General features: G+C 42.7%; 5 protein-coding genes and 1 long non-coding RNA gene across 12 annotated transcripts in view; 1 reads left to right on the top strand and 5 right to left on the bottom strand.

The window, feature by feature from the left end:
- The window catches only part of appa (amyloid beta (A4) precursor protein a), a 35,405-nt gene extending 25,608 nt beyond the window's left edge, over positions 1-9,797 (bottom strand). The window contains exon 1 of one of the 2 annotated variants that reach the window (XM_080877530.1): positions 9,568-9,797. In XM_080877530.1, the coding sequence (XP_080733656.1) occupies positions 9,568-9,627 (60 nt within the window). In that variant the 5' untranslated portion in view covers positions 9,628-9,797. The remainder of the gene's footprint in view (positions 1-9,567) is intronic. The other variant, XM_080877529.1, reaches the window with a different exon arrangement.
- A 407-nt stretch (positions 9,798-10,204) lies between these two features.
- cyyr1 (cysteine/tyrosine-rich 1) lies at positions 10,205-19,977 on the bottom strand. The gene is made up of 4 exons (XM_080878801.1): positions 19,622-19,977; positions 16,106-16,205; positions 14,021-14,184; positions 10,205-11,336 (listed from the first exon to the last, which is right to left on the bottom strand). Exons 1-4 carry the CDS (start codon positions 19,695-19,697, stop codon positions 11,203-11,205), a joined length of 474 nt encoding a protein of 157 aa, XP_080734927.1. The 5' UTR covers positions 19,698-19,977; the 3' UTR covers positions 10,205-11,202.
- Positions 19,978-34,472: 14,495 nt separating this feature from the next.
- Positions 34,473-40,537, bottom strand: adamts1 (ADAM metallopeptidase with thrombospondin type 1 motif, 1). The gene is made up of 8 exons (XM_080878446.1): positions 39,498-40,537; positions 38,323-38,663; positions 38,090-38,222; positions 37,539-37,996; positions 37,258-37,444; positions 36,960-37,138; positions 36,556-36,731; positions 34,473-36,458 (listed from the first exon to the last, which is right to left on the bottom strand). Exons 1-8 carry the CDS (start codon positions 40,120-40,122, stop codon positions 35,711-35,713), a joined length of 2,847 nt encoding a protein of 948 aa, XP_080734572.1. The 5' UTR covers positions 40,123-40,537; the 3' UTR covers positions 34,473-35,710.
- A 6,770-nt stretch (positions 40,538-47,307) lies between these two features.
- adamts5 (ADAM metallopeptidase with thrombospondin type 1 motif, 5 (aggrecanase-2)) lies at positions 47,308-61,617 on the bottom strand. Its single transcript, XM_080877865.1, has 8 exons — positions 60,247-61,617; positions 52,151-52,283; positions 51,746-51,913; positions 50,947-51,230; positions 49,458-49,641; positions 49,185-49,360; positions 48,924-49,099; positions 47,308-48,065 (listed from the first exon to the last, which is right to left on the bottom strand). The coding sequence occupies exons 1-8, from the start codon at positions 61,324-61,326 to the stop codon at positions 47,384-47,386; spliced, it is 2,883 nt and encodes a 960-aa protein (XP_080733991.1). The 5' UTR covers positions 61,327-61,617; the 3' UTR covers positions 47,308-47,383.
- Positions 61,618-65,429: 3,812 nt separating this feature from the next.
- LOC308394353 (sodium- and chloride-dependent GABA transporter 2-like) lies at positions 65,430-101,623 on the bottom strand. Of its 6 annotated transcripts, none has more exons than XM_080878631.1 (15): positions 101,384-101,623; positions 81,880-82,124; positions 81,580-81,714; positions 76,869-77,009; positions 76,672-76,762; positions 76,460-76,592; positions 75,039-75,173; positions 74,345-74,448; positions 73,329-73,453; positions 72,377-72,489; positions 72,141-72,278; positions 71,958-72,060; positions 68,753-68,853; positions 66,594-66,764; positions 65,430-66,493 (listed from the first exon to the last, which is right to left on the bottom strand). In XM_080878631.1, exons 2-15 carry the CDS (start codon positions 82,091-82,093, stop codon positions 66,356-66,358), a joined length of 1,842 nt encoding a protein of 613 aa, XP_080734757.1. In that variant the 5' UTR covers positions 82,094-82,124; positions 101,384-101,623; the 3' UTR covers positions 65,430-66,355. The 6 variants fall into 6 exon arrangements, with proteins under 6 accessions (XP_080734757.1, XP_080734756.1, XP_080734759.1 ...); XM_080878630.1 differs by lacking the exon at positions 101,384-101,623 and adding an exon at positions 83,241-83,424; XM_080878633.1 differs by lacking the exon at positions 101,384-101,623 and adding an exon at positions 82,905-83,034.
- On the top strand, positions 86,696-118,219 carry LOC308394354. Its single transcript, XR_013971203.1, has 3 exons — positions 86,696-91,603; positions 107,437-107,567; positions 116,467-118,219. It is a non-coding gene; the product is annotated as an uncharacterized lncRNA (long non-coding RNA).
- Positions 118,220-144,179: the final 25,960 nt, after the last annotated feature.

Here is a 144,179-nt window from a genome sequence, read left to right on the forward strand (position 1 = left end):
AGTGTTTAGAAATGCCTAACAATTACTTAGATACACGAGAAATGGCAGCTTAACAATGCAAATAATGACTTTGCTGCATTAACCTCAGAAGCTTTCAGCATTTGAGATTCACATTAGATGCCGTGTGATACACTGCAAACTTAGATGGCTTTCCTTCCAGTCATTAATCAATCAGCTGCGGTGGAATCGAGCAGAAGCCCGGCTGTCTGTGGCTTGCTTACAAGATGCATCACTGAATTAAATAAGACCGGCGAGGTAATGGAAGTGCTGCAGTATGTGCGAGTCTGCATCGGCACGACAAGCTGGCCTTGATGTTACCCAAACCCCCAGATCACCTCTGACCTGCCCTAAAGTGTGTGTAGAATGGCATCCCATCATACTGGTGTGTATATAACATTACCAGTACCTGATGTTTGGGAAGCACATCTAGTGGATAGTGTTTCACCAATTACAGGGCAGTCAGGCCTGCTTCCCCTCCCCTCACCCTCCCTGTCGACCAGAAATTCAATTACAGAGTAGATCTAAAAAACTAAATAAACATTGTCATCAAATATTTTTAGGTTATTCAGGACAGAAGCTCTGATCTAAATATATAACAGGGAAAAAAAAATCTGGGAGCAGGATGATTGCTTAGCTCATCCTCCAATAGCTTCAGGTGGGGCATATGGAGCTAAATCAGGTTTTAATGAAACCCGAGCACCTCAACAACAGTGCATCATGTCCATTCAGGGATTGCTTAAAAAAAACAAAACAACAAAAAAAACAAAAATATCGATAGATGTGCATCAGTATGGGATAAATATAGATTTCCTTACTGATTTCTGCTTAAAGAATAAACTGACACAATCAAATGTTTCCTCGGATCAAGACTGACGGCTAATTCCTTTTAAGCGCGTCTGTCTGTGTCGATGACCTTCACAACGACACCCTAACTGGTGTTCTTGATATGTTCTCTTCATGTGCATGCCATCTATTTTTTTCCTTACTCGCGGCTTATCCCACAGTCCTCATCTTAAAAAGTTTGCAAACAGTCTGAGAGGAGAATTTAAGTTTGTTTGAAGAATTATCTTCATTCATATTCAGTGCGATTAAGCTTTGTCTCGGGGGGTTCCCCTGGAATTAGCATCTCAGACAAATCTGTTTAAAATCTGATTAAGAAGTGTGTAAGAAACACACATCTAACTTCTGCCCATTTAATTTGTCTAGAGGTGATGGAAGGACTTTTGGTTTCCTTAGTTATAATCACCATGGACACAGAGGCTGGTCTCAACCCCGGGGAACAGCTTGTTATAACCTCCCTCTGGCTGCGGCAACACCATTATCCAAGTCGCCAGGGAGCAGGAATTTCATCATCTGGTTACTTAGTTTTGAAAGGAAGTGGGTTGGTTGATCTGTAACTTGCACATCACTGCGTGTGCATGCGTTTGTGTGTGTTAAACGTTAAGCCATTGTACCGGCCTGGTAAACTGGCCCTGACCTCAACACCACTCAGGCAGGAGTCACTTTGCAGCGACATGCCAACATAAACAGATGGACCTCTGATCGCTGATGCCCACAGACACACAAATACGGTGACTAATTTATAAACTTAGATCAGAGATTACCAAAACCTCTTTTGCTTCAACAGAAATATGCACAAATACACTAAATATTTCTGTCAAACGCTTCTTTGCAGGACTGCGGTGGGAATTTATTTTTTATTTTTTTACAGCTTCTTGTAATTAAAATGTTTAATTATGTGGGCAAACATTTCTGAATGTTATTGACTTTTATCACCATGTCAGCTTTTTTGTCAGTGGCCAGAATTACAAAACCAACCAACCCACAACAAGTTAAAGCCTTGTGGTCACAAATGGACCAAAGGAAAAACAGAATTTCCAATTATAACTGATGGGCATGGAAATAGACGGGCATTGCTGGGGTTTGTTTAGTCTCAAAGAATATTACACTAAAACTTGTGCACTTTTAACCAAAAAGAGTCAATATACACACTTTCAGGACTTGAACTACCTACAGCCAATTTAGATTTATGGATCAACTTAACATGCATGTCTTTGGACTGTGGGAGGACGCTGGTAGCACTTAGAGGACAAGCAAACACCACATAGAAATGAAAGGCCAGGGTAGAGCCAGGATTTGAACCAGGACCTTCCTGCTGTGAGACGACAATGCAGACAAAACCGCTACCACTGTGCCACCCATTGAAAAAAACATTTCGTAATGTATTCATTAGCATCAATTTTAGAGGACACTGCTTAAAATAATTCAGCTGGCTGCTGTCGATACTCATTTAGTATTTGATTATTTGATTGTCCTTCTGCTTTGGGTTTTTTTTTTTTTTTTTTAAAAAACAAAAAAACACCCCGATTTGTACCTGGGGAAACAGAAATTATCTGTCTCTTTTAGCTCTTAACATTATGTTTGCATATTTAGCTGGCACAAAATTGATGGGAGACAAAAAAAAAAAATCACAGCTAAAAAGAAATGTCTTATTTGTTCTAGTGAGGAGCCTGGGGTCTTGGTGATCTCTAGACAGGAGGTAAATGAAGGGGGGGGACAAACATGCTAAAGCACCACACCAGTATTTGCAATGTAGATTTTAGTATTATACAGTGTTCTTATTCTCCTGCTTTAACCTTAACTGCATTACATGCAGAGGACAACAAACTGACCAGCTTAGCAAGGTGGGCAAATTCTGTTTCTAAAATCTCAAACGGATATGAAAGCAGCTCAGGGTTTGTCATTGTCATTTCAAACAATTGGGATTTTTTAATGAGTGGTTTCCCACCATCCACGCAAAAACACAAACACACATGGCTTGTTCTGCATCGGTCCGGTTTACTGCACAAATGCAGGAAGCCCGCTTCTATCATGGAGTCCAAACAGGAAAGGGATCCAGAAATAGCACAATGCCGTCAAGAATTCCCGTTCGCTCTTTGGTGCAAATCTCCACTGTGCTTGCACACAGCACAAATCATGCTCTCACACACTCACACACACACACACACACACACACACACACGGCATTTGAAACAAGTGTTCCAATTTCACAGTTGGACTCCGAGAGCACTTGTCATCTACAATTGATGGCGTGCCGCCTGACATGAAGAGGTACTAGATTCATAAACCCTCTGATCTGTGCATCTCCATCCCATTCCATGTACAAGCACACCAGTAACACATGGAAAGCACGGGTTTTTCAGAATAAAAGAAAAAGTGACAAATTCTTGTGATGAAAATCTAGACACGGGTAAGAAGAACAGCGGGAATAACATGGAAAAGCCTAATTATACCAGGCACTTGGGAGAAGGCTGTACTGCTATGGCAACCATGAACACCCAAGACGACGAAGGGGGAAGCGAGACAGGAGAGGATGAGATCATTTCTGTAAGTGATGAAATATAAGCTTTAAAAACAAGGACCCTTGTGGCTTTTTATGCATCGACAGAGATGGTGAAACCAAAAACAAAAACAGAACAACCCCCCCCATTCCTTAGGAAGGAACTTTCCCTAGAAGATTCACCCATCTTAGAAAAAGCCCACAACCTCTGCAGTAATCAGACACATACTGAGGCAAAGCACTTTCTTAGTCTACATTCATTTAATGAAAAGAAAGAAAAAAAAAAAAAGCTCCATACGAGAATGATGGAAACTCCATCTCCAGCCGCACTGTGGCTCTGGGAAACATTTGAACGGTTACTTTTAAAGATTCAGCCTCTGCTGTTCATTAGTTTGCTTGTGTATACCTTGTCAGGAGCTGAAATAAGATGCATGCATATTTAATTATGATTTAAAATTCAGTTCATAGGCCAAAAATCAAATCTTTAATCCACAATTATCAAAGGACATATTTAATCACTGCAACCTGAATTTTTGATTGTTAATTTGTGCGTTCGAAAGGTTTCTGACCTTTTTTGTCAACAGCATCAGCAAGGAGAAAACTATTAGCACCACAAGCATAATGCCATTTCTGGACTGTGCCCTGCAAGTTCATGATTAAAGAACATTTACTTTTTAAGTTGAAATGTAATCGTGATGCGTCAGATTTGTGATGGTGCAGCATGTTTTTGGATGGTCGGCAAATAAGAAAACAGGAGAGCAAGCAGAGAGGCAGCGAGAACCTTACAAAGACTTTCTTGCAAATCAAACCTGGTCCTAGCAAAGCAAGTCTCTCTTCTCAGCAGGCTTCTTACCAAGGCCTCCAGGCACATAACTGAACAGTTTTTTGAAGCATTGTCTAAATTAACTTTAATTTTAAATCGTCACCAAGACCACAAAAAGGTTTTATTCCACCACCTACCTTCCTTTTGCAGAATTGTCTCTTTTAAAATGTCTCTGGCGACAGATGTTTTCTACCCCACCATCCTTCATAGTGGGGTAGAAAAGACAAGTACCATTAAACTGGCACTCTAGTTTAATGAACCTGAGTTTATAGAGCTGCAGTATATATGTCAAGACCCCTTAGCAAATGTCAAACCTCGCCAGCACAAAAATGGGAGCTGGACCTCCGAGTATTGAGGTTAGCTTAGAAGATCCTCTCTGGTTCATTACAAACCTCCAAGCAAGGCAGCCTGTCAAACACATTGAGTCCTGTCTGAGTCATGATAGTTGTGATGATGATGATGATAATGAAGGACTTCATATATAGTAACATAATGACTGCAGCACCATGTGTTACACCACTGTGAAACTATACACTCAGTTATCATGCAGAGTCATCCATCCTGCTCTGATAGGGCTGCATTTGTGCGGTAAAAAAAAGAAAAGAAAAACATGATTGTCATTGGTCAGATCATCACACTGCAGGTCATATCTAAGTGGAAAGCCAGTTCCATACAACAAATCACAGCCAAACCGATGCTGCACTCGTGATGGAGCTTTGACGCATTGAAATGGCAGGGATGCACTTTCAGATGTGGCATGACTACTGTGCTGGATGTACTCTGCGCAGCTGCTGAATGATTGTGCAGGTCAGGGCGACTTGTTTCTCAGCTTATTATTCAGATTTTGTACCAAACAGCTGCTTACTCAGCAGCAGAGAAATGAAGAGTTTGTCTTCATGGCGCGTTGATATTTACAGATGGAAATAACAGTGGAATAGTGATGAATGGTGCTGCCGTGTAGTGGGAAAAAAAAGGGAGGAGGAAGAATGTTCCCTGAAGACAACCTGAGAATAAAGTACATGTTGACCTATTAGAGCTAATTATAAGCCAGACACAAAGAGGCGGAGGAAGAAGAGGCGAAGGCTTTTTCTGGAGGACTGACTTGCAGAATCGCATTAGCGAGACACAATGTCTTGAAAATGAAGGCGCCGTGGTGTGACAGAGTCATCAAAAACTGTCAGGTTAACACAACCGCACATTAACCAAAAAGAAAACCAACAAAAGCTCCCCTATACAACTTGGCAATTTATGCCTCGTACTACTCTTCATTACAGTCAGTGTAGCAGGTTCTTGACTCAATCCTAAACTTAAAACTAGATGGAAAAACCCTGAGACTACTAGTACTAATGCACCTGCAGAGATATACTTTGCAGACTTCAAAGGAAGTCCAACCATCAGATACTTGATGGATTTATTCGAACCTTCTTGTGGTTGTCCACAATATTTCATTCAGAGAGCAGGCTGAAGTACACAATGCAAGCCTTTGACCTCGCTACTGGCCTCTGCACTACCGGATTCCTACCATGCTTTGAAAAGGAGGGAGCCTAGAGAGGAAAACGCTAGAATAAGGTTGAGGCAGACCATTTCTAAACAGACCCTCCTATACTTAAACTTACAGTTTCACAGTGTCTCACAGTGTCTTCTTTATTAGAAGCAAAACTGATCACAGTAAGAGACTTCTCTTTAAGTATTAGGTACGTCACAGCACCACAAGCCACCTGATAGCATGCGTGTCTAACTTTCAGTTTTGAGTCAACTCATCTAAAGGTTTATTGTGCTGGTGTATTTTGGGCATGTTTGACTTTCCTTTCACATCTTAATTTACTAAAATCTGGGCTTCTTTGTCTACATTCAGCTGTAATTGCCTTGGCCATTTAGCTCTATTCACTTATATTCAATGAGGACCATTTTTTGACAGAGTGACTGGTGAACTGCACCCATTTCTGATACAATGGGAAATGAACACTGTTTGCTGTTTTGGACAGCGCATTACTTGGAAAGAAAAACCCCTATGAGCTGTCTCAGGTTTTGTTAGGTGGAGACAGACACAAAGCTACAAAAGACAACAAGCAGATAGGTGTCATCCCAGTTTACCACAACAGAAACAAAAGGTCAGGAATTCTTTTCTCTTGGTCAGACGGGGAGGGGAGAGGCATTAACTGGGAGTGCTGCGGTATCAACGTCGTCATTGTTGACACAACCAGGATGGACAATGTGCTGTTTGCACCAGTATTTTTCATAACCAAATATTATCACAGCTGGTAGGGGAGGCGGGATTAAAGCCAGATAAAAGAAGGGCATATGACAATATCCAGGAAAAAAAGTTACAGCCTGACAGCCTAGCACTAGTTTCAATTGCTTGGCAGTTCACTTAAATAATTCTTGATGATTAAAAAGAACTGAAAAATCTAAACTGATTATTTTGGTCACTACACTTAGCAATGAGCCAATGTATCACTTAAGAGCTCAAGTATTTGTTTCCAAAAACATCCAAACCACTGATTTGAGTGCACATCTATACTGAGTAATTAATTTGAAGGGTTATTCATGAAATCGAGTAATCCCGGTTTGTATACAAATAACAGCTTTATGAGAAATCAATACGATTCATTGTAAAACAGGCTGTAAACAGAGGATTTTAATTAATTACGAGTAGTTGATGCTTTCCATGGAATGACTGATCAATTAATGGACTAATTGTCTAAGCTCTAGCTTAACATACAAAGAAAAAAAAAAAGGGAAAAAAAAAAAAACTACAGCAGGTTTTTCGGTGTCAGTCCCAGACCAATTTGACAGTCGACAATCACGCACATTTCTCAGAGTTAAAACTCACTCACTTGCAATTGCTTTTCAGTCTACAAATATGCTGGAGACACCAGGTTAAACACAAAACGACCCCCTCCTTCTGTGAGGGCTGTCAAAAAGGCCTTCTGCAAAATATCAACTTCAAACTGGAACAGAAGTGGATGCCATGCAGGTGAAATTGAGCTCAAGAAAGCGGAAAATAAGAAAATGGAAAATGAGAGAGGACACATTAGTGTCAAGTGGATTTCTCCTTCAAAGACCTCAAACTGCAGTGTGAGCAGCGGAGAGCATGCCAGAGAGCGAAGCACTGGCACTGCCAACAGGCATAATGGCATTAAGGTTTGCTAATAAAGGGAGAGGGCTGGTCCACCCCCAGGCTGAAACACTGCAGTGTGCACACAAACAGGCTACCAGCACCCATCCAAGAGCCATTTCCCAAGGATTTGGAAATAGACAAAGACTGGCATCTAACTCCCACGCTCCACACTGCGGCCAGCGTGTACAGGGCGGGTCTGTCAGGAAAAGCTGCTTCCTCGGGCTAAGTGTTTAGAAGCGTTTGTATGTGCCAGTCATCAAGGGCCGAGAAAAAGCAAGCCATAACAAGATCAAAAACTTATAACATCTCGTTTTCAAGTCTTATCTCGTTTATCTCATCTTGGGTAAATTCGCTCTATTCATGCTTGTGTCTTTGATGTAAACACAGGACTCAAAGGCCAGGGATTGTCTGGACTGACCTCAGCTTTGGATAATCAACAAAGCCAAGGGTTTGCTTAAAAAGAAGTCCAAAGTCCCCATTTCAAGTCCACTGATTGCAGCGTATGCTTACAGGAAACAACAAAGATCAGCTGCCTAATTTCACCTCAAACACTGATCCTTAATACAAAGAAGGACCCAGGCTAACAGGTTGCTGGCACCATTAGTCGATTTATCATGTTTAAGAGCTCCCAATCCCCCTTTTCCACAATTGGACATTCAATGTGGCTAGGGGAATGTGTCATTTCTCTCACAACAAAGCCACAGCGCAAATCATAAAAAGCAAGATTTTAATACATTCTTATTCTCATGAAAATTACCGATTAAAATAACAGAAAATTTCATCGTTAGGGAGGGGATTGTGATTTATTTATTTGAGACAAGGAAATGAGTAATTCTGTCATGACAGAGCCACAATAGACAATAATGACGACAATGATGATTTTTTTTTTTTTTTGTAACGCGTAGGCCACTGAACATGTCTGAAATCAGACAGGCATCAGCACAGGATTGAGTAGATGGCGTGTAAAAATAGGCATTTTCGCAGTGGACAGTCACAAAGCGCTGTTCCTGGCAAAGACCCTGTTTTAAAAAAAACCATAAACAGAGATTATGTAGAGCTCCGTGATAATACATAACCAGTGTTACTGCTCGCATGTTAAACTCTCCTATATGGCTTAAAAAGAAAGAGCAATGAAAGGCAACAATGCCAGTCAAAGCTCCTGTTGGCTTCCCAGTTTCCCCTCGATAAATGCTGCAGTGCACCGCCGCCATCTTACTTCTCTATTCTCGCCCATCTAATACGTGGAGGGCGTTTGTGGCGTTTTGTTTTCCCGCAGAAACTCGCATATTCGCTATTTTATTTTTACATTTTTATTGTATTTAAAGCCCCGTCATCCCAAGCTTTTATTATTATTAACGTGAGAGAATTACGTTTTTACTTACACTTACAAAACAAACAAAAAACACGCCCACTGCCAATAAATTAGCCCCGGAGATATAGAAAATGAGACAATACGCTTTTACGTTTATTCACCGTGATTAGTATAACGAGATTGAATTAGCGCAGATGACCACTGGACAGGAACAGATTCCGTAACCATCTGCGCAGTGTCACTGGCTGGAAATGGTTCGCTGGCAAACCTGACCGGTTTGTAACGTTTTAAATCACAGCAAAACGAGCAGTTTCTCAGTTTTAACGCAAAGTGAGGGGGGGAAAGGGAAACACATAGGCTACAGGTTTAAGTCAAAGGTTTCGGCGCTTGTCTCCTTTGTCACAAAGACTCAGTAAATGAAATTAAATTACACTTAAAGCGAGGGTATTTAAATTAAACTACGTGAATACATCATTTGTTTCAAATTGTACTTGTTAACAACAGACAGTGAAGCATTGTAACGAAATAGCCCAGTGGATACGCGAAATTGTACTAAATATTAACGTCGCCTTTATTTAGGAATCCAAAAGAATTCATGTTTAGCATTCAAGTTAGCTTGATTGTTTTACATTACACTTCCGGTTACAGCCTTCAACACAAAACAAACTGCGCATTTATATTCAAACACACCGTGTTAGGAGCAGTTTTATAGGATAGAAATAACAACTTGTTGTTGATGGATCGGTAGACAATACATTTACCTACAAAGATTCAATTCCTTCTTTTTTTAAAAAAAAACAATTAAACAAATCTAGTCTAAGCTTTACATTTGAAGGAACAACAGTTCAACTTCCGGTCTCCTTTTAGCTACCTCTAGCTCGCTTGACTCAGCCGACATCAACAATATGGTGGAGGGGGTTAAATGCTACAAATTCTCACACATAGGGAAAAAAATGAAGCTTTTCTCTTACCTCGACAGCCAGAGCCGAAGCCGCTAAAACCAGCAGCAGTAAAGCTACTCGGTCCCCCATGCCTTTTCGCTAAAACAACGCTCCTACAGGCTAGCGTTATACCGCACCGTTTTCTAAAGCTTTGCGTCAGGCGAGAAAACGAGTCTGCTCAGCGCCGGTGTCTCCCGTTGTCTGATGGTGAGCGATACCGAGGCTGTACAGCTGCTCAGCGCCGGATCACCTGACCACGGCAGAGTGGGATTAACACACACACACACATACACACTCACGCGCTATCTTCCCGGCGCGCACGTTGAGTTTACTCACACGCGCACATAGCCTACTTGCGCGCGCATGTTCCCTTTTTTATTTTAGAGCAAAAAACAAAACAAAAAAAGTCCAAGCATTACGTTTAACTGAGAAAAATAAATCTCCCAGTATTAGTCATGATTAGTATTATTCTGTTTATTTTAATGTTAGCCTTGTTTCTAGCTTACTTCACTATATTGAGTAACTAATGCTGCTATTATGAGTCACTGGATTATATTGTGAATATTTGTATTCCTGTTATGAGTTTTTGTTATTAGGAAAACATTAAACAGAAAACCCCCAATAAAACAAGTTGTATTATTAATCATAGTGTAAAGGAATACTGGAGTTAACACTTTAAACACATTTTATTTACAACAGTTATTGGAAACAGTAACAAAGCACTTTATTTACCTCACTATATTTATTACATGGTTTAAATCCTTTCCATCATTCACAGTCAGCCTGGCAAAGCGACCTCATTGTGCTATGGCTGAAGTCACTCTAGATTAAAATCTTTAAATCAGCCTTCAGCTGTAATTCCACCATGAATCCGTTACTGTGTCAGTTCAACAGTTTCATAAAACATAACAGAAAGACATGTTTCTGTTTCAGTGTGACCACAGTTCATAACATGTTTTTTTCAAGTAAGACAATATAAAAGCAAAAAAAAAAACAAAACAAACCAAAACAGTTCATTAATCCTTACAAGCCATCCAGGCCATTAAGACGGGCATTATTATGAATTATATTCAAGTCTTTATGTGACAGGTCCAGACCTGCATTTAAAAACAGCCTTAATTATCAATGTACACTTCAGACGCTGACATAACTCAAGATTTAAAACAAACAAGAAAAACCCATGAGGGCTTGATAACTTTCTGTAAGTCTACACTGTGTCCAGGAAAGACTCTTTGCCTCAAGTGATACGAGCTTTCTCCCCTCTGTGCTGACAAAATGATCATTTGAATGCTTTTAATGTGCACAGGTGTGGGGGACGGATAAGGGATATCGGTTATTAGTGGGCAAAAAAGTACCAGCTGCAGGCCAGCAGGGCTGCTAACTGTTAAGTCTATCATCAGATGAGTTGAGGCTCTTTGGCCAGCTTGACCCACATTTGTCAAATGATTACTTCCCCGCCATGTCCTCAACTACAGAGCAGCAGAAATACAGGAAAGCTGAACCGAGTGCTCTGGCCTGCCAGTTAGGTTTGTGTTTCAGTGTGGAAATTTTTGGTGGTCACACCCAAATTGCAACACCAGCTCGCTGCTTCGGAGTTCGGATTTGCACAGCCGTCTCTGTGTTTGCGAATCTGGGCCGTGGCAGCATGTTTAGTGCAGCGGGGATTCACTTTCGGGTGTATCCAGGGTAAGGAGGCGGCGGGGAGTAGTTAGCTGACCTAGGCTGTGTTGGGGTGTAGGGCGGGGGATGAAGGGATGGAGGGTACATCTCACAGTCGTAGGTGTATGGAGGCGGTGGACCTGTGTGTGAGAACAAAATTGACAGTAAGCAGGCTGGTCAAAAAACAACTGTTATTCTGGAATAATTGCAGGCTTCACATTTCTTCCATATTCAATATGAATGAGGCCCACTGAAGCTCAGGATGCCTGCCCCAATTTTACTGCAGGTTTCACACGACAGTTGCACCCTCTAGTGGCTACATAGAGAAACCACATACTTTGGTGCCCATGCTGAATGAAGGAAGAAATGGAAATACTGTAAAAAGGCACTTTAGTTGACCCCGTCTATCAATTTCACTGAGGGAACTTGCATTATTCACAAGAACAACAAAGCTGCAGATATAACAGAAAAGGGGTTAAGAGGTTAGAGCTTGCAAACAGTCACATAGTGGTGAGTAAGGACTTTATTTTAAAATGACTAGTGCTGATAGGGAAAATAAATAAAAAAATGAATATCAATCGAAAGTGACTCACTTATGGGATTGGAGTAAGCAAGTAATAGCAGCAAATACTCCTCACACCCAATGGAGAAACAAGCGTACGTTCATTATACAGTACATGCACTGACATTGCACTGTGCTGTATTCATGAAACATGATCAGAGCTGCAGGGCAGCGCGGCGAGCTCTCGGCCAGTGTACCATCAAGGTGATACGCAGAGAAGAATGAAACATGATAAATAAATAATGAGCCCCAGAAGGAAAAAAACAAAACAAAAACAAAACAAAGTAGCATTCCTTAGGCTGGAGAGTATCATAGAACACAGACTATGATGCGCAGACAATGTACCTTGTGAGAACAAGGTGGAAACATTGTTGCCATTTTCTCCCTCTTAAGCAGGAACAGAGTATCAGATGTGGAGCGCTGAGAGCAGGGAGAAAAAACAAGCATAGAATCTAGCAGATAATGAAAGCTATTTAAAGAAAAGTACTTATTTGTCTATAATGATTAAATAGTGGCCATGGTAAATCTGTTTGTGGTCCCGGTGGAGCTTGTAACATAATATGCCCCTTCATTTTTCTTTTTCAATTTTATTTTCAGGTGTCGCCTGAGGCCAGTAGATAAGGTTTCACCATACCGAAATCAGTGTAGCAGCCTCATTTGTGCGTAAGTCATCATGTAGACCCAAATGAATTACTTAGACTGCTTCCTGATAAACTATAGTATAAATAAACTTCTAATACTAATAATATATTCATATATGAAAGATTTGTTACAAACAATTGAGCAGCATTAACTAATAAATATCCTTAAAATGTTTGATTAACTTGGTTGTACCGCTTTTATTATTGTTCAGTATTGCCCTTTAATAGTTATAACACTAAAAGTGCACATGTGCTTCTGTATATAGTATTGTTCCGGTGCCCAATCTAGAACCGGCAGATGCAGCCCACAAGATGCGTCCTAATGTTGTTCTTATGGGAAATATCCCAATTCTGGGTGCAAATGCTGCGTGCTAATCACGCTGAAAAGCAGACCAGCTCTGATATGGAGCAAACTCAGAACGGGACTAGGGATACCATTTTGGTGTAAAAAAGGCAATAGTTTGCCCAGAAGAAATGCTCCAACTCCAATATGCTTTCAGCACTGCCTACAGCACATGTAGTATAATAGGATCACAACTAACTAGCTTGAAACCCCAAACCCATCATTAACATTAATTAATGATTTTAGTTTAAAAAAAAAAATAGTTACAGCTATCAGTGTTCAACAATAGTAGAGCCTGATCGATATAGGATTTTTAAGACCGATACCAATATTTAATGATTTAATGCTGACGTGTGTAAAATCTCACCACTAGATGTCAGTAGACTGTAGTCAACTAAGCTCTGTTTTCTTACCGCTACCAATACAGGCAGATAATACTAGTTATGGTGGCCGCTATACTACAAACACATTAACTTTAGATCCCCATAATGGCCACAGACAGCCAGCATGTTTCTAATACTGTTTGTACAAACTATATAATAACATATTTAAATAATACCAACACTTAGCAATGACTTCAAAACAGATTCGATCAATTAAATATTTTGCAGTACTTTACGTTTTTACCCCAGAGTCACCTCGAAAAGTCTGAACACTGTTCATCTGTATTGGGTGTACTAAGACAACAAAACCGCAGTGGCACAACACCGGCTCGTGGTCAGCTGTCCAGAGAAGGGAGGGGTCACATGTCTAATCTGCTGACAGTAAGTAATTGTGACAATATCTGTAATACATAAGCATGTTTATGCACATGATTTCAGTTCTGGAGATGCGGCTTTAGGCGAGAAGGAAGAAGATGACATTTTAATAACATGTCCCTTTCCTTTACGTTTTCACTTTGATAAAACAATATTATGATCCTTCATATCAAGTCTGAAGGTGCAGACACAAATTGACATTTACCTAAGCAAATGCCTGTTTGTTTTCCCGGTATACACAAACATTGCCCTCTGGTGGAGAGCACGCCTGAGAGCAACACTTGTGACATAGTTGAAAGGTGTTTCTCCTCTCTGCTTTACTTTCTACCATTTGATGAAAATGATGATAGATGACAATATTGACCTATTGATAAATCTTTCTGTCTTAAAGAGTAAATATCTAATTCTCTTGCCCCTTGTATGCAGTTAAAATCCAATTAACTTCATGTATTTTAAAATATATATAACATAGACATGGTATAGGACACATCAAGTTGTGTGGTTGTGTATATTGTCCCACCTGGATAGCCCTGGGTCACAGTGCTGATGTTATAGGAGGTGCTGAACACACCAACCCGTGCACCACGCCCGTTCTTCATGCACATGCACACGCACAGGAATAAGGCTGCCACGGCCCCCATCAAAAACACCACACCAAAAACAATACCAGAGATGGCAGTGCCCCTGGAAAAAACACACACACACACACACACACACACACACGTGAGAAAGGAGGCAGCTGTCTCCAACAGACATGCTACCCAATATTTCTAAGGTGCTGCCATGGAGATAAACTGCAGCATCTGATGTAACTCAGCCGTGTGTGATATGCGTGTGCCTGTGACCATGTGACTGCAGAAGATCTTGTGAACTGGCACTGGAAAATAGAAAAAGGACTCATCGCTGACAGGTTTGTTACATCTTCGTGGTCAGCATGAGTCAACATGTCAGCCAAGGCTGCTTTGCAAATTCTGAATATAATCAAGCCTTAAAAGGTTATCAGATAGAATTGGTACAAATATACACATAAGATGGAGGAAAAAAAAAAAGAAAAAAAAAAAGAAGGATACAGTTACTTTTTTACAATTACCATGAATTCAATTTCAATTCAGTTTTATTTATATAGCACCAAATAAGAACAACAGTTGCCTCAAGGCGCTTTATCTTGGAAGATAAAAAAACAAAACAAAACAAAAAAAAAAACTAGAAAAACCACAAAAATCAGATGACCCCCTATGTGCAAGCACTTGGTGACAGCAGGAAAGAAAAAACTCAATTTTAACAGGAACCTGCAACAAGCTAGGCTCAGGGATGGACAGCCATCTGTCGTGATGAGTTGGAGGTGAGGGGAGAAAGACCGGACAAAAGGCATGCTAAGACTTTAAAGGTCTGAAAGATATGTTAAAGGAGACCTACATCCATCCTCCATTGTCTTAAGGGTTGTCGGGGGGCTGGAGCCTAATGAGAGCTTGGATGCAGCCTGAGCAGGCCACCAGTCTATTGCAGAGCTAAAGGGGACATGTTAAACCCTCACTTTAAGCCAATGTACTTCTGATCGGCTGCCCCTCATTAACAAAAGATCTGAACTGGGCTGACCATATTAGGGATATCTGCTCTCACTGACATCACATTGAGCCAAATATTTTTTTTAAACTGCCAATTATTATTATTTTTTTAGACCAGTCTGAAGCCCGAGCCCTTGACTTGCAGGGACTATTTGCACATGCAGTGACATGATTTAAAACTGGCCATAAAAATATAGGAAAAGCCCTCAGGTCCCCTTGTATGCGCTAAAGCAGCTGTGCTGTGCAGATCAACTGAATGTCTTCTGAATAGCTCTGACCTGAATGAGTTCTCTCTCCTTTAAATAACCTCCACACTTTGAACGCAGGCTGAGAAGGAGGTGTAGATTCCAGTCAGAGATTCAAATACTGAGGGCTTTCTTAGCCAGCATTTACTGACTCTGAGCAGATTAAATCATTGACCTCCTTTTTACGCTTTTAGCACCAAACTACCTAAGCACGTCAAGCTCTTCCTTCCACTCTTAGTTTTATGGTGACAGCAAAAGAAAAGAAAAACTAAAACAACAAAACAGTAAACACAGACATCGGATAATGCGTTCTCTTATTTCCAGTAGGATCCGACACAATACATGTAATGTGACCGTGAACTGATGGGATATAATTGCGGCTTCCCGGCAACCAAGGCTGTTAAAGGCTGGACAGCTACACCGGGACCTCGGGTCAGTCCTTCATTTATGATGAAAGTGTCTGACAAACAGATTTGCCAGCGGCTACACCTGCATTTTGTTATCAGCTATATTTAGACACAAAAAGGGAAAGGATGATGGCAGTCTTAACACCACTGCTAGATATTTTTGCCTTTACAGAAATCAGGACCTTAAAACTTGAGGAAACTCCAACAAAAACACTGTCTTTGATATCTCTGGATTGCTTCCTGTGTATGTGGGGTGACGTGATACTGTAAATTGTGGTATCGATCCGATATCAAGTAAATACAAAGTATCGATCCTGCTGGGCTAGTATCGATCCAGTACCAATACCATTAGTATCGATATTTGGATTAATCCCCCACCTCTACTTACGAGAGGACGTCTCCCACATAGGCGTAGTAGGAACAGCAGAAAGGCGGCGACCCATCGCAGCAGTACTCTACGCAGCCCTCACACTGGGCCTCGCTGCCACCTGTAACACACACAAAAGCAACCACACACTGGTTACAGACTGCTAATGCAGGATGTCATAGGTTTGTGGAGCCAAAGAAGTGTGAGTGGACAAAAAGGTGAAGCCTGAGAGATAGTTCCTTCGATGAAATAGTGGAAATAAAAAGTCACAGAGCATTGTCAAGGTGTTAAGCTGCCAGTGTACACTTCAAAAACTTCTTCATTCAGATCTTGCCAACACTTTTTGATCCTTTCCCATCACGAAAAAGAAAAAAAAACAAAAAACTTCAACACTATAATGAAACCTCTTATGAACTAACCCCTAAGTACACAACCTCCAACTGGCAGCTTCTATTTATATTTCAAGACTGATTTAAAGGCACTGCCTGCGTTAAATGCACCTGCGGAGCATTCAGGGGAAAAAGAAAAAGAGAAACACACACATTAGGGTTTTTTTTCAGTGCACTCAGCCAGCCCTGCTTGCCTCCATCACAATGTTTCTTAATAACAGCCAGCGGGGACAAAAAACATTTTAATTCAGTCTTCAATTACAAAGAAAAATGTCACAATGGCCTATGAAAGAAGAACCTCCTGATGGCATAAAACAGCAAGGCCACGTGCCGTTCAGGGTTTCACTGTTGAAAACTACATGTGCACGGTTTATTTTCCCACACGCAGGCTGGACCGAGGTGGCAAAACAGCCCACGTGTCCCACCGGCTGAATCAAACACTGTAGGCTGATGTAGGATGACAGACAAATCTGTGACACAGCAAAAAAACATAACACTTTTCATGTGATGACGTACCAGTAATATTAAATTTAGATCGTGTTAGGATACCAGAACCTTCCTTGTCTTAAGGTTAAGGTTTTTAAAGCTTATTCCATGGGCTTGAATATAACCCAGCCACTGGTTAATAAACTATATGTAAAATAAAGAAATGACCTATTTTGTAAGTGTTTTTATGACGCTGCGTTACTGTACCTACATTAAAATCAATTCAGTGGTTTCTGCAGCTTCTACCTGATGACAAGAATCTTTTGATTAGCTTAAAATGACTTGATATCCTTCATGACATCTATGTTTGACATATTATAAGACAACAAGTCATTTACAACGGTTTAAATACAGGCAATCCCTTTTGGTACTTCACCAGTCCCAAGCCTGGATAAATGGGAAGAGCTGCGTCATGGAGAGTATCTGGCATTAAATCTTGGTGAGGCATTTGGACACGGTGGACACCATCAACTCTTCTCCACTGACTCTGGGTGTAGTCTGGTGCCTAATCTGGAACCGGCACCACCACAAAGTTGTTGTCCCAAAACTGTGTGAGGCAATATTTTTGTATTAATCACCTATATTGTGCAGCATTAAAAAAAGAAAGAAAGATGAAACCGCTGTTGTGGTTTTCTGTTTGAGAGCTCACAGTGCATATTCAGTCCACTCTCGGTTTCTTCCCACCAAAATTACACAAACTTCTTCCAATGCTGCGTTCCATTGTGTAGCCTGTGTACAGGTATGCAACACCCAGGCAATGCGGCACTAGGCAACCACTAAGGGACACAAGGCTCAGTTCTCAGAAGTGATCAAATGAGGGATGGTTTTTAAAAGGAAGTGAAGCAGAACTGGCTCTGCACTTGAACAAGAGATTTGAGAATAAGCACCAAACAATGCAGTTTATCAGTAATAATAGCACGCCCCTAGCTTAGCAGCTCTTTCTGTCGAGGCTGCCATGACTTCGACCGGATAGAAGTAGATCTTTTACACACTTAAGCCACTTGCAAACCTTTTTTCCCCACCTCAGCTGTTTTTCCACTGTATTCAAGCTCCGGGAGATAAAACCGAGCCTTTACCAAAACTGATAAAAAAATCAAGAAGAAAACTGAAATCTCTGTGGACCATCTGACAATTTGCAGTCTCAGTCGTCACGCTCATGGCAGTCTTGTGATGTGATGATCAATAGTGGGTGTCCAAAGGGGACAACCTCCACTAGGGTTTAAATACGCAGGTCTCTCCACCTTTTTTGTTTTTAGAACTGAGGAAGCCTCTCGGATGGGAGGTCCAGCCACCCTTTTTTTTCCCCTCCCCAAGCTCTTAAACTCATGACTGTGGCTCTCAAATTAGCACACGCTCGTGAGCCTCAGCAATCCACCAGCTGAATTAATTACCCTTTGAGTGGGAGACCATTAGAATAAGATACAGTACAAGTGTTTGTGTATGCGTGATGGATCAAATTAAGATGGTTTCAGTGCTTTTCTCCTTCTGCGCCGACGCAATTCATGATCCACAACGAGAATTTAACACCCATTTGAGTGAGTGACACTGGCAGGATCTCTTTTAGTGTGTGTGTTTGACTAATGTGCTTTATTAACCCCCCCTCCCAGGGCTCAGCTAAAAAGCATTGTGCACACAGCTGTGCCTCTCTGTATACTCGTCTCAACCTGCTGCCACGACACCAGCCCTTTTCGTCCCGAAGGCTCTCTGCGATATTTGCAGCTTTTTCGCGCAGAAGGTCGGGAGCCTTTCACAACCAAGAGCGCGCCGGGGACGTGATTCAGATGAAGGACAATGCAGAAAAAAAAAGGAAAAGAAAGGAAGAAAAAACAAGCATGTGTGTACACCCGGCTCTGCTTTCTCTCAGCAATCACGCACACTCAGACTGTGTTTGCCCAAGGGGAATATACACACATATTTCCACACATGGGTTCAAACGGAGGCAAAGAAAGTAGATGAGAGAGGGGTGGCTTTACATTACTACAGATGGAGGTATGTCATAAAAACGTAATATGAAAATTGGGCAGGGTGGGGTGGCAGGGGCGTGTGCAGTGAAAGTGTGGATTTCCAAATCAGTTAAGCCTTTATTTATTTATTTATCTTAGTTTAATAGATGCTGTCTCTGCAGTGGTGACACATCCTTTTAATTACACACTACCTCCCTGAATCAAATACTTCCATGTCAAATCAATAGGAGGTCCCATTTTTGGTTTTTTTGCAGACCTCTGGTGTGCTCAATCTGGGTGGTCCCTCTTGAGGTCCTGGCTCCTGTCTCTCCACACGCTGGGAGACAATGGGACCATGTCCTTCACCCCCACCTCTTTTCTTTTTTGCTCCTTCTCTCAAATACATACACCAACCCCTCCAGCCAGTCCTCTCCCCTGCCCCCAACCACAGCAGCCTTGTAAGGCACACTTTAACTCAAGATGAGAAGTTTTAGCAGTTTTCAAGTCCTGACTGTTCTCGGATTTTGAAAATCTCTACAAAAAACAAACAAACAACCATCCCCCCAAATGTGCTTATATATTAAACACGTTTCCTTCCTTTCCAAACGTTTCATTGCGCTTGTCCAGTGGCTTATTTGTACGGCTGGAAGAGCCACTACAGCCACCTTAAAGGTGACTGGGAGATGAAAGTGTTTTAAACGATTAAAGCAGAAACTCACCGGTGAATAAACAGAGCAGCAGCGAGTTCCACTTCCATCTCACCGCCTGCGTCCTCCTCCTCCAGAGGGTTTCCATAATCTTCACTCACCGGGTGCCCACTTTCCTCCCTCTCTGCTCTTACTTTCTCAATCACAAAATATAACAAAAAGCGCTCATTTACACTGCCTGGTCTCCTCACCTATACGGCTCTCCCAGTAGCATTGCCTTATCCCTTCATTCCCCCCGAAACAGACAGCAGTTAGTTGGGTAGGCTACTTGTTTAAGCGCTCGGTTTGTTCCTCCACGTGTGAGCGTCTTTTCCTGTCCTGCTGGGTCTCGTTCTCACACCTCCGACTGATCGCCAAGGTTTTTTTTTTTTTTTTTTTTATTGTCCTGCCCTCCCTCCTGCCGTCCCCCCTTTTCTCAAATTACAGAGGGATACGGGCTATATAAAGCTTCTGGCCGAGACTTTCAAAATAAAATTAATGGATGGTTTTTATTTTTATTTGTTTATTTATTTAGATTTTTCTTCACCCGAAGTATATATATAAAAAATCAAGCTAAAACCATAAGCCCAAGTGGAAGACACCCTTTTATCTCACTTCTGCCAGACAACAGAAAGTGGTTGTTAATATTAAAATACGATTTTTATCATTTAAAAACGTTTCACGCGAAAGTATTAATTAGCTCGAGAGGTCTTAAGAAAAATACATTTCAAAAAGAAATATATCTTATTTTTTCCATATGCATTGAGTGTACTATCATATAAAAAATTAAAGATTTCAGAATAAAGGCATAAAGCCTTTGATTTTTGTTGTTGTTTTTGAGTGAAACAACATTATTAGGCCTATTTTCTGTCTTCATGATACAAGCTTTTTTCTAGCTCTATAATTAGTTACCAGTTCAATACAAGGCCCGTATTCCAGATATCAATACCGATACCCATAGTTTTAACTTATAAAGGCAGCTTAAGCAGGGGAGAGCAGTGTGTCATGATTTATGAGATGATTATTTTCCATGATAATTAGTTACAACAATAAAACACAACTTTCAGCTTTTTTTGTATTTTGAAAGAGCTGGAATTAAAATGCGCTTGTCCCTGAAGCACTTTGGGTCCGCTCTGTTATTTAAATGTGCTATTGGCTATAAATAAAAGATGGTTGTTGCAACAAAAAATAACTATTTTAACACAATTCAGTGCGCTTCATACTGAACTGAGAGGATAGAAACAAAGTATCGATCCTATCGCGATAGTATCGATCCAATACTAGTACCAGCATTGGTATCAATACTATCAATGTTTGGATCATTTCACATGCCTCTAATAATTACTTTCATTTTCAGTTAATTCTGACTCCTGTCTAAGGCTAGCATCACCAAACCAGGAATAGCCATGCATTTTATTGAAAATATTGCCATAATTAACAACATTTTCTGCAATTTTCACTTTGAAAGATGACCTGCTGAAGCTCAAACTGAGAAAGGTGACTTTGAACATGACAGGGTTGTTGGTATTTGCATGCTTTGTATGATATTCTAAAAAACTGCTGATCTGGTGGGATTTTCCCATGCAACCCTCTATAGGGTTTACAGAGAATGGCCTAAAGAGAGCAATGAGTTCACTGCACTCACTGACCCCCGCAGTCACCAAGTATCAACTCAATCGGGCACATTAGGGATTTGGAGACTGGAGATTTGATTCATGAACAATTAAGGCAGTTCTAAAGACAAAACATGGTCCAACCCTGTGCTAGTCATGTGCCACTAATAGAATGTAGACCTATACTGTCAACCTATGCACTTTAAGACTTGTTTTGACTCTATAGCACGTATCCATACAAATCATCACTACTGAATTTTAGTAGTTTATGGTTCAAATGTCTGGTAACTATAGCAACTCAGGTGTTCACGCTGTGGTAAGAGTTGAGTAGGAATGAGATGTAGTTAAAATATTGGTATACAATGAATTTTACAGCCACTGGTGCTTTTACTTTGAAGGCACTGTCTGGGCTCCTGTTTTATCTTCGTTGTGACCGTCAGCCTGGCGCGGAGAGAGAAAGGTGCACGTGTTTCGACGTGCTCGCGCACACGCTTGTCCTCCACTCATCTCAGGCCGCAGCTTCTCGTGCTGCCGTCACATCACGACCTCTATTGAGATAAAAGAGGATAATGACCCACGGCGGCACGATACACCGCTTCACACCTGCCTGACAACACTCAGGGGATTTTTTTTTACAGCAAGCCAAACAACACGAATCACACACGCTTAGACCAGTGTCAGGGACAGGGGAACACAAAAAGTTGCACAGCCCCTCAAACTCAGGGGTATGGGGCGCATTATAGGTACAGAGAGCCATTAATTTTAAAACTGTATATACTGGATATTCTGTGTATATCTCACTCTTATTGCCTGTTCTTATTACCCTTGTCTTCTATCTACCTCTATTGTATGTTAATTGCCCCCTGGGGATAAATAAAGTCTTTCTGATTCTGATTCTGATTAAATCTGGTCTGTGTTTCAAGGCCTCTGCCTTCTGAGTATTGTGTGCAGGAAAAATTATGGCCATGACAGCAGAAAACATTATTTATTATTTATTTAAGGGATTATATATATCTGATCACATGGCAGAGTAAAGGCAGTATATATAGGGGAGGGACATTATTGCACCTTTAGCCAAAAGGGTAAGTCCACCACCCCCATGCACCCCCCACTGTGCTAGGAAATTTGGTCAGACACAACAGTTGTCCTTTTCTGCTGACTTCACCACAGAGAAAGAAGTGCAACATCAACTGCACGTCTCAGCTTTCTAATGAAATCCTGAACTCACCTTGATGTACTATGAATGGCCACTGGGGAGGCCTTTATCAGTAGAAAAAAAAAGAAGAAGTCCCAAATCAAGTTTTCAAGAGCTCCTCAGTGGGCCAGATTGGAGTGCTGGGCCAAATCTTGCATTTGACACCCCTGATCTAAAATGTGTACCAGTTTGAGGTGATGGTCTACCGTGCCGCCCTACACTTGAATACAATGGAGCTAAATGGCACTGGTCGTATGTGTTAAAAATACATATGGAAACCTCAGATCCAGTTTTCCTTTCCACCAAACTACGCACCATCCACATCACTCTGCAGCAGTGCGAAGAGACATGTGGCCAGATGCTAGCAGTGGCATGACAGGATGTGAACACTAATATACCCCCAACCTCAAGCATGCTTTTTTTTGGTTAGTGGATGTAGAGAGCAGAAATAAAATAGTTTCATATTATATATTCAAGACACTCCAGACATTTTTATAGCTGATATATTAAGTCACAAAAAAAAGGCGTGGATGGAAACATATCACTACATGCCAAAGAAAAAATGTGCAAACTCCAGTCCTGATTTCAGAAGTAATCTGTAACAATTTGACTTAAACTGTAGAGTTTATTGCATGAATTTATCTAGAGGACTATGAACATTTTCATATCTGTGCTTGCACACATATTGCACTTACTGCACGGGCCTACTGAAGTCCTCTTTTGGCCATAATGGGTTTAGATCCTCAAAATATGAATGCAGTTTCCTCTGCAGTTGGGAAAACTGGATCAAATTTGCCATAATTTAAACAAACTTTTACAAGCAACCAAGGGTGGCAAGAGGATGAAGGTAATTTAGTTCTCGGAAATGCCACCCACATCGAGCAGCGATGATTCATAATGCCTTCCAGATGTTTCTTTTAAGCTGTAATGATGTGACGGCAAGACATGTAAAAACAAGCAGGTAAAAAAAGAAGAAGAAGAAGAGGAAGAAAGTAGGCATCGCTTTCATTTTAGACATTCACACTGAAGGTGACATCTCCCCCATAACTGTGTGATTTTCTATTAGCTGTAATTTGAGAGGGGAAAAAAAAAGTCAAAACATCACTGTGACCAGTTGTTTGGGCTGGTGACACATTATGCTATTATCAAGATTACAGAGACAGACAATTTTCTTCTCAACCATCTATAATTAGGGGATAATCATTTCCTTTGTGCTGCACTGAAGCCGACAGGGCGGGAAATCATCTTCCTCGGGGCCAAACAGGAAGTGCCACATGTGCTCCAGCTTCTAGTTCAGGAGAGACGAGGTGGCAATCAAACTTTTCATTGAGGCAAAAAAGACGTCAGTGGCTTCCTAAAAGTTATTTCCTGTCATACCGGACCGTACAGTAAGGACAGTGTATTTTCCACTTCCTGCACTGTAGCTCGACATGACAATGACTGCTTTTAAGCCGGATCTGAAGTAGCGCCTCACTTTGATTAGACCAATTTTAGAGGAGGAAGGTAGGTGCTCGGCTTATTCAGAGTGACGTCAATGTACTCAGCACAACATTTGTTATATTACATCTAAGTATGAAATTGAACAGATATATATGGGAATAATAACAGAATAATGTCAGACCCATCCTTACCTTACTCACAAACAAGGAGTTCTTTTCACTCGTGTACTGCAACTTACTTTTCCAATTTAGATAATTCACCTACTGGTGTGTGTGTGTGTGTGTGTGTGTGTGTGTGTGTGTGTGTGTGTGTGTGTGTGTGTGTGTGTGTGTGTGTGTGTGTGTGTGTGTGTGTGCGTGCGCACTGTACAGCATACACCACATTGTTAAGTCTGTGTTTTGGCGTTTTGTCTTTCGGGTGAACCAGTTTTTGTCTGAGCGTGACAATGATTGTCATCCCCTATGTAGCCGGTGTATCAGAAAAACTCAGGAGAGTTTTCTCCAAGCATGACATCCCAGTGCATTTCAGACCCAGCAACACGCTCAGACAGAAACTGGTTCACCTGAAAGACAAAACGCCAAAACACAAACTTAACAATGTGGTGTATGCTGTACAGTGCAGCGAGGAATGCTCAGACCTCTACATTGGAGAGACCAAACAGCCACTTCACAAGCGCATGGCACAACATAGAAGAGCCACCTCCACAGGACAAGACTCAGCAGTCCATCTGCATCTTAAGGATAAAGGACACTCTTTCGAGGATGCCAATGTTCACATTTTGGACAGAGTGTACAGATGGTTTGAAAGAGGAGTGAAAGAAGCCATCTATGTCCACTGTGAGCGACCATCTTTGAACAGAGGCGGTGGTTTACGACACCAACTCTCTGCCATCTATAATCCAGTTTTGAGATCCCTTCCCAGACGCCTTAACGCCCACTCACATCCTGGGCCATCTGACCTCAGGAATTCGCATGATAAGGTGGGGCCAGGTTTCACAATGAACACACCCGAAACTCTGGCTGATTGGGACCCACACCCAGTTTCACACCTTGGCTCAGGCGATTAGAGGATCATCAGGGGGTCCTTTTGTCCCTCTGTGGGGGGTCACTCCCACTAGGTTTATATCTGGGACTCTCCACCATTTGACCTTAGAACTGAAGAAGCTTCTCGGATGAGAGGTGAAACGTCTTCAAGTAACTTAAAGAAGTCCAGACGCTTTTCTTTGCAAGCTCCTTTGACTTCAAGACAGATACCAATACCAATATTTCCTGATTTTTAAAATCCAATATATTAACCGGTATTTTTTCTTTCTGACACATGAAACATAAAACAATTTCCCTAATGTTTGTTAAGTCTAGATACATGCGAGTCCTTACTAAGATAATATGGAAATGCAGTTTTAAATATAATCAGGTTGTGGATTACTCACTTGGATCAACTGGCTGGGAAGTTGCCAACACAATAGATGATGGATGAATTATCCAACATCAATACTCACAACATGGTTGAAGGGTATTTCTGCTGCTTCTCCTTTGCTTCTTAAACTTTCTTTTCATAATAAATGGCAGTTCTGTTATATTGGCAAATAGCTAACATTGACTGATATAAGCTGGGCTCTACTAATAATGGATAACTCTGAGTCTTTAGCAACCCCCTGTACAACTGTCATTTAGATGTGATGGTTACAGTTAGAAGCCACTGATTGTTTAGGTCACTAAGGGTCAAATAGATATAAAACACAGCAAAAATACTCTTTGTGTTCCACTTCCTTCTTTGACTTTAATAACAAAATGTATAAATAACATTTTATTAAGTCAAATAATTATACAGGCTGTCCAAAATAAATAAAGTTTGGATATGGTTTAATTGGTTTAATTAATTTGAAATTAAGAGGTTGTCATGGCTGGAATGGCTGGTGTGTTTGAGGAGGGGACCCAAAAGCAGAACACACGGGAGACAAAACTAAAGAAGCGTTTCTTTAGGCTGATAACTACCACAAAACAAAAACACAGGCGAACAGAGATGAGAAATTAAACAATAACCTGAACTGGCAGGTTAATGGCAATGCCGGAGAATACACCCCACCCACTCCATGACATAGTGGCCAGTCCCAGGAGCACGTACGGCGATAGACTGAGATTACCCAAATACACCGCTGAATGACACAGGAAATCACTCCTGCCTGTGGATATCTCGCTGTACAACTTCTCCATCTAAAGCACAAGTGCACAATATTTAATAGTTACAATAGGTGCAATAGTTACACCCTCAATCCTAAAGCCCTATTTTTCACCTTTTTCGCCAAGGACTTATGGCGGTTTTGCTGCAGTTAAAAAAAAAAAAAATGGAATCATTGGCAGGATTTGTGCTGTGTTTTGGTGGTGATACGAGCTTCATTTTCCCATCACTACTGTTACATATGTTGTGTTTTGGGGAGGTCCTTTCTCAAGGCGCAAAAGGAGGGAGGAGGATATTTCATATAAGCACGCAAATTGTTTTACTAACATTTGATGACGTAGGTATGGATGCATGTGTAATTTGGAAACTGAAGTATAGTGGAGTGTAATAGGTAGATAGATAATCAACCAATTATCCCCCCCAAAACGGGGAAAACTACCTGAGCAAATAAACTTTGATGACCAGTAAATTACTTCCTTGTGATATTACAGATTGAGTGGAAGACATTAGTAGATGGCAAAATATCCAGTGGGCAGATATATACACGTATTTGGTGGAGCAACCCAGTGTATACACCAGAGAGAAATTTCAGGCACACAAGTCACTCAGTGCATACAACCATGTTGTCTGTGGTCATGTACAGAACGCCAACATAGATTGAGTTTTGTGTCTTCAAGGTAGAAGTACGTCCAAGTCAAAGACAAGCTAGACAGCTACACTGTAAAAAAGAATTCCATAGAAAAACAAAAAAAATGTCCTGGTAATTTTCTGCCAGTACAATTTCAGTTTTTTATTATGGAAGTTGAAGGACTTTTCCGTAAATGATAAAACGGAAAATTCTGTAGATTAACAGTATATTCTCTGTACTATTTACAGGCATTTCCTTCAGCTATAAAACGTAAAATTAAATTTCTTCACTGTATAAACTTTCAAATTTGAGCATTTTTATTTCCTTGAAATTTTCCGTCATGTAAATGTGTTTATATACATTCATTCAAGTGGCTCCTATGTGTTTTCTTCAAAAAGGACACCTGACAAACAAAAAATATAACATTTAATAATCGAAACGCTGTTTACATGTGGACGAAAGGTCCAAACGCATAGAAAAAAAGCTGCATTTTCGAAAATACCCATGTAGGTGTGGACGTGGCGTAAGAGTTAGTAGTTTATTTTATTGCTGCCTGTAATTTATTGCAGTTTACTTTTATTAGTTTCATTGTTTACTAAATGTTTAAGGTGTGAAATAAACTGGATGGGAGTTTAAAGCAAAATATGACTGTGTGTGGTTGGAGGGGGTGGGGCGCGAAGATTTTTTTGTAAAACAAAGGCGGGGCCTAGCGAAAAAAGTTTGGGAACCACTGCTCTAGCAGATCGTTACATAGAGAAACCTTTTGAATACAAGCGTGCTCATCCACACAGGTGTGCACACTGGTGTACACACGGGTGTTCACTGTCCATAGACACAAACCACACCTTTCTTGGCTGCTACCTCAAAGCACACTGTGCGCTGTTGGCCCTGCATGCTGCACAACAACATTCAATATTAGTATTTACTGTTATTTACACTTGGCTAGATAAATGCGATGGTGTTGTGTTTATTGCGCTGCTCTCTTTTTGTGCTTGTTTTCTCTTTTTTTTCTCTCTCAGCAGGTGATCCGGGAGATTTCTTTTTTCTTTTTAAGTGCCCTTTCTCACTCTCCCTCTTCCCCTCTTTTCCTTCATTTTTCTTTCTCCCTTTCCTATCCCCCAACCATGTCTGTCCCGTCTGTAACAACTGAAAATAAAATTAAATATATAATAATAACAACAAAGGTCGATCAAATGGACCGTTGGGTATCTTTGTTGGCCTTCAGACAACAATTCTGACAACTAAAGAACCAAACGGTACAGGTGCAAAAAATAGAGCGGTGAGAATTCGCCGCACTGTTTGAATTTGTTTCTCCCAGACCCCACCTTTATGTGAAGCAGCTGGGCTGATAAAAATCCACTTTATACCTTTTGGTTGTAGGACTCTTTCTATTTTGTCATTATCCAGTCGTTGAATGGCTTCCCTCAACTCCCTTTCAGCTGCCACAAAGTTTGTGACATTATCTGACCTCATTATGGTGACTTGACCTCTTCTGCAAATGAAACGTCGAATCGCATTGATACAGGAATCTGTGTCCATCTTCTGCTCACCAACCTTTCCAGAAATCCTACGGCAAGTTTGACATTTGTTGATTATCTTTCTAACAGCCAAATTGGCTTGTGGAAACCAATATCTGCATCGCAGCTGCGCCAGCACGTAATTGTGACCGCAGTGACCAGTTCTTTGATGGATGTCTGTCAAGATGAGTTCAGAGATTTTGTTGGTTGCTTAGCATTTTCTGGCAAGCCCGATGTATTGAGTCTGCCACCAACTCTCAGCATCCCATCACGAAGATCTGGGTCTAATTTGAACAACTGACTGCCACAACTAAGATGTCCTCCTGTCTGTAGGGTGAAGCGAACAATTTCTGATTTGGCAGCCTCAAGATCCTCCAAAGCAAGTGCCTTTCTTTCCATTGCAGATTTAAATTTCTCCATGTGCACCTGCAACCTAAATTTTTGCTTTTCAGGATCATTTTCATTTTTCTGGATTATTTTTGAGAAATGTTCACTTTCTTCTTTTAACATCCACAGCCCCTCCCTTAGCTTCATCATCCAGGCCACTGATCTTTTCAGTTTATTCCAGTCTGAATAGTAGTCAATCACACGGTTCATTGGTTCCATGCCTTCTTCAACTTTAAGTGTATATTAACACTTGCTGAAGTCTTGACTTCTGGATCATTTTGAAGGTTTTCCTTCTTTCTCACTGGCTGTTCTGGACATTCATTTTCATCTAGAAGATAGTTTGGCCTGTGAATTCATGAACCTCCTTCCAACAGATCCTTTGCCATTAAGCCTCTGCTTGCTTGATCTGCAGGATTTTCTGCCGATGTCACATACTACTTTGGTTGCTTCTCAAATCAGCGAAACTCTATTTGGAACAAAGGTTTTGAAGCGAGATGTTTCACTGGCAACGTATCTAAGCACAGTTGTACTGTCTGTCCAGAAGACTGACTGTTGCAGAGGAACATGAAGCTCTTGTCGCAGTAATCTGTCCATCCTCACTGAAATCACTGCTGCAGTCAGCTCAAGCATGGGGATTGTGATTTTCTTGAGTGGAGAAACTCTTGATTTCCCAATGAGTAAAGCGCAATGTCTCTTGCCTCGTCTGTTTTCCATCAACAGGTTGATGGAGACAGTTCCATGCATAATCTGAAGCATCGGAAAAATGGTGCAACTGCACAACAACAGTGCATCCAAACCTGTAGGCATTAGGCATCTACTCAAATGGAAGTTAGAGAGAAGTACAACATCTTCTTGCCATTTTCTCCAAAATTTTGCATGCTTTTCGTTGATCTCTTTGTCCCAACCATGCTGCTCTTTACAGAGATCTTTCAACAAAAGTTTCGCAGGCAAGATGACTGGTGCTAAAAAGCCAAGAGGGTCACATATGGAATTAATGACTGACAAAATGCCTCTTCTGGTTATTGGCTTGTCTTGCAGCTTTATGGTGTAAGTGAAGGTATCTGTTTCTATGTCCCACTGTACACTGAGAGTTCTCTCAGTGTCATGCCTAAGATGCAGATCTTTCACTTCACTTGCTCTGTGTTCTTCAGGAATTGACATCAACACTTTCCTACTGTTACTTGTCCACTTTGTTAATGTAAACCCTCCACTGGTACACAAAGCACGAAGATCACTGACTAATTTCACTGCAGCTTCTTCTGTAGCTACACCTTTCAGACAGTCATCTATGTAGAAGTTGCACAGGACTGTCTAAACAGCTTCTGGAGACGCTTCTTCCTTGTGATCTTCTGCCGTTCTTCTTAGTGCATATGAGGTGACACTTGGTGAGGAAGTAGCTCCAAAGAGATGCACCATTATCCTATATTTCTTCATGGGCTCATCCAGCTTGCCATCTGGCCACCAAAGAAAACGAAGAAGATCAGCATCTCGTTCTGGTACATTGACTTGGTAAAACATTGATTCAATGTCTGCCATCAGCGCTACTGGTTCTTCATGGAATCTTAAAAGAACACCCACCAGTGTGTTAGTCAGATCCGGTCCCTGCAGTAACTCCTTGTTTAGAGACATATCCTGGTATGAAGCCGTACAGTCAAACACGACTCGCAACTTTCTCTTCTTCGGGTGATACACCCCATGGTGTGGTATATAGAACACTCTGTTGTCATCATGGCTCAACTGGTGGTCTGGCACATGAACTGCATAGCCCTTGGTGATGATGTTTTCCACGAAAGCCTTGTACTCTTCAAAAAATTGAAGATTCTTCTTAAACTTCCTGAGCAAACATGCTATTCACTGTTCTGCAACACAACGGTTGTCTGGCATTTGGATATTCTCATTCCTGAGCGGCAATCCAATGCTATAGTGTCCATTTTCAAAGGTCGTTGTCTTTTCTACTGATCTTAGAAACTGTTTTGTCTTCTTGTGACATTTCCTCTTCGTCATCATAATTACGTTCTGAAAAATCTATATTGTACTGTTGGACTAGAAGCTTCTCAACTTCCACCAAGGAGATTCTGCTTACTGAGAAATGTGGTTCTTTGTCTTCTGTGCCGTTTAGTTCTTTGCTTATGGGTCCGTTCACAACCCAACCAATGGTAGTCTTCACTGCATAAGGACCTCCATTTTGTCCATTAATGACACGCCATGGCTCCATTGCTTTTGCACAGTTAACTCATATAAGCAGCTCAACATTAGCCTCTATCTCTGGTAGCCTCACTTCATGTAGATACGACCATTTATGAATGTCTGACTGTTTGGGTATGTTTCCACTACTCACAGGTATACTAGTGTGAGTAAACACCTTGGGTAAGTCAGTGAACTTGGAATCTTCCAACCCACACACTTCCAGGTCTGATATAACAAAACTATTCATGAGTTTCTGTTCTCCTGGGTTTTCTTGACTCATGGTACTTAGGAGTATCTGTGTACGCTTTCCTTTAACATTCAGTTTCCTTTGCAGATCTTCAGTGCAAAATGTTGCCGTGCTTCCCGGGTCTAAAAAGGCGTATGTCTCTATGTATTTAACACTCATTTTAGATTTTAGTGAACATTCTTTACATTCCATTCTTCGTTTGCAGAACTTGCTGAGACGCCCAGAAACCAAACATCCAAAACAGAGTCCTTTTGACTTCCACAAGTCTACTTGTTCTTTGTGTGGTTGATTCTTAATCTTGCCACAAGAAACAAGAGCGTGAGGCTGCTGACAGTACAAACATGGCTTCTCAAAAGCACTCACTGTTTTGATTAAGTTTTCTGTTTTAATGTTTGTTTCTTGTGGTCTTTTGTTCTCAGTGGAATGTTGGTGGCAAAATTGCTTCCCCGAAACTCTTTCTTTGCTGGATACCTTTCCCTTTGGTCACTCTTTCCACTTGTCATTACATGGTTGTCTGGGATATTACCAAAGAGTGGATCCATAGCTATTTTAGCTTGGCGGTCTATGAAGTTCATGAAGTCAGCAAATCTTGCTCTTTTACCCCTTTTCTCTTGGAATTCAAATGCCTCAACACTCCGTTTTTGGGTTTTGTAGGGCAGCTTGGATATCACTGTACGTAGATTGGTAGGATTATCCATCTCTTCCAAAAATTCAACATCCTTCATGATGTTGCTACATCCAGTCAAAAACATAGCATAAGCATTTAATGCTTTGCTGTCATCATTTTTCACTTGGGGCCATTTGAGTGCTTTCTAAATGAATGCATTTGTGATCCTTAGCTCATCGCCATAGTGCTTATGTAGCAACTGTTTGGCCTCACGGTAACCTTTGCTAGGAGTCATGTGTACACAACTGTGAATTAGCTCCTGTGGTTCGCCAGCAGTGAATTGTTCCAAGAAATACAACTTATCTTGATTGTTATCAGTCTTTTGCTTTACTGCATGCTCGGAGGCTCTTATGAAGGCTAGTGCATCACCTCTAAAAACAGGACTGTCCTTTGTTGGCTACTGAGCCAGCTGCTGCTGTTTCACAAGTAACTCAGTGATAACATCAGTTTGTTGTGGGGAGCATCATGCCAACCCTTTCCTTTTTAACTCCTCGACCTTGCGATCTTTGTATTGATACATAACTTCTCAGACCATCTTCAGATCTTTCATATTCTTTAAGGACCTTTAACTTTGCTTGGCTTTCAGCTAATGCAGTCTCCAGCTCTAACTCTTCCTTTTCAGCTTTGACTCTTGCTGTTTCAAGCTCAAGATGTTGCCTAATCCTGGCCAACTCAAACTCAAGTTGTTGCTTTTTCTTCAACGCTGCGACACGTTCCAGCATGGCTCCTGCTTCCTGTTTAGCACGAGTTTAGGAAACTCTACTAATTTGGTAGTAATGTGGGTCTCAAGATGGCTCACTTGAGACCCACGTGAGCTATGATCTGCATCATTTCTATCTCCAACCTGTGATGCACTGTCATTTGGTTTCACAGCTTCCTGTAATTCATCTGTGGCGTGCTCCTGCTGCACAGCTTCATTTGGCATCATATGCTTATGATCATCTGCGATCCACTTCTTTGTTGCAATGCTGTGAAGCACTGGCAATGCAAGAGCCCATGATGTTGAGACTAACATAAGAAAAGAAAGAAAAATACAAGTTTCGGTGGAACAACTGCACCAGCAGACAAAATAAGGTTTCTGAAATGTAGGGAAACTGTGATATCCACTGAAAACATTCTTTAAAACTAATTGGAGACTTTAAATGAGCTAGTTTTAAAATCATAATGGCTCTTTAATTGATCAAGTTATTTTTGAAAACCCTTGGAGCAGTCGTGAAATGGCCCCCACTCACTGAGCCTGGTTCTGCCAGAGGTTTCTTCCTCCCCACTGTGGCCTAGTGCTCGGCTCAAAGGGGCTTGTCTGTTGGGGGTTACTTTTTAATACTGTAAGCTTGTTACCTTACCTTACAGAGTGAAACACCTTGAGAAAGCCATCATTTCATTCTATTTGGCACTATACAGATTGAAGTGAATTGAACTTACAACATAACAAATTCAGCACAGATTTCTGTTAGTTTTCATTGTCTGTGACTTTAAAATACATGTTATTTGTTATTCAGTTAAAACTACGAGTAGAAATTGCAGAGAAAATGATATCATGTCATGTGACCTGTTCTCTAATGTGTGCCTCCTCTCCTGTTTGTTATTTATTCCTGCTGTCTTACTATTAAAATGTCAGTCCTGCAGTTGTTGTGGAATTCACTTTTTCCTATAATTATTTTAAGCTTCTCTGGCATTGATTTTAATTTTTCAGAGAAAAAATATTTCACCCTGTCTTTTCAGAAGCTCGGGGAGCAACTGTGATTATATAATTTCCTCACAGAATAATAAAGTACTCAGATTCTGATAATAATGAGCATATAAAAAGGTTTTGTGAGCAGCTCAAACAGATTTGGGCTGATAACAGCTAATGAACTGATTGTTTTGCAGTCTTCAGTCCAGTTACACCATTATTTAAAAGGGGCCAGTTCACCCAAATGACTAAAGCCCTTCCCTCTTTCCTTTTGCAACCCAAACGTTTCTGAGACACAGACCACTATATGGTTAGTTATGGAATATAGTGGTTTATGGAGTCATAGTGGAGGAGAATAAATTTATGTAGTCCCATCTAGTGGATGAACTCTGAATCACACACAAAGACACAAAAATCAAAAGTCGTCAAACTCCATTTTGCTGTTTGCCAACCATCAATAAATAATAAAGAAGAAGTTGTCAAACAGGCCCCCAGAGCTCACTGGAACCATGGGCTGTATGTAACAGATGAATGTAGCGGCTCGGTGAAGTCTCATTTTAAAGTTAGATATTTTTTAAGGTGCATGTGTGTATTGGAGTGCATCAGCTGACCCTAATAGACTGGATTAGCGAGGTAACATGCTTTCACTGACCACAACTGTCGCACAGATGTCTTGGACGGACTTTCCCACACTGAGGAATGTTGTTTGTCATACAAAATGCATTAAAAATGCTCATAGGGCCACAGACACCATAAACACAATCGAGAGGTCCTGTCAACTTAGTGGAGATGGAGCCTAGCAAACAGCTGGCAGCTACAGCCTGCTTTTATAATTTGTTATAGGCTGATTTTAAGACCAATACTGATACCAACCAATATTTATTGATTTAAGCAGTTGATACATATTAGCTGATATTTTTTCTTTCAGTCATACGAAACATAGAGGAATTTCCCTAACATTTGTTAAGTTTAGTTATTTTAGAGTCCTTATTGAGGTAATACGGCTATGCAGTTTAAAAAGAATGTAGTTGTGAATTACTTGCTTATGCTGTGCCTGACTCTACTTGTATGAGCTGGTTGGGAAGTTGCCCGCACAATAGTCGATTGTCAGATTAAAACAATATCAACACGTACAAAAAGGCTAAAGGATGTTTCTCTTGTTTATTCTTTACTCCATCATAAATTCCAGTACTGCGATCTCAGCAAATAGCTAATATCGGCTGATAAACGTTGGGCTCTGCTAATAATGCATAACTTTGAGTCAGACAAACAACTCGGGACACATAAATTGCACAAGTTAATGCGATGTTTTATTCATGAACCTAGGACCATTTATATATATAAAACACTGTATAAATACTCTATATATTCTACTTCCTTCTTTGACCTCAATAACAAATAAAAAATAATATTTTTTTAAAAAGCCACATGGTTATATTTAACAGGCTGTACAAAAATAAATAAAGTTTGGATATTCTATACAAAAGGAAAACAAAACAAAACATGGTGTCTTCACAGAAGGCAGGAGAGACTTACTTATGAAGTAGTAGTAGGAGACACGTCCCTCTTTAGGCCTCCACGCACACGCATGTTCACCCACACACACACACACACACACACACACACACACACCTCTTTGGTCTTTGAGGAATTCCCTCTTGGAAGGCTGTGTAGACGAGGGCAAGATATGGCTAAAAAACACTATACTGAGGCATTCAGAGAAACTGGGTGTTACAATGTGCCGCTGGCTAAAACAAAAGAATAGAAAAGAAGATGAAGTGCTTCAGGTTTATGATAAATAAATGCAGACTGAAGTTTGGACATGACCATGAGCCATCTTATTTTCCATACCTGATGGGGTGAGCAGTTAGATTATGAGCTATTCTCTTCCTTTTGTCTCTTTATATACTGTGCGATTAAGCTCCTCCCCCATTCCAACCATTATTTATCTGTCCAGCCCAGCTTGGACAAACATTATATACATGCATTAAAATTATGACACACACATACTGTCTGACACACACACAAACACACACACACAGGTGTGACATTGGTATGATAAGCAGCATCCTCTTTTAGGGAAATCAGGAATGTCCATGCGTTCTTCCCCTCAATGGGACGCAAATGAAATGTGCCACTGCTTTACAAGGAGGACAGACAGGCAGCAAGCTATGTTCAGTCCTACTGTTCAACATTTAACCCCCGGATTGATGGAGGGAATGGCTAAATATTGATAGTTACAGTGACAATTGTGGACACACTGAATTCTGCAGCACTCTCACTCTGGATGTAAACATTCATTAGCCTCTGTGGGCAGAAAAGATCAGAGTTTTTAATCTGCTGTCTTTCTGAGTGCTGGTGTAACAGAAGGTTAGATTGCATATGCAGTCCTCAGCAGGCACTCTGATCGCACAGCTCCAGCAGGGGTCGCGGACGGTCTTTGGGGTCACAGCTGTCGTTGGTTAGCGTGCGCCCGTTGTGGTCGATGCAGCGCAGCGCACGTTTACGGAAACCTCGGCCGCAGGTCTTAGAGCACGGTGACCATTTTCCAAGGAGCCAGGAGGGGCAGGAATGGAGGGCGCAGGACCGTGAGGCCAAAGGGCGAAGCTCCTCTGGGCAGTCTCCAGAGGGATGTCCCTGGGAGTCCAGGCACACGACCGCTCTCTGTTGCACACCTTCTCCGCAGGTCTGGGAACAGGGACCCCACTCCCTCAGAGTCCACTCGGCTCCTCCCACCTCTTGGATGGCATTGATAGACTTCCGACGGCCTCCAATGTTGTTGTTGTTGGAGGATGAAGCAGCATGATTGGGACGAGGGGCAAAATAGCTGTATTTAACCCTGGGCCTCGGGGATTCCCCTACGGAAAGCACCTGGATTGTGAGGGCCTCAGGGAGCGGGGAGAAGCTCCTGATGCGCTCCAGAATGGCTGAGGAGCCGCTGTAGCGCAAGAGTGCCCCTGGGAGGGGAATGTCCGTCTCCATGGTCATCAGCTTGTAATCACCATTAAGTAAATAGGTTCCATCCTGGCGCCGCACTGCCAAGTAGCTGTTATCGTGACGACTACTGGCTGGAGCACGCTGCTTGATGTCGAGGTGTGTGGCACCAGCAGGGATAGTTACAACATCCTGGTAACCAGGCCTGAAACAGACACAGATGGAGGGTAAATTTAGCAACATATATATTAAAAAAAGAATCTGATACAAGAGTGATGAATATTTTAAGGTCAGATGTCTACCTGGCACGCTCCATAGAGCCTGACACCTTCTTGCAGGTCGAACCATCTCCGCCACACACGCCACACTTATCGAAGCGCCGGTTGGAGCCGATGATACGATCACATCCAGCCTTCACACACTGGCCCTGGACGCAGACTGAGGTGGAATCAGGGCTGCATGGTGTGCCGTCAGCCACCTGGGGTCAGCAGAGAAGCACAAATGGGACATTAAAGTTTTGCTTTGTAAGATTCAAAAGGTAAAAGGTGACTTTTCCATGCTGAGACTGAAACCCAGAGGGTGGGGGGAAAAAGTGCAATGATTAATCCTTTCACTTGGATGTCTGCATGACTTAGAGGACTGTTGAGGGTAATAATGAACTTGTGCACTATAAATATTGTTTTTTGTAGCCTTTAGAAACTCTCACCTTAGACTTGAGGACAAAGAAGTATCCGGTCCCCTTGGCCCTGCACACCAGCTTGCAGCGGTCTTTAGGTGAAACTCCAGCGTACTTGGGGACCCACTCGACGCCGTCGCCTGAACCCAGTGACACTTGAGCTGACATGTCATTGTGGGCCAAGCACTGCTCCTCACGGAAAGACAGGCCTGACAAAGAGACAAGGATAAGTCAGCTTTAGTGCTAGTATATAACCGCAGGCCAGCATTCACACCCAGGTAACGAGTGGGAAGTGAATTATTTCTATTTAATCGCCAAAATTTCTTACCATTGGTGTCTGGGCACACTTCTGTGTTGCATGAGCGGTACTGGATCCTCTTTCCCTCGCAGTATTTTCCCCCATTCTCAGGCACAGGGTTATCACAGGCACGGAAGGAATACTGCACTCCTCCACCACAGGTCCGAGAGCAGTCGCCCCAGGGACCCCAGGGACCCCATCCACCATTAACAGGAGTCTGAAATCAGGGCAATTTAAAAATTATAGCTCGATTGGTCCAGCAGACTAACAGCATGTAGAAAAAAAGTGCTTAAATCAGGTCTGGGTCATACCTGTTGTTTAGCGGCCTGGCTCTTAGTGAGACAGTGCCCAGCCAAGCAGTAGCTGTCATGCCCGCAGGGTGTCCCATCAGCCCATGGGAAGTTCTTGGTTTGGCACACGAGCAAACCATTGGATGTAGTCACAGTGCACCACAGAGCTGCACAAGTGGTGCTCAGGTCAGGGCAGTGCTGGGAGTCTTCATCAAAGGTCAGGCTACACTGATGGTCAGCATCATAGACTGCCCCGGGCAGGGGCTGGGGCAGTGGCTCGGGCTTAACAGGCTTATCCAGCAGACACTGACCATGGCCGTTGTCCAGGAAGGTGGTGACCATTAGGGCGGAGCAAGGAGACCAAGGCTGCTGCTGGTCCAGGTTAGACAGGGTGGAGGCCATCATGTGGGAACCCCAGTGGGCACCGTTGATGCCAGAACACAGCTGGGCATCATCATGAGGCATGTTAAACACGTGGCCTGAAGGAGGAGATGAAATAAGTTATTTAATAAGTGATGCATGTGATTAAAAAGATTTTACATCATGGCCAAACTTTTTTTTTTTTTACTTACCCAGTTCGTGTGCCACTGTAAATGCTGCTTGGAGTCCATCATCCTCAATAATCGAGCAGCTCCTGTCCGGGTCACACACCGTGCCAACATCCGCCATGCCCAAAGTGTCACACGAGTGGGCACCGCAAAGGTCCTAACAAAGCAGAAAGTGGAGAGCAAGATCGTGAATACTCCCCATTTCTCCACACCTGTTCTATTATATGCTCTACCATAAAACCAACACTCTGACTTACCGTCCTGGTGAAGAGCACAGCCGTGTCGTAGTGCTCCGGGTGGCGGTCGCTTGGAGGATTGTGCTGTCGCTGCCACTTGCAGAAGTTGCGGAGAGTCATGGCAGCGTTGGATGACACCTGAGGACCTCGCTCCTCCTCGTACACCACCAGCAGCTTCACCACCGCCAGGCTGATTGAGTTGTGGATGCTAGGGTGGCGGTAAAGGCGGGACGCCACTGCCATAATGCTCAGGAGGTAAGGTTTGAGCCCCGTGCCGTGGAACTCGGCCATAGACTGGTCAGCCACCAGCATGATCTCCAGATAACGAGGGGTGGAAACAAAACGCCTGGCCCTGTGGTGAGCTGAGAGCAGAGGTTTAATGAGCATTTATTCTGTTAGTCCAACGTTTGCTGCTGAGTTCTGCAGTGTGCAAGTTGCCCCAGATAAACTGAATGACTTCAATTATAAGAAATGCTAGAGGGCAGTTAGTGTCCTAAATAGCAGCTACAGGGACCCGTTATTTTTTTTTTCTTCTCAGAGGGATAGAGGCTCCCAGGAGAGCTCCGGATGTGCCTGGAGCAGCCTGGCTGCCATGACTCAGCGTCACACCACCAACAGCTCCTCCTCCTCGGGGTCCACGCATTCTTAAACTGACCTTCTCTGGTGGAAAATTATGCCAGAGAGAGAAAGAGCGAAGGGAGAAAATCCTTTCTGGGGGTGGGGTGGGGGGAAGAGTGTCTGCCGGTGAGAGTTGTACCAGGAGGCGAGTTTACACGCCTCAGCGATACCGGGCTCTGACTGGCCCCAACCCCCTTCACCCACACTCCTCCTCTTCTTTCCTCTTAAAGTAGTTTAACCCCCCCCCCCCCCCCCACACACACACACACACCACCCCCACCTTTCCTCCCCTCCCTTCCTCACTGGCAGTGCGCTGACAGAGCTGTCAAAAGGTAGTCGAGTGCATCGCGCACGCTGTGCAACCCTGACACATTAACTTTTGCTACATTTACACGTTTAACATAAAATCTAATCTTTGCTCTCTTTTTTAATATTTAAAGCTGAATACTTTTCGTTTTTAAAAATACATAAATAACCTTGTTGGGTTTTCTTTGCTTCTTTTATGTTGCTGCTCTCCGCATTTCAGCTAAGTCCGTGATAAAAATGAGTAACAGCGTGTAAAATGCGCACAGCATTACCTGTCTGGTCTGCGTTAGGGGCTCCGTGACTGGCCGCTTTTCCCAGATTCTTTGGCACCCTCTCCTCATCCTCGTTGACCCCGCACTTGGAGGTGCTCTCCTCAGCCGAAGCTGCCCGGCCTCTCCGGCGAATCGTATGCACATCTTCGTCCGTGCCCAAGAAATCAGTGGAGTTAAGGGGCTGAATAAAGTACTCTTCGCCCTTGAAGTAGAATCCGCCCCTGAGTCCATGGCACAGGTTGAGCGCAGCGGCGGAGCGCTCATCCCCGTTCACCGTGCCCGAGTAGAAGCAACCCGGCTCGGCTCCGCTATTGGGTTTCGGTGTCGGTTCAGACACTGGAGTCCCCACGATGTGGAAGACAAAACCTGGCGCCAAAAAGGTCTGGTCAGGCTCTAGACGCAAAACCAGCTGCATGCCAAATACGTCCAACCGGTACACCCTCATTTCCGCCTCCTTCTCGCTCTCCTCCGCGGAAAGAGTCCGCCACGGTTCGGTTTCGCTCTCCGACCGGGCCGTCGGGTCTAACCTGACCGGCACAACGGTGCCCTGCTCCCAAGCACCGTGCGCTGCGCAGACGCACAGAGCGGCAATTAAACTGATGGAAATGGGTAAAAACGACATCATGGAACTGTGGAATCCGACAAGTGGAAAGATAAACTGAGAGTTAAGTCTTTACAATGAAGAAGTAAATCCTTTAAAAATCCACCATGAACTAAAAAAAGGTCTTTGAACTCACAAAACCCCCAAAACCCAATATTACGCACACGTATATAAATCTAAACAAATAACTAAGAAAAAAATCAAATCCAGTGCAAAACTAATTTAAAAGTTATGTGCAGATTTGAACTGTTGCAAAGAAGTCCGTTCATTAAACGACAATAAGGGTTGCGGCAGTAAAATCCAACAGGTCGCCTCTATCTCTCTATCTCTTTCTTTAAAACTGAGATGTCTCCGTGTCTAAATCTAGCTGTCAGGTCAGAGGCAAGTCTTTGCTCTGCAGGACCGTCTGGTCTGTTCTGCCTTCTGTCAGAACTGAGCCGGTCCCTCCTATTTATCCCCATATCCCGGGACCACCCCTTTCCTGAGGGCCCTTTGATCTGAGTGGGGCCGAATCCCGTGCGCAACGAAAACGCACCAGCGACCTGGAGCGTTGCCATGATAATCAATCATTGTGGAGGAGAGAGCTCTTGGCAGAGGAACTTTTCTTCTTTGGTCCGTGCTTATCTGTCAGAACAGTTACTCTTAAAGCCCCTCACGGTATCATTGCTGTATGTGGGTTATATTAGCATTCACCTTATAATATAGACTTTCGAAGAATTTCACTGGAAACGTCTTTAGGCCCCTTTTAGTGTATACCTGATAAAGCTTTGTTATAGAAGCGGTGTTCTACTTTCTCAGAGCTGTATAACGTTCATTAGACGTTAATCCGTTTCTAGCATGGCGAAGTGTCACTGCAGCTGAAGAAGGGAAGCTGGGGAATGGGAACAATATCGTGCTGGCCTGGGCTCCAGAAGCCGTACTCACCTTTTCTGTGCCAAGCCGGCTGTGGTGCGCCGTGGCCAGGTTCCACCGCTCTGCTCCCCGGGGAGAGGGAGCAGAGAGGGGCCGCCGAGGTCTTAAGGTGGAGCGGTTCCTCCACTGTGCTGTTTCTGCACTACAGCCACGGCAGGCACAGCCCCAGCCCTCGGGCTCCTTCCCCCGCCCGTACCGACTGCTGATCTCCTCTTAGACACAGGAAGAGTTTACGCTGGAGTTTCATTAAAAAGTAACTGGCAAAGCAAGGTTCCTGTTATCTACAGTGCTTGCAAGACACGTCAGAAATGAATGAAAATAGCCCGCATACATCTTTTTAAAGAAATCATCAAAAATAATTATGCAGTTTTTAAAGGCAAACATACTGATATTACCCTTAAATGTTTTAAGGTTAGATTAATGTTACGACTTTAAAGACACGTGTGAAATGATTGAATTAATTGTTTTGGACCAAGTTTGATAGCTCCTACATTGCTTATTCTCTCTCTGTATCTATTTTTTCTGTTTGTTGTTACTGTTGACTTATAGAAGCAAACATCAGTGATGAGTGTGAATGGACAGATTGTGGAATTCCACCTTAAAAGCAACAGGTTCGAAAAAAAGAATAACTGTAACTTCGGCTACTTCCAGTAGATGGCAGGTAATTGTTCAGGAATGTCTCCAGGCAGTTGGAGAAATTTTCCATGACCCCATAGAGCAACCATAAGCGTGGCCGATAGGTGGTGCTCTTGCATCAGAAATGGGGTGAGCTGCCGAACGCGAGGGGGCAGCCTTCCCACATAAACCAATATGAAAGTACTGCGTAGAGAACGGTGTTTGTGATTTAGGGTGCTGATTATGCAACGCAGAAAGTTTATGAGATGATAAATGTTCAATAGAAACGGGAGATAAACGATTTTCAAGGAAAAACGTGAGGTGTGAAACTTTTCACCTGAAACAGCATTAATTGGTGATCCAGATGGGCTTTCGCCCACTTAAGCCAGATGCAGTGTAGGAAAGTTAACAGTGTAGCTTGAAATGATGTCAGAAGTGAATAAATGAACAAATTCACCAAAATCCTATATTTTATTGAGTAGTATTGAAAGAAAACAAACAAACAAAAAAATGAATCTGAGAGATATAATCGTTTATTGTAAAATAAATGCTCATTTTGAATTTGATGCCAGGAATATGATTCATAAATACTGGGACTGACCGATGTGGTGCATCAGTGCTTGGGGAAAATAATTACTTAAAAATAAGTCACATAATAATTTCTTCTGTTAGTTCCAGTAGATTTTTCTTTGTGTACAGCTGACCTGGGCTGCTACTCTATATTCACTGCTCTTTGTGGATTTAGCCAGTTGAATTCAACAAGCAGATGAGATGTGATTTTCAGTTTCAGGAGAGTTATAAGGCTGATCTTCAATCCCTGGACATTATAAAGCTAGTCTAAAGCTAATTTAAAGTTAGAATTAAGCATCATCGTATTAAATAGAAATCTGCTACCCGAATATAACCTAACCTGGACCATGAACATGATAGCCTGCTCTGTAGCAGTCTAGCTTAAGCATCACTATAATCTTCTCTATATGGTACTGCCAACTAACCAGTTTACCATGCAGGAAGCAATGCAATGCTGTAACATGCAAAACATTAGCTCATTCCACAGAAGTATGCATTAGCCCACATTTTACATCGAATTGCTCATTAATTGAACTCACAACATCTTAATTAACTTAAAGTGATTTATGGATCATTCTGGGCCACTTTAAGATCTGTGTGTAAGTGTTCAGAAGCTCAGACCAGTTTCTCTAGTTTTAAAGGAAAATGATGATTCATTCGAGCTGTTAGTTTGGGCCAGATGCACTTAATGGGTTCAGATCTTGATTGTACCTTTGAACCATGGTGTAATATATGCAGAATATTTCTGGGCATCATTGCAAGGTAAGCAGGGTGTTCCTTGCAAAAGACGTCATCTGGAAGTGGGATACAATATTTCAGAGCCTGTATATATCAACCACCATTAATGGTGCCTTCACAGATGTGCAAGTTATGTGTGCAATGTAATAAACTAGAAACTGGTAACGAGCCAAATCTTCCCTTTCACATAAAACCTGAAGGATCGCAGTGATTTCTAGAAAGACTGTCAAGTTTTTACTCGTCCATCAACAGGACAGATTTTTAATTCACTTTGGTTGTTTCTAAACCGACTGAGGCCCAGAGACAGTGGGAGTGTTTCTACATGTATTTTTACATGGTAGAAGCTTAACTTGCATGGTTGGATGCACTAACAATCTGTATTCAACAATGGATTTTAGACATGTCCTAAAACCATGTGGTTTCTACAACTGAATCATGGCTCTTGTTTTAAACCTGAAGTGGTTACTTAAATTACTTTACAACAGTCCAGCTTCAGAGGTCAGAGTAGTATGTCCTTAAAATGGATCAAATATCTATAGTAGAGTATTTGTCATTCGCACATTTTTTAGTCTAGTTTACTAAATCTGTAATTTGGAAGACAATATGTTATTGACTCTACCATCAGGTATATACACTGATGCCATGACAAAAACGACACAGACACAAAGACTTTTAAATATATAGATTTTATATACATATATTCATGTGGGTGACTAGAAAAGAAAACACTATATTCTTACAAAGGAATGATTCTGCACAGTCATATTCCTAAGTTAAATAGTAATTTGATACAAAATTACTATAATAAATAAAACTCATCTCATTGCTTTTTATTCACACATACCAGTTATACAAACAATAAATTACAAGTTCAGTGCTGTGTTTCTGTCATTCAGCGAGAGGGGTTTTCCCCACAGGAGTCAGAGTCGGGTTGTGTGTGGAGTCTGTGTCTGCGAAGTTTATGGCTGAAATCTGTGCAAATGATGGATTGTTTCAATGTGACTGCATGTGTACATTACTGTTACAACATGGCTGAATACTAACACATATGAATGATCTATGCATTGTACAAACATTGTCTACATTGCGTAAATAAATGTGAATGTCTGAGCGGCAAAGAGAAAACATTTTAAGAGTGACCTCGGTCATGTCATATCAGCAACTTCTTCTCATGCTTTGTTTTCTCCTGCACAGATGCCAGATGGGTGAGGTTGGTCACACAGGAAAATGCAATAGGTGCCAGATACTTTAATACAATTACAGGAAGGTATTTTTTTAAGCCCATTAGATATGTAATTAACTTTACTTTGTTATAATAGGGATTAAATATTATCAACAATAAGTGAGGTAATTAAAGTCCTCGGTATTAAATTCTTATGGAAATATTAATGCTGTTCATATAGTGTTACCCCAAAATGAATATTTTAAGGGGTTGGTCTATTTAAATTAAACAAAAGCTTACAGTAGATTAAGTATTAACTAGCAAGGTTTTGCCTAAATGAATTGTTTTAATATCTATTTGCCAGGTGCTAAGCATCAGTCGTCTTGGAACAGCTTGTTAGCGTAGTTTAGCATTCAGACAGCAAACATAGGCAAATTTGAATACAACTTTACACTCCAGTTTATGTAAAACATGAATAAGAATGGTATAATGACATATTTTTTTACTTTAGAAATGCCAGTGTGTGTATTTTTAATCTTTCTTGAATGTATTTTTGATCTACAATTAGCATAAAGCAAGCCATGCTAGTTTTGTGCGCTACTCTGTTTAAAAGATGCCTATGTGTGTAATTTCACAAAAGACAAGTGTTTTGTCTTTGTTTTCTTTTTACAATTCAATGACAATTTCTTTTTGTACAATCAGTGTTTACTAGCTAACATATAACAATTTCTACGGTAGTTAGTTAAAATAGTTCCAATGACATTAATGACAGCTGAACCTGGAGTCAATATAAAATTTAAAAAAAAAAATCCCAGGCGCCTTGACGTCCACTTATATGGGTTGACGACCCTCTTAAGGTACTACTCCCACTAGGGCTTAAATACCTGGAACTCTCCAACATTTGATCTAAGAACTGAAGAAGCCTCTCGGATGAGAGATAAAACATCTTTTAGAACTTAAAGAAGTCCAGTCATTTTTCTTTACAAGCTCCTTAGATTCCATATAAAATGCTACCATTTGCTGAATTAAAAAAAAATCTGTCATCAAACTATACTTATATTTTTGGTGGAAACACCAGACAAGCTAAGACCTCAGACACATAGACCTATAAACTGGTCAGTAACCCCTTGGCAACCGCTGGGCACAGAGGAAAGATGCGAAAATGCGTTGGCAAGTGGATGCTGGAGGTTGCTGGCTGTTGGTCACAAAGAGGGCACTGTACAGGGCACTTATCGTTGCTTGGGCACTAGCAAATTGCTGCACTTGCCTGTAGTTTTTGTGGAAAATGTCAATTTAAAAACTGTCTGAGCTGTCGTGAAGTTTAGAAAAACACCAGTATAAACCAAAAAGGTAGAATGTTTGCCTTTACAGTAAAAGTTGTGCCATACCACTACAACCAACACAAATTTGACTTTGAAGGTGAGCAGTCTTTGTTTTTGCTTTGCATTGCACAGTTTCACTACTTGGCAAATAGTTTGCAAGTGTTTGCAAACAAGTCAGCAACTAGTTGACAGCGGCTTTAGCAATTGATTTCACAGCAACTGTTAGCAACCTTCAACAACCAATTACCAGCTGTACATACACAATACATATCATTCACTGGCAACTGGTGTTGCCAGATAGTCTCCGACTGGTCCTTAGACTTGTGCAAAGAGCAAAAGGTTACTGACGAAAGGTCAGACATTAGCTTTTAAAAACCAGCAATCAGATTGAACAATTTAATCCTTGTTCCAAAGGACTTTTTTGTGACATCAATATATTTTTGTATGATAGCCAACTTCACCCATCAGTCCTGAAAAAATGACTTGGACAGCATGTAAAATGAGCAAAAGAGTAAAATGTGATGAAAAAAAGAATTGAATTGCAAAAGGACAATAATGACTGCATTACTATTTCTCTTGCTGTCATTGCGAGTATCCAGGGCACACAATGTCATATTAGCATAATTTCCTAAACAGATAAACAGACAAACAGGCATTAACTAACACAAAAAATACCCTTTCAGCACCAGTATAATGACTGACATATGTGGAGCTGAGAGTGAAGAAGTTTCAAGACGTAGTAAAACATGTTCACGGTATATACTCAATGTGCTTAAAACACAGGACTGGGTAGTGGCACATAACATGCTCACACTTACACACTGCACAGGCATTAAAACCAAGCATTGTCCCAGACCTGTGAGTCACTATCATTCTCCATAAATATTAAGGAGTGTCATGGTCACTTTGCCTCTTATTCAACTTCTTTTTTAAGATGCTATGCTGCTGTTGCAGTGAACGGGTAGTTGTAAGAGTCAGTAGAATCAATACTGGTGTCTTTAGGATAAACTTTCTTCCTATGCTCATTCTGAGTGAAGTGATCACTCAAAAGTTGTCTTGACCTTGGTACATTTGATTAAATATAGAGCTTTAACACAATGTATCATCGATGTCTGGGTTTTCACGTTTGTTCTTGGTCATCGAGCCAATCTCCCCATGTACCTTCAGCTGGAAACTGTATTCATGAGCTATCTGTTGTGTTTTTGGTTGTCAGTTGGATCTATCAAAGAAAGACGCAAATGCCTGAAGTCAAATATATGGCTAGCTGTGCGATCTGTCTGCAGCTACAGTAATATGGACATTTCAGTCACATTTTTATAAGCAAAGAACCTTTGATTGGAAGACTATGGACCACTATTTAACAGAATGGAAGCCTGTTTAATGGAAGAGACCTTTTTGTCGGTCAGGGCTGCCTTCTGTGAGAGACACTAAAATGTCGAATGTACAGGAGATGACAATCTAGGTTCATGACATGTGGTGTGAAAGTTGTGTGACTGATGATGAGATGAGTAACGAAGGCTTCCCTTGGTTGGGGCTCTTGTCTTAGGACAAAAGACGATTTCCAAATTCCCACAGTGAGATGAACACATGGAATCATAAGAAGACACGACACGCATGCCATTACGGGGCAACACACACTAGGCCTCCAGAATTTGGAGACTGAAGTAAAGACAGTTAGTTATTTGTCCATGTGGCATGCAACTTAGCCATGGCAGGGCAACAGTCATCACTCTCATATCAAAACTGTCCTCGATTCTGCATAGCTATTGTTATTCCAGATAATTCCTCTGCCATATGGTCAGGTACATCCATGCCGATCTGCCTCAGAGTCTCTTTGGGTCTATTCTGGGTGCTATCTGACAACATTCACTGTCCTGTTTAAGGTTCGACATTTTTAATTCATTGGTTTGTAGTTCTACATCCAGCACTTGAGACTTTAATCAATTGACACTTTCCTCTTGCCGCCTCAGCATTTCTTCACCAGACAGTGTCTGAAGGCTGAGGGGCGGGCACCCAGCACACATCTTTTAGACAGTTTCCCATCCCGGTCCTTACACTGCACTGTCCGGCTCTGCCAGCCAGTGTCACAAGTCCTGGAGCAGGTCATCCACGGCCCCGTTACCCACTGTGGCCCTGGAGCCGGGGTTGAGGGACCTGGAGCTGTGGATGGCCCTGGAACAAGAAGAGGAGGAGCGTAGGAAGACAAAGTGGTACTGCTAGTGGTAGTGGTGGTGGTTCTTGTCGTAGTTAACAGTGTTGTAGTTAACTTTGGATTGGGGATGAGAGGAAGTGACCGTGGCTGTGGATTTGTCCGACGGGGCATGAAAAAGCTATAATGGACATCCAGAGGCTTTTTGGCATCTGTCGCTAGAATCTGAACCACCAAGGGTTCTTGAAGAGCCCCGGGGCCCATACTGTGAAGCCATTCCTCCCTCTGGCTCCACCCACTGTAGTTGAGCACAGAACCGTTGAGTGGGATGACTGTCTCAGAGGTGGAGATCATGAACTTGCCATTTAGGAGGTAGTCTCCATTGGGCCGTCGAAGAGCTAGGTAGGCAGTGTACCGGGTCTGGTCCTTGGCCTTGTGCTGACGAACCTTGATGTGAGTAGAGCCTGCAGGGATCTTCACTACGTCAGTGTAGCCCTTACTGTTTGGCATGAGAGAAAGTAGAGGGGTCAGTTCAGTAAATAACACATGATCTTGTCCTTATAAAACTAAAAGCCGTTTTCAGTGTTTAGACCTGCTGTCACATGCTATAGAATCAGAATAAATTTAGGCTTGTTTAGCAACACTAATAACAAATGCAAATAGAGGGAGTTAAAGAGCAACAGTCAACGGATATCTGCCTAAATAGTCATGTGCGGATACATTTTTGTTTGTACTATGACTGTAGCTAAGTCCGTGAGCTTTTTTCACGCTAGATACTGTTACGCCGGCCATATAGTAGGATTAGCACAACACAAAATAAAGTCTTAAGCCAACTGATAATTAGATATAATCAGAGTTAACATTTAGGCCTGGGTATCGCATAGTTATTCACGGTACGATATTATAACAATACACCAAAGGTATCACGATGTAGTGATTCTGCAAGACTGATAACCTGCAAGGCAGTTATCTATGATGGACCACAATATCTGTGTACCTAAAGGAAAACACCACAAAAAAATCCAAAAATCAGGAATTTTTCATTGTATTGTGGTGTTAGTGCTAGTGAATAGAATTATGAAGTTGTAATTCGTCCATTGAGTTAGATAATCAATTGAATGTCTAATATTTTACTGCTTCACTACAAATTAACATCGATTTGCTCTACCTGCAGCGCCACCATCAGCAGTTATGAAGTAGTGATGCTGTTATGTAAATACTGACAAGAGCGTATCATGACAAGAAGCAATATGACATAGTTGTTGACATCTTCCATGTACAAACTGACCAGCTACTAACAGTCCTGCTCATGCATGTATGCAATGGAGCTACAATGCATACAATGCTTTTGCCTTACCTCTTCTTGGTGAAGTTTCCCACCACACGTATGCATCCTGTGCCATCACCTCCACATATACCACACTTGTCAAACTGAAGCTTGGAGCCAATGATGCCATCGCATCCTGTCCGCACACATTTCCCTTTCACGCATACCGAACTGCTGTACGGACGGCACTCTGTCCCATCTACCACCTGAAAACACAAAGTCGCTATCGTGATCAATCGTGTACATCTCCCCCGTCATTAAATACACAGCGCTGTCGTCTAAGTAACTCACCCTTTGAGAGAACACCACATAGTATCCAGTTCCTTTTGCTCTGCAAGTTAGCTTGCACACATCTTTAGGCAGAACTCCTGCGTACTTAGGCACCCACTCAACGAAGGTCTTCACCCCTTTGGGATCTGTCTGGGGACCGTTGCGCACCTCACACTGCTCCTGGCGGAAACTCTTGTCTGCAGGAAAGTGCAGTAAAAAGAGGTTTGAAATTAATGACTACGTACTAATAGATGTGCACTAATAGCTTATGCATTCTTAAGCTGTCACGCTCACTTGGTGTTGGGCACGGTGTTACACTGCAAGACCGATAGATGGCCCTCTTTCCTGTGCAGTAGCGCCCGTTGTTCCGTGGTGGTGGGTTGTTGCAAAGGCGCTGGGCAAACTGCACCCCACCCCCACAAGTTCTGGAGCACGGACCCCAAGGACCCCAAGAACTCCAGCTACCGTGATTGGACGCCTGGCAGAGGAGCGAAAGGAGTAGAGAGGAGAGGGAAGATGAAAGAGGCAAAAATGACAGCAGAGGAAAGATCAGAGGGTATAAAAGATGAAGGAAAAAAAGGAGATGAGAGAGAACAATTAGTGCTTATCAAACATGCTAGAAGCTGGAGTCGGCCAAATCACATGTCATAGGAAAAGCTGTTTGGAGAGAGATCTGCGATAAAGGAAAATGTGACGTTCACTTTGGAAAAGAGACGGGAAAAGGTTGGAGACTATGGTCATGTGATAATAACTCTTTTTAAAAGCCACTCGTTAGTGCAGCAGAGGAGGTTCTATCTGCGGTCAGAGCTCACATGCTTCCCCGGAGGAGCAGCCTGAATGAAATTCTTCAGGTAACATGACTATTTTTTTGTGTCTTTCCAACCAGCCTTACATGATTCATTGGCGATAAAAACAACTGGATAAGTAGCTCTTTGCATTTTATGAGACAAACTGGATCGTGTAATCCCCCTATTTCTTTGGAAATAGCTTTCCATTTAATTCCACTGCAGAGTTTTATGGCACTTGAACCAATTCTTTCCACAGTAAAAGCTATGCAATCTGCAATCATACTTCAAGAAATACGGAGAGGTTAAAAGATCCCAAAGTCTAAAATACAGGGAGTGGGTTTAAGCTTGCTCCGAGCAGGAAACTGCTCGTCATATAAGCAGTGAAAATGAAATGACTCAGAACTTGAGCCACATCTAGCCGTGCAGCCGTCTGCCAAGGATCCAGTCGCTCTCGTCAAATGTCATGTGACAAACAAACACAAAAGGAGAAAATATTCTCCTTGCTCCCAATCTTTCTTTTTTGGACATTCCCTCTCTTTTCCTCCCCTGATGCACACACACACACAGGGTCGACAGTCTGCCAAGAACAGATTGGATCCTTTAACTCATAAAGGCCAAATTCAATTTGGGCCTGTTTGAGTAAGGCCGACGGAACAAATAGCACAGATCAGCAGTGTCTTGAATACAGCAGACCACACAATGAAGCCACAGAATGAATTTGATCTTTTGCTCGCTTTCATTTTTTTTTACTGACTTTCTACTTCCATGCGCTCTCCAAAGCACCCCTGTGTGCTCTACATATGAAGTGTATACTTTTTCTCTTTGTCTCCTACAAACAAGTTTGTCCAATGTGGGAATGAGATCCTAAAATATCAGCTTGCGAGCTATAAAAAGAACTCTATTTCTATCGACTCCCTTTTGTCTCTCCTGACAAATTCCTTCTGTCTCTGCGTCTTTTACCTTAGACTCCAACACCATCCATCCATCCCTCTTACCGAGTAGTGCTTCTTGCGGGTCTTGTCCACGCACTTTCCCTGCAGGCAGATGCGACCCTTCCCACAGGGCGTTCCCTCCACTGCCGGCAGCTTCTTGGTCAGGCACACCATCTGTCCCTGGCGAATCACTGCGCACCACAGCCGCGAACATACGTCCATGCCCGGGCACACCGTGTACTCAGGGCCGAAGGCCAGGCGACACTGGCGTACGGCGTCGTAGCTCTGCCCCGGGAGCTCCTCGGGGCCGAGGAGGGCCTGGCGGGGCGAGTCGAGGAGGCATTCGGCTGTGGAGGAAGGAGGTGTTTTTAAAGATCTGTGCCGTGCATACTGTTTGTGCACTGGTGTACGAATGCTTCTTTCAGTTGACAGATAAACTAGGCCATTATGACCTATCACTCAATAAAAGTGCTGGAGCAGCAGCACATGCTGTCAAGCCTTAAATCATGCTGTTGGTACATGAAATACGCCGAAATCCATGGAAACGCTGAGCAAAAAGTCAGCAAACTGTGGTGCTTTATGGTTGTCATGAATAAAACTGCCTGATCAAACTGGAATGCAAAGCATGACTCATCCTGATCTTTGGCTGCACTGCAACTGCTCTTTAAAGAACTTAACAGGATTGTAAATAAGCCTCTATTAATAGAGATTATTGCTTTGCTTGGTAGTAAACAGCTCTCAGTGATAGCTATCACCAGTCAAATTTACATGGATGCAATTTGGAGGTGGCAGCCTGGGAAAAGTTCTCACTTTTAGAAAGAAATTACAAGCATTGCTGTCGTGCATCTTCTCCCACGCTCACCGTTGCCGTCGTCGAAGAAGTCGATGATGGTTGCTGAGGTGCAGCGGCTCCAGGGTTTGGAGGCATCGATGGAGGTGAGAATGGAGGACATGAGCCGCTTGTCGCTGTTCACTCCGAAGCGCTCTTCGCAGAACTTGGAGTCGTCGTGGGACAAACCAAGCAGGTGACCTGAGTCACAACGAGAGAGGACATTTTTGTTTTTCCCCCTGAAGGACTTGTCTCAGATTTGCACACGCAGCAAGAATGAGAAAAGAAAACACACCTAATGTTATCAGTGGTATGACATCAGGGAACACTGGTGTGAGATTAATCAGCGAGAGGAAGACAGAGTGCTGACAGATGTGCATGTGCAAGCCCTGGCTTGTTTACATCTTTGTGTTGCTGTGTGTGTGTATCCATGCCTACCTATCTCATGGGCGACGGTAAATGCGGCGTGAAGCCCGTCGTCCTCGATGACGGCGCAGCTCCTCTCTGGAGAGCAGATGGTGCCGACGTCCGCCATGCCCAGCGTGTCACAGGAGTGGTGGCCACAGAGGTCCTGGACAAAAAAATACTGCACATTTAAATCAAAAGCTAATAACAAATAAATAATGGGCTTCATACTCAATCTCAAGATATGAGGTCTAAGATAATCTGTATTTCATCACAATTAAATGAAATATAGGTAAAGCTACTTCGAAACTCTGGATCTCGAGTCTGCTCCAGCATAGAAATCATCCACTTGCTGAAGAAGCTAAATGGTCGGCTTGTTGCCGGGACCAGTCCTCTCATGCTGGGGGAGGAGAAATTACGAGTGATATAGGAGGAAGCTCCATGAGTTCAAAACTGCCTTTTAATCTACTGGTCCCCGTGTACTCGCCGTAATCAACGCTTCACCAGTGTCTAGCAAAGTCCCTGCTTATTTTAGGAATGCTGTCCTCCGACCACTTTTACAAAAAAACAAAAAAACCCAAGGTTGACCCTTCTCTCCTCTTGCCAGTAACAAACCCATCTCAGAATTACAGTTTATTGCTCAGATTTTAGAGAAGGCATGTCTTTTATCTTCCTCCTCTCACCCCAACCGGCTGCAGCAGATGGCCCCGCCCCGCCCTGAGCCTGGTTCTGTCAGCGGTTTCTTCCTGTTAAAAGGGAGTTTTTCCTTCCCACTGTCGCCAAAGTGCTTGCTCATAGGAGGTCATATGATTGTTTGGTTTTACGTCACTCTTCTTCACTTTCCAAAACCAACACGCTACCTATGGGGCTACAGAATGAAGCCAACTGCATGTTAAAATACCCCACTATAAAGACTATAAAAGCATATTTACAGCTTGATTTTGTTCATCGTGGATAGTTTCCAACTCTACAACTGTATCGTGGTTGAACTATTTTTTATGGTGTGTCGACACAGGCCAATGTCACCTGCAAGGCCTCGCGCCCGCTAGCCACTGAGCTGGGCCTGGTTTATGGTGTTGTTGCGTTTTCCATTTTGCTTTCACTGGAATTATTTGACAAATAATATGGATTGCTGTTTGGTGTAGGCCGTTTATGAAGTCTTTTGTCCTCTTGTCCAAATATTGTGAATCATTACACCAACATGACGGGAGGCAAAATGCTGAAGGTTTCAAAATGAGAAGCTCAGATACTAGTTGCTACTCCCATCTTTTATCTACAGTCTATGGCAAGAGCTACAGGTGTCGTTGCGTTTCCCATTTCAGTCACCAGCTACCTGTTTGAACCAAAGGCTGTATAGAAGAACTTCTGCTTCTCATCTTGGATAGAGGGCAGCTATACTGGTTGTACCTCTAGATGGGATAGTTAAGGTATTATTGTGCAAGTGTACAAGGTGACTTCCAATTATGGTGGATGTATCTGCAACACAACACACAAAAGTTTCAGTAAGTCCCAGCTGTTCACAATTTACTTCTAATGTCTTTAACCACAACACAATATGTTAATTTCTCAAAAGCTGTTGTTAAATCCAGTGTGCTGACTGATCCAGATTAAAGATGTGCCTGTCATTGTTCTTTGGCACCTTTCTTCAAGCTAAAATGATTTTAATACGCACTTTTTTTGCTCTCCCTGCTCACTCTCTCCTCCACCATCTGTCTGTCTGCCTTGCCAGAGTACACAGTATTGATCTTTGTTTTGATTCCCACACATGTCCATGCAGATGATGCCTCAGGCGGCGCTGCCTGGCTGCACTGAGTGCTAAAATCAATCGGCAAATCGTACCGTTCCATCAGTACAAGCAGGCCTGCACATGAGCCAGTCCAACGGGACATGCTTAAAAAATATGCGTTCGGCACATAGTTGCACATACATATATGGAGACTGAGATTCATGCATTTCCACACACGCGCAGACACACACATGTCCCATGGAGAGGATGAATTGTCATGTTAAATGGTGCTGACAGGCCTGCTGGATCGTGTGTGAGAGGCTCTGTGGGGAGGGTGTTTACCCGTTCCGGGCCGATCGGTTTGGAACAAACTGCCTTGTGTTCTGCACTCACACACATGACTGACTGGGTGGGACCTGCTCGCACAGAAACACACACTCAGATAGCTGTAAGTGCATACAATTAAGGACATGGAACATATATAGCATTTTACTGGAAATTCACAATGCACACAGATACAGGAAGACCGCATGTGCTTTTGCCAATTAGCTGCTGGATGAAAGAGGAAGCAAACAAAGGCTGATTCTGACTGCACGGACGGCTAACTAGAGCAAAACTGAAGTTTCTGCCTGTGTGTGGAAAGGCCTGAAAACTACAAAAGGAAGCTTGTTTATTTTGCTCAGAAACCGAGGACTTATAGAGAAGTTAGCCTTCATATTTTGGCTTTCTCTTCTCCCCTTTTCCCATACTCTTTCACCCTGCTGCGCTTTACACCCCTTTTCCATTTCATTTGTTTATTCATTCATCCCCTCCCAGATATTAATGTGAGAGCTGTTTTTGTTCCGCTCCTTTTTTTGTGTACATGCCTTTCATTGATATAACCCCGTGTAACAAGCGGGTGAAAAATTGGAATCTCCTGTTTGATAAATAGTGACGAGTGAATAATACAGGAAATTCCCCCCAAAACTGAGCATATTTTCTACTTCTTCCCTCTGCCAAGACTTCCTAAACTCGCTTTCATTCGAAGGCCTCTGCAGACATGCAGAGAAAAAGAAAAGCAGGGCGGGTAAAGAAAAATAAGTTCAAGAATCACTCACAGCTGGGAAAGGATGGAGGATTGCCGGAAATTAAGGAGAAGAACTGAGAGGACAAGGAGTTACGGCAATATTGGCAGAAATAACAGGAGAACAGGTGGCAAGCTGGCTGCAAAGGTCAAGAGGCGATCAGAGCAGTGTGTCAGTGTGTATGTTTCTGTGTGTGTGTGAGGTACAAGACCACTTGCAGTCTAAGCCGAGGCTAAACAAACAGTTGGCTAGACCCAAACACACAGAGCAGTCCCTCTCGCAGAGAGAGTTCAGCTCACTTTGTGAAACCTGCTGCAGGTTGATTTCCAGCAATCCTAATTACAAACACTGACCGTAATGGTTCCGAATGATTCGCCACCAGTGAGTAACGCTGACCAAAAGCTGACACATATTCGTCAAAAGGTAAATAATAACCATTTAATAGGTTGCTCTTGTTCTTTATAGTCTTTGATATGCACAAAATGAGACTATTTTACAGTCATTATGTTCATGATTAGTAAAAAAAATGTCCTTATGTATTTAGATTTTCTTGAAAATAGGATAAAATATAAGAAGGAAGGAGTGTCCACTTTAACATATGACCAAACACCTTTGAAAACTGACATTCACCCCGGCCTTAGCTGATGGTTCTTTGCGCTAAGTACAAAAGATTTGCAACCACATTAAAGACTTTCAACTAAGCAGTTGAGATACTTTGTAATGAGCTTGTTAGCATGTCTAAAATTACCCCAAACATGTGCATGACCTATCTAGCAAGGCTTTGCCTCCAAAATTCTTACATCCCATCAGAAACAGACTCGTCTCAACGGTTGCTACATTTTTATCACCTGATTTTAGATCCATTTAGATCCATTACCTTGAGATTAATGGAGACATCCTTGAAAACTTTTGACTGAAGAATGTTCAAATGCACCCAAATGATTCCTTACAAGTAAACCTTTACTTTCAAAGTCTAGGAAGAACTACTAGAAATGTCTGTGTGTCATCAGTGTAGATGGATTTGACAATGTGGCAGCACTTGCACACTGAACAACAGTGGTCCCAGTAATGATCCTTGGGGAACACCATAGTAAATCAAAGAACAGAAGCACTTCAGTTCTATACTTTAAAGAAATAAATAACCAGTATGAGGATGCCATAGTCCCTGCTTTTGAAGGTGGCACACAACAGCGAGGCAGATAAGAGTTAAGAAACACACATGACGGATTAAGTTGCACTTGGTGCAGTTCAAAAGAAAAACTGCTTATCAGTTAATGAGAAAATAAATAGTTTGGTGGAGTGAATAAATGGAGTTATTTTTAATTTGTTGTGTCACATGAATTGGCCTTTAGTCCAGAATCAAAGGAAACTTTAGGAAATGACTGCAAACAGGAGTGTGTTTTAAAGTCACCGATGCATCTTGAGGGTGAAGAGGGCGAGGTTCGTTTGTTGGCATGGGACAAACCAAACTCCTGGGCTAGTTATGTAATGTCGACAGACAGACATGGGGGGCGGGGGGTTGCGAGGGGGTCGAAAGTTTGGAATCTAAAAGCTGTCTGCAGGTTGTCAACATATGCCAGACGAAGTAAAGCACATGTGAAATATCAAGAGCATTGAAAACAAATAGAGTAACTGGCTGTGACGGGGGCGAGGGCTGGGAAATGTACACTTCAATGTATGGACGCTGGAGAGGAGTGGAGGCAAGTGCACAGGAAAGGGGTGGGGGGCTCCAAACTATACACATGTTTATACTGCCAGAGGGCAAATGACTACAACCGTGTGGAGGGAATAGATGGTGTAATGTGTCTCTACGTCGAGCTTTCTCACTGGCACATGAGGATTAATGCTGTTAAGACATTTATCATACAGTACTTTCCCCTAATATATGCATTTATCTAACTTGTTGTTGTTTATACACTACTTTCCATTTAATCATTAGTTGTTATTAATCTCTGGCTCTCTTCCACAGTGTTTTTTTTTCTTGTCTCCCTCCCAATAGCCGTGACAGACGACTGCCCCTCCCTGATCCTGGTTCTGCTGGAGGTTTCTTCCTGTGAAAAGAGAGTTTTTCCTTCCCACTGTCGGCAAGTGTTGGTCATAGGGTGGGAGCAATATTGCTACAAATGTTTGAAGTGAGTGAAACCCACCCCCCAAATGGCAACATGAACACGTATGCACGCCAGTATATCCACAGTTTTGCGCTCATGCTTTCCTTATAGTACTGCTTTGTCTACTGTACACAACACAGCCAAACACACACAAAAGTGTCCAAAGTCCCGTTCAATGTAGCCGTTGTATTATTCTTGTGCTGGTATGTGTGGAACTGGGTGACACGGCCACACGGGTCAGCACACTGCGGGTACTGGGTGTTGGAGTAATTGGACCCAACCACAAAAGGGGCCCCCGTGCGATCTGGCCCTTTCGTGTGGGAACAATGGAGCGGCCTGACTCTGCGGTCACTGTGAGCTTTGGCTCTACTTTGTCGGACGGCAATAATTGGGCTCTGCATCACAGTTTCACTCTGAATACACAGATGAAAGATTTTCACATGAAAACCAGCGTCCTCTTATTATTTGATACCTCTGACATTCGGTGAGATGGAGCTTACAAGGAACTTTGAGCTCAGTCAAAGCCACATTCGAACTTGTCTTTCCCCGTGACGTTTCCATTTGGCCTACAAGTTCTGTTCCTGAGAAAATAGTTCTTCTTTTTCAAGGCAAAAAGCAACAAGGTATGAAGTAATTGAGGCCAATCAAGTTATTTTCTTGCTGGCACCCCCTCAGTTAGTGGAAACATTAATAGCTGCATTCTGTGTGTAGAATTTGCTGCTCTTAAGCTCAATTCTTATGCAACAATTGACAGCAAAATATTCTTTCTCACGAAGCAGACATTTTTCATGATGTCAGCATCTTTTCACTCTTTGCAGCACCTCTGCAGCAGTGTGGCCCTGCTTGTCGACCTGTCCCATAACAACTCTAATAGCCAGAAACTTCTCTTTGGCTTGTTAAAATCACGACCCACCAAAAGCTAGGTCATGCATTACCTGATTGTGCTAATGCTCACCGCACACATTAACCGCATTTAGCAGCGACTGGGCTCATTTGTCCTGCAGAGGTGAGACAGATAGAAATCAAGAACCCACCTTATGAAGTTCATCGGAGGACTTCGTTATGTTACGGATGATTAAAAGCACTGCTGGGAGGCTGAATCCACTGTATGACCTCCAGGTTCAGCAGTGAAGGTGAGATGGGTGTGAAAGAGACCCAGAGACAGGTTTGTGAATAATGCAGGAGCCGTGAGAGGTGACACTAAAATATTGTGCTGAGTGATATAGTGAGGATCATATTGGAACTATGTTATTGAACCTTTAGGTATACAGTGGTTTGTCACTTGAACAGTGGAGGGAGTACAGACTGACTCAAAGCTTTATCTCACATCACATGGAATGACATAAAGGTTCAAACTTAAATAAATATATATGTACACACACACACACACACACACACACACACACACACACACACACACACACACACACACACACACACACACACACACACACACACACACACACATATATGTATACACATATGCTTTTCTTTTGTGTTTCTCTCTTAATATTGCACTTTAAATTCTAGAACAAACTGTGGAAATATGGACCTTTTGCTCTTTAGGAACATACATGTGCCTTTCCGTCCCTTGAAAAGGGAAATTTTGTTGTCTTGAAGTCTGATAATTAGTCCTGGGAGGTGCATTCATGTGGACTGTAACCTGTGAGGACAGAAATGGACTGAATGTACATGATATAACTCTGAAGTTTCAAACTGTGCATGACTGTAATCTTATCTATAGCATGCTGGAGATGAAAAGGCGACTTTAACCAGTACACTGACACTCTGATGGATGTGTTATGCCAGTGTGAGCATGGGTATTTTAATGAGATCAAAGCAGCAGAACAGCTGGAAAGAAGTCACAGTACACGGCCTGTCATGTTTCATAAAAAATTCCTGTTCATTCTGAGTCTGCCTGTCTGTCCCGAGTCTGCCTGAGTATCTGGATTAGTGTTTCCGTGCCCGACCAGCCTGCCAAACCCAAGCGCCCAAGGATGCCACTTCCTCCTGCCTGAGCTCTCTCTCAGTCACACCCCTGCAGGTGTAGTGGCAGAGGAGCCACGAGGTGGCTGGCGCACAGAAACTGTGCCACTCTGCCAGCTGTGCTGACCTCAGGTATGCACTACCGGCTGTCTTGTGCAGGAGATCCGAAGTAATACCAATGCTATTTTCTTTTTTTTTTTAGCCCAAGCCATGACAAGACCTTGCATGACTTAAACCCACCGCAATCCAAGGCGAAGCCATCTGACACTGCAGCTAAAACCACCACAAAGCCACACCCGGAGAGGTGAAAAATGCAGATCTGCTGTTGCTGCCCTGCGGCTTCAGGCCAGACATTTAGGGAAGGAGTAGGAGGAGAGAAAGGGATGGTGAAAGAAGGGATAGAAGAGTGTGGTCTCAGTAAAGCGCAGGGCTTCTCACAGGGTGGATGTGTTTGTTTTTCTGACAGCTCCCAGGCTCCAGCTGACAGACACTGGAAAAGTAACTGGGGAAAGAAATGTGCAGGCAGGAGTGATGAGAGAAAGAGAAGAAGAAGAAGAAAAAAAAGGGGGGGGGGGGGGGGATCTGGGACAGCTACCTAATTAAATGCTGCTTCAGGGGGAATTTAGAAATTTTTTTTAGGGATAGTTCTGCTCTGCACCCTGCAGCTGATTTCAAGTCTCCAACACTGGGACACACAGACTGCGAGGCTTTTTGGGGTTGTCAGGGGACTGGGAGGGTTACGGGATGAGAGGATGGGGGTGGGTGGGATGGAGACAGAAGGGCCTGCCCAGAAAAACACCAGGGGCAGGAAATACAGTTTTTATGGCCGTTTTCACACACGCTGCGCTCGATTTACGCACGCGAGTTTCAGCAGAACAGAAGATGGGAGGAAAACACAAGGAGCAGGAAAATAAACACTACAGGGGTGTGAACACAGAGACACGCGGGCAAACTGTCGTTGCTGTTTCGACCTTCGGGGTTTATATTTAGGGAAATCGATTAAAACACAGAATAACGTGACATTTCTTCATGTTCAAAGACGAATATGTGACGTGTGTGAGCTCCTTGGTTATAGTGAACCAGCTGCCCCCGCGTGCGCCATCGAAATCAAAACAAACTGTGTCGTCACACTCCAACAGCTGCCTCGGTCTCTATGCGAGCGCGCAAGCGGAGAAGCGGCAGGTGGAGGCGCGTAAAATAAAAAAGAGAAACATAAATAAATAAGGGAGGGGGCTGTCTGTTTACCTGCCTGGTGAAGAGGATGGCGGCGTCGTGGTGGTGCTGGTGGTCGTCGTCCAGTGGGTTCTGCTGGTTCTGCCACTTGCAGAAGCTCTTGAGCGTCGCCGCCGCGTTCTTGGTCACCTCCAATCCCTTCTCCTTGTCGGTCACCGCGGTCACTTTGACCACCGACAGCCGGATGGGGTTCTCGATGCTGGCGTGCCCGTACAGCTTAGAGGCGATGGAGGCCAACGTGAGCAAGTAGTGGTTCAAGTCCTTTCCATACTTCTTAGTCATGGTCTCGTCCGCCACCAGGAGCAGCTCCACGTACCTGGCGCGAGACACCGACCTCCTGCGCCGTGCGCCCGGCTCCGGGGAGGGTGCCGTGGCGAGCCGGCTCCACCATCTCCGCCCGCGCTCATCTTCGGCTTCCAAAGCGAGCCCCTCGCGTTCCCGTCTACCCTTCCCGCGACCTCTGCGCCGGCGTTTGCGTTTCTTGCGCCCGTCGCGCGTCCCGCAGCTCTCGCGGCCCTCGCTCATCTCCTCGAAGCTGAAACTTTCGCGCGTGAACACGTGGAGCGCGCTCTCCGCATCCTTGTCCTGCAGGGCGCGCACGTCATGCTCGTGTCCTTTTGCCCTGACGATGGGGGTGACGGTGTAGCGCGCGTCCTTCACTGCGAAGAAGCCCTCGAGACCTCCTCCGCAGAGGTTGAACACGGCCAGGGACTCCGGGTTGGAGTTCACGGTCCCGCGGTACACGCACTCCCTCTGCAGAGGCGCAGGGCTCTGTCCCATCATGGCGAGCACATACTGGGGGCTGAAGTGATGAGACAGCACCGACTCGTCTCGTTCCATGTCCAGCTGAAAGCGGCTCTCATCCAGGTACACCAGGTAGCCAACCCTCCCTCCCCCGTGGTAAATCCGGTCAATAGTCCGCACAACCCCGTCTGTCCTCCGGGCAGGTGTCAGAGGCGAGCCGCTCGCAGGTGGAAGATAGAAACCCTGGAAAGTGGCAAGCCCGGCTTCCAGCTCCAACTCCACGACGCACAGCAGCAGTAGCCGAAACCAGAGCATGCTCCCGGTCAGAGCACCCAGGAGCTGCACCATTGTTCATTCCAACGTGACAAACATCTACGAATCCACTAAAACAAACCTGGACCAGAGGAGAAGACAACTTTGAGTGCTTGTTCCTCCAAAATGCGCATCCTCTCGGTGTCCACAGCTCTCATCCAAAAGCACACAGCATTCACCAACAGGCAGGCAAATAAAACCATAAAGGAAGAAAAAAAAAAACAAGAAAAAAACAGAAAAAAACAGAAAAGGGAAGAAAAAAAGAGCAGCAGAGAGGAACTGTGCGCAGGCTGGAGAGCACCGAGCTGAACTTGGAGAACAAAAACACAAAGTTTGCTCTTAATAGGACCCGGAGAGGAAAAAGTCCTGCCCCCTTTGCGCTCAATCACCATTCCTCCACCCCCCTCCTCTTTTCTCTGTCTCTCGCTCTCTTCCTCAAATCAGAGTAAAGTCAAGTGCTGGAGGAGAGGAGAGGAGGGAAACCGTAACAATGCTGTCACTGGAGGATTTTCTGTTGCCTCAGCAAAGGAATGAGGAGGCAGTTATTATCTTTAAGTCACTCGTGGCTGTGAAGAAATAATGAAAATCTAAAACTTATGCATTCATCAGTTTTAAGTTTTCAACACCAACTTCCAGTTTACATTAAAAACTTCACCCAAAAAACAAAAAACCAAGTTGCTTCTCCCCCCCCTTAAAGTGAACTCCGACACCCCTCCATTAAATGCCAGCCTGTTATTTTTAACACTTTTACCACTTTGACTACTTTAATAATTGAAGGGCGGCAGGATTTGAAAGGAGACTTTCAAAAAACTTAAAGCGGAATAGATAATTTATGGCCGCTCCTGAATAAGAACTCTGGGAGTTCACTGTTCCCGGTGTGAGAACATTTAATGCTGTGTGTGTGTGTTTGAGGAGGAAACGGAAGCAATGGAGGGAAATCTGTGAGCGTGCATACAGTAGGTGCTGTATTGCTCCAACTGGTTCTGTGAATGTAAAGGTGGTGGGAGAGGAAAAAAAGTGTGTGTGTTGTGTGTGTGACTCTGCAGGTGTGTGGCTGTGCCCGATACTGCCCCAGGACCTGTCTTGATTATTTATTGTACCTTTTCAGGGGCCTGGAGTGTGTGTGTGTGTGTGTGTGGTATTGCAAATGGGATGTCATACTTGTGTGCTGAGAGGGATTTAGCCTCTTGCTGGGGCTGAAGTCACCACGTCTCACTCATGCACAAACAAACATGCTCTCAGAGGGCAGCCAAACAGGAGAGTGGCTTTTCTGAAAAGAAAAGAAAAAAAAAAGTCTTCCAAGACACTGCTCATTCGCTGACTCACCTAACAGCTATTACCTTCACACACCAGCGAAGGGGGAGGTCAGTGTGTGTCTGTGTGCTAAGAGGAAGGCCTCTCTTCGTGGATACACTCCCCCCCCCTCCTACTTTTCTTCCTTCTCTGTGCAGAACTTGAGAACAGATATTACATTTCAACTTTGCTGCGTCGGACGGTGAGAGAGCATGTCAGCCCTCCTAAAGAGCCATAATCCAAAAGCTTGCTGGACAACTGAGTGGTGTGGGCAGTGCTGGCTGGCACGCAGCTGTGTGATGGGGGTGGGGGTCGTGTGGGTGGACAGCGGAAACTCGGCCCAAAATGGGAACACAGTGCACCGCCACCATAAACCCTGGAACACCCCCTGTCAAATCCCGCCATGGTACGATCCACATTTGAACCAAACATCCCACACAGAGGAGCGCTTTACTTTCTAAAACTTGTAAATGACTAACTTAAATATTTAGAGAATAATCACAAATTGTTACAAAGTGTGCAAAGTTGTGTGTTTAGTGGGGGCGGCTGGGTGGGGGACTTGGGCTCGTGACCTCCTCATATCTTTGTTACGGCTCTGCTGCTGAGTGTTAAAGCCTGTGCTATAGAGTCCCACAGACCTGAAGACAGCACCACCACTGCTCAGCGGATCCAATATCAAGCTCAACTTCACGTGCAAATCACCCAGCTGTTATGCAACCCCCCCACCCTTTCTCTCCTCCCTGTCCTCAAGTTTCATCTCGATTCCCCTTCCAAGTGCTTCTACTTTACACCAAGCTGTCAAGAGTATTGCGGCAAAAAGTGTGTGCATGACTATAGGATCTTTGATACAAGCCGGACCGTCAGTGCTCGTGTGGCTGAGAGCTGTCTATTTCCAGTGTATCTGCAAGTCAACGTGTCGGAGATGTGACTTTTCCTGTAAGTGCATGGGCAGGGTTTCAGATATCTAGTCCCGGGAAGTAATGTGGCCAAAATGTTTAAATTTTTTAAATACGTGTGATGAAAAAGTGCTGCAGCTGCGAGCTGGTGGCAGTGAGCCTGAGCAGAAACGAACTTTTTCTCCAGCATCTTTCAAAGCATTCAGTGAAACAACGCACAGACACATGCTTTGGCTCGCATCCTTGCAGCGTCCTCCTCTCTTCTTCTCTCCCTCCCTCTTCCTCTCTCCTCTTTTGAATCTCACACACTCAGCCCACTGGATCATTTTTAATCCACATCATGTGAAACAGAGACGTATGCCAAAGCAACCATATGGACATAAACCCTCCCCCGTTTTCCCTGCACACACACACACACACACACACACACACACACACACACACACAGTTACATAGTAACCCGGATCACATGTGCAAGAAGGAGGCTGCATTCAGTTTTGCACGTCACCAAAACGAGATGTGTGTGTTTGTGAACCCTTCGTGCTGAGCCACGTGTGTGTGGAGGACCAACCCGCTTCCTCTGGTGGCTGTGAGGGGAGGGAATCCAATACAGTTAATTGACAAACCGAGCCTTTTACATAACCGCCGGACTCTGTCTAAGTGCTGCTGTCTGAATTCCTCCCCACCCGCTGCTGCTCTCCCTCCCTCTTTAGTCTCCATGACACCCTCTCCTCCTCCTCCTCACACACACACTCCATCTCTCCTTGACTTCTATCCTTTCACGGATGTTAAACCAGCAATTCGCATCAGGATGAGGAGAACACTAATCACGGCATTTGTTCCTTTTTCCTCCACCTCTCTCCTCACTTCTTCGCCTCCGCTCGTCCACCCTCCTTGTAGAAGCCAGGTGTGGCCTCAGCATCTGTTATCGCCCCACTGAGGGAGACCGCGACGCCTCCCGGGGCCTCCCAGCGACACACCTGCACGCACACACACGGCTTGTCACACGAACTGAATTAAACAGTCGACACAAATGCTCATGTCCACAATGTTTATATATATATGTATATTAATATATAGTCATTTAGAAAAGAAAATAACAGTACAGATGGAGGATTTCAAAATAAAGAGGCACATGCATACACTTGTAAACAGAGATGATGACACACTTGGATCAATCTGAAGTCAATCAGAAAGACATCCAGGTTTGAATGACAGCAGTTTCAAGTTTCCATAAGAGTCTCTTTATATCTTCGAACATACTGCATTTGAACACATCACAATTGCTCAAGAAGAAGCGTTTCCAGTGAAGAACAGGTTGTGTCCTAAAGCACATTAAGTTACTGGAGACGTCGCCTCCACTAGGCTGAACGGTGATAGAAAAAAAACAGGAAGGAAAGTAGAGTGTAAATAATTAAAACATATTCTTGATTTACATTTCAAGTCCAAACATAAGGAACTGAAGTTGTTCAACTAGGACACATTCCTTCATCGCACTCCTGGTGTTAGTTTTCTATGTCGTAAACATATCTCTACTATCATTTACACGCTGTCTTCAAAGAAGTCTACTGCGTTCACACGTTAGAGCCGCAGAGAAAATCACAATAAAGAGGTAGGAGAACTAAAAACATTTCAACTCAAAAGTGATGTACAAAATTAAAAAATAAAGTCAGATATATTTTTCTGACAAAACAGTTGCAGCAGCAGTACTGCATTACTGCATGCTGGCTGTATGCATGTTTCCCTGCAGTGCACAGCTGTCTAAATAATGCCTCAAATCTTTATAAAAACTGCACAATTGCAACAGGAAGTAACAAAAAACCCCAAAACAAAAACAACAGTAATTAACTTTTTTAACAACAAAGACGTGTGATGGATAAAAACCGATTGCTGCACTTGATCTCAAGCACTTGTGCGTTGGCAGCAATAAAAAGGACTTGACTGAATGTCTTCTCTACTTGGTCTGAGGGTAAGACGTGTTATGATCCATTCAGATGCCATGATATTGCCATCACAGAGGGTGAAGCATGAGAAAAAAAAACAACCCATCCCTATAAATTACTGCATAACACGCCTGACTCATGGAGTCATTTCAGTTTATACCTTCACCCCAATGAATCGATGCACTCTTTTAGTGGACTCCAAAGCAAAGCAGTCATGCTAACGCAAACAGTAATCTCTCAGGCTCTCATAGAGAGTATAGCTCTATGTATGTATGACTGCTGGCAAATAAAGGGAACATTAGTCCTGCGCGCAGACAGCCAGCAGAAGCTATAATTATATGGTCCTTAATTACATGAATAAACTGAGACAACAGGAAAAAAAGCAGGTAAAGAGATAACATGATTCAAAGCCAGAAGGGTGTGCTGTTTTACAATAACCAGCTCTGGCAGGCAGGGTGTGGGTCTGGTGCAAAAGATTAAACAAACTGTGTCCCAGTTCAGGGCTGGACCCTCTGTAGAAAGCTCCAACCTGAAGAAACTATTCCAATAGCAGCTAGATGGTGCGTTCAGGTAGGTCTTGTTTAGTTTTGTTTACTTTAACTGACGTTTTCACTGAACTAATTCAAAATAACCTTCTAAAGTTAAATATGTGGAAAATATATCAGCTTTATCATCTGAATGCTCCTGTAGATGAAGGCCGTTGTAGATGATGTGGATGTCCTCTGAATCCCTTCAGAGAGCCCATAATTGAAGGATCACCTTTTGAGCTGATTACAACATTTAGTCAACAAGTACAGACTGATGAGGATCCAGCCCCTCTGTTGGTATCCAGCAGCATTAGCTCTAAAGTTGACCCTCTGCCCTGACACACCCGACTGACCGAGCAGCAGCCACTGTTACATTGTTGTCAAGTGTCTGTCGGGTCATCTTGTCCTAGATGATTTCTTTTAACGGTGCCTTTGACTTCTCAGTGAGAGGCAGACTGGGGCTGGAGGGGATCGCTGACTGGTTGGAGAGGTGGTGGAAGGTCAGTGACGGGGTTTCAACGGGGCTGCACAGGATTTGGAAGCGCTGCGGGATAGAAAGGTTGCAGTTAGTTGACTGTGGATCAGCGTCATTAAAGGCACAAGACAGTTTCATATCCAACAGCAGGAAAAACACATTGTATCACCTGTGTCAGGGTTCCCGGGGTAGTGACCAGGGCGTAGATGGCCCAGATGGGAAGCAGAGAAACGGATGAGAGGGTAAGGATCCAGCCCAGCGTTGTGGCCCATACTGGAGCCACCAGTCCTTTCCCCAGGCTCAGTGGTGACCAGCGCACCAGGGAAAATATAAATGTGGCCTGAAGAGGGGAGAAAGGAGGACGGGGTAAATACTAAAGGTCTAGGCCTCTGTCAGTGCGCCCCAGGGTGGCTGTGGCTACAATGTAGCTTGCCATCACCAGTGTGTGAATGTGTGTGTGAATGGGTGGATGACTGGTTGTGTAAAGCACTTTGGGGTCCTTAGGGACTGGTAAAGCGCTATATAAATACAGTCCATTTACCATTTAGGCTTAGACATTTTAGGCCAAAAATGGTAAATCAGTGTTTCCCAGTTAAACAGCAGCAGCGATAAATACCCTCCCTGAGAGCCCTTTAATAGCAGCTGGATGTAGACGAACAGGTGGCTATTTACTCATTCGCTGTTATGCGGTCGATGAGATGTCTCCTAATGCTCTCAATAAATATGAGACCGGGAAAGAGTCTGGCTCTGTCCAAAGGCAGTAAAACACCTCTGCTGCACAATAAAAACATGCAGTACCTCTCCCAGATTTTCATCTGTGCAAAACGTGTTTGAATTTAAATAGTTGCTGATTATATTTTTATACTAAATTACAACTACGTGGACAAAAACAAAGAAACCCCAACGACCCTGGGAAAGGTCGTAAAATACGGATCAAACCAGAACGCAGTGATCTCCAAAACGCTGAAGCCCCATATTTAACCTAACAAGTGAAGAAACAAAGAAGTTTCTCAACATAAGATTTCAAAGAACAAACAGATTATCATTAAATGACTCAAGGCTGAAAACCAACGATCTTTATGGTTTAAGGCAGTGCTGCATTTAAAAAAAGACACAATTCTGTAGTGGAAATCATTTCATGGGCTTAAAAATACTTGAAAATTGCAAGTTAAACCTCAGAAAGTATCTAGAAACCCTCACAACCAAACAACAACAAAACAATTCTACAAACAAGAGAGGCGATGCTGCCGTCTTTGGGCCACAGCTGATTTAAGGATGGTCTGACTAAATAAGACTGGAACTAAAAACGAGTATCTGGAGCGGGAAGTGTGTCCATAACTGCAGCTTTCTTGAATGTGTTGCTGGCATCAAATTGAAAAGCAGACTACATTTTTCCAAATAACTTTTGACATGCTGTCTTTCTTCTGTTTCAGTTGAATGTAGCCTGAAATTATTTGCATTCAGTTTCCATTTACATGTCAAAGGCACTCCAGAGGGTCATCAACATGGCCCAAAAACTCATTGGACATCCTCTTCCCTCCCTGAAGGACCTGTACAGCACTCGCTGTCTCAAGAGGGCACGCAGCATCCTACGGGACTGCACACACCCAGGACACCGGGTGTTTAAGCTGCTGCCGTCTGGCAGGAGGTTCAGGCTGCTGAGGTCCCGAACAAATAGACTCAAGGACAGCTTTTACAACAGGGCAATAGCCCTGATCAATGTAAATAGCTGACCTGACTGGATACCTCCCTGGACTTTTTAGGGGGAGGTAACAATGTTTAAAACGATAACAATAATATTTATATTTATAACAAGGTGCAATAATAATTAATGTGCAATAATAACAGTGTGCAATACACATACACTTATTCTTCTTTTTTATACTAAGTTAATATACTGTGTTGTGTTGTTTGTTACGTTGTGATGTGTCATATCGTGTCGTGTTGTGTTATATGTAGTGCCGACGTAGGACAGTTTTTCCAATTTCATTGTACTACTGTACTATGTATGACTGTGCAATGACAATAAAGAGTTATCTTATCTTAAACAGTGTTTCAACTCTTTTGGAAACTGCTCGCATCCAGTGCTTCTTGCGTCCTGCCAACGGAGCTCATGATTCATTTTCTGCTCTGGAGGTGGTGGAATAAAAAGCCAACCTCACTGATAGAGAGACAAACAAGTGGCACACAGATGAACCCTGATATTTTCCTGAGAGGTGGAAGGTGGAATCTGTATGAAATCCCACACCTGTGCTAATGGACATCCTACTTCACAACAAACAGCTCATAACAAAGTGGAATGCAGGTCAGCGGGTGGAGGTTACTCACAGTGCACACGATCGGGGTCAAGTATTTCCAGCACAGGTTGAAAAAAGGAAGAGGGCTGTAGCCGGTCATATCCCTGATGTTGGCGCTGAAGCGCTCTGCTCCTGTGGCCAAAACAAGAACACAGTGAGGTTTGGTTGTGGTTCAGTTCACATCATGGTTTGGCAACGGTGGCCAACTGTGCTTAGAGAACATTTTTTCTTCCTGGTATTCATCGCCAGAGCGGAAAATACAAGCAAAAAAAAAAAAGGAGAGAAAAACAAATTATAACTGAAATCGCTGCTGCACAGGACAAACAGCCAAGCTGCTGTTTACAGCCTGTCCACGCTCATACACTGACATCACGGTGAATGACCTTTGACCTTTCAGATATGAAATGCCATTATGTTATTTTATCCTTTTGGGCAGTTGTGTGGAATTTTGTTGTAATCTTGTGATATACTGGCCAAGCTGAGGACACACACCAAACTGTCTGACTACCAACCCTCCTGAAATCCACACTAGTGCTTTTCTCGGCAGGCTTAAGAAAGTGAGCAAAATGCTATCAGTACCTACAGCTCTTTTCTTTTCTGTCTGGAGTGGTAGTAGGAGGAGCACAAACTGTCACATACTCTGCAACTTAATTCAGTTTTATTAATATATAACACAACAACCTCAAGGCGCTTTATATTGTAAGAAAAGAAACATCTACAATATTAAAAAGGAACTCCAACAATCAGACGACACCCTATCCGGTTGTTAAGTCTGACGTCACTAGCCGTGTCTGGGTCTAAACTCCGCTGCAGGTCCATATATCAAACGATCACTATGGCATTACTGAGAGTTGAAAAACTGTCTAAAGTCTTTCATCTTTAATAAAATGATCAGCGTTCTGCTCTACCAGGTGTAACAATTGAGGTTAACATCCAGGCATCCATGAAAACGGAATTTATGACATTTAATGGAGTTAGAAGTTAGCAGGGAGTTAGCTCGCTAGCTTCTATCTAAATACAATATAGCATGTCCTGACTGCGGGGTTTTGGAAACAAATTAAAACGTACAGCTTTCTTATCACTTCCAGCATAAATGAAGACAGAAAACTAAACAGCAGTGACGTTTGTAGGATTACTGAAGTTGGGCTAGCTGGTATATAATGATGTGCTACGTGACCGCTAGCGACACAGCTATGTTAGCATAATATAAACAAGCTAACTTTTTTTTCCACTCGATAAAAGTTAACGTGAGTTTTCTCGGTGGTCAGAAACAAATGTAATCGCATGGCAGGATGCTGTAAAAGGACCAAACTTCAGCCAGGAGAACAACTGAGATAATCCATCCACAATACGAGGTTAGTCATTCATATACTGCTGCATGGTCTGGGCTGTAGTTACATCCTAAGGTTTTAAAAACTGAGCTTAAATAAATGATTAGCGGTAATAAAAGCCGAGGGAGGTCAACAGTGATCACTGACTGTTTTAGGAGCTTTTTGAGATTAAATAGAAGAAAATACATAACATTAAACATGTTAACAACACAAAAGCCATATTAAACGCAGACTACTTTAGACCCGGAAGTAGGATTCGTCGCGTCATCACTGAACAACCGGATAAGGAAGCACTTGGCGACAGTGGGAAGGAAAAAATCCCTTTTAACAGGAAGAAATCTCCAGTAGAACCAGGCTCAGGGAGGGGTAGAAACAGGACAAACCACCACACTGTAATGACTTACTCAATAACCTTAAAGCAATTTTGACACATGAAAGCTGGAGAATCTCGGGAGAGTCGGATGAGGAAGTTGTCTGCAGCTTTTCTTTCAGTTCAGTTCAGTTCAGTTCAGAGTGTTAGTGGTCATCAGAGTCCTTAAAAAACTGTAAATTCCCACAGCCGTAAAAAGGGGGAAAAGGTGCAGCTGAGTTGTGAACGCTGTGTCGCACAGTCCACTTAAAACCCTTCTCCTCAACTCAAGGAGAGCCATAAAAACAGGCTTTTTGGCCCTCATAAGCACCCACACCTACAAACACATTCTCTGCTGGAGTATTCAGCCTATTTTTTATCTCATGAAATGGCAACATATATTTTTTCTAACACTTAAAGTCGACTGTCTAACCTCACTGAGCGTTTACTGCATTGTCCTGATGTATGCATATAAAACACTCCGTCCATTGCACTTTTAAACAAACAGTGTTTTTGTGAATGCTTCAGACCTCCATGTCTGGCTGGAGTGGGGGCTCCCTGGGGCCAGCAGACTGAGACTGAGAGGCGACAGGGCCCGGAGGCTGATTTAGGGCCCGGAGGAGACAGACAGGGGCCTGGCTAGGAGCCAGTCTCCCTACAACAGTGGGTAGCTGCAGCCATGTTAATATACTGTCTACTGCCTCTAAGTGGAATGCCGGAGGAGGGGAAGAAGTGGACAGCGAGACTGTGTGTGTGTGTGTGTGTGTTTATCAGATTTGAGGACTTATATTCATTAGTGATAAAAGTTCTTTTTATTTTCTATATAACAGCAACCAGCTTAAGATTATGTATAATCTCATTATCCTACTGCCTGAGCTCCAACTGAATTTAATTAAAGTCAGACTAGTAGAAATGACTCGGACACTATTTTTCCATTAATTTAGTGCTACATTAAAAAAAAGAAAAGAAAAGAGCAAATAAAAATCAAACAAGAAGAGAGGAGACCAAAGCAGGAAAAAGTAGTGGAGAGAAAGAAAATAAAGAAAATTGAAAATAAGCTAAAAAATGGAAAGAAAAGAGAATTCAAAACAAGAGTGGAAACAAGATAAAGGAAAGAACCAGGAAAATAGGATGGCAAAAAATATAAGAACATTGAAAAAAGTATTTAAAAGAAAAAGGGGAAGAGGGGTTAGGGAAATGAAATGTTACACCGGAAGAGTCAGTTTGCGAAGGATCAGAAAGAGCAGTGTGGCGAGGAGAAAAAAGGGGAAGACAAGGAAAAGATTAAAATTGAAAGGAAATGAATGATTAGATTGACAAGGAGATTAGATAAAGACGGAAAAGGAGGAGAGGAAAGGGAAGGAGAAGGAAAAAAGAAGTAAAAGGGCACACAAAACAGAAGAGATGAGGAAAAAGGGAGATGATCAGAAAAGGAAGGAAAAGGAAAGGGGGAAGAAGAGAAAAAGGAATGGGAAATATAGAGTGGAGGGAAGAATCATGAGGACAGAAAACAGGTGATGAAAGGGCAAGGAGCAGGCTAGAGTTGGGATTTGTACCGTAGACCCAGCCGATGGCCAGAGACTGGAAGATGGAGAGAAGCAGCAGACTGGCTCCACTGCAGGAGAAATGGTCATAGATCTGGAACACATACAGACCGCCCTGCACCACACAGAAGAGACGACTCATTAAAAACAGGCTACTTCTCCAACACAACACATCCATCCACCGGTGTGACTTACCGGTGTGACCATGACCAGTCCAACCAGGAAGCAGACGATGCAGACAAACAGCAACAGCAGCTCTCTGCGGTGACCTCGTCTGATCAGGTGAGGGTACAGGTCAGTCACTGATGTCATCAGGGCCTCCAGGCTCACAAACTGCACGAGACACATATGTCGGCGTGTTTCCATGACACCGAACGCAACGCCAGTGGAGAGAAATTCAAAGTTTGTCGAGGGTGTTAGTCTGCATCTACCTGTGTGTCCAACCCCAGCATGATGATCATGAGGAAGAAGCAGACAGCCCAGAGTTGGGGTACGGGCATCATGGCTACAGCTCTCGGGTAGGCGATGAAGGCAAGCCCGGGTCCTGAGAAGACCATGAGACCAAAGATATTACAAACAATTAATATAAGTTTCTTCTGACATAAAATAATGGAAAATATTTACTATTTTTATCACATTATCATTTAGAGCTGAGCTCGGTTTTGTCGGAAGTTTCTTCCTTCAAAGAGAGTTTTCCCTTCCCACTGTTGCCAAGTGATTATTAATGGGTGGGTTGTCTGTGTAGCCACCACGAAGCACATCATTAAATACCAGCTGGGCCAACTTCAGTAACCCTACAAACGTCACTGCTGTTTAGTTTTCTGTCTTCATTTATGCTGGAAGTGATAGCAGAGCTGTACGTTTGAATTTTTCAGAAATCCCTCAGTCAGAACATGCTATATCATCTTTAGATGGAAACTAGCGAGCTAACTCCCTGCTAACTCCGTTAAACTTCATAAATTCTGTTTTCACGGATGCCTGGATGTTAAACTTCATTGTTACACCTGATAGAGGAGCCACACTAATCATTTTATTGAAGATGAAAGAATTTAGACAGTTTGTAACTCTCAGTGACGCCGCAGTGTTCTTATGACTTTGGGACCTGAAGCAGAGTTTGGACCCGGAGCAGGCTAATGACGTCGGACGTAAAGACCGGATTGGTATGTGTGACTAATTTTATGCTTCATTATTATTTTCACCACAAGGGCATCTTGATAAAATCTGGTTTGGGATCACTATCACTTCTGATTGTTTCACACTTCCTCCTCATGCTTTAACAGTTAAATTAAGAGTTAAATTAGCCTGTGGCACAAAACACCACAAAGTCAAAGTCTGCTGACTTATGCTGACAGTTCTGTGTCCTGAAGGAAAACAGTCTCTCACCTGATTGGGCTACGGTGCCTATGTCCACGCCTTGTTCCTCAGCCATGAATCCCAGCACCGAGAAGATGGCGAATCCTGCCAGGAAACTGGTGGCGCTGTTCAGGAGGCACAGCATAAAAGAGTCCCTGGAAAAATACATAAATACACACAAAATTAATCTGAGTTAACTAATTAGATTTCAATACAGTGCTGCCCAAAAGTCTTGAGCCACCCCTCATTTCCTTATATTTGAGTGGTAAAATCATGCAAACATACATGAAAATCCAGGATATGAGACAAAAAGGGAGTTTGTACAATTCTGACAAGCTTGAAAGTCGATATTTGATACGACCACCTTAATTCTTTATGTGAAGATGGAAGTTTTTGGCTAATAGGTCTAATAGTGAAAATGGTCGGGTACTAGGACTGGACTGAAAGTAGGTGAAAAAGCAGCCAATGTCCAAAGAAAGAACCGTGAAAGATCTTCAGAAGTCTGGAGAACTATTACTCAAAAAACTGCACAACAGTCTGGCTCCTGGTAAGCAGTATATACAGAGGGTGTCTCAAGAGTTTAGCACAGCACTGCGCTGAACACAAAAAACACCCTGTGAAAACTGAAAGACAGAACACAACCCCACTGAGGACTTGATCTGTCCTGTTACTGTAAATACAAGCCAAGAGTCAAGAGCTTGGCTCTTCCTGAGTGTGTGTGTGTGTGTGTGTGTGTGTGTGTGTGTGTGTGTGTGTGTGTGTGTGTGTGTGTGTGTGTGTGTGTGTGTGTGTGTGGGGGAATCCTACAGTGTGGGAAACATGGCAGCGAGGGCTTTTCTTTAAGGTGTGGCTGTATCAGTGTGTTTTCTCTGTCCATTCCAGCCATTCCTGCTGGAAGCCATCTGACCAGTGGGAGCTTACATCTTACATTTCAGCAACTACAGTTTGTCTCAAGTCAAGTGGAAGAAGGAGAAGCCGTGTGGCCGACTCTGTTTTTACGTGGTTGTATGCATACATGTCTGTGTGTGTCTGACATAGTGTCTCACTTATAGCAGTCATTGTTGTATTTGTTGTAACTGCCCAGAGCTGTGAGACTTCCCAAGCAGATTCCATAAGAGAAAAATATTTGGGTACCTGCATCCATCCATACCTACAGAAAGGAAGAGAAACAGAGAGCGAGAGGAGAAAGTGAAAGGACATGTTAGCCCACAAGCTCATATCTAACTGACTGATATACTTTATCAGCCTTGGCTGCTGTTTTGGGGTCAAAGGTACACCGTACAAGATGTTCTATATTACACAGTTTACAGGTAACATGACACAAACTTGGCTAATTAACAGAAACAAATAGATACTGATGCTGTCAAACCGTACCCACACGATAATAACAAACACTTTTTCACACCAGTGAAGAAGAGTTTGAAAGTCGCTTCTGAATTGATAGAGCGCAAAACCACAGCGACAATAAGATCTAATGATCTAGTGATGAAAATGTGGCACAGAGCAACAAATCAGATGTCACGTTGTAAACTACATTCAGCTTCACAACAATAATCCAATCTCCTTCCTGCTGTATGGCAGATCTGACATTTACTCACCTGACAGTGCGGCTCTCCTACCTGTAGGAGCTGCCGTATGACCTGCAAGAACGACTAGAAAAATGTCCTCCGACGTGATGCTTTTCAAAATCTGCCACCGTTTACGGACACATAAAGCGAGTGCGCGTTTGTGTTGCTGTACCTGTGGGTCAGCCAGGCGGGTAACGTTGGGTTTGAGGTAGTAGATGATTCCCTGGGTGGCTCCGGGCAGGGTGGCACCACGCACCAGCAGCACAAACAGCATTACATATGGAAAGGTGGCCGTCAGGTACACCACCTAGAATGTACACAAGAGCGTGCAGGGATGTGGTCGCAGAGACAAACAGGGAGGATGTGACTGTGATGTTCTTTAAAAAAAAAGAAAGAAAATACTACAAGAAGGAAAGTTGGAGTCTTAAAATCTGTTGACTGACGGCGGCGGAGGCACAGCAAATAAGTCCGACAAAGTGGCTGCAGTGTCGTGGCCCTTATTTCTCATCTGCTACATGAAAGGAGAATTATGTTTTGGACTTTACCGCTCCTCGAGGTTCTGTTTAAAAGACTTTATGTCACCATAAAAATGCTCCTGCCGTAGATATTTTTAAAATTTTATAAATAAATGGGTGCCATTAAATTATATGTAAGCATGTTTTGTTTATGAGGTAGGCATTTGGTTTTTTATTACTTTTTCATAGTTCCTTTGGAAACTTTTTTCTTCTCAAAAATGCATGTTGGCTATGCACTGTGTAAGAGGGAGAAAGTCACACACATTCTCCTGCTTCTACCTTTCTTTCTAAGCGACCTTTTGATTTGGAAATATGTCCAAAATCAGCCAGGCAGAGTTATAAAATCCCCTAACCTTTTCCCTACCCATGCTGGACAACATCCACCAATATTCACTCTTAAATAGTACATAAAGTACATAAAGTAGTATTCAGGACAGGCCTAGTTTCTTCATATTTTAGCAGAGAAGCCCTGTTTTTGACAAGTGAGCAAGCGCTGGCTCTGCTGCACACCATATAAATAGTTACCGAGAGGCGACCACCTCCAGTGACACCTATATGACCCTGTGCTCTGGGGGATTGTAAAAACAGTTTTCACACAGAGGTCAAAGCAGTTCTCATGATATCCATTTTTGTGGGCACAAAATGCTGACTTTAAAATTCAAACACTAAAACTAGAAAAAGTGTCAGAAGTGGAACATTCGCAAGAGCTCAAACACTTGTTTCTATCACTTGATGTGGGTGAGCACCTGGAAACCACAGATGGAACTGTGATGCTAATGCTATGTCTAAAAACTTGCATTCAGTATGGTTACCTAAAAGTTTTCTGGTGCTACAGAAGACTAACGCTTTTCTGACATGACTGCTGAACACTTTACTGCTGAGCTTATGGGCTCAGTCCCTCATTTCGGCCAGACTCCCAAAACTTGTTGGTCACAAGTTGTTAGTCAATGAGCGTGCACTCGTCACATCTTACACCAAAGATGGATGCATCCATCTTTTACACTGTCTATGGTGGCAGCTTAGACATGTAGCTGAGACAGAGAGGGAACTTGATGAAGCTGATGTGTCGACTCCTCACCTTTCCGGTAGACTTGACTCCCTTCCAGACGCAGAAGTAGCAGATAAGCCAGACGGCGGCCAGACACAGAGCCAGCTTCCAGCTGATCGGGCCGAGCCCGTCCAAAGTGCTGGACAGGCGGAGCACCTCCCGCCTTAGAACACACGCAGCAGGTGTTAGCACCAAAACTGTTTCAAGCCTCATAATCAATACTCTAAAGATGTTACACTCACTCCCAAAACTCCATGACAGGGGAAGTGGCGTTCTCCGGCAGGCTGCTCGCGTTGGCCGTTTGGTTGTAGGAGTCATATGAGAAACACGCTTCTGCAGGAGGACACACACAACAGACCCCACTTTGCCTCTTAAAGTCTTTTGCATGGTAGTGTCAAATTGCAAGGATGACAGCTTCTGATTTCCTGTTTTTACTGACTCGTGTTCCACGTGTTGTTACAGTGCGACCACGGCAGCTCCGCCTGGAAGCTGTAGGACAGGTATAAGAGAGCCCAAGCCAGGATGACTATGTAGTAAACACAGCCGTGCAGGATCATCACCTGGCTAGCGTAGCCGAGACCTAAGGAGACACAACAAGTTGCAGAGAAGACAAGCGGACACGTGTGGTGAGTTATGTGAGCATGAAGAGTGGCATAAATGAGCTTCAAAGCCTCCATGAACACGCCCTCTGTTATCAGTTCCAAGTCACTTGAGTTTGAGATGAAAGCATCCCGTTACTCAGACACTCGACTTGCAGCCCACACTGAGTACATCTTCATTAGATATGAATGATAGTCTTATGAGGCCCTGAGTGGGTTACAAAGTGTAGGCTGTTTGGCTAGACAAATAGCTGTCTGTGGTATCCGCTAATGAAATTCAGGCCGCATCTGACGACGGGCACGCTAACTGCACAAACCAGCGAGGAATTCCAACAGAAGCTTTTCTTTGTCCAAGTTTGCAATAAGTACGAGGACATGTGCCCGAGGAAGTGCAGGAGTTTATTCCAGTGCTAAACACATGGCCTTCATGCAGCTAGCTGTCAACAAAAACAGAGTGTGCGCAGATATGTGTGTGTGTGTGTGTCTGTTTGTGCACGCATGCATCTGCAGGCCATATGGGCCAGAGTGGCAAATGTTGGAACAAGAATAATTTTTCATTAAATAAAAAAAAACAAACATAGCTCCACTGACACAAACACACACATACACCAATTTCAGAGGCGGTCCAGCAGCTAGCATGCTACTAGCATTAGCTGAGATGAACAAGCGTAACTGGAACATTTGGGTCTCGTCTCTTCTACACGCTCTTTGTCCCTTTCAGCAACTTTCACACTTTCTCTAGAAACATGGCAGTTACCCTCAGGGCTGCATTGCTTTGCTAACTACTGGTTGGAATCTGTGTGGCAGGTTAAGTATTTTTTGTTTTTTTTCCCCATGCATGCCAAAGTTGCACACCCTGCTAAAGTGTTGAGCAAACACAGAAACAGCTCCGGGGCTTGTCTAAATCTGAGAAAGAAATATATGACTGTTTTGTTTTGTAAGAAGCCTCTGCTGTCACAAAAATGCCCACAAGGTGTCAACTGGCAGTGCTGAACACAAAGCTGTGAATGACAAAAGCCTCGTGTCCAGTTAAGCATTATTATTATTATTATTATTTTTTTTTTTTTTTTTGCAGTTTCTCTTAGTGTTTGGTAAGGTCGCAGCACTAAAACCTGCTTGGGTAGGTTATGGAGAAAAAGAAAATGAGTTTAGTTATGGTTCTTTACAAGATCAACACTACACCTTGAAAAACGTGATGTGTCCATGTGACACTGGAGATGAGAGCAGTCTCATCACAGGGTCCCTTCATATAACATAGACTTGCTCTATCCCTCACACCATCTGTCCCGTGGTTTTTTTCAACTGCTGTGTTAAAGGTGAAAGATGAACTTGTTGAGTTGTGATTGTGTGTTTGGTTAATACTTATCTGAAACTCCTCTCTTGGACAGCGAGATACAAAGAAAACAAGACACTGCATGCTGTTCTTGGTCGGCAGGGAACGTGGTGCCTTTTGCACTCTTGAGCTGTTTTAAAGCACAAGCTGAGCTCCACTCTCCACTGCACATGCACACAGCTGGCATTTTCTGATTGCAGACACACTGTTTGTACAGGTTTTGTATTAACGTGGGAGCTTTGAATGCTTGTGCCAATATGGATGAAGAATGAGAAAAAAAGGCAAGGGGTAAAACCAGAAAACAGCACTGGGCAAAAATCTTGAGCTACCCCTCAACTTCTTTATAAGTTGGTTCCAAGGAGTCAGACTTTCTGGTAATTTTTTTTAAAGTGGTCTTTAGCAATAGTTCTCCAAACTTTCTGAAGATCTTTCAAAGTTTTTCCTTGGACATTGGCTGCTTTTTCACTCATTGTTTCACTACTACTGAGAGTCACTGCTCACCTAATGCGGAGTTTTTAATGGTCAAATGCAGACCTTATTATCTCCCCAGAGAACTCACTTCGATCATACTCACAGCAGTGTATATCCCCCCCCGACGCTAATGCTAGGTTGGCCATGAAAGAACGTTCTGCAGCCATTAACAAACACCAGAATAAACACCCCGAGGCTGCTTTTATTGTTGCTGGCGACTTCAACCACACCAACTTAAAGACAGTCCTCCCCAAATTCCACCAACATGTCTCCTGCCACACCAGAGGAGACAAGACTTTAGACCATGTGTATTCCAACCTGGCTGGAGCCTACAAAGCCACACCCCTCCCCCACATTGGACAATCGGACAATCTCTCCCCGTTCCTCACACCTAGGTATTCACCACTCATCCAACGTGTGAAACCTGCTGTGAGGACAATTGAAATGTGGCCAGAGGGGACAGACGCAGTGCTCCAGGACAGATTTCAAAACACAGACTGGAATATGTTCACCCACACAGACCTGGACCAGTACGCCTCATCTGTACTGGATTACATCTCCAAAACCACAGACAGTGTCACCACCCAGAAACGGATCACCATGTACCCCAACCAGAAGCCTTGGATGAACCGGGATGTTCGTCTCCTCCTGAAGGCCCGCAACACCGCCTTTAGGTCAGGAGATGCACACGCCTACAGTACAGCCAGGGCTAATCTAAAGAAGGGCATCAAAAAAGCCAAACACCATTACAAAAAGAAGGTAGAAGAACACTTCTCTAACTCCAACCCCCGACGCATGTGGCAAGGACTCCAGACCATTACAGACTACAGGACCACCAAACCCTCCCCCGCATCCTCTGATGTCTCCTTCCTCAACGAGCTCAACAACTTTTATGCTCATTTTGAGTGAGGGAACCCCACAACCACAACCAAAGCAGACATGACACCAGACCACCAACCTCTGACTCTCTCCCCCACCGATGTAGGAGCGGTGCTGAGCAGGATCAATGTCCACAAGGCTGCAGGTCCTGATGGCATCCCCGGGTGTGTTCTCAGAGCGTGTTCTGGGGAGCTTGCAGGAGTGCTGACAGACATATTCAATCTGTCCTTGGCCCACGCTGTGGTACCGGCCTGCTTCAAATTCACCTCCATCGTCCCGATACCCAAAAACTCCAACCCATCTAGCCTCAATTACCACCGCCCAGTAGCACTCACCCCCATCATCACTAAGTGCTTAGAGCAGCTGGTCCTAGCACACTTCAAATCCTGTCTCCCCCCTCACCCTGGACCCCCACCAATTCGCATACCGCCAGAACAGGAGCACAGAGGATGCCTGGACACCTGGACAACAACAACACCTACGCCAGAATGCTGTTTATAGACTTCAGTTCAGCATTCAATACAATCCACCCCTCACAACTCATCAGGAAACTGACAGACCTGGGCATCAGTTCCCTCATCTGCAAATGGTTACTGGACTTCCTGACCAACCGCCCCCAACATGTCCGGCTGGATAACTGCTGCTCATCTACAATCACGATGAACACTGGTGTACCACAAGGCTGTGTGATGAGCCCTTTCCTCTACTCCCTCTTCACCCACGACTGCAGACCTGCTGATGGTTCCAACACCATCATTAAGTTTGCACTGATGAGGCCACGGTGATTGGCCTCATCAGTGACAACGATGAGGCCGCCTACAGGGAGGAGGTGGATCGTCTGGCTGAGTGGTGCGACAGAGACAACCTGCTGCTTAACACCGAGAAGACTAAGGAGCTCATCGTGGACTACAGGAGGAATGCTGACCCACATCCACCCATCCACATTAAGCGGACGGCTGTGGAGCGTGTGAGCAGCTTCAAGTTCCTGGGAGTCCACATCTCCGAGGATCTCACCTGGACGACCAACTGCTCCAAGCTGGTCAAGAAGGCTCACCAGCGCCTCTTCTTCTTGAGGACTCTGAGGAAGAACCACCTGTCCTCAGACATCCTGGTGAACTTCTATCGCTGCACCATCGAGAGCATCCTGACCAACTGTATAACAGTCTGGTACGGGAACTGCTCTACCTCGGACCGGAAGGCGTTGCAGACGGTCGTGAAAACTGTGCAGCGCATCGCCGGAGCACCACTTCCTGCCATAAAGGACATCTATAGGAAGCGGTGTCTGAAAAGGGCTGGGAAAATCATCAAAGACCCCAGACACCCATCACATGGACTCTTCACCCTCCTGCCCTCTGGGAGGCGCTACAGGAGCCTCCGGACTAAGACCACCAGGTACCGGAACAGCTTCTTCCCCACAGCTGTCAGACTCCTGAACTCTGCCTCCTGACATCTGACCCACGTTAAACTCATGGACTGAACATACACACACACCCACAACCACCTACACACACAATGGACAACTGTACCCTCAAACACACAATAATAACATGGACTGAACCACCACTCACAACCACTAGCACTTTATATAGCCTCTGTAGAAAGTATCCACATATCTCACTTATCTTAACTGCACTACTGTATAGTTCTGTGTAAATAAAACATACTGGACTGAAAAGACGCACACACATCTATTTTAAAGAGGTGCAAGCACAAACTCGTGCATGCAGTTATACAGACATTTGTCTTTGGAAGACTGAATTTGATATGCATCTAATAGTAACAATAATACATATTTGATTAAATAATGAGGAAAATTTTTTTGGCTGATATTACTGTTGGCTACATAAAACAAAAGGAAATAAGAGTACCTCCAAATAATGGGCACATATTCCTCCAGGCACTGACCCCTCCCAGGCTGGTGTACTGTCCCAGTGAGGTCTCCAGGAGGAAGAGGGGGATGCCGCACAACACCAGGAACAACAGGTAAGGTACAAAAAACACACCTGTGCCAAACATAAAAGGTGCTTTTAAGGAGCAAACCAGACCAGCTTAATCTTAATTTCAAGTCACAATGATTCTGAGAATGAGACTGGAAAAATAGGACAGGGAAAGGAGAAAAAAGAGACAAAGACACTTTAGACAATGCCAGTTTTACTTCCTCTCTTTACCTCCACCATTTTTGTAGCAGAGGTAAGGGAACCTCCAGACGTTTCCCAGACCGATGATCTGCCCGGCTACGGCCAGGAGGAACTCAGCCTTGGAGGCCCACTGGCCTCTGGCTTGTAGGCCGTCTTTGGTAGCTTCTTTTCCCATTGGCAGGCTCCCCTGGGGGAACTTGTTTAGCAGTGTCCCAGCAGGATTTGGAGGCAGTTGATCGGGCATTGCAGGTTCTGGCAGTGATACGAACACAACCCTGAATAAGGTGGAAAAGATAACGGAGACGATCAGGATGAAAGCAAATAACAGCTCACAACTAGTTCGGACTATTTGGAGCAAAAATAAAGTACAAGAAAGTAAAAGAAGGGGGCACGAAAGATCTCACATCTTCGCAGCCAAGCCTGAACGACAGGAAGCCGAGTGTGTCTGCTGGCAGTTGGTTTGGCTGCCTCACTTATCTACGATGCTTGTGTCAAGGACAAACTAATGTGGGTGTGTGTACTTTATCTGTGGACTGCAGGACTACCCCTTACTAAATGTGTCAGTTTCAACATAACTGGGAACTACTTCATACATTTAGGTGTTTTGTAAATGTACACACGGTGAAGGACATCCAACATTCAATAACTATGTCTACCTTTTACCTTAACTCAATCCATTGACTTGTAAAACTCTTTATTAATTTGTCCTTTAGTAAATTAATATAGTTATTACAGCAGCAATAAGACACTCTGCTCCTTGTTATGTTAAAAATCTCTGATATTCAGACTATTGTGACTCACCAGAGTTTATGATGATATTCTTTATTATTCTTTCATGTAGTATTAATTGAAGTAGAGCCTCTAAACTTTAGAACATTTCTTAAATATGAATTAACTGTTAAATCCCAGCAAAAGCAGTGAGGGTTACAATAGCTAAGGTTTCGTAACGTGTCGGAGACACTTCCTCGTTTACTTTGCGTAACCTAGATCCCACTCTTCCTTTCATAAACATTGTCAGGCCACGTGACCACCAAATACTGATATAACAAACACACCTAACACAGCATCTTTTCTTTTATAATCACTTCTTTTTTTAACCTTCCACCATGACTGGCCCGCTTATAACACCGAACATAAAAGCAGAAACGCTGACAATGTAACAACACATGTGTAGCTTCGGTTATCCTTGAAGTGAATGCTTTCCGTGTAACAGTTCCATGCTGAGGTTAAGCTAACGGCGGGGACCTGAGCGCTAGAGGCGGGATTAACACTCAGGATGCTCAACGAATAATGGCTGTAATTATTTCCCCGAACATGTGTCGTTACGCTCGCTTGTTATTTCACATATAATTTTAAAAATGTGTCAGAGAATTCACGGTGATATTGCCTACCTCTACGTTTCCAGTACTTCTTAATACCGGGACCACCCCTGTATACCGGCGGGGAAATGGTTTGTTCCGGGCACGAGCTGCTGTGTGAGAGACTGCTGGCCGGTGCAGCGTCTCAATCCAAATTTATACAGGCACTATGTTTGGGTCTGGTGTGGCGAGGGGATGTTAACCCGCAAGATGCAGGTTACAAAATGAAACACAAAGCATCATGGGTAATGAGTAGTGTAATTTAGCGTTGCACAACAAAAGACTTACAACACTGTTATTGGGTACCTGCTCTCCACTTCCTTATCAACCTTAAGAATCTATCGCGTGTACTAAACCCGCTCTTTCCTCCAAGTATTTTGGGTTATTTTCTGATGAATATGAGTCATGTTAGGTCGTTTCTCAGAAACCTGTTTCCCACTATGTTCTTTTGCTACCTGTATCAGTCAGAAAACTGGTCTTTCCTGCTGTTACATCCTTAGTAGTGTTGCTTGTAGGCCATTAAAAAAGCTAACATTTATTAAGCTATTTAACATATAGTAGTGATTGTGTCTTCATTATGTCAGGCTTTCATTTTGCTGCCACCCACCTCAAATTTAGATGTGATCACCCTTAGAAGTCACTTAGTTTTATTTATCCATAATATTTGAGTGATGCATAAGAATGGGTTATGCAATTCATAATAATGATAACAGCACCAAAACTAGTCAAATGAGCGGCTATTATCCACATCCTTCCACACTGTAGCTGCTTTTTCTTTCCTTGATGAAATTTGCATTCTGTGTGATGGCATAAGCTGAAATAGCAGCAATGAGGGTTTCTGGCAATGCACTGATTTCACCACATCTATCATCTGCCACACCCTTATCTCGCGCTGTACTACTTGCTGTCGCTCACAGTAGGGCTTAGGGAGATTCCTACCTAAGTGATGTCATAATTAGAGCTGGCTGAATTTTTTAAAGAGGAAAGGTTCATCAGTTGTATTACCTCTTTTGATAGAGGAGAGAAAGAGGAAGAACACAGAGGGAGGACATGTAGACGGTTGGTGTGACAGAGGAGGATGCTAGGGTTAGGGTGGGATGGAGCAACCACTGTGAGAACCTCTAAAGCGAGCGGCCAAAAGAGGAAGAAGCACAGGTAACACTGGGATGTTCAGTGAGTGTTTGTTCTTGAAAACAGTCAGTGTCAGTCGAGGCTGTGTTTTCCATCCTATTCTATAACTTCCTTAGGTTTCTCCTTTTTTATGAAAAAAAGAGTAGACCTTGCTAAGTGTTCAACTTCTACCTGCTCCTGTAAAGGTGTAGTATGTGCATAGTGTGCCAAATGTAAAATTATTGTTATGTTGCCTTCATATATCACATGGACTGTAATATTCAGGGATAGTACTTAGGCTTTTCTTTGCTCTTGTTTTCTTGATATGAATACTATACACAAAGTTAAACTAACCTAACTAAACTAACTTTCTACTATATGAATATGTTTTAGACTTTCAACAATTAGAGAAGCACAAAAGGAAACTTTGAGTATTCCAACTTAGCTAATATAATTAGCTATATTTAAATAAACAAAGTGAGGGTTGCAGTGTAAACGGTCAGTCTGCATTCACGATGTCCTCATTTTGGGCGTTGCCGTATTGCCAGTCTTTGGATTATCAATAATTAATTAGACCTCAGAGAACCTGAAGGGCTTAATAAAGGCTAGAGTTACAGTGGATGGAGTAGACAGGACTCATTCATTTCACTGTGGGCGATCGTGGCTCAAGAGTTGGGAGTTCGCCTTGTAATTGGACGGTTGCCAGTTCGAGCCCCGGCTTGGACAGTCTCGGTCGTTGTGTCCTTGGGCAAGACACTTCACCCGTTGCCTCGCCTCTGTCAGTGCACCCCAGGGTGGCTGGGGCTACAATGTAGCTTGCCATCACCAGTGTGTGAATGTGTGTGTGAATGGATGGATGACTGGATGTGTAAAGCGCTTTGGGGTCCTTAGGGACTAGTAAAGCGCTATACAAATACAGGCCATTTTACTGTTGTGACTGATTAGCTTGATTCTTTTAAAATTCTCTATTCTTGTTCATGAGGTGGTATTTTTCAATCTGCTGTACATGTCTACTAAGCAAAAGAATGAGAACACATGGGGTGAAGCATCGATTACATACTTTCTGCAGTCAACAATGTCCACCATCGCATTTTTAAGCAACTTCATTCTAGCAGTCTGAGTGCAGTCGGATTTTCTAAGCAGTTCAATTTATTCAGAATTTGGATGTCAAAATTTAAACTAACCCTAACAGTGTAGGGTACCTGAAGTAGCTGTCAGCACATTTAATTGGCTGCATCACTGGCTCACTGCTCACTCAGCTGAACAAATATAGCCTCACTTAGAAAAAATATCTGCCTTTTTTGCTTTTTCATTCAAAAGAATAACATTCGCCTCCTGAGACATATTAGGTTACACAAGGTGTATAAATCATATGCAGAATTGGTGGATATTATAAATGGAGGACATACGCACATCTTTAAGTTTAAAAACTATGGACTACAATAAGATGTGAATTAGGGACTGAACTATGAACAATAAACAGTAGTGCCACTGGACTTTTATACAGACACTTTTATGAACCAAAGAGAAAGTCAATAAGATGAAAATGAAGACAGATAACACCATCCCTGAGAAAGGAGGGTAATTTAAAAAAAAGCAGAATAATCAGATGAGACAAAAAGATTTTAACTTGATGTATGTAACTTAATTAGCTATGAATTTTCCCTGGAATTCTGTAACATAAGTAATAATTTAATGAAATCTGGTCAAATAGAATTTACTTGACTGGTATATATTAAGTTTAAACCAAGCATTTGCCTTAAGGATGAATTATTTGAACGTATACACCTTTGATTTGATATATTTCAGTTACATTTTACCCCAAACTATTGCTTCATATTTATTGAGTTTGAAGAATAAATTTAGGAGTGCAAGCTCAATATAATAATTTGACATTTGCTGAAAGGAAATTTTTCCAAGAGATGAAATAAAGTAGAGAGTTGCATCTGGAACTTGTGAAGTGTTGCAGCGTTGATGAAAGCAAACATCGGTCAGTCAGGGAAAGGATCTGCTGGAAGTCAGATCAGCTGATTCAATCAGCTGACGGGGAGAAGTCTGTTTCAGGTCTTTTAAAGGGGGTTTCTGCGTATTATGGTGGAACGACTGGATTCTTCTCCATTACCTGATGTAAAGCCTGACTGAGCTCGGGCAAATCTTAACAAACTTTCTACCAATTTGTAGAAATACGAAAGACTCCATTATGCTGCATACCTATTACAACACTGGGAGTTGAGATGAGACAGCCTATACTAACTAATTACTGCAAATATAGAACGCCGTAATGAATACAAGGTGATTTTGACTGAATGCAATCAACGTACCACAAGATATGAAGACTACATTTCAAACTGACTACATCACATCCATAGACCTTTTAGAGTGGCCATAATGATCATGACTGTGTACTTTTCAAAGGTTTAGATTATATGTGTTTTAAAGGTCAGATTAGCAAACAGAGTTTACGTTTACTGAACAGTCACTGCTTGGTTTACTCTGAAGTGGGAGTAAAAAAATGTACGCATTTCAAAACAGATCAAGATAACAGAGTCACCTAGTTACGTGCAACAACAGTAACAAATGTGTTGTTTGAGTCATCACATTTTTGCGTTCCCAGTGTTGCTGTTGAATGCAATAATCCAGGTTATTTAAGGGCAAGAACAGGACATCTTATCTTGTTTACGTCTTGTGGAATTGTATGATTATGTTGATAAAGGTTAATCATTAGACAGTAGTAGACACATATGAAGGTCTTCTGTTCTCTACTGTCCACATGAACCAAATAAAGCTGTCTAAATACAGCTACACTCACTTTGTTAGGTACACATGTTCAGTCACTCGTTAATGCAAATATCTGATCAGACAATCACACTGCAGCAATCAGTGAAATTTGGCATCTAGACGTGCTGAAGTTCAACCTGAGCATCAGAATGGAGAAAAAAGGTGATTTAAGTGTCTTCGAATGTGGCGTGGTTGTTGGTGCCAGGGGGGCTGGTCTGAGTAATTTGGAAACTGCTGATCTGCTGGTATTTTCCCACACAAACAACTCCAGAGTTTTTATAAAATGGTCAAAAAGAGGAAACATTCAGGGAGTGCAGTTCTCTGGGTGAAAATGCTGGAGGTCAGAGGTACATGTGCGGACAGCTTTGAGCAGATAGGACTCAAATTACCTGTCGTTCCAAGCAGTGTATGGAGAAGAGCATCATAATGTGCCATCTGCCCAGCCACCGCAGCAAAAACCACACTGGGTCACTGAGAACAAGAAACTGAGGCAACAGCTTAAGTGGGCTCACCAAAATTGGGCAACAGATTCTGATGATATTTCATTTCTGCTGCAACATTTGGATGATAGAGTGTGAACAACATGAAACATGGATCCATCCTGCCTTGTATTAACAGTTCAGGCTGCTGGTGGTGTAATGGTGTGGAGATATTTTCTTGGCCCCTCTGTACCAAGTGAGCATTTTTAAAATGCCACAGCCTACCTGAGGCTTGTTCCTGACCATGTTCATCCCATTATGACCACAGTATACCCATCTTCTGATGGCTGCTTCCAGCAAGAGAAACACCTTATTGCAAAGCTCCGATCATTTCAAACTGGTTTGTTGAAAATGACAATGAGTTCTCTGTACTCAAACAGCCTCCACAGACACCAGATTTAAATCAAATAAAACACCTCTGGGATGTTGTAGAACTAGAGATTCACATCACGGATGTGCAGCTGAGAAAACTGCGTCATGATAGTGTGATGCTATGATACCAAAATGGGCCAAAATCCCTGAGGAATGATTCCAGCAGCTTGTTGAATCTATGCCATGAGGAGTTAAGGCTGTTCTGAAGGAACAGACAGTCCAATAAAGTACAAGCAAGGTGCACCTAATAAAGTTCTTACTCAAACATTTAACCCCGTTTCAGAATCACTGTGTTTTCAGCTACAATTATAAAAAGTAAAACATAAAAAGCACAATAATGCACTGACAGTTTACTTCAGTCTCCCTCATTAGTTAAAGAAATTCCCTGAAGAAAATTGCAAAGTCAAAGGTCAAGAGTTAGGAAGTGGTAAAAAAAGCATGGCAATCATACACAATGTAGAAAATCCTTAACTACATGCTTGCACCCCTCACACAGCCTCCAGATTCTTTGCGTCCAAGGGGACAAATAAAAGCCCAGAGTTAAGGGTCCTTCAATACAGTCACCGGCAAACCTGTGGCCTCTGAGAATGTGGAGCCCAGGTATGCAACTCATAGAGGCATAGCTGTGCTCTAAATGCTTTATAGCTCATTTTATTGCTGTCTTGTATCCAGGGCACTAGGTCACTGATATAGTGTACAGTGGTAGGCGTTGTGAAACTCTTGCAGCTTACTTCCAGGCTTTTTTAAAAGGCTGATTAAAGAAAGGATGAAAAATTCACAGATTCATCGTGACTGTGGGGCATCTGATTAGAGCCCTTCCACTAAACACAGTCAGAGTGAACCCATACACAGCCACTTTGTGTGTGTGTGTGTTAGTGTGTGTGTATGCGCATCACAAGCCTGGGCTTTACAGGAAAGTAGTTGCTCACATTACACAATTTGATTATCGGGTCCGTCTGCCTTGAGCCCTTCCTATGAACACAATCCGAGCACTCATATAAACCTGGTAACTGTCCAAAACACATGCAATCATAATTACAGTGAGACAGTTGCTCACGTTACTCACAAGTACTGTAAAGTGGTTGCTCATATTACACGCATGCAGCACAGGTAACAACTTCAAAAACAACAAAAACAGCAACTAAAAAAATAATTAAAACATTTTGGGACCTAATTCAGGGCCAGTGTTAGATATGTAAAACTAAAAGTTAAAGATATAAAGAGGTAGCTACTGGTATTAAAGATACCTAAACTGGTGTGAGTGGGAGCATTGACTGAAAGAAAAAAGTAATATTTTAGGATGATTTTTTTCTCACAACAGTTCCATGCAAAGCACAAATAAACACCTCTGTGTGAAAAGCTTGCAGCCTGGAAATGTCCCGTACACTGACAGAAGACAAATAACAAAACTTGGACTGCATGGCAGGCAAATACAAAAGAATTATGGGTATTGAAGTTTCAGCAGTGGCGGCTGGCCCATAGGGGGCGCTCGGGCTCCGCCCCCCCAAATGTGGAGGAGTAAAAATATATATTTTTAAAAAATTCATCAATGATAGTTTTACTATGTGTGTGCCCATATACAGCCAGGCGTATTTTAACATTTTCACCAGCTGACTCATTAAAGTTCAACCAACAAACGGTGTTTTTCTTCTTCTGGGGCGCTCGTCAAAGCGCCCTTGATATGCAGCGAAATAGCCTATCATTAAATGGTTGCCAGGGGAAAATAATAAATATTTGACCTATCAGCGTCGCTGAATTAAATGGTTTGGGGGCGCTTAAAATTGCGCCCCTGCAGAAAACGCGCGAAGATTTGCTGTTCTAGAATTTTACCTCAGTCAGTAGCCTAAGTGAGCTATAAGGTCAGAGAGAGACGATGGCAGCGGTATTGTTAACGGTTGAGGCACAGCCTCCCCCAAATTCGGTTAGATCGCTTCTAACCTACCCTTTTGCCAGAAGGACAATGGCAGAAAAACTGCAAGTTAAAGAGTTGGGACCTGACAAGCCCGAAATTCAACTAACCCAGGCAACGAAGGAGAAGTCAAAAGCATACAACAGGACTTTTTGTCGGAGTTGGTTCCAGCGCAAGTCGTGGCTGACAGGCTGTGGAACAGACTGTAAGTCTTCTTAACATCCTCATCACCACACCAATGACAACATCAGAATCGGAGAGGTGTTTCTCTACTTTAAAGAGGATAAAAACTTTCCTGAGAAACAATATGGCTCAGGATCGGCTCAACGCTCTGGCTATGCTGTCCATAGAGAAAAAACTCACACAAGAACTTCCTGATTTCAACACCAGGGTCATCGAGAAATTTGCCACTCAGAAAGACAGACGAGCAAAGTTCTTGTACAAATAAGAACCCTTAACCATATTTACTCTCTTTCTCCATCCCTCTCTCTTTCTCTCTTTAGCCCACCCCCCCAATCAGTTTACAGTTGTTGTTTTCAATAGTTATTTTTCATTCATTCAAAAAAAAAAAAAAAAATCTGTTCATGTTCATTTTTACAAATCTATACAAATGGCCAGAATATGGTTGTTCATTTTTACAAATCTATACAAATGGACAGAATATGGTTGTTCATTTTAAATTTAAATTAAAATTGTGTTGTTTGATGTACTCATTAAATGGGTCATTTTAGTCGATATCATAAAAATTGCCCCCCCTGAGATTTTTTTCAGGAGCCGCCACTGAGTTTCAGGTACGTTTGTGTTGGGTGTGTAACTGATGCGCATATTGTGAGTGTAAACAGAGATCCTTTGATAATGTAAGGTGTCAGATTCGCTGGGCTTCCCAGCTGTAGTCACTGCTGACGTAGTGCCTGCAAAAGGTGCCCTATACAGGTATCTGACTAATATCTGACTGCTCATTCACTGGAGCTAAATTACGGTGTCGGTCACATGGTGATGTACAAATACACTATGTGTGATCATCATTGGCTCAGAGAAACAGTTACAAACATACTCTAGAAGAACTCTTGAATTTGGTTATTATAAATGGTTGGTATAAATACAGCTTATTAAGTTTGCTGTATGTTTGTAATGTAATAGGGTTAAGATTGGATTTTTGGTAGATCTGATAAAGGATTAATGTTCACAAAGCCTTGGCTAAAGGTAGATACAAGCTACACAAAATCAAAAAGAAAATCTCATATATAATATTATAATGTATATATATACTGAACACTTCCTGCCTGCAGACATGAATAGCACCATCTCTACTGTGCCTCTTGATTGGTCAAATAAAGTCGAGATATAATCACTTGCTTCCATAAATAAAACCAATGCAGATTGACTTTGACAGCTTACAAAACATTTAATAAACCAAATTTAGTTAAAATAATGAGGTTTTTCTTGACAGAATTTCTTTGTAACTGATCCATTTTCTTAATCCGAATGTTTTACAACACAAGTCCATCTATGTGATTACAGTCTTCCAGCTAGCAGACCAGAAAGGTGAGTGTAATTCTTTTTTTTTGAGAGTGATTCTATTTTTCCGAGGCATTCCAGTCTGACACGTTAACAAACGCTTTAACCTTCAGGTCACTCACAGTGGAAGAAGTTAAAACGGTGATCTCGCCTCATTTGAACCCTGTCAAAGTGGAATTTTCAAGGACTCGATGCGGTCGAGATCTTCTGCTCCCCCATGTTTTAAATAGGTAAGCATTCCTGTGGCTGATACCCTTTCCTCTTTAACCTGTGTTAAAAACACACCTCATAAAAGAGGGATCATTTGAGTGTAACATATGGCCTTATGTCCACACTATAGTGGGTTCCTCTGAGGTTGGTGGTGGGCTGGATTATTTGGTGCTCATAATTGTTCCTGGAGATTTCTAAGCGCTTAAAGTAGTTCCCTCTAAGAATCAAATTATTTATATAGCGCCAAATCCCAACAACAGTCACCATAAGGCGGTTTATATTGTAAGGTGATGACCCAACAAACTAGAGAAATCCCAACAGTCAGACAGACCTATATGAGCAAGCACTTGGTGACAGCAGGAAGGAAAACATCTCTTGTAACAGAAAGAAACTTCTGTCAGAACCAAGCTCATATGGGGGCAACCATCTGCTGTGACCAGAGACAGCACATGGCTGCAGAAGAGAGCCCGTTTGAGAATAACTAATGATTAAATGGCGAGTGGTGTATAAACTCATACTAAGTGAAAAGAGCTGACAGAGGAAGAAACACTCAGTCCTTCATGGTAAGTCCCCAGTAATCTAGGTCTACTGCAGTATAACTAAGCAAGGGTCACAGATAAGTGAGTCAGGTAAGTGAGAAGAGCTATGCTCACATTCTAACCAACTTTACCACTCCGGAGGATCGCAAAGAAGACCTGGACAGTTTGCAGCAGTATATTGACGAGTGTTTTGAGCATGTTGTTATGGGGAAACCAGATAACAAGGCGCCGATTCCCTCCAGCAGCAAAGGAAAGCCGTCCTCGAAATTAAGCCACCTCAAAGACTCACTGGAGCCAGCTTCTCCACAAAACAGTGACATAGTTGACATTTTGGTGTCCATAGATAAAAAAAATAGTCCAGTTTTGACGCACGCCTGTCCCTCCTGGAAATCCTGCATAAAGATTTTCAGGATCTGCATGAGTCCATTGAGTTCAGCTAGCAGCAGTTGGAAACACGCTCAAAACGCCACCCTCAAAGAGTCAAAGAAAATCCCTCAATGAGGGACCCGACTCTCAGAAGCAAACGAAAAACTCAAGGAAGCTGTCATCAAGCTCCAGGCCCGCAGCATGAGGGAGAACTTGGTGCTTTAAGGAATACCAGCAAAGGCAGAAGAAGATCCTTATGAGTCACTTCACCCAGATAGAATAGAATAGAATTCAACTTTATTGTCATTGCACATGCACAGGTACAGGGCAACGAAATGCAGTTTGCATCCATCCAGAAGTGCTTTAGTGATATAGATATATTACAATATATATTAGCAATAATATAGATATGTGAGTATATTACAGAAATGGGTCTATTATGGTATGTTATAATGTACACGGTATGAAGTATGTTGTGAATATTCTATAACTATAAGTATGTACAGGCTGTAGTGAGTACAAGCTATGTACAGGATATGAACAGGATATAAATATGAAAAACTATACAGAATATGAAATAAATAACTTTACAGAAATCTGAGATATACAGCTATACAGAAATGGGAACTGTGCAAGTTGTAAACAGTTGTAGGGTTAAAAATTATCGAATGTACAGAATGATTATTTACACAGAGCTATACAGTAGTGCAGTTAAGATAAGTGAGATATAATTCCTACAGAGGCTATATAAAGTGCTAGTGGTTGTGAGTGGTGGTTCAGTCCATGTTATTATTGTGTGTTTGAGGGTACAGTTGTCCATTGTGTGTGTGTGTATGTTCAGTCCATGTGTTAACGTGGGTCAGATGTCAGGAGGCAGAGTTTAGGAGTCTGACAGCTGTGGGGAAGAAGCTGTTCCGGTACCTGGTGGTCTTAGTCCGGAGGCTCCTGTAGCGCCTCCCAGAGGGCAGGAGGGTGAAGAGTCCATGTGATGGGTGACTGGGGTCTTTGATGATTTTCCCAGCCCTTTTCAGACACCGCTTCCTGTAGATGTCCTTTATGGCAGGGAAGTGGTGCTCCGGCGATGCGCTGCGCAGTTTTCACGACCCTCTGCAATGCCTTCCGGTCCGAGGCAGAGCAGTTCCCGTACCAGACTGTTATACAGTTGGTCAGGATGCTCTCGATGGTGCAACGATAGAAGTTCACCAGGATGTCTGAGGACAGGTGGTTCTTCCTCAGAGTCCTCAAGAAGAAGAGGCGCTGGTGAGCCTTCTTGACCAGCTTGGAGCAGTTGGTCGTCCAGGTGAGATCCTCGGAGATGTGGACTCCCAGGAACTTGAAGCTGCTCACACGCTCCACAGCCGTCCGCTTAATGTGGATGGGTGGATGTGGGTCAGCATTCCTCCTGTAGTCCACGATGAGCTCCTTGGTCTTCTCGGTGTTAAGCAGTAGGTTGTTTGTGTCGCACCACTCAGCCAGACGATCCACCTCCTCCCTGTAGGCGGCCTCATCGTTGTCACTGATGAGGCCAATCACCGTGGTGTCATCTGCAAACTTAATGATGGTGTTGGAACCATCAGCAGGTCTGCAGTCGTGGGTGAAGAGGGAGTAGAGGAAAGGGCTCATCACACAGCCTTGTGGTACACCGGTGTTCATTGTGATGGTAGATGAGCAGCAGTTATCCAGCCGGACATGTTGGGGGCGGTTGGTCAGGAAGTCCAGTAACCATTTGCAGATGAGGGAACTGATGCCCAGGTCTGTCAGTTTCCTGATGAGTTGTGAGGGGTGGATTGTATTGAATGCTGAACTGAAGTCTATAAACAGCATTCTGGCGTAGGTGTTGTTGTTGTCCAGGTGTGAGAGGACAGAGTGCAGTGCGATGGAGACTGCATCCTCTGTGCTCCTGTTCTGGCGGTATGCGAATTGGTGGGGGTCCAGGGTGGGGGGGGGAGACAGGATTTGAAGTGTGCTAGGACCAGCTGCTCTAAGCACTTAGTGATGATGGGGGTGAGTGCTACTGGGCGGTAGTCATTGAGGCTAGATGGGTTGGAGTTTTTGGGTATCGGGACGATGGAGGTGAATTTGAAGCAGGCCGGTACCACAGCGTGGGCCAAGGACAGGTTGAATATGTCTGTCAGCACTCCTGCAAGCTCCCCAGAACACGCTCTGAGAACACACCCGGGGATGCCATCAGGACCTGCACCCTTGTGGACATTGATCCTGCTCAGCACCGCTCCTACATCGGTGGGGGAGAGAGTCAGAGGTTGGTGGTCTGGTGTCATGTCTGCTTTGGTTGTGGTTGTGGGGTTCCCTCACTCAAAACGAGCATAAAAGTTGTTGAGCTCGTTGAGGAAGGAGACATCAGAGGATGCGGGGGAGGGTTTGGTGGTCCTGTAGTCTGTAATGGTCTGGAGTCCTTGCCACATGCGTCGGGGGTTGGAGTTAGAGAAGTGTTCTTCTACCTTCTTTTTGTAATGGTGTTTGGCTTTTTTGATGCCCTTCTTTAGATTAGCCCTGGCTGTACTGTAGGCGTGTGCATCTCCTGACCTAAAGGCGGTGTTGCGGGCCTTCAGGAGGAGACGAACATCCCGGTTCATCCAAGGCTTCTGGTTGGGGTACATGGTGATCCGTTTCTGGGTGGTGACACTGTCTGTGGTTTTGGAGATGTAATCCAGTACAGATGAGGCGTACTGGTCCAGGTCTGTGTGGGTGAACATATTCCAGTCTGTGTTTTGAAATCTGTCCTGGAGCACTGCGTCCACTTGAAACTCCCAGAGGATGGAATTAAAATCATCTGCTTCCATTGTGTCCATCGTTTGGGAAATCAACAGACCCAGACCTATCATGGCCAAATTTGAACGCTTCCAGATATTTGTCAGAAAAAGGAAATACTAAATTTTTAATCATGGCATTTAAAAGGGACAAAAAACCTAAAGCAAGTTATACAAGGCAGGAATCAGCAACAACACATCTTTTGAATATCAGCAACTTAAATCATGCATACAGGAAAAATTCAGTCACAATCAACTGAGTCTGGAAATATACTGGATAACAAAATTATTAAATATCTGCAATACAAAAATGTATAAGCTATTATTTAAAATTGATGAATCATGAAGCTGGGAAGTCTAGTCTGCGCCTTGGGTGCTCCTTGTTGCCCACAGGCTCATTGGGTGGGGTGTCCAGGTGAGGGAGCATCCGTTGCTAGGTGCAGCTTGTCCCAGATCCAGGCCAGTGTTTCTTGTCACTTTGCTGTGTGTGTCTGTTGCACTTGAGTGGATGACTGGTGTTAGGTGGTGTTCCTCCCCACTACTCCCCGCTGGGTGCTGCTACCCCCTCAGTGGAATGCAGGTACTTGTTGGTACTGGGGTGCGTGGCTGGATGTTCTGGCGTGGTTGTTGACCCAGTCCTTTGGTGGTCCAGGGTGGCTTTACCTCTTCCGTGTTGACGGGGGGTGGCTATGCTGGGCACCGGGCAGTTTTTGGGCGCCTGGAGCCCTGGGACCATGATCTTGGCTTTTACCAGGGTGGCAGGCCTATAGCGGGGCTGGTTGCCCATCACCTGGGGTCCTCTGGGACGCCCACCCCTTGGACGTGGGCACCCCATCTAGGGCCTCCCTCCTTCTTCTGCTGAGATGGGTGCACAGGCATCACAGAGAGTAGTGGTCTTAGGTCATTAGTACTCTTGGGGGCTGTGGATGGCCCGGTTTTCCCAGATCCTATTCCACCTGCCTCTGGCTCCTAGGGGGCGTTATTGTGTCTTCCCAACCTTATTTTCAAGTGCATTTCGTGATAAAGACACACACATACAAACACTCCACACTCTCTCTCTCACATGCACCACAAGGAGACTGTTGATTTATGTAACATATGTATGCATTTTTGAATGTTTGCAATTGAGTTGTTGTATGTTTGTTTTCTCACAGGTGCACTTGGCAATACATTTTGCTTTTCTTTGCTCCCCCCCTTTTTTTCCCCGCCTGTCCTGCCTTAGACATTGTATTAATGTATTTGCAAAAGCTGCCAAGAACAGGATTAAAAAAACTGATCACCTGATCCAACCCTAACTATAAGCTTTATCAAAAAAGAACATTTTAAGCCCAACCTTAAAAGTAGAGAGGGTATCCGTCTCCTGAGAGTTTCTTGTCTGAGAGGACGGTTGTGCGAATACAGCAGCACAAAACAATTGGGCCCAGAGTTGGGATCACTGACAGCAGTGGCTATTATAGCTGATTTAACATATGCAACCTGCAGATTTTTTCCATATTGTTTTTCTTCTTATGTAAATTATCCCAGCTTCTGCTTCATAATACCGTCTGACCTTCTTTCTCAAACCTGCTGAAATGTGGTCTGGCTTTAAAAAAGCAACAATGCAGAAATGGCTCTGCTCTACCAGTGGCAGCAACACTCCACTGACAGAAAATATGTAATCAAGAGCCTCTTGGATTTAAATAACTGCTTCTGGAAATATTTTTTATATATTTTGGTGTTTTTGTGAGGTTCAAATGCAAACAATTTCTCTTCAGCTAACATTTTAAGAATCATTGCTAGGAATAACTAGACAACGTTAGAACCAGAGGTTTCCGCAGTACTTACTTACAGTTAATTAGCCTTTAGATTAAATTAACCATTTTATTTAACGTCTACAGTAAACAAGAACATTTGTGCAGTCAGTCAATGCTACAGTAAAGTTGGGGGAAATAGTGGTTGGAGACAAAATTATTGCTAACTTGTGCAATGGACTTCTGATCTTGTCGCCTCTGAAATGGCTACGTCAAAGACGAGGACCAGGTCTGTAACCACTCAGTGAATTCCTGCCTTCAAAGGGACTTTGGTGCATCTTGACAGAGGCACTCATTACTGCAGACTGACTCAGACTGAGTCCACTGTGTAAAAATTAGACATTAATTTGCAAACCTTAGTCAGATCTGAGAGAGTGTGCTTCATCTAAAACTGAGGATTGTGGCCCACATTTTCAGACATTTTATCCAGAAAAACAATTCAAAGTGTTGCATGTAGCCCCAGAATAGTTGAATAGCAGCAGGGGAACACCTACACCTATGATATCCCAAATAGTCAAATAAGCCCTCAGCAAGATAAAGCCATCTAGTTAAAAGCAGTTATTTGCTAAAAAGGTTGATAAATTCATTTGTTAATGACTTTCCAAAATAATTTTGACATATGATTCTCAGGCAAACATCACTTCCTCCTCGTGCTGTGCTTACCTGTTTTGCAGATGTGAAGTCTCACTAAGCCTTCGAGGTAGCGCCTTAATGGTACTTGATTAATTAATTCGCTGTTCGTGTGGATAATTTTACAGAGAACTGAGTACGACCCTGTCTCTCTTTCCCCCATCCAGCCCTTTGCCTGGGATGAACTGGGCTCGCAGGGAAATCTAGGAGAGCTAAACAAACCCGGATTCCTGTTGTGCACTGAGCCTGAAACCAGGGGCTAAATGATCATATCATGGGACTTTTATAAGTCAGGATGTTGGACTCATAATGACTTATTTACTTTAAATGGCCTCAAGCATCCAGAACAGTAGGCTTTATGTGTAAACTGAATATTTTAACACTTTGGTTTGCCAGTGTGACATCCAGGAAACTAAATGCAACACTGAGGGAGCAAAGACAGAGTAGCCACTACATCATACATTACACTTTATACAAGATGCCTGGATAACATGTGATACAGCTGAACTAGTTTGAAGGTAATGGGTTATTGTTTATTTTTCCTTTGCAAAAGGAGGATAGATGTGAGTGTGGAAGCAAAGCCTTCAGCCACCAAGTCAGCTATAGAGTAATTAATCCATCTAATCTGGCTGAGGCTGCCAGACCTTCACACTCTGGACCGAGTTTGCCCCAGAGAGGAATGTAGCGATGGATTATCTCAAAACATCAAATAATAAGCCCCCCTTCTGACACCACTGACAGCAAATGAAAAGGCCCGGATTTTCCATCCCTGTGAAGAATTAAAGATATGAAGAAAACTCTGTGGGGATCTAACTTTGGCGGCAGGTTCATGAATTGACTGGATGGAGGCTGCTATTTAAAGCCTGCAAAAAATTAATAGCTTGATTAATTCCTGGTGACTTGCACCCGACATGTCTTCGCTATTGTGCACATGAAAAGTTGCAGGGTACCAGCGAAGTAATTATATCATCACAGGCCATTGCTTCCATTGCAACCTGATTTTTTATTATTTTATTACTCTTTTCTTTGCTGACTTGGCGAGGGGTTTGAATTCCATCGACGACCGTTTTATACGCCTGGACGCAAAGAGACTTAATTGAGGTTAAGCACCTTGGTCAAGGGGTTTGGAGTGCCACACTGCTGCACTGGGAAGTTTGTGAAGAGGCCCTTTAAGTCTCTGACCAACCAGAGTACAGGAAAACAGGGCAGAGCGAGGAGGCGTTTGGACAGAAACATTTGGGACAATTGCCATGCTGATTTTGTTTGTTAGAGCAAGTTGTTGATCTGACGTGAGATGGTTAAAATCATAGTTGCAGCTATAGTTCCCTTTAGTGCCACATGAGGGAATGTGGCGCAACAACCTAATGCTATAGTCAGGAAAACAGTGGTCGGAGGTCACAGCACGACCAAAATTACTGACACTGAATGCAATGAACTTGTATTCTCGTTGTCTTTCAAGTGGTTCTTTCAAAGATGGCAAGGAAAATGGCAATAAGGTAGAGCCAGTCTGCTACTGGTGTGAAATTGAAAGGGTTCAAGTTGATGGTTGCAATCTGTTTGTGATAATACTGCAATTAACTGTGATAAATCAGCAAAAATTGCAATTCTGCTACCATCTGCATAAACAGTAATTCACATTAACTACTTACAGATTTCAGAAATCTGGATGAACGTAGTTATATCTAAAGTTCGAAACAGAAACCAGAATTTCCCCACAAATAGTGATGTAGTTGATGCAGGACAATTTAACTGTAAAATATTATTTTATATAAGATTAAAGTCCGAATGCAACCAGCTGGCAGGCAGTTGAGTTGAGTGCCCTATAGCCAAGACGCGTGAGTTGTGCTTATCAGTGCAGACTGACTCAGACTAATTGCACTGTGTTAGAAATCTGTCTGGGTTTATAAATAAGATGGCAATTATATGACAATGTCTGGCTGGGAGTGCGTTCAGGTCGAGTTGCTTTGTTTGGTGACAGATTGCCTCCTATGTGGACCGTACAATAGAAAGTGTTTGCACAGAGGTTGGGAGGGTGTTGCATGACCAGCCTCTTTGTGACCAGTTGGTTGTTACAACTACTTGTAATAAAGCATATGGTTGCAAACACTGGGCAAGCACACTTCATTGGCACGATTGACAAAATGAAAAACTAACATGCTAATAAAAAGCTACCTATATTACACAATATTAGACGTGTTTGAAATTTTCCACATTTCTGTGATGGGACATGATTAAGAACAACGCATAACAGCCTCCCTTTAGTTACAGAAGTCACTCTTAACAGAGCCAAGGTTCGTAAACACGTAACAGCATCAGTGTTGTCCTCCTGTCATTGACATCCAGTTGAACCACGGGGATCTTGGCCATTGTTTGATACAGTTCAGGGTGGGTGGGTGGGTTGGACTCAACCCGCATTACTGGTTTCAGTTATTCTTTTTAATTTTCTTGCCAACAACACATCAAAAGGACTTAATGCAAGCCAAAGTTCCAAATGGTGATGACAGAAAACCACATGTGCCAAATCCAAGTAGCTGCCTCAGCACTGTGGTAGGATCACAAGAAAGGCTTGTGGTCACCTTTGGCAGGCTTTATAAAATCCATCCAGCTAAATAGGGGCTGCAAATAACATACACACTTTAACGCAAATGACATCAGTCTATAGAAGCACACAGAGATGTGCTTCTATAGACTGATGTATAGACCACCAGGTGGCCATGCCATTTATGGCAGTGTTTGAACAGAAAAACAATAGCATGTTGTTGCTGTTGTTAACCGACTCCTAGATAGATACAAATAAGCTGAATATTGTGGAAACAGCTATTTCTTTCTTTTTTATGGGAGGGAGGCTGGTGGTGAGGGTTAATTTTTAACATTAACATGCTGAAGTGTGAGACCTCAGTGACATGGATGTTAGACAGATCAGTTATAGGTGTTAAAACCCCTTTGCATGGCTAAGCTGCTTAACTTTGTTAAAGCACAGAGTTAAAAACAACATGCTAACTAGCATAGCATCAAAATCCCTCAAACCTCTTTTCAAAGATGTTTCTTTGTATCTGCGTCAAACTTCAGGTGCTGATTTTGTATAATTCCATCACATTACTGTTGCTGGGAATCTGACACCTTATAATTGGATATTTTGCTGTGTCATGTGGGCGTGGGGATTGTGGTTGAGCAGCAGACGGAAGCCGTCAACAAAAGAAGCATGAAAAATCCGAGTGCTGGAAGCATGTGTGTAAACCAACCTGCTTTACATGTGGCCACTCCATGAAAGACTTTTTCATGAACACTTTTAGTATAAAGCCACATCAGGACATGTGATCCAAAGTTATAAGACAGAGACGGGGTATGCAAAGCATGCCTTTGTGCTGAGAATGACTCAGCTTTTTTTCTTTTCATAAGGCTGCACTGTTTCTTTTACATATCACAAGGAAATGGAAATGGAAATATTGGGTTTAATATCCTTGCTTCACCTGAGATTAAATCAAACAAATTTTCAACACACGTTAAACATCATTTTAAATTATTCTGCATCTAATTTTTTTAAATATGATATACGCAAAGACTTAGAGATGTGCCTTAAAACATGACTAAAACTAACACAATATTTAAAATGCTTCAAAATCAGAGTATCATTTATTCCAAGTGAAACTATGTAGTCACACACACACAGATACACCTGCACAGGAGAATAAATGTCTTGTACCTACCGGTTGTAACTTGACACGCGTCTCTCTGTAGTCTTGCCAGGTGCTGAACCGTAAAAAGCAGCCTGAGAGCGACAAAATATACTCAGGGATCAAGTGGGCGGAGCTTCTATCATTCAGGTGCACTAGACCTCTGCTGTTTGTCGTTGTCCTGAGCAATTAATCTGAATAAAGAGCCACAAAACGTAGAAACACCATATGAGTTTTGCAGGCTCCCAGTTCACAGTTAAACTCTCATCCTGTCCTCCGGTACACTGAGGATACTGAGGACATCACAGGTGTAGGTGCAGGAGGTGGAGCAGCAGATGAGAAGCAGTCACTGTGGGGGAAGAAGGCTTGGAACAAATAATCTGCATATGCGTCTGCGTCATGTATGTATGGGAATTGATGTAGTGGTTTTAGGGTGTGCCACTGTTTTCTAAGACTTAGAGGTTTTCATCAGCTTCTTATGTGTCAAGGTGTGGCAATATGTCAGCAATTAAATGTAATGAATCCCTTTGAAACTAGGCATTGACACTCATTCTTCAGTCAGTGGAAGGGTCTTTTGTATTGCTAAGGAACATCATTTATATTTTCAAACAGGGTTGCGTAACGACATTTTGCCTGTAGCATTTTGTAGTTAACTTTCACTGCACGGTATTTTCACGTCCTTGAAATCTTAAATGCAAATTTACGCTTTTGGACCTTTAGATTGCTACTTAATTTGAGCTATGTGATTATGATTTGATAGATTTATAGTAAAATATGAGACTGCACCGGCTAGTTAGCTGTATTTTTTGTGACCTTAAGATTTTTCGCTGGTGCGTATATGTGACGTATAGATCTTCGTCTTGTATGTGTTGGATTCGATGTTCTGGAAAAACAGTGGCACACTGTTTTCTCAGGCTTTAAGATTTTCATGAGTTTTTCATGTGCAAAGGGGAGACGATATATCAGAAAGCATGTTTAACCCTCTCAGGCTCAAATTAAGTTTTTGTTGCTAATGCACAAAAGACTACCTGCAGTGGTAGGCTACTTCTGAGTAAAAAAAACTCATAAAATATGTATGTGGGGTAATCAGGTTGTTAATTTTTACTTGTTGCAAATCTGCAAGCCTGCCTTGAGAGGGTTAATACCATTAAAGCCTTTTGAAATTGCACAATGATGTTCATTGTGCAATTTCAATTGAAGAGGCTTTTGTATTCCTAAGTAACGCATGTTTTTTTTATAAAATGGGTTTCTCTAACGATATTTTTCCTGTGGCATTTTGTAGCTAAAAATGGCCGTAATTCCTTCTGTTTGACACATTATAACTTCCTTGAAATCACGAGTGATTTGATAGATTTATATTAATAAATGAGACTGCAGTATGCTTTGTGAGTTATGATTTTGAGTTGATCTGTATATGTGACCTATACATCTGTGTCTTGTGTGAACTTGCTGCAGTGGATTTGGGTGCGGCATTACTTTCTAAGCCCTTTAGAGATTTTCATGAGCTTTTCCTGTGTGAAGGCATATCTATATGTCAGCAAGTAAATTTATTTCCATTAATTCCTTTTGAAACTACATGTGTTCATTCTTCAGTCAGTGGAAGGGTCTTTTGTATTGCTAAGTAATGCCATTAATTTTTATAATACAGGGTTGCGTGATGACATTTTGGCCGTAATTCCTCCTGTTTGTCATGTTCAACCTACTTTAAATCCTTCATGCCATGTTTAGGCTTTTGGATCATCAGAGTTACTTAATATGAGATGAATCAGATATTTGGTGATAATTTGACAGGTTTACATTAAAATGAGACTCCAGGAGTTAGTTAGCTTTCTGTTTGATGATTTTATGATTTTTTTTAGTTAACTTTTCAAATTAAGGATGAGCAAGTGTACCTGTTCAGTGTTATTTCTCAGCAGTGAACTTTTTAAATGAAAAGAACATTATTCCTACCACAAACGAGCAAAATTAAAAACCTAGGGTCAAAACTTGCTTAATTCAGATTGGTCTGTATTTTAAAACCTTGAGGTAAAGTGGCTTAACTTTTTCTCTATAGGGTTAGGGTCCTAGGACTGCGGTCTCCTGGACAAAGATCCTGGAATCTGCTGGAGCCACTCTCCCAGTTTGGACGTTACTGCCCTGAGAGCTGTTACCACTGTTGCTTTCAGTTTCCACATCTTCCCATCTCTTCTCTAGCTCGTCCTTCATCCCTTGGTATTTCTTCTCATGTCACCATTTCCAGATGTTGCTGTCACTCGGTATACTGTAGCTACATTCATCATTACGGTCGTCTTTCTCTTCTTGTCCACCACCACTATATCTAGCTATCACCACTTTGTCCATCTGTATCTGGAAGTTTGGTCATTTTCAACCACCTTTAGGGTGTTTCAACACGCCAACTTAGCACAGTCTCAGCCACAGAGACTTTTTTTCCTTTGAAGATGAGATGACTGACACTTCTGCTACTGGTAAAAGATAATATTATTTGATACTGATAAAGAAAATTTCACTAAGATACAGCGCAGCCACGCTTTCCAGTGCCTCGGCAGAGAGACTGTTTAGCCTTGGGAAGCTTGTCTTCTCTCCAAAGTGGAACAGGCTCTCTGATGAGAAGTTTGAGAAGCTCATTGTTTTGAGACATAACCACTGGTTTAATGAATAGCTGTAAAGGGTTGGGGATGTGACAAATAAGAATTCTTTATATTAAAAAAAATAGAGGACATTAAAACAGGTCACTTTAACAGACATCTACTGTGAGAACAACACTTGTGTGACTTGTGTTGGACTGCCAATGGCAAACGACAGCCATGGAGTTTACATTTGTATTACCTGTTTACATTTTTATACCTTGGTTATGTTATACAGTGCACGTACTTTCTCAGTATTACATTGAAATCACTTCAGCTATTTTACTTTTGTGTGGAAGAAAATCCTTGTTCAGCCACTGATGTCTGAAGCTGTGACAGTTTACATTGCTTAAAAGCATAATTTAATTTAACAACCATTGATAGCCAGTTGCATCCTGTTGATGTGCAATAATATCGAATGTTCTAAAACAACATGTTTTATTGTATTATTTATTACAAATAGAAAATTAATTCTATCTACAATTATTAAAATTGATCTGATTGGTGTTTTATTTCACATTATCACAAAGCAACATTTGAATAGTTAATAGTTTCCTGTTAGTTCCTTCTGTGGCCATTTACTTCAGCTATATATTCAGTTTTATAACAAACAGTTGAATATATATTTTAGTATGTTCAAGTATGTTTAGTAATTTATAATTTAGTATTTTAGCAAGTTCCATTAAGAGGAGATTCAAGTTCTTTAAACATTTTTAAAGTAACACAATAGTTACTTTTCATGGTAATTGTTACTTTTATAATATTGTAACTCAGTTACTTGAAGAAATAACTATAACTGATTACTTGCCCAACACTGGTCAGGTTGGTACACAGCTGACAGCTCTATTTGACAGCTGTTAGAAATCATATTATGGCAAGAACCAATCAGCTAAGTAAAGAGCAACGACAGACCATCAATATTTTAAGAACTGAAGCTCAGTCAGTTCAGAAAATAGCTGAAACTCTGAATGTGTCCCCAAGTGCAGTTGCTACGTGGAAACTGGATGACACGAGGACTCTCAGGAAAGGAAGACCAAGAGTCACCTCTGCTGCTGAGGATAAATTCATCTGAGTCAGCAGCCTCAGAACTCGCAAGTTAGCAGCACCTCAGATTAGAGCCCAGAGCCCAGACGCTTCTCTACACCGACTGTTCAAAGGACACTGTGTGAATCAGGCCTCTATGGTCAAACAGCTGCTAAGAAAAAACTACTAAGGAAAAGCAACGAGTTTGTTTTGTTTTTGTATTTGTTTGGGCCAAGAAACACAAGAAATGGACATTAGACCAGGTTCTAACTACAAGTCCAAGTAATGCATATTAGAGGGAAGTTTCAGCCTTGGCAGAGGAAAGCAATCGCAAACAGCTCTGGTTTAATGTTACAGAGTATTCTTTCTTATTTTGCATGCCATTGCTTTTCATCTTTTCTCAAACGACTTGTCACCATGACTAGACACTTTTTCAGCTTGTCACTCACTAGCTATGAGACAAAATTAAATCACTGATGAAACTGTATTGTTATGAGGAAGAGGTGATGAATTGTCAGGTATGTCCTGCTCTGCCAGCTGTGTGGGATGCAAAATAGGACCTAACTGCCGGACTGAGAGACAAGGGACTAACTAAAGGAGGCAGCTTTACTGCTGTTACTTAAAAAACTCCCTGAAACTAGCTTCAACTCCATTCTCTCTCACTGATTCTGTGTAAGATGATTTTTTTCCTTCAGACTTCTGACAAAAAGAAAACTGAAAAGAGAAAGAGGATATCGAAAAGCAATACAGTGATGAGCGGAAATACTAATAAATATAACGCTAAATAGCTAAAAGCTACTAGTCAAGCCTTAACAATGAAGGAGAAACACTTGAATCATGTGATGTCCACGAGCATCATATTATTTCTTTCCTTTCCTTTGAAATTCAGCTTTAATTAATATCCCACTCTGCTGGCTGACATGTGGCCAAGTCGAGGGCACGTGGCCAGGAGTCAGATAATCTCACCTCGTTAGTACTTGGGGACTACAGCTGTCTTGATGTTGAGCATTGTTCCTGAAATAAAGGTGGTTTCAGATATATACAAGGTAATGTTTCACCTACTGTTGTTCTCAGATTACATATAAGGTAGAAAAAAATTATTGTGACTGCTTCCTTGTCATAAGGAGTCACCACAACTTGTACGTCAACATGTTTGATTTGGCAGAGTTTTACCTCGATGTCCTTCCTGATGCAAAACCACAGGGGATTTGTATCCAGCTGGAATTACATTAAAGACCTTTCACTTGCCAACTGAATGTGTTAACCACTACACTATGTAGCAACAGTTGCATATAACCTGTTACTGACAAATGCTGATTAGAAGGGCCCCTGTGAATTGTCACTAGGCAAAGTTGGACGCCATATGATCTCTAATAGATATCTACAGTATATCTTGTCTGTATCCAGTCTAGGTTTTTACAAAGTATTGTTTTTATGTCACTGTCGCCAAAGTGCTTGCTCATAGGGGGTCATATGATTGTTGGGTTTTTCTCTGTATCTATGAAGCGCCTTGAGGCGACCTTTGTTGTGATTTGGCGCTATATAAATAAAATTGAATTGAATTGAATATGTAGTTTATAATTTCTAACTTTCATATTTATAAGTAAATTTCTGTAAAAGTTTCAACCTTGGTAGAGAACTGGAGTCAAAGGCTGCTCTTGTTTAATGTTGCAGTCAAACGACTTGTCTCTGTGACTAGTCACTTTTTTCAGCTCTTCTCTCACTATCTCTGAGACAATATTAACTTACTGTCAAAACGTTGCATTGTTTCCTCCCCACCGACAATAAAAACAGTCCTGCCAGCAGCCACAGCTAAGAGCTGTTATGAGGAAGAGGTGATGCATGGTATATGTTTGTGTCTCTCACTTGCTGTTGTTGTGGTGTGTTTTGTGGTGTAAACTGGTTGAGATCAGATCATGATATGTAAAGGAGTAAAATGTTGGTTATGACCAGGCCCATAGCAAAGACTCAAATAACAGACTACAGTGTGAAAGAAAAAACATTTTTAGTTTTGTGTATTTTGGATTTAGAAGCCAACTAGAGATGAATGAAAGATGTTCTTATGCCAGGTGAGGCAACTAGAACAGGCAGGGATGAGTCAGAAATACAAGAAAACATACAAAACCTCAAAAACACCAGAATGCTCAGGCAAACATAGAGGTCATGAACAGGAAATAGTCAGAGGTGAAGAATCCTAATGACCACATGGAATTACTGGACTACTCAACAAGTCAGTGATAAATAGACAATCTGGGGACTACAGGGGGAAACGACACAGAGTAAATATACTGAGGTGAGTAAGTGGCTGATTAAACAAAGATTGGGAAAAAGCAGAAGTAGAACCAGTCCGCGTGGCTTGTCACACTCCTCATAAAATAAACACTAACTCCTTCACACTACAGTTTATAGTGGTTAACACATTTACCCTACACGTGACAGATCCCCCGGTCTGAAACTGTGAGGTCTCGGGGATCATGAGCTAGTGCCAGGCCCAAGCCCTGAGGAATGGCAGCTTTACGTCAGGAAGGCCACCTGGTGTAAACATGCGGATCCAGAAGGTAAAGCCGAAGGTACTGTTAGTTCACAGCACAATTCATCTGATCGACGGTTTGTTGCATGTCACACATTCTAATTAAAACTGCAAAAGCGTAGCACCGGATTAGCTCACTGGGATGAGTGGGCGGCCGGCCTGGGTTCAAATCTTACCCCACGAATCTGCAAAAAAAACTGCACAATCATTGAATGTATCCCGAATCAATTTTAATAAAACAAATGTCAAAGTTAAGTATATAGAGATTCTTCATTCCACAAAAAAAAAAAAAAGATATTTATTCCACTCAAATCATATCTTTAGCCTCTGTTCTAGGTCAGTTGGCCAAGTGAAGCCCGGCATGTCTCCAAACCTGTACATCATGTTAATATGCTGTTGTCTGGCATGCACAGAGGAAACCTGTCATTTTAGGGACCTCAAAACAAATATGTCATGACTAATTCAAATAGTACGTCAACAGTAGCTAGGACAAAATACTGTTCCAAAGAACTGAAAGAAATAGTAAATAAGTAAAACTTTATTTATATAACACCTTTCTAGATAAAAGATCACATAATTCTAAAAAGATGTGTTTTAAAAGAAGCTACTGAGTCCAGAGATCTTAAGCTCAGTGGGAGAGAGTTCCACAGTCTGGGAGCCACAGTGGCAAAAGCTCTGTCTCCCTTAGTTCTCAGCCTTGTATGATGAATGACAAGTAGACCCTGATTACATGACCTAAGAGCCTGCTGGGGACAAGAAGTTCAATGATGTAGGCAGGTGCTTGTCCATGAAGAGCTCTAGAAGTCAGTACGAGAATCTTGAAAGGACTGAATTCAATGGGGAGTCAGTGCAGCTGTATTAGCAACGGTGTCACATGTGAATACTTAGATGTTTTGGTCAGAAGTCTTGCTGCAGCGAATAATATGTTAAAAGTGAAAACAGAAATGATACACAAAGGAAGCCAGGCAGAGGCGACAAACAACAATTCAAACTCTCTCTGTGAGGACTTCCGCATTAGATTGGATGGTTGCTCCTGTCGCTTATTAGCACGTCATCCCAAACTGTTGTGGCATGTTCATCTCCCTCCTACAGCCTGCTAATCTCAGTGCTCACAGGCTGTCTGTGCTTCTGTAAACACAGATGTGTTACACAACTGTGTGTCTCCGGCTTCATGTGTAACTCAATCATGGATCGGTCGTTGTATAACACCACTGATATCCATTTTTATGTGATATCAGTGTTATGTACTGAATGTGGAAACGTTATGCACATGTGCACACATGCCATATGTGATTATAAAACCACGATAAGGCCTCTGTTTCACTTCTGTGATTTTCTAGAAGAGCAAGAAGGACAAAAATGCTGATTGATGGACAGTCTGTCTTTTTACTAGCCCCATCAAAACAAGCCCAACAGAGTCTAATAAAAACTCCCCTTTGTGATCTTTCTCTCTCCTTCCTTCTCAGCTTCTGCCTATTGCTTCTATTCCATTCTATTGCTTCTTCAAATCATGCTATGATTCAAAAGCTTGTAGAACCACATAACAACAAAAAACATGAGGCAGTTGTTTCCTGTATGACTTTATCAGTCTCTCACATAACTGCAGAGGAATTTTGGCCCAATCTTCTCTACAACATTGCATCATTTAATTGAGGGTTGTGGACATTTTTATATGCGCAGCTCTTTTAAGGTCCTACCACAACATTTCAACCAGATTGAAACTTCGACTTTGACTGGACCATTGCAACATTTTGTTCCCTTTTGTTCCAGTCATACTGTTGTAGATCTGTTGCTGTGCTTGTCCAAGCTTTAGCTGTTAGACAGATGGCCTTGCATTTCACTTTAGGAAAGGTGTTCATGGTCCACTTAGTGCCTGCAAGATGCTCAGGGTCCTGCAGCTGTAAAACAAGCCCAAATCATCACCCCTCCACCACCATGCGTAGCAGCTGGAATGTGTTGTTTGCGGCAATAGCATTTGTTAGTTTTTTGCTAAAAATGGTGCTGTGCATTATGAAAAAACATCTCCACTTTGTTCTGGTCTGTCCAAAGGACATTGTTCAAGAATTCTTGTGGTTTGTTCAGGTGCAACTTTGTAAACTCAAGTCATGCAGCCATGTTCTTTTTAAAGAGAAGAGGCTTTCTCCTGTCAAACCTTCTACACAAACTATAGTTGTTCAGCCTTTTTCTAATAGTGCTTTCAAGAACTTTAACATTTAACACGCTAACTGAAGCCTGTAGAGCATAAAGTGTAAAAAGCTGTTTTTCATAGAGGTATTCACACTTTGTGACGATTATTAAGTAAGCTAATGGGACCCACTCTTCCAGATAACTGGTTTTACACAAAAAACTGCTTGAAAAGCCAGTTTTGATCTCTTCAGCCAATATCCAGCCACATTTTCGACTCAGAATGTGAAAAAGGATTAAATAAGGTAAGGTATATACAATATACCAGTAGTTCCCAAACTTTTTTTGCTAGGCCCCCCTTTGTTTTACAAGAAAAATGTTCGCTTCACCATATTTTCTAGTCTTTGGCTTAGAATGAAGTTGGTTTGGAAACATATTCAGCGATGCTTCATCTCCTGCTTTGCGTTTGTGTGGGAGCCCTGTGCTAGCAGTGTCCAAGTGTTGTTTTTTTGTTTTGTTTTTTCCTTTTCAAACCACGCCCCCCCTGCAATGGCCCTGGGCCCCACAATTTGGGAAAGTCTGCAATATACAATGTAGCCATTGTTATTTATATTATATACCATGTATATAATATAAATAACTTTGTCTGAAATCAGAAATAAATAAACTGCGCTTTCCCCCTTACATAATAAGAGGGTTTAATTGATGTCAAGGTGTTCCTGTGAATTGGTGTTAAAGTGTACAGCTCTGCTAGCGGCTAGGGCGTCGAGCTAAATGTTTACATAAGTAAAAACTTGAAGCATTTGCAAAGGTCAGCATCTTAACTTAGTCTGTTATCAACTGAACATGTACTAGCACATACAACAAACAGGAAGACTACGTGGCTGCTATTTGGCCTTAAACCAAACCACTTCAGACACTAAAGTGACCAAATGGCATGAAAATCCCTAAAATCAGAAAAACAATCAACAACATTATGTATGTAGGGCAGGCTGCTTGGAAATGGCCTGAAATTTTTCCAGTGGACATTGGAACCATAACACACACATGAGATAGCAAAACATGTGATATTATGGACTTAACTGAACTGTGCACCCTTATAACCTGACCTCATTTTACCTCGTTATCACTGTATTTGACCTCCTTATTGCTATATAAGGTAAATAAAGTATTATACAGGGAGTGCAGAATTATTAGGCAAATGAGTATTTTGTGAACGACAGATGGTGTAACCCTGGGCACATCACTGTAAAAGAGCAACTCTGCAGCAGAGACATTGAGCTGTTAGCCGTTAGCATGCGTCCGTACTACCTGCCCCGGGAGTTCTCGCATGTTATCGCGATAACAGCGTATGTCCCCCCCTCGGCCAACGCGGATGCAGCCTGTGACTCTCTCCACTCTGTGGTCAGCAGACTGCAAACACAATCACCGAGAGCCCTTCTCATAATATCAGGGGACTTCAATCATGCCTCACTGGACTCCACACTGCCCACCTTCACCCAGTATGTGACCTGCCCAACCAGAGTCAATAAAACACTGGACTTACTGTATGCCAATGCAGAAGAGGCATACAGTTCATCACCTCTCCCTCCCCTGGGCAGATCTGATCACAACCTGGTGCACCTTGTCCCTGTGTATGAGCCCTTAGTGCGCAGGGAGCCACCAGCCACCCGCACAGTACAGAGATGGTCAGAGGAGAGCGAGGAGGCTCTTAAGGATTGTTTTGAGTCGACTGTGTGGGAGGTGATTTGTGATGACCACGGAGAGGACATCGACAGCCTTACTACATGCATTACTGACTATATAAACTTCTGTGTGGATAACACCGTACCTACCAGGACTGTACGGTGTTTCTCCAACAACAAACCTTGGATTACCCCAGAAATTAAAACCGTCCTCAAGCAGAAGAGGAGGGCCTTCAAATCCAGAGACAAAGAGGAGTTGAAAAGGGTGCAGAGAGAGCTGAGGGGACTGATAAGGAATGGGAAGGAGAGCTACAGGCAGAAGATGGAGAACCAGCTTCAACAAAACAACGTTGGTGAAGTCTGGAGAGGCCTCAGAACCATCTCGGGCCACAAACAGTAGAACTCTCTGCCTGGGAGGGATGTGAGATGGGCAAATGAACTGAATCATTTCTTCAACAGATTTGACTCAGCCATGAGGCAGTCTACAACATCGGCTGCAGACTCACCCACCCCCACTGTTGCTGTTCCACCTCAGACACTTCACACCTCCTCTATTCACCCTGCTCACTCCCCCCCACCCCCAACTGCAGCATCCAATACACACTCAACACAAGGCTCCAGCCTGTCTCTCTCAACCACCCAGGTTAGGAGGGAACTGAGGAGGATTAATGGCAAGAAGGCAGCGGGTCCAGATGGCATCAGCTCGAGGGTCGTCAGGTCCTGCGCGGACCAACTGTGTGGGGTGATGGAGCACCTCTTCAACCTGAGCCTGAGGTTGGGAAGAGTCCCACAGCTCTGGAAAACCTCCTGTGTTGTACCAGTGCCAAAGACTTCACGCCCCAAGGACCTCAACAGCTACAGGCCGGTGGCTCTGACATCCCACCTGATGAAGACCCTGGAGCGGTTGGTCCTGGCTCAGCTTCGGCGCCTAATAAGCTCATCACTGGACCCACTTCAGTTTGCCTACCAGCCTGGCATTGGAGCGGATGATGCCGTCATTCACCTCCTACATCGTTCCCTCGCTCACCTGGAGACCGCTGGAAGCACTGTGAGAATCATGTTCTTTGATTTCTCCAGTGCCTTCAACACCATTCTTCCCTCGGTTCTAAAGGACAAGCTGGTGAACTCTGGAGTGGACCATCACCTCACTACCTGGATCCTGGACTACCTCACCGACCGACCACAGTATGTGAGGACTCAGGGCTGTGTGTCGGACAGGGTCGTCTGCAGTACGGGGGCCCCACAGGGAACGGTTCTGGCTCCGTTCCTCTTCACCATCTACACTGCAGACTTCTCCCACAATTCCACCCAGTGCTTCCTGCAGAAGTTCTCTGATGACTCTGCAATAGTCGGCCTCATCACTGATGGGGACGACAAGGAGTACAGAGGTCTGACCCAAGACTTTGTGGACTGGTGCCAGCTGAACTACCTCCAGATCAACGCCAGTAAAACCAAGGAACTGGTGGTAGACTTCCGCAGGCACAAGCATTCTCCACTGCAACCACTGAACATCCAAGGTATGGACATTGAGGCTGTGGACAGCTACAGGTACCTTGGTGTTCATCTGAACAATAGACTGGACTGGACTCATAACTCAGACGCCCTCTACAGGAAAGGGCAGAGCAGGCTGTACCTGCTGCGGAGACTCAGGTCGTTTGGAGTGGAGGGCCCACTCCTGAAGACCTTCTATGACTCTGTTGTGGCTTCTGCTATCTTTTATGGTGTGGTCTGCTGGGGCGGCAGCATCTCTGCTGGGGACAGGAAGAGACTGAACAGGGTGATCCGAAGGGCCAGCTCTGTTCTAGGATGCCCTCTGGACCCAGTGGAGGTGGTGAGTGACAGGAGAACGGCGGCTAAGCTGTCATCCCTGTTGGACAACATCTCCCACCCCATGCAGCAGACTGTGACAGCACTGAGCAGCTCCTTCAGTGGGAGACTGCGGCACCCACGGTGTGGGACGGAGAGATTTCGCAGGTCTTTCCTCCCCACTGCTGTCAGACTCCATAATAAAGACTTTAACTGATCAAGCACACACATCCATACATATGCAATAATACTAAGTGCAATAATCCTTTCTGTCATCGTTGTATTTTTACTCAGTTGTATATAGTATTTGTATTTGTATTCTATTTTTATCTTATTGTATATTTATTTTATTCTATTCTACTGTATATAGTATTTTATTTTATTCTATTCTGTACAGTTGTGTACTGTATTTATTCTTATTGTATTCTAATTTTTGCCTCATAACTTTTGCACTGTCCACTTCCTGCTGTGACAAAACAAATTTCCCACGTGTGGGACTAATAAAGGTTATCTTATCTTATCTTATTTTGTCCACATCATCCTCTTCATGCATGTTGTCTTACTCCAAGCTGTATAGGCTCGAAAGCCCACTACCAATTAAGCATATTAGGTGATGTGCATCTCTGTAATGAGAAGGGGTGTGGTCTAATGACATCAACACCCTATATCAGGTGTGCATAATTATTAGGCAACGTCCTTTCCTTTGGCAAAATGGGTCAAAAGAAGGACTTGACAGGCTCAGAAAAGACAAAAATAGTGAGATATCTTGCAGAGGGATGCAGCAGTCTCAAAATTGCAAAGCTTCTGAAGCGTGATCATCGAACAATCAAGCGTTTCATTCAAAATAGTCAACAGGGTCGCAAGAAGCGTGTGGAAAAACCAAGGCGCAAAATAACTGCCCATGAACTAAGAAAAGTCAAGCATGCAGCTGCCAAGATGCCACTTGCCACCAGTTTGGCCATATTTCAGAGCTGCAACATGACTGGAGTGCCCAAAAGCACAAGGTGTGCAATACTCAGAGACATGGCCAAGGTAAGAAAGGCTGAAAGACGACCACCACTGAACAAGACACACAAGCTGAAACGTCAAGACTGGGCCAAGAAATATCTCAAGACTGATTTTTCTAAGGTTTTATGGACTGATGAAATGAGAGTGAGTCTTGATGGGCCAGATGGATGGGCCCATGGCTGGATTGGTAAAGGGCAGAGAGCTCCAGTCCGACTCAGACGCCAGCAAGGTGGAGGTGGAGTACTGGTTTGGGCTGGTATCATCAAAGATGAGCTTGTGGGGCCTTTTCGGGTTGAGGATGGAGTCAAGCTCAACTCCCAGTCCTACTGCCAGTTTCTGGAAGACACCTTCTTCAAGCAGTGGTACAGGAAGAAGTCTGCATCCTTCAAGAAAAACATGATTTTCATGCAGGACAATGCTCCATCACACGCGTCCAAGTACTCCACAGCGTGGCTGGCAAGAAAGGGTATAAAAGAAGAAGAACTAATGACATGGCCTCCTTGTTCACCTGATCTGAACCCCATTGAGAACCTGTGGTCCATCATCAAATGTGAGATTTACAAGGAGGGAAAACAGTACACCTCTCTGAACAGTGTCTGGGAGGCTGTGGTTGCTGCTGCACGCAATGTTGATGGTGAACAGATCAAAACACTGACAGAATCCATGGATGGCAGGCTTTTGAGTGTCCTTGCAAAGAAAGGTGGCTATATTGGTCGCTGATTTGTTTTTGTTTTGTTTTTGAATGTCAGAAATGTATATTTGTGAATGTGGAGATGTTATATTGGTTTCACTGGTAAAAATAAATAATTGAAATGGGTATATATTGGTTTTTTGTTAAGTTGCCTAATAATTATGCACAGTAATAGTCACCTGCACACACAGATATCCCCCTAAAATAGCTAAAACTAAAAACAAACTAAAAACTACTTCCAAAAACATTCAGCTTTGATATTAATGAGTTTTTTGGGTTCATTGAGAACATGGTTGTTGTTCAATAATAAAATTATTCCTCAAAAATACAACTTGCCTAATAATTCTGCACTCCCTGTATATGCTAGTAACACTGTCAGACACTCTTCCTGTCACGGCTGCCGAGGCGAGCCGTGTGGTGTTGGAGGAAAGGAGGACCCAAAAGGGAGGCGATGACTGATGATTCGAGTGACATTTATTTACAAGGTGGTGTAATGGCAAACAGGCAGTGAGGGATGACAAGTAACTAAAGAAACCTAAACTGGGAAAACTAAATAACAAACCCGAGAACACATGGGGCAGAGAGGGGCAGAGAGGGGAACAAAACACCATGGAACACAGACGAACCGGCAACAAGCAGGAGAACACACAGGGTTTAAATACACACAGCAGTAATCAGGGGACGAGAGACAGGAGGGCAACACAGCTGGGAGAAGTCAGAGCTGACGGGTTAGGGGAAACGTAACCTGAACACACTCACATGAGACGGGGACCTTCAGAATAAAACAGGAAACTCAGACACAGAGAACCAGACAAGACACTGAACTAAACAGACAGATTCACAAACAGACAGTGTGACACCATAGACAGACAGAACACAGAAGTGGGACCAGGGTAAGCACAGAACAGAAACCTAACAAATGGCAAATCACAACAGAATACATACTCAGAATAAACAAAACAAAAGCATAAAGAGACACAAAACATGGAGTCGGCAGACTCAGGACCATGACACTTCCTTCCCCGCGTCTTTTTCCATGTGTCGCTCATCACACGTTGCCTTATTCCTGCAGGACCATATCCTGTGACCTCCGCTCAGGGTTGGTATCTGGGACTGTCTCATTATTTGGTGTCAACACTAAATTATTCAGGACATTCCCAGACTCTGAACCAGAGGTTAGACTTCTGTGCAACACAGACACTTGTTCCTGTCAGCGGTATTTCCCAAACTTTTTTTCCACATGATGACAGTTTATTGCAAAATGGCTGCGGCAACAGAGAATTGCACTAATCTGCTTATACTGTGATACTTGAAACCATAATTTGTGGCTGTAATGGACTGGCGTATTAAACAGCTGTTATTTTACCCGCTCACTGTGTGCTGATGGCAGTAAATTAGATTTTTCACTTGTTTTTTAAGGCCAAGGCAGATGCATACTTGCCTTATGTTCATACATGAGGTACTGTATTCTAAAATGAGCGAAATCCTCACTATTGCAAGTCCCTTGTAATGCAGGAAAATATGAATAAGTCAATGATTCTAAGTGTTTAAGCTTTTTGGTTCAACTCCAGTCTCTGAAATCAGCGTCACCTCATTTTTATTTGTCCCTGTCTCTCCTTGTTTAGGGTCACCGAGCTGGAATGAGGGCGGACTGACAACGATGCCGAAACCTACTTGGCACAGCGCTGTGATCACAGAGCCAGACATGAGGAAAAATATGCAAAGAAACTGGGTTGGTCAATAAAAGGCAGAGAGGAGGCAAAGAGGGGGACACTGTAGCAATAATTGTGTGGTTTTAAATAGTTTGCATCATACAATGACAATAAAACTGAAGTATGTATTGTAGAGGCAATTTCAAATCAATGTCCTAAACAAAGCAGTGGCGAACTGTCCAAGAGCACAGTGAAAGCAGCCAAACCAGATTCTGAGGCCTGAAACTACGAAGTTTTCAGTGCGGACCACACTCTCTGTTCTACATACAAATGTTGTGTCTCGAACTCTTTTGCCTTCCTCTCCTCCTCTCTTCTGGGCGGGGCAGAGCGGAAAAAGAGACAAATTAAAGAACGACAGAAAAAAAAAAGTAAAAAAAGAAATCCCCCCGCAAAACACACGTGTCTGCGCTAATCTGTCAGCTGTAATTCCTGTATTATTAAAAAGAGATACGGTCATTTGTGGTGTAATTACACCCACACCCTTTTCCCTTCTGACAGGAGGAAATGCATTCCAGGCATCTTTGCTCTGAGCGTTTACTACACTCTGACATGCTGTCACGCTTATCTGATGGTGTAGTCTCCTTCTGTCAGCCAGAGTGAGAAAAAACAGAAAACCACGGTGCCCACAGGTGAATTTCAGGAGTTGCTCCTTAGAAAAAGACACGCACACCTTCATGCCTGCAAGCACATACAAATGTAATGACAGGTTTGACAAAGCAGAGACAAATGGTTTTTCACACTTGCTCTTAGGTATCAGCATTAGTGCTGAAAGACAGTCTCCAAATCAGCCAAAGATTTGGCAGAAAATCCTGCATGGCATTCGTGTCTCAATCAGCAGTTTTATTAAGTGCTTAAAACCCATTTTATTTCGAGCCTGTTGATTAGCTATGCCTAGGCAAATGTAAAATGCAATCATGTCAATTGTTAACCCTTGAAATGAAACCTTCAGGTCTATTTGAAGTTTAGCAGAAACACATAATATAAACTTAAACATTAAAAAGTAGAAACTTAATCTGACTTTTACCAACTTAAACTTTTTGAGTTTCTCTAAAATTTCTTTTACAGATCTCTGATCTCTCTCCTGACCTCCTCTTTACATATTGACTATTTGAACTAAAGATTTCATATATAGTTATCACCTCTTAAGGCCCATTGCCTCAAATTTTCACTTGAGGTTGTGCAGTGTGGCATACCTTAGACTTTTGTCCCTGTTTCCCTTCCTTAAGAATGGCCTCCTTGACAGATACCCTTCCACTGAGAACATTTCTGATGAACAGGCAGATAACAACAGGCAGAAACATCCAGAGAAGAGCTTTGAATGTCGTTCAAGAAGCCTCGAGAACTATTCCTGAAGACTCCTTAAAGAAATGACATGAAAGCTGCCTGAGAGAGTTCAGACTGTGCTTCCATCATGTTTGCATGAATGCAAATGCAGAATGCGGAAAAAGTTCATTTAGTTCAATCCCATCGTATCTAAATATTTAATTCTCTGTGATAATGGGGACACTACGTAAGTGCTGCTTACAGAGTTAAATTAGGCAAACACAACTTCATGAGATCCATGACTGACATGGTGTCTTGAACTTTGATATGATTGCTAACACCAAAAAAAGTCAGCTTCACACCAGTTAATCAAGATTTACCACACTGCTGTTGTTTTGTAGCATGTTTGCTGTGCCTTGAATGGAACTTTAAGCATTAAAGTTTCCTCCTTGTCATTTACAGATTGTGAGGATTGATTTGTTGCTAATAAAACGAGAGGAGAAGAACACAAGAGCACCTGTAAACCCGCTCATAAGTAACTCGTTGATGGTGAAATGTTTATAAGTCCTCATCTGAAGAAACACAAGCTGAGATTCCTTCATTACGCCCTCCGTCTTTCACCAAACACTTATTTAACAGAGGCGGTGAGGGAGAACAGTCTGACAGTGGATAGGGTTTCTGCGAGGAGCAGAGCCTCGTCTTGTAATGACACATTTGGATTCCTGGGCAGTAAACAAAAGGGCTGTGATCAACAAGCACGGTCGCGCTGCCAGGACACGACTCCAGCGTTTTAACATTCTTCTGGAAAAATCTGCTGATGGTAAGAAGAGCCGAAGAGAGAAGGGTGGGTGGTTGTGTCATGGAGTGAGGCATGTGTTTATACTTCTTTGGCAAGGGCAACGCTGTGTTTGCAGACTGTATGTGTTTTTAATCCCCTGCATATTTTACTGACTTTGTCGTGCAGAAAGTTCCCCCAAGAAAACATAGGATTTGTGACCCATCCACAGTGTGTCAAAGCAGCAAACTGTCAGAGGAAACATTTTAGAGGGCTGAAGGGTGGGCCCATGCCTCTGGTCCAAATCTAGGCACATAACCTCATTATCCTCTGGGACCTCATTTTTAAGAACCTTTGTGTGGTTTCTGTCCTTTTGCCTTAATCCAAGTCAGAGTTCTGGTTCATAAAAAGACCAAGTGTTTCATTTCAAAAGGGACTCCATAATAAAACCGTAACCTCCTGCATGCTGCCTGCATTATAAAACTCTTTGGTGGTGCAATCGAGGCCTTTTATCCAACATCAAAAAAAGAAACATATTCTCCACGGACTGAGTCAGGCTGAGAACCCTTTGTCATCCCTATATCCTCAGTGAGCAATGCAAACACCTGGGCAAACACATCAATATGTAAGGATCAAAGTGCCAAACCCACAGGATGTAATCGTTCAGGATGGAGGCTACATGTGAGTAATTGTTACAAGCTGAGGAGGAGAGAGAAAGGAAGATGTGGGATAATACGTTTAATACAACAGCAAACAACATATAGTTTAAGGCTTACATGAGACATTTATATTAAGCTAATTAATATATGACTAATGGGGGCCAAGCAACACACTGCCCTACCCTGAGCAATGTTTTATCCTCAGCTTCTCATTTACTGTTGTTCACACTTGTATTTTTGCACATACAGTTAGGTCCAAAACAATTCAAATGTGACTGAAGTGCTGACTTTATACTGCAATACAAGGGTGTATAATCAAAGAATAGGATTTGGAATTATGTTTTGCTGACGTTTTTTTTATAGCTGTTTTCAGAGGTTCAAAAATAATTAGTTGACTGAAAAGCAATTTTCTTGCTACCCTTTTACAAATTAGACATACGAAAAATCTGAAATTGAATCAAAGTGTTCAGTTCAGATTAGTTCAATTCAGTTTTATTTATATAGCACCAAAATTGCAATAGTAGTCACCTCAAGGAGCTTTATATTGTAAGGTAAAGACCCTACAATAATAGAGAACCCCCCCCCCCCCCCCCAAAATCAAACTACCCCCTTTGAGAGAGCACTTGGCAATAGTGGGAAGGAAAAACTACCTTTTAACAGAAGAAACCGGAACCAGGCCGAGGAAAGGGCAGCCATTTACCACGACCCCCAGCTGCCCCTCCATGAACAGGTGAGTAAGGAAGAAACACTCGGTGCATTATGGGAAGCCCCCAGCAGCTTAGGCCTATTACATATGTATCTAAAGGAAGATTGAGGGTCATCTTTTCCAGCCCTAACAATATGTTTTATCAAAAAGTAAAGTTTTAAGCCTAATCCAAAAAGTAGAGAGGGCGTCTGTCTCCCAAACTGGGGGCTGGTTCCACAGACGATGGGAGAAACTCTGAATATATGTTCCAAACAGATGCTAATATGAGTGAAGCAGGCTATCATTAGGCTGAAAAACCAAATAAACCTAAGATAAAGGGATAGTGAAAACCTCAGAAGTAGTCAAGTTAAATGTTTGGCATATTCTTAATAAGAAGAAAGATCAGGTTCTCTCACTCAGACTCTCTTTCACCAGCTTTGAGAGCTAGGCACCGGTTGTCCACTGACGCATTTCTTTCCCCAAAATTATGGCACTTTTAAAGGCCAGGAAAACTAGGACTTTTGAGAATGCAATGTGAAATATGCAGGTTTATACATGTCGTTCTCAGATTCTCTTTTTGGGCTGCTGCTTTAGCCAGAAATCTGTCAAAGAATGGTGAAAAGTGTCCCCATACTTTTTTTAGCACAGCACAGATGGATACAGCTCTTCACTTTTCTTTTCCTGAAACCAAGGGCCTCTTTCCTATCTAAGCTCATAAGACTCAGTCGAAAAGCATTCCACAACGTTAACACCTCATAAAACACCTCCGAAAAAAATGGTTTTCCTTGTGGATCGCGCTGTAGCTCCCTTGTGCTCGTTGGTGTTAGCACTGCAGCCTACATATGAAGGGTTGGCCTCCAAATGGAGCTTCTAATTACAGCAATCATGTTGCGATTGGAGGCTTCGCAGCTTTGAAAATGGGCGATGTTTTGCTCCGTCTCTTTATGTGTCACCCCGTAAACCCCACATATAGCTACTTTGAATGTGTACGTTCTCTTTGATTAATGGCTAAAAAACACGATCTATTTGTGTGCCAGCCAGTCATTTTGTGGTATGCTGCCCTCAGAGGCAAAGGGCAACAACAGAGGTTGTGGGAGGAGGGAAAAAAAAGATAAAATGTGTGGATGTAAGGAGATCTGTCTGGAATGCCGTGTGAGAGAAATTGCTTGACCCAAAACCGCCGAAGTAAAGTCTCGCCTTGAGCAGACGAGACACGGAGCCAGACAGTGGGTGCAGATAGGGGATGCACACTCCACAAAAATGCTGCTTAACCCTGGCAGAAACAAACGCGGCGTCACCCCAAGAAAACATCCACAGTCACCTCAGGTTATCAGGAGTTAGAGACTGCGGTGTAATTGAATCTGTTAAAGAGGATTTTAGCCAAGTGGAATATGAGACCAAAAAAATAAATAAAAATACCGTGAACACGCCAGAAGGAAGAACCCTATCACACCAGTTCAGGAAAACAACAGTAACTTAAGATGGTTTTGGCCTCTTATTACAGGTTGTAAGATAATTCTCAAATCAGGCTGATTTGTTTCTGTTGCAAAGTTCAGAGGGCACGATGGAGTTTTTGAGACACAAAACAGATGTACACACCCTGCAAAAGTTATCTTTATTTACTAGTTTAATCCAGTGCTGTGCAACTCTTCAAGTTCAAGTTCAAGGTTCTTTATTTGTCACATGCATAGTTATACAAGTATAACACACAGTGAAATGTAGCCTGACACGCTCCTCGACATGTGCAAAAAAATTGGGGGGGGTTTAGAGGAAGAACATTATATATATATATATATATATATATATATATATATATATATATATATATATATATATATATATACATACATTGGGTGAATGTGCAGTAGTAGCAGCAAGCAGGTGAATTCTGTACATTAATATGAATAGACATCTGACTATTTTACAGGATAGACAATATAAACATATTTAAAATTAAAGGAATTGAAATGTACATTGTGCCTTGGTTTAGTGTCTGGAAGAGTCCTGTCTCAGTCAATTATAGATGATGTGAGAGGGCGGGTGTGTGTGTTTAGGGCCCGGATGGCTTGGGGATAGAAGCTCCTCTTGAGTCTCTCTGTCCTTGCCCGGAAGATGCGGAACCTTCTACCAGATTGCAGAAGTTGGAACAGTTTGTTGCCAGGATGGGACGGGTCCTTCAGTATCTGCGCTGCTCTAGTCCGGCATCTCCTGGTGTAGGTGTCCTGAAGCGGGGGGAGAGCAATCCTGCAGCAGCGTTCTGCTGTACGGATCACTCTCTGGAGAGCTTTTTGGTCCTTCACACAGCTGTTCCCAAACCACGATGTCATGTTCTGTGTGAGGATGCTCTCCACAGCGCCTGTATAGAAAATCCTGAGGATCTTTGGAGAGACCCTGAACTTCCTCAGTTGTCGTAGGTGATACAGGCGCTGCCTAGCCTTTTTGGTCTGGACCTGAATGTGGGCAGCCCATGTCAGGTCTGAGGAGATGTGGACACCAAGATACTTGAAGGACTGCACCCTCTCCACTGGAGCTCCATTGATGATAATGGGCTTGTAGTCTGTGTGCTGACCCCTTCTGAAGTCCACCACCAGCTCCTTGGTCTTGCTGACGTTCAGCTGGAGGTGGTTGTCCTGGCACCATGATGCCAGATTCTTCACTTCATCCATGTAGGCCGTCTCATCGTTGTTGGAGATGGCACCCAACACCACTGTGTCGTCAGCAAACTTCACAATGGTGTTGGAGCCATGGGGTGGCCACACAGTCTGAAGTGTAGAGGGAGTAGAGCAGTGGCGAGAGGACACATCCCTGAGGTGCTCCTGTGTTGATGGTGATGCTGTTGGAGAAGCACCTGCCCACCCTCACCACCTGAGTTCTGCCAGTGAGGAAGTCCAACACCCATGCACACAGACGGCTGTTAAGTCCCAGATCCCTCAGCTTTGTGAACAGTCTGCAGGGCACTATTGTGTTAGTGCCCTGCAGACTGTTCACAAAGTCTTAAGCAACCTTTCTTTTTTTCTATTCTGGTGCAAATAGGTGCAGTGATTCATTGAGACCTACATGGAAATGTAATAATAATAATAATAATGGATTGGATTTATATAGCGCTTTTCTAGGCACCCAAAGCGCTTTACAATACCACTATTCATTCACTCTCACATTCATACACTGGTGGAGGCAAGCTACGGTTGTAGCCACAGCTGCCCTGGGGCAGACTGACAGAAGCGAGGCTGCCATATCGCGCCATCGGCCCCTCTGGCCAACACCAGTAGGCAAGTAGGGTAAAGTGTCTTGCCCAAGGACACAACGACCAGGACAGAGGGCCCAGGGATTGAACCGGCGACCTTCCGGTTACAGATGCGATTCCCAACCCCCTGAGCCACGGTCGCCCATGTAGATGGATGTTAAAGCAGAAAACGGTTAGTTTTTAAAACTAACAAGCTCAGAAGTCAATATTTGGTATGACCATGTTGTTCTGAACTCTCTTAGGCAGATGTGTGTCAGCACTCACATTTGTACCTCTCTCCTGACCTCCACTGTGTGGAATCCTTCTCTTCGGCTGTCACACCAGTTTCTCATTAATCTCACAGTATTTAAAGACCAGCTCCGGCTTTCATTCTCTGCCAGATTGTCTGCCTTCTTTTTGTGGTAATCAGGCCTCTCCAGGTTTCTCCTGTGTTTCTGCAAATCTGCAAGTTTACCGTCCTTGTTTCCTTACTTCCCAGTGTTTACTGTGTGGCTGGAAAGCAGCTGTATATCCAGTATCACTTACCTATCCCCATCAAGCTGGTCCCTGCCTTCTGAAATATTTCTTCAGCAAACTGCTAAAAAGATCAGTGGCCATCCTCTGAGAACCAGTCAAGTAAGAGATAGCATTTCACTCTCTGGCACTCTCTTCTGTGGAAGAGAACCTACCTTTGGAACGTATCTCTCCTTTCTGTCAGTGACCAAAATCCCTGTAACCTGAACTCTTACCAGGAATTCCTGTGACTGAGCTCACCTCCAGTAATTTCTTGTTTCCACTCAATAAACCTTTTGAATTTTGAGTTTGTCCACATTGGGTCCTGCCTTGGAGTTCACATAGCTGTATTGCCACTCTTGCCATAAGACAAATAGGTTTTTGGGAATCAACTTGTTGGTGCAAAAATGTGGTCTTATCTTAGGCGACTAAAGAAATGGGAACAGATGATGTGTTTTTGCAACAGATGTTTCTCTACATCCACCCAACACAACAGGGGTGAATGGTTCTTTGTAAGCACCACAAGCCAAATTACATTTAATCCCATTATTTTCAAGGGTACACGGTAAATAGAATGGTTCTTCTATTATTCCTGAGCACTCCAAGCTTTTTATACAGCTTGCCACATTCACCCATTCATATGCCTTTTCTATGCAAGTGCTTTCTAATATTCACACACATTTATAGACTCGATGGATCAGGGGACCAACTTAGGGTTAAAAACTTGGATATTTGACATGCAGACTGGAGCAGACAGGGATTGAACCACCAACCTTCCAATGAGTAGATGATCTGCTCATTCAATCAACTCCTGAACTATCTGGTTGTTAAGTCTGACGTCACTAGCCGTGTCTGGGCCTAAACTCCGCTGCAGGTCAATATATCAAATGATCACTATGGCATTACTGAGAGTTGAAAAACTGTCTAAAGTCTTTCATCTTTAATAAAATGATCAGCGTTCTGCTCTACCAGGTGTAACAATTGAGTTTAACATTCAGGCATCCATGAAAACGGAATTTATGACATTTAACGGAGTTAGAAGTTAGCAGGAAGTTAGCTCGCTAGCTTCTATCTAAATACAATATAGCATGTCCTGACTGCGGGGTTTTGGAAACAAATTAAAACGTACAGCTCTGTTATCACTTCCAACATAAATGAAGACAGAAAACTAAACAGCAGTGACGTTTGTAGGGTTACTGAAGTTGGGCTAGCTGGTATATAATGATGTGCTACGTGACCGCTAGCGACACAGCTATGTTAGCATAATATAAACAAGCTAACTTTTTTTCCACTCAATAAAAGTTAACGTGAGTGTTCTCGGTGGTCAGGAACAAATGTAATTGCATGGCAGGATGCTGTAAAAGGACCAAACTTCAGCCAGGAGAACAACTGAGATAATCCATCCACAATACGAGGTTAGTCATTCATATACTGCTGCATGGGCTGGGCTGTAGTTACATCCTAAGGTTTTAAAAACTGAGCTTAAATAAATGATTAGCGGTAATAAAAGCCGAGGGAGGTCAACAGTGATTACTGACTGTTTTAGGAGCTTTTTGAGATTAAATAGAAGAAAATACATAACATTAAACATGTTAACAACACAAAAGCCGTATTAAACGCAGACTACTTTAGGCCCGGAAGTAGGATTCGTCACGTCATCACTTAACGACCGGATAGCAATTCCGAGAGTAGGCAGCTATCATCCAATACGTGACAAAAAACAAACAAACAAAAAAACAAGTTAGAAACTGCACTCAAGACCAAATGAAAACAACAAAAACAATAAAGAAGTAGGGATGATACATGTCCCTTGAGGATGTGGGGAAGTTTAGCCAGTGGAAATTACGGTTAGTTGCATTAAGCACAGAAAACAAGTTCTTTGACATGTTTGACTTCTTGGAATGTAAGAAAATGTTAACTGTAACTGTTCATTAGAGTAATAGAGTGAACAACATACCTATTAACAGGACATTGATATTTGTCACTGGTACAAAAATAAATCTGTTTTCTACGGAAGCCCGTTTCCGCCACTAAAAAAAAAAAAGGATCCATAACTTAAAATTTCGAGTTATTTTCTCGGAATTCCGAGTTATTTTCTCAAAATTCCGAGTTATTTTCGCGAAATTTTGAGAAAATAACTCGGAATTTTGAGAAAATAACTTGGAATTTCGATTTATTAACTCAAAATTTTGAGAAAAGCAACTCAAAATTTCGAATTAGCGCTGCCAATCAGTAATCGTGAATGACGTCATTTCCTTGTTACCCGGAAGCTGAAGCCCTCAGCTACAAATGCTACAGCTAAGCTACCGGTATTACATCCAGTTGTGAATGCACAGATTGCTGAGTGTTTTCAGCCTGGCTTCACAAATGATGAAATCCCTGTGTTATTAGCTGAATCACATGGTGTTACTATCAGCAAACGTACTTGCGAAAGCGCCAATTTGTTGGGATCCATTTTTGAGTGCGTGTTCCTCTGCACCATATGCTTCCGGGTAACAAGAAAGCGACCTCATTCACGTATATTTTTGATTGGCAGAGCTAACTCGAATTTTTGAGAAAAGTAACTCGAAATTTTAAGTTATATTTCTCGAAATTTCGAGTTAATAAGTTGAAATTTCGAGAAAATAACTCGAAATTTCAAGTTATGGATACTAGCTTTTTTGTTTTTATTTAGTGGCGGAAATGGGGTTCCACAGTTTTCTGACCCGACACCAGTGTTGTTAAATTTAGATTAGTTTAACTTACAGTCATTTGGTTATGGCTCATTTTGGTTACGGTTAAAAATAACAACTTGGTTAAGGTTAGACTGGCTGCCCTGTCCGCTCACTTTGTGGCTGATTGTGTCATGCTGTTTTTTTGCTAAGTGGCTGCTGAAAGTGTCAAAATACCTACAGCCAATTGCTTCATGAGGTGGCCCCCAACACCACACCTACCAACACGACTGCCTAATCTGACAATATGTTTACATTACTGAAACTGCAATCTGCCTGTGCACTGTTATTTGCAGGCAGTTCAATCATGAGAAAATTTGTAGTGAAGCCATTTTTGTAATTTTGATAAACCGGTATCAAGAACCTTAATAAAAACAGACATTTAGACTAAAGAACTGGGTTTTATGTTCACAAAACCCAAATGCTATTGGATATGTCAAATAAAATGTGAGTCCAGTTGTTTCTCTTCCACTGTGGGTTTTGTCTCTAATGTCCTGGCGCTCCTTTCCTCTGGGAGGATGTTTGACAGGAAATGGAATTGGCCTGAATCCCTAGCGGGGTTCAGGCAGCCACTTCCTGTGCCAACCCATGCCAACCCGTGCCAGTTTACAGCTCAGCCCAGACCACCGTGAGAAAAACAGCGTAAACCATCCGCTGGGAAAATGCAGAATGGGCCTTCCCTTCCTCTGCCGTGCCCCCCCAACCCCCCATAGGAAAAAGATAAAAAAGCAGTTCAATGCATCATATATTTCTGCTGGATCAAATAGTGTTGCAGTGTTTTGCAAAAGCTCACTCCAAGATATGGATACAGCTAAAGAGTTGGGATCAGATGACACAGAAAGTTTTTAAAGGAAACACTATCGAGAGATTAAAGACATGTAAAACAGAAAGACGATAGGACGTGGTTGGTTTAACCCCATATGGAAAAGAAATAGTAAAAACATATATGATTTACTCATGAAAGTGGCCACTTTCTCATTACTTTCATATATTGTTTTAGTAAGTGTCCAAATCATACAAGTTTCATTTATATAATTTTTCAAGGGATCTTATATCTGTTTTCACTCTTGTATGCTTTTCATACAAGTTTCACACAAGACAGATACAAACTTTACAAGATTTATATATATCTTTTCCATATGGGACATTTCACGACTTTACATTAACATTTGCTGACAGATGAAAATGGGAATGCCAGGAGATGGACGAGCAAAACAGCAAAGATAAAAAGGAGAAGAAGCACACAGGTGGTAGTGTGGAGGCAAAGGGAAACAGAGAAAGAGCCAGCTGGAGGAGAAAGAGAGGCAGGAGCTGAGGAGGAAGTAGGGAGGTTTGGCGGTGAGGGCTTCCCTGATGAAGCACAGCTGACGATGCAAATCTGCAGCACTCTCCTGACAGACCTTTACCACATCAACCCGTTCACATTATTATTCAGGCGTCCAAGTCCCGGGCCCACACATACACTCCTGACCTGCTGCTCCAGCATGCATGTGTGATCACTGATTCAAAGGCATGCACAAAGTAGAGGACATGCACGAAACGTTTACTCATGCTCCTGAAAACAGGTATACACACACACACACACACACACACACACACACACACACACACACACAGAGTTTGGTGTTATGTTCTTTGGCTGTTGACTTGGCTTCTTTTGGACTGAAGTCACAACAAGAGAACGACTCATGTGAAGATGTGTTTACATCCACACAACCATGTTAGTTACACCTTAGGCTAGGAATTGTACCACAATTGCGAAATGTTGGTATTTTGGTTTCCAAGTCCTACCAATTGAATCTCCATTTTTCCCTAACATGTCACCATCAGTGTTTTAAGATCTGCCAAATTAAACAGAAAATGTGGTGAACGCAGGTTTTTTTTTTAGCTTATAGAGCAGCTTCGATATTTATGAGAAACAAACAACGCCATTAACTCTTCAACATTTTGTCACGTCATATTATATCACCATCAAGATCCCTGTTTACACCCACAGCGACTTCTTGCCATTTTCTTACACACCCTTTTCAGCAAAGTATGATAAATGTCTTGATGTATTGGAAGTGAAGTGGAAACTTTGCCTCCCTTATTGAGAAGGATGTGTTGTGTCATGATTTTACATTTTTGACTTTTATTTATTCTGCTTATTCTGTTGATCCATTCTCTTTTCTCCTCAGAAAATGCTCCCAGCTTCTCTGTTTGACTTCATGCAATGTACCCAACCTTCACCACCAGCCAGATTTTTCTCTCTTTTTTTTCGCATCATCATTTACAGCATGCAGCCATGCTTCAAATAAAAAAATTAAATGCTATGATGTGTAATACTCTTTTGTCAGAATGGACTCTAATCAGCACAGTAGGAGGCTTGGGAAACAACAGTACAGAAGTGATTACAGTTTTGCAAACTCAGTGAGTGGTTTTGCTATAAGTCTGAATAGTTTTAGAGATTGTGCTACAGGAATCACAGTTAGGGTTTAAGCATTCAGAAAAAACTGTATTACAGATGCCACTGTGAAGCGGCTTCGATGTGGGTGGACTCTCTGCCCAGCTTCCCTCATAGTCAGGCCATGGTTGATGACATGGTCCACCAAAAACTGTAAGAGGATGGATGTGAGAGTGTAGCTTGAGAAAAAAATGTGGTGCAGGTACATTACAAGCAGCTTCATCAAATCTGATTTGTGAGTGCCAGAATGTGCTATTCTGCAAAGAAAGTAGGACACTCCAAGGTTTTTTTTGCTTGTTTTTGTTGTTTGTTTGGCCAAAAATAACACAGTCTCACAACAACAAGATGATTTTTAAGCTCTATTAGCACAAAAAACATGTCTAATGTCTGCATGATTTGCAGTCTTTGCTTAAAACTTTGAGGACATTGGAAAAGCAGATGAACAGTATCTGAAAGTCATGTACTTATGAAACAGGAATAAAAACCTGGCAAAGGTCCTGATAGATGCATCTACCCTTCCAGTTGATCCACCTACTGTTCACCGAAGCCTCATCAGAAACGGAAACACTGTTGTCACTGAGATGTGTGGCCTCAGGTACTTTGGTACTCTTGGGGGCTGTGGATGGCCTGGATTTGAACTTCCCGCCCTCATTATCAAGTACATTTTGTGACAAAGACATGTAGACACTCACGCTCATTTATATTTTATGTTTTAGAGTTTATATTCATTTATGTTTTTGTGTTCCCAGTGCTGTGTTTGTTTTGTCCCTTTTTTCTTACAGATGCAGCATGCTTTTCTATTTGTACTCTATCCTTTTATTATACTTTCTCCTATTTTCTCCCCTCTTTGTTTTTTCCCCTTGCTTCTCAGCTTAGGACATAGTGTGATTTCAGTTATTGCATTATATGCGTAATATGACTAACAGCAATGAATATAAACAGCTAAAAGAAACACATGAACAGAGGAGCCTATAGAGAATGCATAAAACTCATCCTGGAAAAGTAAAATGTGTTTGGCACAACTGTGCATTCAGAGCATAATTCTGATTGCAAAAGCTGTCTGAAGGGACAGACTTTATGATAAAAAAAAATAGAGAGAAATTGTCTCAGTGAAGGGTGGCTGTCATCCCGATTCCAAGCCATTCTTATGGAAAGGAAACAGGGAGAAAAAGCTGAAGTGTGCCAAATCACATCGTGGCTCAAGAGTTGGGAGTTCGCCTTGTAATCGGAAGGTTGCTGGTTCGAGCCCGGCTCGGACAGTCTCGGTCGCTGTGTCCTTGGGCGAGACACCCGTTGCCAACTGGTGGTGGTCAGAGGGCCCTGTGGCGCCAGTGTCCAGCAGCTTCGCCTCTGTCAGTGCGCCCCAGGGTGGCTGTGGCTACAATGTAGCTTGCCATCACCAGTGTGTGAATGGGTGGATGACTGGTTGTGTAAAGCGCTTTGGGGTCCTTAGGGACTAGTAAAGCGCTATACAAATACAGGCCATTTACCATTTACCATAACTGCTGGACAGCACAGGAAACTCAGTGGCAACAGGTATGTTGGAGTAATTAATCCAAAAGAAATCTCAAATTTCAATATGTACAGATGAGGTCAGGAGAGCAGTACAACAGTGAGTATCTGCTTTTAATTTACTTTGTCAGGAAGAAAATATAATATAATTTCTGTCTGGATGACTGTGGGTTAACTAGGAGAAAGCTGCTGTTATCCACTGGGAAGGGTCAGAGTGGAGGTCATGAGTGTGCAATCTGCATCCACCTGGTATTAGATTTAAACAGCTGGCCAACATTAGAGAAGGGCTGCAGTTTACTTTTTAAATAGATCACAATGACCTTGTTCTTAGACAGAAGTATAAGTCACTTCTCATGCCTAATTTAAAAGAAGTGGACGATGAACTGAAAACAAAGGACCCGTCTTTTCAAATATGCTACATAAAAATGTGTCATTACCACATGTTTCAATGCTGAATCCTGATGCTCACTGCTTTCATTTCATTGACCAATCAGCAGGTGTATGTAAGAGATCTTCATTTTCCAAAAGCACAACCCGGACATGAAAAAAAATACATCTAAATTATATTAAATGTCCTACAAGCCACAAGCAGCTATATAAAAGAATTTGCATTCAAGCTGGTTATTGGACCTGCTTCAGAGACTTCAAAATAAATCCTGCATTGTGACCCATACGAGAGTATTCAGTGGCACTTTATGACTTTTGCAAATTATTAGCAAATAAATATATATTTTTTTGCCTTTATTATTAGCAAATTTAGCTGAACGCAGCGCTACATTTATATTTGCTGTCCCTGCTTTAAGCAGTGAGTATTGTGAGTTTTGCATGTGGATTACGCGGGCAGTCAAAAACAGTCTGCAGCTGCACCGCAGGTCACCAGCTGCATATAGCACCTGACGAGCCATGCGAACACTCAGCTGACTCGCTAAACTCTGCACAAACACACACAGATCACTCATTAGGCCTGTCATAAGATGGTCAACGAGAAAAATCGGCAGGGGATTTGCTCTGTTCGTCTACCCACTAATGCTGTTATTATGCCTGAAAAGTGCGAGTGTCCGATGATGCGTTTGTGTTTGACCTTTAGCCTCAGGCTGCGCTTTGTGTATAAAACTCATAATGTTGGGCTAAACAAATAGAGAAGAAAGAGGCACTTTTTCCATTTCACTGCTTTAATAAAGTAAAAATGTTTAATGCAAACTAGAAATAATGGGTGAAATGTGCTGTTACTAGCTAAAAATAACCTCTTTACCACATACCTGTACTAACCAGCCAATTTCTTAGATACACCTTTTTAACTGCTCGTTAATCCAAGTATATAATCAGCCAATCACATGGGAAAATACTTGGTACATTTAGGCATGTAGACATGGTGAAGACGACCTTCTGAAGTTCAAATCGAATATTAGAATAGGGAAGAAAGGTGGTTTAAGCGATGGCATGGTACCATGGCTGGCCTGACTAATTCAGAAACTCTTCATCTGCTCGGATTTTCCCACACAGTCATCTCTAGGATTTACAGAGAATCATCCAAAAGAGAGGAAATGTCCAGTAAACGTCAGTTCTTTAGGAAAAAATGATGTGTGGATGCTTGAGGTCAGAGGAGAATGGCCAGTCTGCTTCAAGCAGCAGTAAGTCAAACAACAATTTGTCACATCCGAGGTATTTGCTGTGACATCCAGAATGGGGGGGAAGGGTGACGCGGAAGCAGAAGTTGGCATAAACAATATGAAAACATGGATCCAGCCTTTCTTGTAATTATTGTTCATGATGCTCGTGGTGTAATGTTGTAGGGGGTATATTTTTTGGCCTAGCTTACCTGAGTATTGTTGACCATGTCCATCCCTTTATGAGTACAGTGGTCCCATCTTTTAATGGCTGCAGGATAACGCAGCATCACAAAGCTCAAATCGTCTCAAACTGGCTCTTTGAAAATGACAATAAGTTCACAGTCCAATAGGGCACCTTTGGGATGTGATGTGATCTGAAATCTGCAGCAACTGTGTGATGCCTTCGTGTCAATATGGAGCAAAATCTCTGAGAAATGTTACCAGCTCCGTGTTGAATTTGTGCCACAGAGATGTTAGGCAGTCCCGAAGGCAAGAGGGAGTCCAACCTGCGACTCTATCTGGTGATTGTATATTAGAAAATGTCACTGGCTTGTACTTTTCTGCAAACATATACACAAACCATCAGTTAACACAAGCAAAGAATAATCGCTTACAATTGCCTTTACATAACTGTAATTACACTAGGACTCCTGATGTGTGTGGTGCGCATTAAACAGGGAGAAAATAATGTTTGTCCTTGGTTTCCATGGGCGTGAGAGGTGGAATGTTAAGCGCCTCTACTTCCAAAACACACACACACACACACACACACACACACACACACACACACACACACACACACACACACACACACACACACACACACACACACGCCTACCCATAATCCCCTTCAAATGGCACGTGTGGTGTGAGAAAGCATAGGTGAAGGTCCCTCAAAGACTCTTACCCTTTGGGGTTTTATGAAAAAGTCTGCCTCCACCTTCTTCACTTTTCAAGCATGCATCACACAAAGGGAAAGGAAGGTTATTCGAGGAGAAAATTTTGTCATTTTAGCATTTGGAGCATCTGTTTTTCTGGAAAATTGCATGTATATTTTGCAAATACACGGTGGAAAGGGTAGATTCAAGATGGCAAGCTGAGGGTAGTCGATGAGTAAGCATTAACGCAAGCAGTTTGTTTAAAGGAAGTCTCTACGTCGGTGTAGGTCAGTGCTGCAAGCTGAACAATAGGAAGGGCCGAAGGTTAATGAATGTGCAGACTTTGCGAGGAAGATTATTCTCGCTGATAGATATATCTGATGCAATGCTTGACTTGGCGAGGCCCTCTTAAAGGAAGAACTGTGACGGAATACCTCAGGGGAACAATTAACTCTACCATATAAGAGCTGGGCGACAGAACCAGTGAGGCCTGGGTGGAGGTCTGGAGGGTGTGGGGGGAGGAAGCGGAAAGCTTGGAAGGGAGGCTCCCCCTGTGAAGGAACCTTTTAGCCACAGCCAAGGAGATCTTTCTATGTTCTCACACACACATACACTGCGCACATCACTCTTCTCCCCTGGTGACAGGAGCAACTTCCTCTTTCACACACACAGACAGGCCAATATCAATACGCCCACACTGTGTTTGATCTGCGCTAGGTTCACAAGAGCAACCGTGGAGGCCAACGATCCCGATTCCTTCTGAGGAATCGTGTCTGAGTTTTTGTTAGCAGAAAACAGTGCTGGCCACGCCTTGTGAAAAACTGCTCCCTTAGCCCCAGTGCTTCATTTCAACCTTTGAATCTAAACAAACGCACTTCCTGCCACGAATAAATCAGGTAAATCAAAACCATTTGGTGAACCTGACCGTTCGGCCAGAGGTTCGGTAGAGAGTTCTGTATTAGCATAATATGCCATTCACCATTCGTACCTCATGAGGTACGTGACAATATTTAAAATGTCACTGTTAAGCTGATGTTTTTTTTACCTAATAACTCTTTATGTCAGTAGGTGCTATGTTACAGCTATGTGACGTTTGAAGGGATGTTTGAGTCTGACTCACAGCAGGATGACAGTGAAAAATGAAGATGTTTTGGAAATATTGTTCCAAACCTTCCACGGGGTAGTTTCGTAGAAACTCGGCCATGTGGTTCTGGTTTTCTTCTGAGAAGTCGCTGAGAGCCATGTCGTGTGGGGCGTTCACTGGTCGTGACTGCTGGACTGTCCTACATGCCAAAGATTGTCTTTTTCTTTTAAGATGCCAATGATGATGATGATGGCTATGCAGCTGTCCACTGCGGTTACATATTTATTATTGAGTTTGGTCATTGGTGCTGAGATGTAAGATGGTGTGACCAATGTAGTTAGGAGCAGGTGGCGTGAGAAAGTGAAAAAGTCTGGGTTGGAGACCGAAAAGCACGCACACGCATGCTACAACTGATACAGTTAATCAAGTTTTCATCTTGTGTAGGATGTGACATTAAGCCTGTCATGTTCTTTACCCTTAGTGGCCATAGAATTTGTGAATATATCACTTGAAATTGCCTTTCGACAGACCGGCATCGTGTCCAAGGTGCCTCTTCCTCTGTGGCAGCTGGAATAGGCCCCAGCTGCCATGCGAACCTGATTTGGATAAGCAGAAATAAATGGATGGAGTGATGGATGGATGGCAGCAGCTTGGAGATATTTTAGTCTATCCACTTCTTGTATGTTTGCACAAGTTTTTCCAGTTTAACCAGAAACTGTGTTCATCACCAGTGTCAGTCACAGTGAAGATTGCGGCTTATCATTTATCACAGCTTGGTGCTGCATATTGGCAAACAGTTTAAGTCAAGGTCTCCATTTAATGTCTGAACTGGAAAAAGTTCACTCGTAAGTTTAATCCAATTCAATTAATTTCAGTTCAGTTCAATTTATATAACACCAAATCACAACAACAGTCTCCTCAACAAACTTTATATTGTATGGTAAAGACCTCAGTAACAGAGGGAAAAAACCCAACCCAAAATCAGACTCCCCCTGTTAGGACAGTGGGAAGGAAAAACTCCCTTTGAGCAGGAAGAAACCTCAGGAAGAAGCAGCCATCTGCCCCGACCAGTTGGGGGTGATGGGAGGGAGACAGAACAAAAGACACAGTGTTCCTATGCTAACAGAGGGTCCCTATGTTGGAAAACCACCAGACTGACCATGATTTAAGAGGCCATGGTGATTTTAGGATTGCTTTTCATTGTCATGACATTGTAATTATAATTGTGACTCAGATATCCTATAGCAGTTCTGTCCTCCTCCTTTCAGCCAGAAGGTGCACTACATCCATTAAGGAGGCACATTTTCCATTTAACGTTCAGCTGGCTTGTTTGTCCTCTAATCTCTCTCACTCTGTTTGTCTCGCCTCGTCAAAGACAAAGGGAGACGTCAGTCTGTTTCTGTCCTCGTCTTCTGTCTTTTCCTTCTCTTCCCCATCAAAAATCATCCGGCTTCTATTACCCATGCCTCTTCTTTATTTCACTCATTTATCATCTCTCCTCAAGTCCATGTGGTTGTCAGTGCGCCAGTCTGTTTTCCACTGGTCCAACCCACATTTGAAAGAGGGATGGCATGTTATTGTGGCTGACAGCTGGAGTGGGTTATAGTAGTTGATTCAGCTCCATAAACCATGCTGATCCAATATTAAAATGATAGCGGGTTACAATAAATATCCCATGTGCACTGTGACTCATTAACATATGAGATATATGCCATTTGAAACTTGAAAGATCACATGAATGAGATTCATGTTCTTTTCCAAACCTACTACCAAATAATGGTAGCTGATAACCACCAAGAACTGGTCAGGTAGCATCTGTCTAACACCTCCACCTCTGTTAGTCTGTTGTAAAAGACAAAGTTTTATATTTCCTCCTTCTTTGGGCTTCTTTTTGGATAACTTCATGCTTCCTGCATTGTTCTGTATTACCAGTTTGGTGATGGATCAGTGATAGTCTGGGAAGACATATATATGGAGGGATGGACAGACCTCTACAGGCTAAGCAACGGCACCCTGACTGGCATTAGCCTTAGGTATCAGGATGAAATCCTTAGACCCTGTGAGAGACCAAGCAGTAAAGTCATAGAGGACACAGTCACAATGTCTTGAAGGTGAGTTCCTATTTTACCCCCAGAAAGTTCAATATATAATTATGGGACCTAAGAAAATAATTTATGACATTACTGAAGTACATAAATGGTAAATGGCCTGTGTTTGTATAGCGCTTTTCTAGCCCCTAAGGACCCCAAAGCACTTTACACAACCAGTCATCCACCCATTCACACACACATTCACACACTGGTGAAGGCAAGCTACATTGTAGCCACAGCCACCCTGGGGCGCACTGACAGAGGCGCCATATTTTGCCATGCATGCTTAATGGAAAAACAAAACTAATGTGTGTGTGAGACCACCACAGACCCATTTCCAGACCCTGCGATGGTGCAGTGGGTCCTGGGTTCCTCTTGTCACATCTATCCTGGCTCCATGTGGTTCCTGGAGGATGAAGGAAACTGTTATCACTGACTGGCCCACAGGTAACACTTCGCCTCAGTACTTTGTAGCACTGAGAACAATGCTGAGTTTGTAGGTGTGGCTATGGAGAAGCTTCATTTCTAGTCATCCGAATGTGATTAATTTAAGCTGAATCCACACAGGAACTGATTCACAGCAACCAGACACCAAAGAAAACCAACAAATAGGGAACATTAGGGAACTTCAAGCAGAGTGAAATAAATGACTGGTGATGGAAAGTGTGTGCATCCCATGACAAACTTTTCTCAATTTTAAGTTTATTCGTGCAGCCCTCCACAAAAGTCCCAGTTTCTTATGTGGCTCACTGTTAAAACGAATTGCCCACTTCTGCATTAGAGTGTTACGAACGCAACCGGAGCCTGAAATGGCCACTAGCGACCAACAGTCATTTTAAAAGCGTTGCAAATAGAGTGATTCTGTCCCTTTGTGGATGCAGCTTTAAAGGAAATTTAGCTGACATATGGCACCTCAAGCGATTTAGAAAAGAGAAACTTCTGGAAGGTGTACCAAATTATTTCGTGCCCACAGACAAGGTACCGCTGTGCATCAGCACACCCACCATCAGTCCTATAATGACTGTGGTTCTATATGCCAGATTGTTTTTAAAGAAATTTAAATGGGGTGAAGACTGAGAGAAACAATCATTTGTAATTACATTTAATAGAAGGGTGTCTGACACAGCAGGGAAAATCCAGCTACGATGAAGAGTTCTGGGAAAGGTCATTGTCTTTGATTGAGATAAGATCTGTCATGAGCTCCCTGGATAGTAATGGAAGGTTATATTGATAACGCTTCACACGTCAGTGTGAAGCGTTATCAATATAACCATGCCCTGCATGTTGTTTATGAACTGGGTTCAATGTCTGGTCTATAAACCAGAGTTTTCTTTGGCAGATTTCTTTTGGAGGACACAGCACAAGCACTTTATCTGATTAAAGTACACTGAAATAGTTGGAAAGAAAGAGATTAGCTGACTTTTGTATTTAGTTGGAGACTCTTAATAACTCAACCCAGTTAGACATAAATATTTAAGGTTTTACGTAAAAACACCCTTTACTAACAGAGGCCAGTTAATACAATTCTTTAGACAGATAATAATACTTGGTCATTTAAAATCTGATATTCCGATGTATCCAAAATGAATAAAAAAATGAATAAATAAAAAATACTGGAATATATGAGTGTCTTATATTGGAAAAACTATGCAATGTCAACACTGAAAACATGCTTTTTGGGAGCTTCTCCCATGTCTTCTTTCACTTTTTAAGTTTCATATCTCGACAGTTATAGATGTCTTTACCTATAGCTCTGCAGAAAGGTAATATCATCCAGTAATATCAGCCTGGTGATAAAGATTTTAGGGCCTACTTACTAAAGAGCATAAATACACTAAATAACCAAGTGGACATAATAACGGGTCCTTATTCGAAAGATGTCTTAGGGGATTGAGGTAAATCTAATATTTAGCCAAAAGAAAAGAGATGATTGGCATACACATAAGATCAGTTATCATAGCAATTGATTCAAATGAGGAGCAGGCAAAAGTCAAGGTCTGTTAAACAGACCAAACTGTCATACACGAGGAAATGGTAAATGGCCTGTATTTGTATAGCGCTTTTCTAGTCTCTAAGGACCCCAAAGTGCTTTATACAACCTGTCATCCACCCATTCACACACAGTCACACACTGGTGATGGCAAGCTACATTGTAGCCACAGCCACCCTGGGGCGCACTGACAGAGGCGAGGCTGCTGGACACTGGCGCCACAGGGCCCTCTGACCACCACCAGTAGGCAACGGGTGAAGTGTCTTGCCCAATGACACAACGACCGAGACTGTCCAAGCCAGGGCTCGAACCGGCAACCTTCCGATTACAAGGCGAACTCCCAACTCTTGAGCCACGATCGCCAAATCAAGAGGACGAGGTGACAAGAGACCGCAGAAAGAGATGAACTTACAGGCAAGTTACTGAAGTGACAACCAATGAAGACTGATTGACATATGACCTGATAGTAATAACATTAGGGGGTCACCTTGGTAACTGTAGCCTGAAATGTCGCAAGCACCAAACAGTCAGCTTCAGAGTGATGTGCAATGTGTGAATCACATCTAGAGTGTACACGCCTCAGCATCTACTATGGTGTTTCTTTTCCATGAGTTCCTGTTACTTTTTGTAATTACTAAGTAAAATAGATTATGCCTGGATGTCTTTAAAATTAACTTCCATGTTGAAAAATATAAATCAGCAATTTTAACCAGCTTTAACTTTTAATTAGCCTTTACTAGCTTCTGTTGTTTTTCTGGACTTTTGTTGATGTGTGAAAATTCAAGAAAACACCTTTTCTCAGGTGTAAAAAAAGGTAAAAAAAAAAAATATAAATATAACTGGCTGACCTCCTCATAAAAATATTTTCCCCATAGCACACCTAGTGGTCAAAAATACCACACAGTGCCTTTAAACAAACGCTCATTATGGAGGCCTTTGTTGTCACAGGAAATGCAACATACAGTATAAATCTTATGAACTTTTAAGTTAGCAGCTAATGATAAGACCCCTTCAGACATAAGTGAAAAAACTTCATAGACTAATAAATGCAAGATTTAGAAGTTTTCTTTGTTATCAATCAATAATAATAATGGACTTTTTCCCCTAAATAGAATGGCTGTGTTTCTGTGTGTTTATGGGTGTGTGTGTGTGTGAGAGATTAGTTTAACTTCATATAAAAATGGCAACAAGCCCTTTAAATGATTCAGCTATACTTTGCGATCCCCCCTTACCTATTTATGCCTCTCTCCTTCTGGACATCTGGAGACGATTTGCACTCTGCGTGTTCATGTGTGTGTTTGTGTCTATCACAACGCTGACGCTGTAGTTTTCAGCGAGGGCAGATGGGGTTGATGGGGGGTGCTGTTTAAGGGAACGATGGAGCGAGCGAGAGCGTTCCATCCTTAGTGGTTCCACAATGAGTCAGGCCGGTTACTTCGGATACATTTGAAGAGAATGATGAAAGACGGTTAAATGACTTTGATAGTTAGCGGTCAGCTAACGGTGATTAGCGTGGGGTTTTTCCCATAACAGCCTCCTCTTCCTGTTTCATTTCCAGTTGACGGTGCACTTGCTTAATCACGCATGCAAATTCCTTTCCTGCTTTATTTATTTATTTATTTTTTCTCATTGCATTAGCATGTAGCAATGTCAGCGGCGGGTGCCAAACCAACGCTCTCACACTTGGATTGTGTAAGCACTGCTGCAGCAGCGAGGGCCAGAGGACGAGGTCAGCGGCTGCAGCTGTTTTTATGTCCTCATCACGAAAGCAACCATGACCTCACCACGAGTGCTGGTTCCGCCTCGTGTCGAAAATGAACCCTGCGTTTTGCAGCTTGACACTCAGCAGTCGCTCGCATATCCGCCGAATTGTTGCCTCCAATTTTTCCTTCTACATGGTTGCTCTCTAAACGCAGTTTCTGTGGCGTTGAGAGTTTTGGACACACTCTTCATGAGGTGTTGAGTAATTTAAATTGTGTGGATGTCTGGGAACACTTGTCAGTCACGCTCTGCCAGATGGGTGGATCCAATCCCTTCATGTCAGATTGACTTCAAAATATTACTGAATTCTTCCTCTGTCAGTAGCCTGCTCTGAGTAGCTCTCACAAAGCCATTGCCCTCCTTTTACCCTCTGCTCACACTGATACTGTCCAGAGGCTGCTCTCTGTTTTTCCTCACCTCCCTTTAATGGCTTCTGATACTCTCCAGGGTCGTGTTCCGGCCCCATTAATGCCCCCTGGACGAATGGCAGCATTAACTTAACACCCCCATTTGGAGTCCTTCTCGGTCAACTGCACCTAGTTTTAACGCTAAAGAAATTCTGATTCTATTAAGCGCAGCAGATTTTCCATCGTGTCAACCGCATCTTCCTCAAAATTCAATATATATTAGGAAAACTTTACATCTTCACACGGGGATGCTTGGGTGCTTTCCCTTTCGTGGATCACACAATCAGTTCCTTTCCATTCATGAACCAACCCTTTGGCTGTGTTTATTTTGTGTTAAGTGCTAATTCCTTTCATGCACTGGGCTTCTCGACTCGAAACAGTGTGATTGGGATTTCAGGTCAAAAGTTGATTCTGCTTTTGAAATCCATCATCTGCAGTTGAGCTCTGCGAGCACCTGGTATCTGTTTATTCAAGCATTCTTCGCATTTTCAGAGGGGAACAACACAATACTGACAGAGTAAAAGCATGTGGGCAGCGTTAAAGCTGGTAACAACATACTTTAAGATCGTGCTCTTTCTGCAGCCAGCTGGTGGAAAATGAGGTTGTGAGACTGCATTATGTTGTGCCGTGGTCACTTGCAGGCTCCGCCGCTTGTGCTGAGGACAGTGCAGGATCAGCATCTGTTGGTCCAATTTAGCTGAGAGTGAAATGAAAAAAGAACTTCCGCTTGTTTTGCATCTGAGTCTCACGGTCAATGACCTCGGGTTCAAAGGTCATATTCCTGCGGGAGGCCTGTCTGGATTAATTACAGTAGAGTAGATTATGGTGGGAGTTGATGAAAGAGGACCCTTGTAACTTGTGCTTTAAATGAGACCTCACTTTGTTGTATCTGTCAACACAGTTTCTAAGTGTTATGCCTGACAAAGACTGATGACAGGAAGTGCCATTGTGTCATCTCCCCCCCTCAAAAAAAAACTGCCTTGTGCAATCTGACACACTGACACACTGACAGACTGACACACTCAGGCATGAAACCCATCAGCCAATCAGCTTTGTGTGCATTCTGCCCACAGATAAATCATTGTGAGAGTCCAAAAAGGACAGTGAGCTTTTAGAGAAATGGGTCAGTGGCCTGAGGCTCTGGCCAGCCTTCAAACACAGCATCACAATTACCAGAACAGCCAAAGCATGTGAAAATATGCTTTTAAGGGAAAACTCTGTGTCCAAAAACACTTCTTACAGCAGGAATCATAAGTTTAGGGGCCCAATTTGAAGACACAACACAGATTCAAAAATGTACTCAAAGAAGAAGTGGTGCTTGTGATTAATCCAAATCTATGGCTGGCGCGCCATTTCGGATCTAATCAAAATAGCATGAGGCAAAACACGCCAGCATCCTGTCCCCAGTTAACTGAGTTTATTGGATATCTGCCTTCAGCTGTTATGACTTTCAGCTTTACTCAGTGTCATCCTCTGACCTCGCTGAGTATCTGAAGTTTGACTAGCTGTTTGAATGAAAACACGGCAGTTTCTCACACACACACACACACACACACACACACACACACACACACACACACACACACACACACACACACACACACACACACACACACACACACACACACACACACACACACACAAAAGCACATAAAAGCAGACAATCCCTGAGTGCTGCACAGGAGTACAAAAGCTTCTGCATGGCCATGACTGCTATCTCATTACATACAGTACAAACCAAACATCAGAGCAGCTACATGGTTCGTGTCAGCGAGACAGTTAACATAGACAAAGCCACCAGCTTTGTATAAGTGAAGGTCATGTCTTTATCAGCCCTGCCATGGACTTCTGCTGAGTGTCTCTACACTCTTAAACATGCCAGAACTCATTTATGGACGTAGATTCGACAACGTCCTGTCTTGTTGAGTCTGGTAAAGTTGATAAGCACTGCAGCCGTGTGATTATTGGTAATAACTGACATGGTGTCATAGTAAAGCTCAGGAGAGGTAGCATTTGATAACAGGAGATTCTTGATGGTATATCTGTGTGAGGCTAAAAAGTTAATGGTTAAAAGTGAGGCTGCACAGGAAAACGTCAAGTCAAAGTTGATTTCTATAGCACATCTAAAACAGCCTCAGGTGACCAAAGTGCTGGACAGGCGATTGTAGTGTAATCACTGCATAATAAAGCTTATTAATATCAGCAAATAAACAACAAATGAGCTAAGTTTGCTATTCAACTTGTCATTTGTTGCGCCTTTAAAATACTAGTGCCAGAATTTGATTGACACAGTGCCGTGTGCAGTGCCTCAACTCAAATTCTAGTAAATAATTCTGGAAAAATGTAGGAACACTTCACTGTAAGATTACAGCTTCTGTACAAAGCTATATAATTTTGTCAGTGTTTTAATGTGTGGGTGTGTTACCCATTAAGACTCGCACTAGCTCTCTTCGGTTAGCTGACTCAACACATGGCAGCATGTATAGTTTTTAGTGCCTGGCCAATATGAGAATTAAAAGAACGATATCAATATCAATATCAATATTTTGTGATTTAGAAATCCGATATTCCGATAAATCATGTGATATACGGTTTCAGGCACAGAGCATAAACACTTTTCCCTAACATTTACGGAGTTCTTCGTTTACTTGTATATGCTGTGCACGAATTGTTGCGTTTGAAACATTGCCAACAGGCAACAGGGCCCTCTGGTGGACAAACTACAGAATGTCAACAACGACGGTTGCAGGGTGTTTCTCCTGTCTGTTTTTGTGCTGTTTAAATTTTTATTAACTGGCCATGATAACTGTCCTCAGCAAACAACTAATACTGGCTGAAAATATCGGCTCGCCGATATCAGTCAGGTGACACATTTCGGAGGGAATTATTTCTCTCTGTTGTATTAAACAAAACAGTGAATAATCTTGAAACTGACAGCAATAAATGGGAATGGAGACACGTGTATTGGACAGTTGCCCAAAACAAAAACACAGACTGGTAAAAGTGTATTAATGTTTATATATAAAATCACACATACAGTATATGTATGTATATATTTGCTTTTTCAGTCTTCATGCAATGTGTGTTTCAGTGTCTGGAGAACATTTCACAGTCACAGAGGTTAAAAACATTCATCGCCACACACATCCTGCAGATGCAAAAACTCAGAATTCACCAAATGCTGTTGAATCCCAACTATTCCAAGTCTTCATCTATCACGTGTGGATACTCTGAAGTGATGCACTGTGAACCGGAGCCCACTGATTTAAAGCAGCAGGAGTCTGTATCGCTTCTGCTCGCGATCCTGATGCTCTATGGGAGTCCTGGAAGATTTATCTAAGGATCAGAGTGTCCACCAAGGTGTAAACTATTGCTTAAAACAATGCTTCAAATCATTTTGTTAATGATTTACTGCCCAACTCTTTCTCTTCCTACAGAAACCCATCTGCCCGTCCACCTCTCATCTCTTCCCTCTCGTCTGCTTTCACCTTTTTTTTCACAGGCTGGAATGTGTTTTTGTGACCCATATACTTAGAAACAAAGTGTGTTGTGGGTGAGCAAAAGGAGTAAGCCAGCTGACTTGCCATGTATGCACTCCCAAAACTCTCCTCATCACTATCCCTTCTTCTTTTCTCCTTTTGACACACTCCTTTCCAATGCCATATTTCTGTTATTTTCACTGTGCAGCAGGAAATCTAATCACGTAGGGAGTGTCCTTACAGATTGTTGAGGGTGAGAGGTTAGTTGTGGCTGGCAGTAGTAAAACTTCACAAGATGGAAATGTGTTTTGAAAAGATGGAGGAGGTGTGGATGTGGATATGTGTATACTGGACACTGCGATTCATTTATCCGTGGAAAGTCAAATGATCCAAACTGTAATTTCCCAGCAGTGTCCTGATTCATTCTATTTTCTTTTGAGTCACCTTTTTTTGTTTTCCTGTAATGTCGAACTTATAAGAATTTTTAAACAACATTCCCTACAAATAGCTGTTTTACGTCAGTGTGCGTGAGTTGATCAAAAC

This window comes from Rhamphochromis sp. 'chilingali' (genome assembly GCF_963969265.1).
Source record: "Rhamphochromis sp. 'chilingali' genome assembly, chromosome: 3".
Classification (NCBI taxonomy): Eukaryota; Metazoa; Chordata; class Actinopteri; order Cichliformes; family Cichlidae; genus Rhamphochromis; species Rhamphochromis sp. 'chilingali'.

Excerpts from the sequence above, each read along its gene's own strand:
- cyyr1 (XM_080878801.1), bottom strand. The coding sequence starts at position 19,697 with ATGGAAACCCTCTGGAGGAGGAGGACGCAGGCGGTGAGATGGAAGTGG. Across the intron at positions 14,185-16,105 it reads TATGTGGGAGACGTCCTCTC|GGGCACTGCCATCTCTGGTA; the intron begins GTAAGTAGAGGT and ends TGTTTTTTCCAG. Across the intron at positions 11,337-14,020 it reads TGTGACCCAGGGCTATCCAG|GTCCACCGCCTCCATACACC; the intron begins GTGGGACAATAT and ends TCTCACACACAG.
- adamts1 (XM_080878446.1), bottom strand. The coding sequence starts at position 40,122 with ATGATGTCGTTTTTACCCATTTCCATCAGTTTAATTGCCGCTCTGTGC. Across the intron at positions 38,664-39,497 it reads CCCTAACGCAGACCAGACAG|CTCACCACAGGGCCAGGCGT; the intron begins GTAATGCTGTGC and ends CTCTGCTCTCAG. Across the intron at positions 36,459-36,555 it reads GGCTCTATGGAGCGTGCCAG|GCCTGGTTACCAGGATGTTG; the intron begins GTAGACATCTGA and ends TGTCTGTTTCAG.
- adamts5 (XM_080877865.1), bottom strand. The coding sequence starts at position 61,326 with ATGGTGCAGCTCCTGGGTGCTCTGACCGGGAGCATGCTCTGGTTTCGG. Across the intron at positions 52,284-60,246 it reads CCATCCTCTTCACCAGGCAG|GACCTCTGTGGCCACCACTC; the intron begins GTAAACAGACAG and ends TTTTTTGTCCAG. Across the intron at positions 48,066-48,923 it reads GGAAACTTCACCAAGAAGAG|TAAGGGCTACACTGACGTAG; the intron begins GTAAGGCAAAAG and ends CATGCCAAACAG.
- LOC308394353 (XM_080878629.1), bottom strand. Across the intron at positions 81,715-81,879 it reads CTGCTACAAAAATGGTGGAG|GTGTGTTTTTTGTACCTTAC; the intron begins GTAAAGAGAGGA and ends TGTTTGGCACAG. Across the intron at positions 66,765-68,752 it reads TGACCCCGATCGTGTGCACT|GCCACATTTATATTTTCCCT; the intron begins GTGAGTAACCTC and ends TCCCCTCTTCAG.